The 144,179-nt window shown below is 37.8% G+C and overlaps 5 protein-coding genes across 10 annotated transcripts; all 5 read left to right on the forward strand.

The window, feature by feature from the left end:
• The first annotated feature begins 398 nt into the window (after window positions 1-398).
• Window positions 399-56,291, forward strand: eif4g3a (eukaryotic translation initiation factor 4 gamma, 3a). Of its 3 annotated transcripts, none has more exons than XM_084101821.1 (34): window positions 399-1,488; window positions 11,630-11,699; window positions 12,495-12,662; window positions 14,627-14,719; window positions 15,603-15,635; window positions 24,314-24,490; window positions 24,862-24,973; window positions 25,213-25,319; window positions 27,492-27,683; window positions 30,845-30,944; window positions 31,049-31,762; window positions 31,844-31,929; window positions 32,985-33,219; window positions 33,938-34,062; window positions 38,027-38,152; window positions 38,867-39,016; window positions 39,274-39,471; window positions 39,596-39,742; window positions 40,217-40,453; window positions 42,971-43,075; window positions 45,561-45,699; window positions 46,544-46,647; window positions 46,930-47,020; window positions 47,158-47,278; window positions 47,374-47,591; window positions 47,671-47,789; window positions 48,564-48,736; window positions 49,463-49,588; window positions 50,859-50,940; window positions 51,162-51,260; window positions 53,892-54,038; window positions 54,896-54,977; window positions 55,068-55,214; window positions 55,297-56,291. In XM_084101821.1, the coding sequence occupies exons 1-34, from the start codon at window positions 1,325-1,327 to the stop codon at window positions 55,476-55,478; spliced, it is 5,169 nt and encodes a 1,722-aa protein (XP_083957947.1). In that variant the 5' UTR covers window positions 399-1,324; the 3' UTR covers window positions 55,479-56,291. The 3 variants fall into 3 exon arrangements, with proteins under 3 accessions (XP_083957947.1, XP_083957948.1, XP_083957949.1); XM_084101822.1 differs by having other exon boundaries at window positions 30,848-30,944; XM_084101823.1 differs by having other exon boundaries at window positions 27,501-27,683; window positions 55,297-56,283.
• Window positions 56,292-57,050: 759 nt separating this feature from the next.
• Window positions 57,051-62,412, forward strand: cstf1 (cleavage stimulation factor, 3' pre-RNA, subunit 1). The gene is made up of 6 exons (XM_084101080.1): window positions 57,051-57,127; window positions 57,482-57,659; window positions 58,187-58,464; window positions 58,927-59,124; window positions 60,381-60,771; window positions 61,712-62,412. The coding sequence occupies exons 2-6, from the start codon at window positions 57,491-57,493 to the stop codon at window positions 61,969-61,971; spliced, it is 1,296 nt and encodes a 431-aa protein (XP_083957206.1). The 5' UTR covers window positions 57,051-57,127; window positions 57,482-57,490; the 3' UTR covers window positions 61,972-62,412.
• A 3,477-nt stretch (window positions 62,413-65,889) lies between these two features.
• On the forward strand, window positions 65,890-86,322 carry cass4 (Cas scaffold protein family member 4). Of its 2 annotated transcripts, none has more exons than XM_084100378.1 (7): window positions 65,890-66,155; window positions 79,597-79,998; window positions 81,554-81,631; window positions 82,263-82,385; window positions 82,544-83,806; window positions 84,417-84,497; window positions 84,602-86,322. In XM_084100378.1, exons 1-7 carry the CDS (start codon window positions 66,150-66,152, stop codon window positions 85,016-85,018), a joined length of 2,370 nt encoding a protein of 789 aa, XP_083956504.1. In that variant the 5' UTR covers window positions 65,890-66,149; the 3' UTR covers window positions 85,019-86,322. The 2 variants fall into 2 exon arrangements, with proteins under 2 accessions (XP_083956504.1, XP_083956505.1); XM_084100379.1 differs by having other exon boundaries at window positions 82,263-82,376.
• Window positions 86,323-87,181: 859 nt separating this feature from the next.
• LOC311074041 (constitutive coactivator of PPAR-gamma-like protein 1 homolog) lies at window positions 87,182-105,885 on the forward strand. 2 transcript variants are annotated; one of them, XM_084100285.1, is made up of 17 exons: window positions 87,182-87,979; window positions 89,342-89,588; window positions 91,173-91,255; window positions 92,423-92,551; window positions 92,993-93,083; window positions 94,411-94,475; window positions 94,564-94,808; window positions 95,287-95,371; window positions 95,489-95,710; window positions 95,798-95,969; window positions 97,696-97,945; window positions 98,119-98,233; window positions 99,422-99,631; window positions 100,740-100,932; window positions 102,163-102,301; window positions 103,209-103,305; window positions 103,987-105,885. In XM_084100285.1, exons 1-17 carry the CDS (start codon window positions 87,506-87,508, stop codon window positions 104,290-104,292), a joined length of 3,123 nt encoding a protein of 1,040 aa, XP_083956411.1. In that variant the 5' UTR covers window positions 87,182-87,505; the 3' UTR covers window positions 104,293-105,885. The 2 variants fall into 2 exon arrangements, with proteins under 2 accessions (XP_083956411.1, XP_083956410.1); XM_084100284.1 differs by having other exon boundaries at window positions 87,183-87,979; window positions 102,160-102,301.
• A 1,556-nt stretch (window positions 105,886-107,441) lies between these two features.
• Window positions 107,442-133,006, forward strand: phf2 (PHD finger protein 2). Of its 2 annotated transcripts, none has more exons than XM_084100287.1 (22): window positions 107,442-107,997; window positions 114,124-114,209; window positions 115,392-115,506; window positions 115,762-115,922; window positions 116,065-116,206; window positions 116,477-116,663; window positions 117,092-117,254; window positions 117,334-117,421; window positions 118,077-118,183; window positions 119,438-119,529; window positions 119,628-119,717; window positions 119,883-120,221; window positions 121,108-121,227; window positions 121,972-122,087; window positions 122,234-122,412; window positions 123,182-123,249; window positions 123,835-124,004; window positions 126,762-127,039; window positions 128,894-128,989; window positions 129,073-129,182; window positions 130,156-130,450; window positions 130,659-133,006. In XM_084100287.1, the coding sequence occupies exons 1-22, from the start codon at window positions 107,900-107,902 to the stop codon at window positions 130,745-130,747; spliced, it is 3,189 nt and encodes a 1,062-aa protein (XP_083956413.1). In that variant the 5' UTR covers window positions 107,442-107,899; the 3' UTR covers window positions 130,748-133,006. The 2 variants fall into 2 exon arrangements, with proteins under 2 accessions (XP_083956413.1, XP_083956412.1); XM_084100286.1 differs by having other exon boundaries at window positions 107,471-107,997; window positions 126,741-127,039.
• The last annotated feature ends 11,173 nt before the right edge of the window (window positions 133,007-144,179 follow it).

Here is a 144,179-nt window from a genome sequence, read left to right on the forward strand (position 1 = left end):
TATACTGAAGATTGATGGCTTGGAATGTAACAGAGATGCCATTCATTGTGTGAAACAGTGCAGGCATGTGGCGAGGGGCGGGCGACTGCCTTTATGACGTCACTTTACGGCGTATTGCTATGTCCCATTCGCGAACGAATCGTTCTTTTGTCCGAACGAACGAGTCGTTCACTAATCGAAATGAATCATTCTAAGCGGCTGTCGAATCAACAACTACTGAACCAAGAACATATTTTGAATTTGGCTGATGTGGCAAAAAAGTTAATTTAGTAGCCGAATAGCTGAAAGACTACAAACAAAATGTACCGGAAATATGTTTCTGACTTGATTTGTTTTACAGTTTTATCTCAATGCACACACACAATATAAATTAATTCGTTTTTTTTTTTTTTCAAACAAAAAGTGTTGCAGAAACTTTCAAGATATGCACTGAAATCTAGTCTTCTTTAAAGTAGGCCTAAATGCAAATTACAGTGCTAAATGACTTTATCTTAATTGAACAAAATTTAAAAACAAGAAATGTGCTGTTTTAAAGCATGAACAAACATTAGCATTATACATGCACTTTTGTTCAAATGCAAATAATCAAACAAACAATTAGGAGAAAACACTACAAAAATAAGTACATTAAAATACCCAGGGGGTAATATTATAAAAACCAGAATAAAAAGAATATAATCGGGTAGAAAGATCTAAAATAAATACTTTGAAAGTCTCACAAACGTTGTCAGGGAAAACGTAATTGCGTCACGACGTGAAATAATCACTGAATCATTTAATGAACCGTATCTTTGAAACGAACTATTCAAATGAACCGATTCGTGAAAATGAGTCGTTCTTCCGATCACTACGGAGTGGCGTAAGGTGAACCCGAGCATCTCCGAATTCACCCGACGTTTACCGAACCGTTCTTCCAGCCGGACTGCTGGAAGCAGCAGCAACAACGCCATGTTGAGTGAAATCTCCCATCTTTAAGAGAAATTCCTATAATGCGACTCGTTGATGTGATGTTACTACGCAAAGCGGAGCAAACAAACCCGGAGACGGCCATCTGAGGAGGCGAAGAACAATTCAACCGGGGAGATCCAGGGTGGCTGGTGGGGGATACAACCCCCCTGTCGTCCCCATGCGTAGAGCAGCTACAATCCCCGATTTCAAAGATAAAATGACATTTTTGTTACTAACAGCCAGATTTGAATGAAATCCATGGCATAAGGATATACACACGTCCCGGCCTTCGTAGAGAGAAGAGACGGCCAGATATTGTTGGAACGTGCGACCGTTTTCAGCTGCGTATTTTTTTGTTTTGGTTTACATTTCTGCAATGAGTTTGCCACAGAAAGTGGTTCAGAAACCGACCGCTGTCTCTGTTAGTGGACATGCTACCGGACCGGCACCGCCAACGCAGCTCCGCGCAGCGCTGACCTCCGTGTCGTTACCACCGGGAGTCCAGAGCGCTCCTCCGCCGTCAGCCGTGCCGCCTACCCAGTATCCTTCCCTAATAACAAAGCCCCTTGTGTCCCACGCAGATTAATGGGCAATCGAGTGCGAATTTCGCTTTGTAATCACATAACCTGACTTGTTGTTTGTTTACATTCATGTGTAACTGGTTATGATGACGTTTCATAACCTATTACTAATATAAGATTGCATTAACGTTAGTTCATATTAATATAATACAGCACCCGTTGCCAGGGTGATAGGTTTGTTTATCGATTACATCTTAGGGATGTATCTGCATGGTTAGAATCTGTTGGCACTTGCTTTGTTCGTTGAACTTGACAATTCTAGCTTTGTGTCCAGAACAGTTTCAGATCATTCAGAATCTGTGCATGTTTTTAGTAGTTAATTGCTAAATTTTGTGATCGAATGCTTTTCCTCCTAAAGGCCTCGGTGCACAAGTCAAAATAGACTAGAATGGCATATGTTGCTAGGGTGTTGTTGCTGGTTGCTAGGGCGGGACTAGGAAGTTTCTGTGGTGTTGTGAATGGCTGATCAACTGCAAGATTAGAAAATATTATTATCCATCTGCCAGACAAACAACTTGTGTGATCTTAAAGGGTTAGTTCACACTAAAATGAAAATTCTGTCATCAGTTAGGCCTACTCGCCCTTATGTCGTTCCAAACCAGTAAGACTTTCGTTCATCTTCGGAACACAAATTAAGATATTTTTGATGAAATCTGAGAGCTTTCTGTCCCTCCATTGACAGTTATGCAACTACCACTTTGACGCTTCAAAAAGTCCATAAAGAGATCATAAAACTAATCCATATGAATTGAGCGATTTAGTCAAAATTTTCTAAAGAGACTCAATTGGCTTTATATGACGAACAGATTTAATTTAGGCTTTTATTCGCATTTAAACATTGAACATAAACAGAAGCTCAATGAAAACTGCTTGACGTCTGAGAACAAACCTCATTGGTTCTTGCGGAAGCTCAAACGTGCTGCGTAACACGAGAATGAACCTCATTGGTTCTCGCACGTCAAGCAAGCATGCTTGAGCTTCTGTTTAATATAACTGATGTGTGAGTTGATGAATGTTTATATGTGAATAAAAGCCTAAATTCATATAAGCGATCGAGTCTCTTCGGAAAATTTGGACAAAACCGCTCAATTCATATGGATTAGTTTTACGATCTCTTAATGAACTTTTTGAAGCGTCAAAGTGGTAGTTGTGTAGCTGTCAACGGAGGGACAGAAAGCTCTCAAATTTCATCAAAAAAGATCTTCATTTGTGTTCCGAAGATGAACGAAAGTCTAATGGGTATTTAATGACATGAGGGTGAGTAATTAATGACAGAATTTAAATTTTTTGGGTGAACTATCCCTTTAAGGGGAATTGACTTCATATATGTACTTTGGTATGAGCTAGTTTGTTTGCTCATGCCAATCTTATTATCTAGCCTAATTCTTTGATATTCATACATTAAATATTGCACAATGATTTCTCTGAGCCTATATATTTGTTTAAAAAAACTCACTTTTTAAGCTGATATGCCGTCAATCACTTACCGAGACATTTTTTTTCCCCCACAACTGAATAGAAAACATCAACAGCTTTGAGGCTACGTCATTCTAGTCTGATTTTGAAAGTAAATCACGTCACATGAGAGTCATGTTCGCTAGTGTTGGTCAGGCTAAATATTATAGGAATCTCTGCCTGATTTGATGTAACGCGAAGTAATCGGTCAAGTAAAGGCTGTTTAGACACAGTTGAGTTAAGTAATTGAGCATTGAGCAATAGGCGTACTGCAAATCTGGGTCACCCTCTTGAGCTCTTTGAGAATTTATGTTGTTCTGCAAGTCTGTGCCATGATTTGCTAAGGAAGATTTGAAGGGGAAGTGTTTTTTTTTTTTTTTTTTTGTAACTAGTGTCACCAATGAGAACTGCACATATAATGAAGATTTGAAAACAGGTTTCAAGGGATAGTTCCAAAAACTCACCCTGCTGGCATTCCAAACATGACTTTATTTCCTCGGTGGAACACATTTTGAAGAATTGGTTTTATCCATATAGTGAAAGTCAATGGCACCTACAAGTTTCAAGCTCCAAAAAGTAGATAAAGGTAGCGGTAAATGAATTCATTCCAATTCGACTTTAGCATTTTGAGTACCACTGACTTCAATCAACAAGTCTGAAGCCTTCTTTGAAAAATCTTCCTTTGTGCTTAGCCAAAGAAAGAAAGCTATACAAGTTTGGAGCGACATAAGGGTGAGTAAATATTTTTTTTGGGTGAATTGTTCCTTTAATACTAAAGCAAAATGACTAATTTTAGCTTTATATCTTTATTGAATGCATCTGCCAAATACTTATGTAGTGGAGTGAAACTGAATCCAACTTGATATTCTTCAGACTTCTTCAGATAATCACTTTCCGCAAATTGAAAGTCTCATTCAGAGCATAGATGACATCTTATTTCCATTGCATATCAATCAATAGACAAATAGTGCACACTATACCTCACTCTAGTCTACATACTATGTTTATTGTGTGTATTTTTGTAACCATGGATGTGCATGTGTGATAAATGGTCAGGATGTCATCATTTATTTGCCTTCTGCATGCACTGATTTGGCTTTATTTGGCATAGTGGCTCTTACTTGCAGTAAGGTCCAATCTAATTTAAACCTGGGAAAAAAAGTTTTAGAAATAAACAAATAAATTTGGTAGTAATTGAATGAAGTAGAAGTAGAAATATTAAAAATGTAATGTCACTAATCAAAAAGCAACATTTTTGGCATTGACCATGCAAACGTCTTTGTACAAAAGTCAGATGTTCTTGAACACTGTACTACTACTTAAACACCTCTGATTGGCCATTCCTTTCACATGCTCAACATATGTGTGATTGGCTACAATGCTCAACGCTTAAAAAACCCCCCGCTGTATATATAACTTTGTACAATATCTTTGACTCTCTCTTAAGCCGGGCTTAGACTACAGGAGTTTCAGGCCGATTTAAGCCCAATTTACCCCTCCTGACATTCAGAGAAAGAAATTGTGTCCTGGACATTGACTGGTTGCGATGTTCAGCTCAGATTATCTGGTAATGTGAGGCGTTTACAGATCATATCTTAAACCTCTCAATCTGCTCACGGACATTATCAAACATGTTTGACCTTTAGGATTTTAAATCGGGATGACTACGACTATTATTAAGCAAGTACTTCCTAATAGCCAATGAGAGACAAGTATACAAGGAGATGGAAGTGACGGAACTTTTGAAATGGCGACCGCGAAACAAGAAGCAGCTGTACAGGGCCGCCTTTAAATGTCTCCTCAAAAGACTTTGCAAGTCAAAATACTTTGCAAGAACTAAGCAAGTTGCCATGACACAGTATCCATTTTGTTTACATGTGCTTCCCCGTGAGATCTTGTGAGGTGCTAAATCTGGCATGATAATCTTAAGAATATCGTGTAGTGTGTGATGTGCCATGATTTTCAAATCTTGTAGTCTGTGCAGGTTTGAGATTTAAAAGAAGAAAATCTGTGAAAATTATCCTTAAGCCGGGGACACACTTAATGACTTTAAGGCCGATTATGAACTGAACACTGGTGGTGGTTGAGGAGAGATCCCCTGACATGATTGTAAAGCGCTTTGGGTGTACAGTAGTACATATGAAAGCGCTATATAAATGCCCGATTCTATTCTATTCTATGAATGTAATTTGATACTTACAACTGATCAGAGACAGTTGCGTTCAGTCTGTGTTCACAGTCGGTGTTTAATCGGCTCCAGTCGTTGGAAACAGTCTGTAAGTGTGTTCAGTTCAGTCTTAGAATGTTTCAGCTAGTCGTCAAGTGTGTTTACGGCATTCTAAGACTGAACTGAACACACTTATGGTGGGGACACCGGGGTGAACACCAACGGCGCGGACTCGGCTCGTTTGGGCACGATCAGTCGTATTGTATCAAATTACATTCATAATCGGCCTTGCAGTCGTTAAGTGTGTCCCCGGCTTTAGGCTACGTTCAGACTGTCAGTCCAAATCCGATTTTTGTGCATATCCGATTGAAATCCGATCAGATTTAGCAAGTGTGAACGGCTAATGTTGTAAAATTTAAACATCTCGATTGCAAACCCCTCCATGTTGCGGTTGTTGTTGTTTTTGGCATATTCCTACCAACGCAACGTCATTGCCATAGAAACCAATGCAGATAAAGATAAATTTGAAAACTAAAGAGCTGCATGGACAAACAAATCGTATCTGAACAGTTGCGATACACAATGTGGACAGTCAATAATTTTACACTGACAGTGTGAAGGTAGCCTTACAAACTGTTTCTGACTTGGGGCGTTTGTGCATGATAAGTTGTAAGTATCGAATTACATTCATAATCAGCCTTACCGTCGTTAAGTGTGTCCCCGGGTTTATGTGCGTGATGCAACCAGATTTCACAATCGGTTAAGATTTAAAATCTCCTGTAGTCTGAGCCCGACTTTACTTGAGAGATGAAAAAGGAATGAACTTTTGGTTATTGTCTTTAGAGGACTAAAGGCACACACACACACACTACAAGATAATCCGGACGATTTTGGGCACAATTCTCCCCTTCCGACAATCCTACGTAAAGTCCTGATTATTCTTAAAAATGATGGTTTTGATTGGTTTCATTTGCCTGAAAAAAAAATCCAGATTAAGTAGGGTATTATTTTTCTTTGATGTCATGCCACCTCCATCACCTAGTGATCTCAGCATTGTGGCCTCCCACATTGAGATCTTCCCAATCAGTTTCAGACTTTAGTTCTCTAGGTTTTATAATTCCCAAAATGATTTGTTATTGCTTTGTTATTGGAAATCGTATTCAGCTGTTCAACAGTGATCGACAAACCTCAAACCTCAGCAAAAACATTTGGCTGTAGAAATGAACTATTGTGTGCACACATGGTTGCACTTATGTCAGATAGCGATGATTACATCACTTGATGCATATCAGCGTCTTCCACTTGTGGAGTGTTTATGATTGCATAAATCGCAATTACGATCCCCTCCTGTGCTCAGAAGTCACTGTATTGCTTCATCTTACAGAGAAAATCGTCACAGTTGACGGGATTCCTGTTCGCGGGACGCCTGCCTTTGGTGATGATGCTGCGTTGTGAGCTTGTGTGTAAGACAGAGGGGGGGTTGGGGTGTTGGAGGGAGTGGTTGCCAGAGCGACGGGTAACATATGCGACTGGCGCTGCACCCCTCAGACAATGGCAGCGCTGCTTAGCATTCAGAGTGTGAGGCTTCCCACCGCTTGCCAACAATCGCCTAGGTCAAAAAGAGTCTCACACACACCGCCTGCCGCAACCCCTTTCTTAGTTCCAACACATCTTGTCACCTGCTTTTCCACTTTTTCATCTCCTTCGTAGACTACAATCAGCCCTAAATGCTTATCAGGAAATTGCTAAACCAGTAGGGATAAGGAACTCTCATTCTTGAAGGTGAAGTGGGTATTTTTCTTTTATCCAATCTCAGTTAAATGCATTAGAGATAACTACAAGTAAGCTATTTGTAGGAAGCTATGTGATGCAGGGAAAACATTGCTCCGTTTGAGTAATTTAACAAAGTTATGGCTTCAAGGCTCAGCCAATTTTGTGAGATTTGGGGGGGACTACTGGGAAACCTGTTTGGAAACATTTTTGCGTTTCAACTGCATAAATTATATACATAACCGGCCATTTTCCTGCAGTAAGCGATTTCTGAGAATCATTGTTGAGCACTGTTGATATTTGAAATCCACCCAAACAAACACACCCCTCCCTTCATTTCTCCACCCCCAAAATGCAAAAACATGCAATACAAGAGTCTCTTTATCATAGCAGAAGCGAAGCAAAATAAAGTTTCGCACAAAATAAAGTTTCGCAAAAAATAAAGCGAAAATGATGAACGAATGACAAGGAAGAAAAAAAATTAACATATGCGTGTATATACAAGCAAGAGTTCGTTGTTAGTCGCCAGCAGCACACAAGACTCAAAACCAATGTTACTCACATATGGAGCAGAAACAACGCAACCTCAGCATCCGTTTTCAGGGCTTCCTGCTTAGGTCTCTCCAGCGCAAGTTTTTCTAATATTAACGCAGGTCCTAAAGCTCTTGCCCAGTCATAACCATGATATTCCTCTGACTTTATTCTCTTTTGCAATGTCTCTCAGCCATCTCTCTTTCAACAGTTTTTCTTCAAATCTCCCTCTTGCTCTCTCCTCCCCCATCATGAGTGGTAACGCCCCCTACTGCTAGTTTTTCAGAAATCGCTTACTGCAACGTTAGGGGCCGTTCACACAGAACGCGTTTTTCCATTCCAACGTGCTACTTTTCCATTGTTTTTTTAATGTAAATACACACTAGATGAACGTGTATGCCCGTTGCGCTCATGCCTCGTGTCTTTTGCATGACATTTTTTCATTCCACTGACCTGCGTCTTGAGTTTTTAACAGAAAAATACGCGATCTGTGTGAAGCGGCCTTAAGGTGTAGTGTTGTTTCCGTACAACCATTGGTTGAGCCATTGTTTCAGGATAATCAAACAAGCAGCAATGTTTTGATAGCACCACAAAAACACAGTGTTTAGACTGTTAGGGAGGATCAAACTACTCGTATTCACACCTATAGACCATTTGTTCCGAAACAGGTACTTCATTTGTTACAATGTTTTCCTCTTGGTATGGTTCGCTTTCACAAGGCAACCTTTCAAAGCGTACCAAAATGTGTTCATGCAAGTCACATGCGAGTACAACTTTACTCTTATTGGTCAGCGTTTCCTCTGGGTCATCCATCAAGATGATTGACAAATTTTCTCCATGAGGTTATTGTGGCTTTATTTGTGGATTTATTTTTAACTGTCGAGACACACACAAACACTATACTAATGTAGCCGTCATTGCCGCTGTTAAATTGTTTACTACATTCGTATTAATACAGCAGCAAATTCAAACGTGCTCTCTCTGGATCTCCCAGCGCTGTCTAGAGGTTTACTGTGTCAAGATAAACGCAAAACTAGAGCTAGAGCAGGAATCAAGGCTTCTTCGGGATGGCATTCTCGCACAGAGAAGCGCAATTACACAACATTTTAAGATGAACGTGCTCTTTTGGTTTTCAACTGTGGTATAACTAATGTGCTCACTCACAGAATCAGACACTACTGCTATTTATATAGCACATTTCCTGTTATCAATTATAATACCATTTGGTTCGTTCTGTCTGATAGCTTTTTACACCTTAAGCGAACCGCCCCAGAGTTCATTTGCAATCGGCCCGAGACCACCTCGTTCAGACGGTCTCGGAGCGATTGTTTTGGTGCGGAACCGAGCGCGATTGCCGTGTTCACATACGCCTAAACGAACCGAACCAAGGGAGAAAACGCACCAGGTTCCGAAACAAACACTCAGGTGTGAAAGCAACTATATTTGACTTTCTATATTATGCACTGAACAATGACACTTTACCTGTGAGTCACTTTCTGTGATCTCTCAAGTCAAAGTTGTGGTGTTGGCTGCAGTCTTGCTGCAGTACAGTGTACATGGACTACATTTCATTTAATTCATTTTATATACGGTTAGTGAATATATTCCTCAAAGAGTAATATGTCTGTTCTATGTATAACTGAGTATAATATACTGTATATCTCCAGATGAGGGTCGTAGGGTTCAGATCCTCATTTTTAGAAAAGTCAGCTATGCATCTTGGCCATAATATGAGATGTAGATGTCATAGAAAAAGTCCTGAAAATCATACTGCGCCTTTATAGCACACTCTGACCTGATGATCACGTAGCAAGGAATAAATCTCTCTCTCTCTCTCTCTCTCTCTCTCTCTCTCTCTCTCTCTCTCTCTCTCTCTCTCTCTCTCTCTCTCTCTCTCTCTCTCTCTCTCTCACACACACACACTCAGCTGTAGACCCTCTGTCTGCCACGTAGACAATCTACTTCTGGTTTATCTAACTTCTCTTCCTTCCTTCCTTCCTTCCCTTTTTTCCTTCCTTCCCTTCTTTATTTCCTTCCTTTTTTATTTCCTTTTTATACTTTAGTCATTCCTTCCTTCCTTCCATCTTTCTGATCTTTTTACTTCTTTGCTTCTTTAAATTTTTTTCTTTCCATCCTTCTTTCCAAACTTTATTTCCTTCCTTTATTTTCTTCAGTTCTTTCTACTTTCAATTTATCCTCACCTCCTTCCCTCCTTCTTTTGCTTCATTTCTTTCTTGTTCCTTCCTCTACTTCATTTTCTTCCTTTATTCCTTTCCTTCAGTTCTTTTTCTTTCTTTCTTTCTTTCTTTCTTTCTTTCTTTCTTTCTTTCTTTCTTTCTTTCTTTCTTTCTTTCTTTCTTTCTTTCTTTCTTTCTTTCTTTCCACAGTCCCCTTCTCTCTATCACTCCATATGGTGCCTAATTGGATTTACACAGTAAGCTTCTATGAAAGTTTAAGGCTACACAGTTTTCCATCTCATCCTTTGCCATTCTCTGTAGTACTTGTTCTATTGGCAGTAATTAAAGAGACAATATGTAGAGACTAAAGGACCATCACTTTCCAGAGACCATGGCACTAATAGGATATCTTCAAAAGAGATCCTTATTAACAACTGTCTCAGTGTCTCAAGAACTCAGATGACTTTTTTAAAATGTGTAAATTCTTCTCAGATTCCCCACACCTGTGGGCACACACCTGCGTGTCGTGCCGTCAAAACACTGGCATGGCCATGCAAATGGATTTGGTTATGCAATGCAGTGCCAAACCGTGAACACAGGAATCAGATCAGCCTGTAATTCCAGTAAGTCGTGGCTTGTGTCCTGCCAGAGTCTCGCGAGTGTCAGCTGTCAGTTTTAACCTGATCAAATAGCCTCATGGGCCGTCCCCCAAGCTGCATTCCTCAGGTGCAACCCTTTGATCTCTGATTGGGTACCGTGGATGTGTCCCTGATGACCTGGAATATAGGTTTCCAAAGTCAAATTCACTACACGGGTGCATGTGAGAATTTGGGTCTTTAGGAGTGAAGGAAAAACTCTCCACTCACATTATTATACCTCTCTTCCCGGCCTTTTTTTCCCTGCTTTTACTTCCCCCCCCATCCCCCTTTTTTCTCAGAGTTTAGGTTGGCAGAAGGCCAGAGAGGTGGGGGGTGGGGGGGAGAATGGGAAAGAGAGTGCAAATCGGAAGGCAGGATTTCACTGTAAGACTAAAAAGTGTTCATGAGTGCATGAAGCGCATTAAGGAGGAAAGCCAGACCTCCTCCATTTTCCCCGAAACCATGTGATCTGCTCATCTCTCACTTACGGACACAGATATCGTAACTGCCAGAACAGGTTCCTGCCCTTTTGTTTCTCTTTTTCTGTCACATCCATCCATCTTTTTCGCTATACGTGTCTGTGACTGTATGTCTGTTCTGAACGGCTCAGTCTTTTGTGTCATAATACCTCAGGCAGGTATGACAGTGCAGCATTTATTATAAACTCTCTTTCCCTGTGGGAGAACTTCCTTTAAAGAAGACCGGCTGAGTGATGTGTGAATGTAATTGTCGGTAAAATGATGATATCACATTTTTCAGGTCCCATGACTCCCATGTCTTTTAATAACTTGCCACCTGTGACCTGAACATGTTCAGGTTATCATTATAAATTTCTTGGAGAGCAACAGCCGTAAAGAGGTACATGAATTTTAGATCATGGGACGTTTTTGGTGGTCAAGTAACACTGTTCTGATTTTCAGCGAGGAATTTTGCAGCTTACTTTTAATATTTTCTATTTGGTTAACGTGTTAGAACACACATTGTATCCAAAAGTGCACTGATCCATTTCTCACATATTTGGAATTCCATGTCAGGATTTCTGTCCGTCTGACATCTTTCTTGCTGGTTGAGGTACAGGGTGTACTGAAAGGGGAATTGGAATTTTTAGAGATGGTTGGGAGAAAATGTGTTTGTGTTAACTTTCTCAAACCTTTGCCCTAAATTCAAGTCATTGGAGGAAGTGGACAGTAATATTAATTGGTGTGAAAAAGTCTGCAACATTATAGCTGAATGAACTGAATGTTTGCTATTATGAAACACAATGCTTTTTTATCTAATATTTCATGTTTCATGAACTTTTTGGTTTAAAGGGTTGACATTTTCAAACCTATTAGAGATTTTCTCTAACATTACCCTTTCCAGGATCCCTCGAGGACTTTCACTGGAGGAACGCATGTTTTCCGCCCACTCTGGGGTGACGGCCGTCTACAGCGTGAGTGATCACACACACATGTACACTTACAGTCATTACATATCACTATAATTCATTTACATAGACAATCCCTAAGGCCAGAAACATACTCTAAGTATGCAAAAGTGTGTGGTCTCATTGTACATACTGTGCGTTTAATCATTATTATTAAATGCAGACGATGCCTTTATTTGTCTGATCTAGCTATATACATGTTGACAGTTTAACTAACTTTAACTAATCTGCTCAGCAAGATTTTCCCAGACTGTTGCCGCGCCATAACAGTAGTTGACCTAAAAAAAATTATTCTAAAAAACATTTATTCCAGTGTGACAGAGATTGTCAAAACTTTATATTTTGTACGCAAAATATAAAAATGCTAAATTATCATATATAGCTACACTATAAGGGATGCGCCGATATGAAAATTTTGGCCGATACCTATAGTTCTTTATATATTTGAAAGCCAAAAACCGATATATATTGGCCGATAAATCGAAATAACAATTTTTATATCATTTTTGAAATCCTGATTACAAAAACAAAAGTCTCACCACTAAAAGCCATGTTCCAAGCACACAATTATAATGATTTTCTCATTATGATTTCATGTAGCTTCTATGACAGACTGCACATGTTGCACTTTACTGTATTTTCCTTTTTGATTACTATCATATTTCAAGCAATTCAAAACCATCATGGCGAACAGTATCTGTAGTATATGAACTTGACTTGTCTAAAATGTAAACAAGCTCTTTGCTGAAAGGGGCTTTGGTGTGACGCTGTGTGTAAATGTTGTTTGTGGTCATTCCACAGGTATCCAGACACCCTGGTTCTCCGTACCCAGGTCATGACCTCAGCAAAACCCACCCAAACCTGGCAGGCACCCCTCCCGGCCACGCCACGTCCCAAGCCCTCTCTCAGGTATCAGGCCCTGCTGGCCCCTCATACCGCTTCCTCAAGGGCTGGGAGACAAGTGGAGCGGTAAGTACCAACTGCAGCATTTCCACATCCTCATCTGTCTGTCTACACAATTGTTTGCTTAATGACCTGCTATTTTATCTGTTAAAGGGGTCATGAACTGCATTTTTATAAAGTTCTCTGAGGTCCACTTAATGTTATTAAGATTTTCAAATCAAAAAACATCCTAATTTAGAGATAAAATCCTGTATTTGACCCTCTCTTTCAAAAACTCTGTTATGATAGGCATGCCACATTCAATACTTGGAAGTAAACGTCCACTGCTATGATTGGGTAACAGTTTTCCATATTTAAATCATTTCCATGTCCACGACATTACTCATGTGGAATTGTTTTGAAAACTTCCGATGTTGAAAAATATCCTGTTACATAGTTGGAACATTTTCCAACAATGTGAAACATGTATGCGTATTATGCTTTATAAGTCTTTGTTGTGGCAAATGAAATTTAAGTACTAAGTTTCCACACTTAGTTAACTCGATAACTTGCAGTGTTTTGTGTAAACGCAGTTATGAATAAATATGTACCATCATTATTCACACTGTCGTTCTTATAGGCTATTCATCGTTTATCCTTTTCGATAAAGTGAAAAACTAATATATTTTCATTCGCAGTGTCATGTTTTAAATAAAAGGAGAACGTGTTGTAATGTCTTTCTGATGATAAAACAGAAGATCTCTCTCACTGAAGCTTTTATTCAGGATTACAGCGAATGGCTTAGATCAAAACAATAAGAAAAGCAACATTCTCTATGTGCTTTCTTCTTAACCCATTAAATGCCGAAGCAAAGGAAAGAACAGTATCAGAACTATTCAGAGATTGACTATGGCGCTACAGTATAAATACCCAGTACATATCAAACGATCTGTAAATGACAAAGCAATAGTGATGCATGGTAAAAACATTGTTACTCACACTTGTGTGTTGCGACATTACTGTTGGATCCAATATAGCCGTCACTTTATCATCCATTATCATCAGTCTCTCTGAAAAGCCTGTGCCGAACGGGCTCTTTAAAAATGAATCCACAGTAAAATGAAGTGAACAAATGAACAGTGTCTTACTGACGCGATCTGAAACTTCGTTAAAAATAAAGTTCATCCACGCTTTCGGAATGTTATGATCACAAGTCGGCACTGCAAAACGTCTTGTGATCCTCAGAGGGATCTCTAAAGAGGCAATGATGTAGAAGTAGGCATTGATTTTCTACTGCAGAGATTGTCATTCGTCGCACTATTACGTCATAATGTGAAAAAATCCAAAACGAGTCATTTGGGCAGCTTGGTTTCAGTAAAAACTGTTTTTGGACTAACAAGAAAGTTTTGAGTTCTGAAACTTACAGGATATCTTAGGACAGTGACCTCTTGTATGTCAAAAGGAAAATCACGGAAAATTAGATTTCTCAATTCATGACCCCTTTAAGACAGAGGAGAACTTTGGTGTTGCTTTATTCTAGGTCACCTTCTTTTGTACCAAAACAATATGTTTGTTCTTTGCGTGTGTTGGGTCTGAATTAACTGTGACATTTAGAATTGTGTATTACATTTAGATGTCTGATGTTTTGGCACACATACACACTAGACAGAGTGTCGAGGTTTTGTGTTATGAGTGATTTTTGCACCGCTCTTCCTCACCATGGTTACCACCAGCCTGAAGGAACACTGTCGCTATTTTATAAATAGTGTTTCCAGCTGACACAGGTGCTGTAATGATCCCACGACTTTCTCACATACACACACTGGACAGATATATACACACTCTACAGACACTATTATATACACTGCTGCTGTGGATTGATTAGAGGGTAATGTATTCATCTGGGTTTTGTCTGACAAAGAAATTAAGTCAATATGCACACACTCACACAGTTAATGATGATCTTTTATTTTGTATCCTGTGCTCTGAATGAAAACCGAGCTTCAAAAGGGAAGTTGCCTAACCTTCGCTGTCTATGATTCACTCCTTAGCCTTCATATAACCCAGCTCAGAATGCAGGCTCCACCCCCCTGGTGTATTCGCCACAGACCCAGCCAATGAACGTACAGCCACAGACTCGGCCGGTAAGCACGGCACTCCGCTTACGTAAATGAACATTGAACATCGAGACAATTTTTGTGGCCCTGAGGTTGTTAGACAACTTGAGTTAATAGGTTTTACACCAACTTCAAGCATTTATTTAAAGAAATAGTTCACCCAAAAATGAAACTTATCCCAGAATTTACTCACCCTTAAGCCATCCTAGGTGTTTATGACTTTCTTTTTTCAGCCGAACACAATCGGAGTTATATTAAATTGTATCCTTGCTCTTCCCAGCTTTGTAATGGCAATGAATAGTGTCTTGAGTTTTTGAAGCTCCAAAAAGCGCATCCATATTTTAAACTTTATAAACTATAATCACTGGCTTCCAGGAACAGCCGTATGTGCGTTCACGAGTGAGTCATGTTCCAATGTGAACGTGCGTACGGCCGTTGCTGGAAGCTAGTGATTATAGTTTAAGTTTTAAATATGTATATACAAAAACACATCACTTCGCTTCAGAAAGCATTTATAGGCTATTAGGTATTATATTTATATGGATGGATGTTCTTTTTGGAGCTTCAAAAACGGACACTATTCAATACCATTACAAAGCTGGAAAGTGCTGAAAGAAGAAAGTCATATACACCTAGGATGCCTTGAGGTTGAGTAAATTATGGGATAATTTTCATTTTTGGGTGAACTATTCCTTTAAGACCAAAAAAATAATTAAGATTAAAGACCAGCCAATAGGACCACCAGCTCTGTTGACATGTTACACAACCCTGCTACACTACTCTTGTTTCATTTGTAATGGAAATGCAAAGGCATCCAAGGTGGATCATCTGTTATCCTCACTGTCTCTCTATTCTTTCTCTGCTTTTGTCGCTCCTGATGACCTCAAAACCATGCTGTTATCTCCATCAGTTTATGACGGGACCTCGGCAGACCCACCATCAGGTAAATTCCACAGACCCAATGTCTCTCTTTCCTATTAGACACTTATAAAGATGCTTATGGATTTTGCTTGTGTGTATATAGATCTGGACTGAGACCCGTAAAGTTGTTGGGTTCGAGGAAAAACAGCATCAGCTAAATAATTAATTATTTTAAATTTCAAAAGAGAATCATACCTGTAATTTGCAAGGTGTTGCGATGTTGTGTTCTGTGCCGCCATTGTCTTAAGTCATTACTGAACTGTCACACTGACCACCGTTTTTGAAATTACTATTTGAAATACATGTATCCCCATCAGTGCAAATACAGTTTTGAGCACATTGGTTCACAATTTTATTGTAATCTGAAAAACCAAACCTGATATTTCTGTTGTGGAAACGGTTTCATAAACAGTTGAGTCCGCCCTAGAAACCCAAAGCAATTCCACTGGCTGAAAGAATCTTCAGTGGTTTATACTTGTGGTGCAGAAATTACACTCTTCAGCTTTAAAGAGGCCATATTATGCTCTTTTACAAAGTCTTTGATTTGGTTTTTGGGGTCTAGATAGAGCAGGTTTTCATGCTTGAACATTATTCTTCACGTTACATTATTGCAGCACCTTTCTTCCCAGTCTGTCAGTAACCTTCTGTTTAGTTTCTGTTTCTGTGAAGCCCTTCCTTCTGAAAAGTACTATGTGCTGTGCTCTGATTGGTCAGCTGGACCAGTGTGTTGTGATTGGCTTCTAGCACGTTTCGGAAATGTCACGCCCCTTGCCATAACCACGAGTTTAAACACACTACTAACGCAACTCAACCAGACATTGCCACCTTTTGTTTGCACATGCCTTGGGTGGGAATTATTTAAGGGAGGAATATTGTGATGTGTTCGTTCCCGGAAGAAAACTCTAGACTACTATTGAGGCATTTCAGGGAGTTCAGAAACAGTGCTGATATAAAGAATCTCCATTTAAAATGACTATGTGCTTTGCACATTTGCAGACCCTTTTCATGCTCAAACAGCAACATTACACACTAAAGAAAGTTGAAAATGTAAAAACCATTATGACTGGAGACGTATTCATATTCGCATATTCATGTATTAGCTCGACTGTGTAACAAGCTTCTCGTCCTTGAGAACCAGACATTAGAAGTGTCTCCTCTGACTCATCCATTTCTTGTCTTTTCTAAAAGATTGTCTAAATAATGATTTGCATTCATGTTATCTGATGAGCAGATGTGCGATGATGAAGACTGACATTCATTGCCAAATCTTGTCAAGGCTGTTAGTGCACCTTTTATTAGATGAAATACTTCAATCAATGTGTCACGTTCCTGAGCAGAATCGTTGTTGTAAGTGTCTAGACGACTTGGGCTTTTGTCAGTCCTAACCAAATGCATTCAGAGGTCATAATGATCATTAGAATGTAAGTTGCATTGCTGAATTCATGAGCAGCGTTACACGTGTCTGTACTTGATAGTCTATCCACTGTGCTTTGGTGTTTCATTACACGGAAAAACTTGTTTGTCATTTGTTGCTAATGATTTGTTTATGCACTTTGCGTGTAGCCACAAGTCCATCCATGCAAGTGTGTCCATATATGCATCTGACCTTAAAGGAAAGTTGAGTGTCTTTCTGCCCTGACCTGCCACACATCTCTCCTCTTCAAATGGCTGTGCTCTTCACAGGACTTAACCCTATAAAGTCTAATGTATCTGGATTTGATATGCAATTTTCTAAGGCCTCTAAATGACCAACATGATCAAAACTTTGCTGAAAAACATGTTGTACACAGTCTTCTACATTCCTTCTCTAGTATAGCAAGTAAAAGGCCTTTTAGTAAAATTCTAAAAACATCAATCTTAAGGTTGTTGTTCAGTAAACATAAGAATACATTTTATATTGTTAGTGATATTTCAAGATGAATGCTTACTGGACTAAAGAAACTGTTTTAACTTGACTTAAACCTTTTTTTTTTTAAATTGAAGAAACATGTTAAAATGTGATGGATCAAATATAGATTAATCAGGCTTTTGAGGAATGTTTATTGTACATCTCTCAATCATCATTGTATTGAATTACATTATATGTTTTTTGCCTCTCCTATATCATACTAAATGAGTAATAAAAGCCTGATGTATTAAATATGATACTCAACAAAAAACATGTATGCAAACTTTATTATAGATTAAAAAAATAAATAATTCTGACTGATTTCATATGTCAGGCATAATTTATTTGCACCAGAATTATAATAACAAGAAACAATGCATTACGCTTAAACATTTATTATTGATTTGTGTGCACAGCAGATAGAAAATAAGACTGATTGACATGAGGGAGCGGCAGCTTAAAGATTTGCAGTACAGTACTGGGTAATAGTATTTAGAAAAGATGCTTTTCCTGCTGTCTCTAAATGACTTTTCCCCCTTGAATTTTAAGTGTGTAGCAGATGTGCTAACCCATGTGGAACTGGCTTAGCTTGAAATGTAGTGTTATAAATGTAAATGTTATGTTATATTGTCTTTGGTACAGCAAAAGAAACTGTTTTTTGATGGTTGAGATTATAATTGGGCACCATTACGTTAAAATGCAGTAAGGTAACTTTTTAATAATGGAAAGAGCATCCATAATAGGCTTTATATCGAACGTCACATGAACAAACAGGAAAACCGGTCTCATCACATCCGCTTGTTGGAGAAAATGTTAACAGCAGTGAACTGACGGCGATATCTTTGGACTTTTAAGTCATCCAAGCTAGTTATTTTTTTTATTGTTGGGGTGAAATAGTCTAGTCTAAAAGTAAAAAAAACCTGTTAGACATCAATCTGCATATGCGATGGACATCAGTTATGCTCATGTTTGGTAGCTCCTTTGAAGGCATCTTGAGTAAAACAGCTCTATATTTAATGAAACACATACAAAAGACCTGAACCGAAAGCTATGCAGCCTGTTTTACAGAGTACAGAAGTTTGTTGCACATAACCCCAATACTTCTGTATTATAGTGTAACGCAGAAAAAATAAAATGAAAGAAATGGAAAGATGACTGGGCCAAATGCTTCATTTTAATGTGTAATTACTTCCACCAACTAATCAAGTATTCTCGTAAGCGTAGAATCTGCCATTTAGAATACATACGAGCGAGTCGCTCGAATGGCGGCAGCCATGTTGCGCCTCCATCTTGAAAATACATTAGCCAAAGAGGGACATAGCTGGAAATTCGCCTTTTGCGGTTTGACACTCAGCGGCACCGTGACGAATGCGAGGGGGAGATTACTCGCGACTGCCGGCAGATTTGAAATAATATGGCCAAAAAAGCCCTCGGAATGGGAGGGGCTAGAAAGTAATATTCAGTTGGTAGTCATAAACAATTTCACCGCTAGATGGGAGAAAATCCTACGCAGTGTAGCTTTAAACTGAGGTGTATTTACATTCACTGTTGTTTAGCGAATTTTTGTGGGCGAAATCCAATAGTAATCCACACTTTCGGGAATTTTGCGCGAGGAAGAATGATTTCCGCATGCAGATTTCGCAACGGGTTCAAATGTTTGACAGATTTGACATATTAACCAATGGAAAGCTGCTTGGTTTTGAAAGTGACTTCATGTGCTTCATGCTTCGCTATGTTATTGATGATATACCTTTTTTTGCCCATGAAATTTCACTAATATGACCACACCTCTATGCTTTTCTTTTTTTTTTGGAGGGAAAAAAGAGCAAAAAGCTTAACAATGTACACAGGTCTGTTCGCCCTATAGAACAGCACTTGACTGTGTAATGTGCGACAGTGAAAGAAGCTTTGACATCTGTGCTGATGTTAAAAGAGCTGAGTTAAGGTTTCATTTCTCCCCTGTGGCTGCGGCAAGTCCCAGCTCGCTTCCACTGCAGACTGGCTAAAACTGATGCCTACAGGCCATTAGAAAACAAACAGAAATAGGAGAGAGTGGAGAGGGAGTGACACACACACACACACACACAGAGAGGGTGGAATAGTTGGCTGGTTTTGAATATTGGTCAGAGGAATAGAGGGCACTTGTGATTTAAGAAAAACATTTGAATGAAAATTAATTTTTAAATATTTCGTTTCAATTTTCAAGTTTCAAGTTTCAATTCCATTCCATATAGGTTTATTTTTGTATAGCACTTTTCGCACTCGCAGTACATATTGTTTCAAAGCAGCTTTACAGAAAATGCTTTAGGTTTATCATTACCATGGCACATTGATTTTGACACTTATTACTTTTTCGAAAACCACTAGTCACAGCTGTCCTATAATACCTTAGCCTACCTTAATATATAAAATTCACAATACATGGATTTGAAATAGTTGTGTTTCAATAAGGGCAAAGATTAAGAATATATATTATTCCTTCAATAGTAGAGAGCTTTTAAATCTTGTTTTTTAAGTTTTAAATAAAAATGTATCTGTATGTTCTTCATGTGCTTAGTATGAATTATTGTTGAGAATCAGTTTATTATTCCATGCTGACCTGATATTCAGCTTTGCAATCAGATAATTACATTTTCAATTATTTTAAAATAGAAAATAGTTATTTTAAATTGTAATAATATTTTACAATATTACTGTTTATTTTTGTTCAAATAAATGCGGCCTTGGTGAGCATGTTTAATATTATATGAATACATAAGAAACTAATTTCAAAAAGACATTTGTTAATTTAAAGTGGATGTATGTTTTTTTTTTAGATTAGATTAGATTAGATTAGATTAGCTTCATCTTAATTGTTATTGTACAAGTACAGAGACAATTAAATGCAATTAGCATCTAATCAGAAGTGCAAATAACAATGTTTGAGAATAACAACTATTTATTCCATTCATGTTCCATCTTCCATTTATCCCCCTCTCTCTCTTAGTCTCTCATGTTCTCTCGCACTCATTTCTGTCCTTTTCGTAGATCCACAATCTCTCATGCCCTTTTTCTTTCAGTCATTCATGCCCTTTTTCTCTCTGTTTCTGCCATTCAGATACATGCACTCATTCTTATCTCTGTCCCTCACAAACACACAGACACCAAGTCTCCGCTTCCATCCCTCCATGGCATTTCCACACACGCACACACACACTCTCTCTCACACACACTTGTACAGCATTGTGACAGTAGTTTAGCACAGTGGTCTTCCCCTCAGGCTCCCCAGGCTGCGCTTGGTCCCCTGTTGGCCTGTATGAGTCACAGTGAGAGGAAATCACCCATTACACACACTAGCAAAGTTTGTTCTCCAGTGGTGGTCTTCATGTTTCTTTTCTTTCTTGTTTCCTTTGTCAGATCTCTGTTTACACTTTTGACCCCAAAGTGGATGAAATTCTATAAACCGATATTTATGTTAATTTTAATATTTAAAGTGATTCCAACACAATATAGTTTCTTATATAGTGCCATTATCGTTATAGTTGTGATGTGTTATTCTTTATAGATTTTTAGAACTATAAGATCAGTAGTGGTGATGTTTAAGATTTGTAAAGTTCTGTCCCTCTCATTAACTTTTTGGATGATTGTGAGATAGCTATCTCACATTCTTTTCTGAGCATTTGTTCAGCCATCATCAGTGTCTTTACTTGGGTTACTTGTTGTGAGTTGCCCCAACATGCTACCCCATTACATGATCTCACACGTAGTCTATCCATTTACATCAAAGCATGCCAGTCAAGACCTTTTACCACATTATTTTATAGGTTACATAGTGAAACAAGTGTATTTTATTCTGTGTGTATTTAACTTAACTTGTCCGGTTCTTCCTGAGCTTGTTGATAGCCACATAAATTATGTCCTCTCTCAAAGAGCACAACGAAACTCAACAGCAGGTTTATTGCAGGACCACTATGGTGAGCACAGACAGTTACACATAATCTCCACTCAGCTTACAGTCACTAGCGGATCAGTTCAGTGGTGTTAAATCACTTTTCAGCCAACCGTCATGGGGCGTCCGCTGGTTTTATTGTTCTTGTTTCTACACATACTTCTGGCTTTGGGAAATCTCCCCAAGGCTTGTTTAATGATAGGCCTGGATTATTCTGAGCCATGTTGTTAGATGTTTTTGGCTGTACCTGAGCCGTACAGTTAGGATAGATGATGTCTAACACCGTGTCTACACCGGACACGACAGCTGCAAAGTTACAAATAACTTGAAATATGTCAGAAATAGTGGGTTATAATGGGTTCTATTTTCTTTTGGTGCGTTGTGTGACACAGTGTAACATTATGACACCTGCCTAATATGCAGTTGGTCCTTTTCATGCTGCCAAAACAGCGCCGACCCGCCGAGGACTGAACTCTAGAAGACCTCTGAAGGTGTCCTGTGGTATCTGGCATCAAGACGTTAGCAGCAGATCCTTCAAGTCCTGTAGATTGCGAGGTGGAGCCACAGTGGATCGAACTCGTTGGTCCAGCACATCCCACAGATGCTCGATTGGATTGAGATCTTGGGTATTTGGAGGCCAGGGCAACACCTTGAACTCTTCATCATGTTCCTCAAACCATTCTTGAACAGTGTGTGCAGTGCGGCAGGGTGCATTATCCTCCTGAAAGATGCCACTTCCATCAGGGAACACCATTGACATGGTTCTACGCAGCGGAGTGTGATGCACTGTGTTGTGACACATTCCTCTCATAACCATCATTTACATTTTGTGTGACTTGTTACATTTTGCAACAGTAGACTTTCTGTTGGCTCAGACCAGATGGGATGGCCTTCGCTGGTAGGCTTGCTATGGTAGTCGGTGTTACACAGTGTTCGGCCGTACACCGCTTACATTACTTGCTTACCATTTTGCTTTTTTATAGTAATAAAAACCATTTATTTCAGTTGGACAATGGATGCTACAATTATAAACTGAAAGCATCTGCTCTGCTCCATACAGCACAGTGCAGCAGGAGTCAGATTTCACTTATCACATGAGTAAGGAGAGATGACTGACAGGGCGATGGCGGAGGATTTCGTCCCCAACAGATCCTGATGCCAATGCCAAATATCTTGTAATATATGCAGTCAGTACCGCCGAAAGTGAAAAGTGAGCACGCCTCCCCCGGTGTTATCAGTAATACTGGTGTCGCAAGTTTATTTACCAGTGTGAAAATTTCCACACTGTGACATCCCTAGTCGCCGGTTTGTGGTTTGTCCCTCCTTGGACCACTGTTGGTAAATTCTCACCACTGCTGACCGGGAGCAACACACAAGCCTTTCCGTTTCAGATACTCTGACCCAGTCGCCTTGTCATAACAATTTGGCTTTTGTAAAAGTTGCTCAGATCTTTATTCCTGCCCATTTCTCCTTCATCCAACACATTGATTACGAGAACTGATTGTTTGCTTACAGTACCATCTAATTTACCCACACCTTGTGGTTTCGTTAGGAGATGATCAACGGCCATAATGTTTTGGATCAGCGCATGAGTGATATTTGAATTAAGAGCACTTTTTTGGACTACTTAAAATTTTGAAAAATGAGGCTAAATCAAACGGTTTATCACATATCACATCCTGGAATAAACATCTGATCATGGCCTTAATCGACCTTCTAGTATATTGTCTTTAATGTGTGATGGATTTTTGATATTGTGTGTGACGAATCGATAAGAAAGAAATATTGTGACAACAATCTGAAGTTGTGGTTGCCTCTGTTTATTGTTGAAGGTGGTGAATTTGTACATAAGCGCGGCATTGATGGCTTTGGCTTTAAATAAGAGTGATTACATTTTGCTGTTGTGCTGACTATTAGGATGCTAAAGCAAAACATGCTCTCAGCATGCCAAAATGCTCTCTGAGAATTTGTCTCTAATAATATTAATATTAATAATAATTAAAATATTTAATAATTATATCAATATAGTATTTATTTGTTTATATTTATTAATTTAGAATTAATATAATATATTTATTTATTATTAATATTGTAAAATATTTAATTAATATAGACAACAAATATAAAATGTATTATTATTAATAAATTCTTGGTAAGCCCAAAATAGAGACATGTTTGCAAATGTATCTATTCATTATAATTCTATAATCTTCCCTTTTTTCTTTAAAATAATTTTAAGGACCAAAAATGTCCCCTTTTTCGAAAAATCAACCACACATATAGACAGAGACATTTAGACTATCAATCCCATGAGGGAAATTGCATATGGTGTGTGCATAAATAGTGTGTGTAGAATCAGGGAGAGAGAGAGAGGGGTGACCTCTCGCTCCAGTGCTGCCTGGTTGCTGGCGCCCACTGACTGGGTTTGCTGAGGTAATATTTGCAGTGTGGAGTGAGTGAGCGAGAGAGAGAGAAATCCAGGGAAAGCGGGGGAGGAAGTGATGGGGGAGGGGACGACTCCTCCAGCAGGCATGCAGTATTCTCCTGATGAATAAACCGTTGTGCCAGAGTTGTGCCATCACCCCACTACAGCAGAGAATGAGAATACTGCTCATATCTCCAGGCTGCTGTGTGTGTATGTGTGTATTTATGTTTCTTTGGGTCTGTTCGAGGAGCAGAATTGATATAATTCATCAAGTATTTGTGATTGCAGCTGTTCCAGTGTCTGAATGTCAGATTGTCAATTAGATGCCTCATGATTTGAATAAATTGCCTGACAGGCACAGCAGGATGTCCTGAGGTGAACTGTCTTATGTCAACACTGACTTGTATCTCTTCTTTTTATGTTTCTGCTAAACTCTTATTTCTTTGACTTCCTCCACAGTTCCTCCACAGGGCTCAGATGCAGACAGCAAGGCCCACCCTCCCTACCAACAGCCCCTCCCTTCGGCCGGGCTCACAGACCCCCACGGCTACGGTTTATTCCCCCAACCAGCCCTTCATGATGACCATGACGCCCATGCCCTTTCCTACCCAGACACACCAATACTACATTCCCCAGGTAAAGAGTCAGTGGACATGTTACTGAGATATTGCCAAATATGGATTGCATACACACAAAAAGATATTTTCAGGGTTCCCACTGTGACAAAAAGACATTGTGAGTTTTTTTAATGCATGAAATGTTTTTAATCCAATTTTACCCAATGTGACATTATAGCCATTTCATCCTTTATTTTATAAAATGGGATGTTTAACAAAACGAATAATTTTCTGTCTCTGTATGGCAAAAATATATATAAAATAAAGCTCAAGTGTGTGTGTGTGTGTGTGTGTGTGTGTGTGTGTGTATATATATATATATATATATATATATATATATATATATATATATATATATATATAATGAAAATTCTCCACCTTTTCTCTCAGTATCGTCATAGTGCACCTTACATGGGACACCCACAGCAAATTACCATCCAGCAACCAGGGTCTGGAACCTTCTACCCAGGACCCAGCCCTGGGGAATACCCCACTCCTTATGGCAAGTACAGACCTCTCTGTAGAGCACACTGCAGTGTGAGTGTGCTTGCGTCACACCCAGCTGGTTCATATTAGCTCCAGGTAGTTTCAGTGTGTGTCTGATTAGCAATGATTAGAAATGACCCCGTTTCCAGAAAGCGATTGACTCCGAGGCTGTTTAGATCTCATGTGAAAGCAGCACACACACAGTGACATGACTCACTTTTTTTTTCCTTCCTTCTTTCTCTTTTCCAACAACAGCTGCCGGGCCGCCATATTACACCGGCCAGCCAGTGTATCCTCCCTCTCCACCCATCATAGTGCCTGCACAACTACCACCTCCACCAGTCAAGCGTGAAAAGAAACCAGTGAGTACCTGAAACATTCCACCTCGTTTTAGAAATGCCGAGTGATCCACTTAGTTTTCAATTCATTTTAGACTGATAAGGCTTGAATTTAATCCCAATGGCCCTAGCTGGCAGACCCAGATTAAATGCGAAAATGCTGTTAAAAGGGATATTCGTCAAGTCTTAGTTTTACCCCGATATTGGCTTTTTGTGTAATTATGTCATGCAAGTCTATTAAATTTCCAGAATTCAAGATGAATAATAAGTATTGAATTGGTCCGGAAAAGAAGTCGATTTGTGTGCCATGAAACTACTGACATATGGTTTTGTTGCATGCTGGGAGGTTGGCATAGCCAAGGTGTTTTATCCCAAGCCAATGTGAGAATTAAGCCAGTTAGAAATTTCACCCATCCTCCTGCAAACATTAGTGTTGGGATTTTAATGATGGGATCTGGAAAATCCTACCACATCCGTGAGTTTGATGCCTTTTTGAAAGATTAGATCAGTAAGCCCCTCCCCTCGAACGCAGATGAGCCAATGGCAGTTGAGTATCAGTTGCACGGGGATCGGAACTCGGACATCTTTAGGTTTCAGCGCCATAGAGAAACTTGGAAGATCTGAAGCTTTCATCGGTTTTATGGTGTTTATGCTACAAAAATGGAAAAACGATGTGCCTGGGCTACTTGTAACATTGATTCCATGTATCCTGAGAGGATGGGCATGTGTATTCATGTATTGAATCACCGTACTATGCGCGCGTTCACCAGTGCGTTTCAAATGTGTGATTTTTGATAAAATTTGAGCGAACAGACCAATTATCTGTGCAATACAACTGAAGCATTCTAAGAATTCCCTAAGAATTCATCCCCAATCCCAATGAAGACGAAAATGTTAATTTTCTGGTTGTCATACTCTCATGAAGTTACAATTAAAGTTAGTGAGTCCATGCTAACGTTCAAACCTAAATAGCTAACTGTTCTCACGTCATGTACAGTTGGTCAAAAACACCCGATGGCTCAAAAACAGCCATCTGCGATCGTGGCGAACATAACATGAGGCTTAAATCCCGCTTACATTGTGATCTGTTAACCCTTGCTTCCAAATTAATCTTGTTACCTGCCATATTTATTTTAAAATCTTTTATATATCCCTCCATGGCATATTTAAGTCCCACTTGAATGCTCCTCGACGAGAGGTGGTCATTCTGTGTCCCAAATTTATTTAAAAAAAAACATCTTGGGACAAGGTTTTTTACACTGACAGCCGTCATTGTAAGACAGTCAGTAACTCTGTTTGTTTGTCCGAAAGAACAACAGTAACTAAGGGGGGCGGGGCTTACCAATTGGCCAATTGGACTTGCTCCTCAGTATATTTGTGTTCTTCTCACCCCATACACTGCTTCAAGATCCCTTCAATCATCCAGTCGATTACTACTCTGAGTTCCTCGTTCACGTTTTAAGGCTAAAAGTGGCCGGGCTTTCTCTGTGGCTGCTCCTACGCGTTGGAATAGTCTTCCTCTCCACATTAGATCTTCCCCTTGCATTTTTATGTTTAAATCCTCTTTGAAGACCTATTTGTATTCTTTGGTTTAATTGAGGGTGGACATTTTTCATTTGTCTTTTTTTGTTTTTTGTCTAGTCTTTTTAATTGGTTTTAATTCTGTTTTATAGTTCTTGTACAGCACTTTGGTTTCAACATCGGATGTTTTTAAATGTGCTTTATAAATCAATAACTAAACTAATTAAATATGTCAGGTCATATCTAAGCATTTTTCGAAGATTGATTTTGAATTCACAAATTTATAAAACATAAATTGAACTCTCAGGATAAAGATGGCAGTGATATATTTCAGTTCTAAAGACCAAACCACAAAGAAACGAAAGTGCTATTAAACATACTAATGTACTTTAAGTGATATATTATATTGTATTATATTATATTTACACAACCTTTTAAAAGTTTGGAGTTGGTGAAACTTTTTAATATTTTTGTTATTCTAAGTTTCTAAATGTAGTAATAAATAAATAAATAATATTGTGACATTTTACTATTTAAAATATGTTTTCTATTTTAATATTCTTTAAAAAGTAATTTATTCCTGTGATGGCAAAGCTGATTTTCTAGCAGTTATTACTCCAGTCTTCAGTGTCACATGATCCTTTATTATTTATTATCTGTTGTTTTGCACCATTGTCCTCCCAGATCCGGATTCGAGACCCCAATCAGGGTGGAAAGGACATCACGGAGGAAATCATGTTTGGAAGCCGGAATCCTACTCCTCCTGCTGGGCACCCAGTCTCCACCTTAACCCCACCTGCAGGACGGCCCTCTTCGACACCAACCCCTCCCACGGGACACCTGTCCTTCACGCCCACCGCTCCACAGGCAAGAAATACAAATTGTTCGTTGCCTCCAGAAACAGGCATCACTTCAAACAGGGCAGGTGTAGTCTAGGCTAAAATTAAATGTAATTTCATAGGAAAGGGAGTTATCAGGTGCCGGAATTTGTTCTTTCTCATTTATTTACACTTGAAGTAATTATCAGTGGAGTGCGGTTCTTGATGCATTTTAACACAAGTTCCTGTGTCATGTGAGTTTTTAACATGTCTTTAATAATTAGCACCACTTTAAGCTCTCACTACTCCTGTCTATTGGGTCCTTGGCTCAGCTGTTTTAAGCTCACCTGTCTAATGCTATTTTCCAGACATGTACAACCACCCACACCCATGGATCAGTTCCAGCTCACACAGTCTGCCCCCAATCTAATCCCTATGAAACACACTGAGAGCGTTAGGCTGTTGGCTGCACCATTATGTTTATGTAAAAAAAAAAAAAAAAAAAAAAACATTAATCAATAAAGCATGTAAATTAAAGGGTAACTAAACCCCTGGTCAGAGCCTGACTCCACCCACTGGCAATATTTGAAAAATGCTAGAAAAGTGGGCAGACCCCAGCAGAGATAGAGGGGACGAACCGTGAGCGGAAGGGCGTGCACCTAAGAGTCCTGCTGTCAGACTGTCTAAAATGGAGAGTTAGCTCACAGGGTCGCAAGACGACGTAAATATGCATCTGATGAGTTTTATCGAGTTGATTTCAATAGCGCGCGCGCTCTGTAGGCATATTCATATTTTGCCGCTATGTGAAAAAATCCAGCAAAATGCGCCGACGCGTTTGTCGACCCCCGATTAACTTTAGCCTAACCATAAATTGTAATTAAAATATATCACTCACATCAAGACGCCGCTGCGGTGGTGGAGTCCATGCAGGAGGAGCAGCGTTTGGCACAGCGTCGCTTTTCAGCGCGAGCTGTGTGGAGAAGCCAATTTTCACCTCTATTGCGTTGGAAAAGCAATTCCGCGTAAAATGCAGGTTTCACACTCACGGTCTTCCAGGCCAAGTGCATGCAAACACTGACGCCTAATTTCCAAGTCTGCAGGAAAGCTATGCAGTCCAGCAGTGCTGTTGCCACTAGCAACACTACACCTACCACTGTACTAAATACAGATAAATCTACGCTAGCTCATCCAAGGGCGTGGTGAGCTCGTACCAAGGGAGGGCGTGGTGAGCTGGAACCTGCTTACGTCACGCAGTACCGCTTACGTCACGCAGTACCGCAACATCCAATAGGAAAATTCAACTGCAGTAGCCACCGTTCAACCTGAAGAGGGCAACACTCAGACGTTTTTACACGATATATTGTAGAATTAAAACACTTTATACCCAAATGTCAAAAAAGTTACTCGAATCAATGAACAGCACTAATAAATTCCCCCATTCTTACAGATCATTAACTAAAAAAAGTTGGTTTAGGGTTTAGTTACCCTTTAATAATAAAAAAAATTAATCGACAAGCAGCTAAATGTTTTGGTAGTGTGAATATCAATGGCTGCAACATTCCACTTCCTCTCGATCATAAAGGGTAACTAAACCCCTGGTCAGAGCCTGACTCCACCCACTGGCAATATTTGAAAAATGCTAGAAAAGTGGGCAGACCCCAGCGGAGACAGAGGGGACGAACCGTGAGCGGGGGGGGGCGTGCACCTGAGAGAGCAGCTGTCAGACTCTCTAAAATGGAGTGACTCACAGGGTCGCAAGACGACGTAAAGTACATGCATCTGATGAGTTTTATCGAGTTGATGTCAATAGTGCGCACTCTCTATAGGCATTTTCATGTTTTGCCGCTATTTGAAAAAATCCAGTAAAATGCGCTGACGCGTTTGTCGACCCCAGAGGATTAACTTTAGCCTAACCATAAATTGTGATTATATATATGATCACTCACATCAAGATGCCGCTGCAGTGGTGGAGTCCTCGCAGGAGGAGCAGCGTTTGGCACTGCGTTGCTTTTCAGCGCGAGCTGTGTGGAGAAGCCCATTTCCACCTCTATTGCGTTGGAAAAGCAATTCCGCGTAAAATGCAGGTTTCACACTCACGGTCTTCCAGGCCAAGTGCATGCAACCACTGGCGCCTAAGCTATGCAGTCCAGCAGTGCTGTTGCCACTAGCAACACTACACCTACTACCACTGTACTAAATACAGATAAATCTACGCTAGCTCATCCAAGGGCGTGGTGGTGAACTCATACCAAGGGAGGGCGTGGTGAGCTGGAACCTGCCTACGTCACGCAGTACCGCTTACGTCACGCAGTACTGCAACATCCAATAGGAAAATTCAACTGCAGTAGCCACCGTTCAACCTTAAGAGGGCAGCACTCAGACGTTTTTACACCATATATTGTAGAATTAAAACACTTTATACCCAAATGTTAAAGTTACTCGAATCAATGAACAGCACTAATAAAGCCCCTTTCTTACAGATCATTAACTAAAAAAAGTTGGTTTAGGGTTTAGTTACCCTTTAACCAGCAGCACTATGAACCTCACAAAAAAAGTACTGTGGCGGTTCACATCAGATGCTAATAGATTTGACATATACCATGGCAATGGTACTACAATGGTTTACACCTAAAAAAACATGGTAACCTCTCTAAAAAGACATGTGATTGCCATTTTCAAAAACATGGTATTTCCATGGTACCTGTACAAACCCCCGCCAAAAACATTAGATTACCTTACAAAAAACCCCCATGGTATTACTATGGTACCTGTCCAGAAAAAAACAAGAGACTATTATGTCTAAAAAACATGGTATTGCCATGGTACCTGTCTACATAAACATGAGATTGCCATGCCCAAAAATATGGTATTACCATACTACCATATGTCCAAAACACCATGGTACCATGATATCTAAAGATCATGGCTTTACCATGGTACATGCCCAAGAAAACCTGATATTACTAAGATGCTATCAAAAAAACATGGTATTGTCATGGTTATACTATGCAAATAAATTATCACTATTTAATCTACTCAGCCCTTACATGTAAATAAAGTGCTTTTGGGCACTTTATGTGTCTTAAGCGTGTGATTCTGGGCCAGAATAAGTTAGACGTTGGACTAGAAGTTATGCCGAAAGTACAAGGTCTAGCTCTGCGGGTTGACTGATGTGTCTGTTTTGTTCTTTCTCTCTTTTTCACCCCAAAGCAGCCAAGCAACTGTCAGACCCCAGAACAAGCGACATATGTAAACCCGCCTCAGAGACTCTCAGAGAGTCCTGCATACATGGATGGCAAACCCAGCTTAGGTATAACTCTACATACAACCTTCCTTTGTGATATGATTTGTCCCTTAAAGGAGTTTTGTTATTTTATTCATGTTTTGACCCTGTTTTTGCTTTTGACCTTATAGATGACAGGCCAAAAATGGAGTCTGGTCCCATAAAGTCTGTATCTCCTGGGCCTAAGCCTTCAGAGTCCTCTTTAGAGAAAAGAGAAGCCCCAAGTCTTCCATTATTAGCCTCTTCTTCTCCAGAGGTGGCTTCCGATGTTTCCTCCCATCCTTCAAGTGGCTGCATTAAACCCACTGCTGCAGGCGAACCAGAATTTATTTCTACTACAACCACTAAGGCTCAGACGCTTCAGGTCATTTGCTGCGAGGAATCTCTTCCTGTAACTTCTCCCAGATTGTCTGCTTCGCCTTCACCGTCCCTCAAAGTGGTAAATGGCCTTGCAGAGTCTCAAACTCCCTTATCAAGCTATGAAGAGCCTGAGGTCCAGGAAGGCCTAAAGATATCATTGTCCGGTGAGGTTCAGTTGCCTACCCAGGGTACGTCATCCACGGAGAAGTCTGGTCAGGAAGTTCCAGTGGCCTTGGAGGAGCTCCAGGCAAAGCACCTCCCTTCTCTAGCTGCACATGTGCCCTTGACCCCAACCGTACAGGCCTCTTCAAGCACCTCTAGCACAACTTCTGTCCTTGCACCACCACCTGGTTTGGCACCACTAGTGCAGTCAGTTGTCCTTGAGGCACCAGAGCAAAACAAGACCTCTGACGATGTCCAACCGAAGGCTCAGGACGCTTCAGAATCACAAACTCAGAATAATTCTAAAAAGTTCACACCATCAGGTATGTGTGCTGACTTGGCTCAGGCAAAATAAAAAGTTCAATGATAAATTGCCAATTTTGTGTCTTTTTTTTTTGTGATAGCCCAAGCTGTTTCTGCTCTACCAAAGTCTTGGAAGAAACCAAATGAAGAAATTCTGATGGTGGAAACACTGCCGAAGGAGAATGAGGTGAGAGAGAGTGTGCATGGAGGTTTGACATCAGTTTTAAGGCCTGTTTACACCAAGGACGATAACTATAGCAATAAAGATACAATTCTAAAAATCGTTCTAAGTATAAAAAAAAATAGCAGTGTCCACACCACAACGATAACTGCACTGAGAAACTGTATCGTTGGATACAGTATTTAACGATACAGTATTTACTGTATCGTTGGTTCTCTATTTAAGAACGATTTTTTTGACCAACATTGACAGCTAATCAGAATCCATCTTGCTTTAAGAGCTTGATTATGCAGCGCACTCTTGCTAGTATAGTTACATTTATAGTTATCATTCTTGGCCTTTATTGTCCTAACAAAAACAAAATGAAATTTCATTACTGAAATAAAAATAATATACAGTATCAGGGGAAACCTAAACTAAAATTAATTTGTGGATTGTATTGTTTTGTTTTGTTTTGTTTTGGAATTTCATGACTCCAAAAATGTTACTTTTTAAATTAGTTTCGGATTTCATTTTATTTTAATTAGTAATGAAAAGAACCCAAAAATCCTAAACTAATTAAACCTCTAATTAACCTCGTATTAAACGTGAAAATGCCACCATGAGTAAACGATACCAGTAAGTGCTTTAACTTTGGCAGCCCTAAAATACTAAAACTAAATCTGAAATAAAAACAAAATAAACAGAAACTAGAAAACTCTGAAAAACATTCTTTAGAAAAAAAAAACTAAAATAAAACTAACAACGATAGAGTGAAAACCACCGAAAACAATTGAATTACTTTAGTTTTTAGTGGTTTTTCATCATTGCTAGTATTGTTTTTAGAATTCTTTCAAGGTTTTCTATTTGTTTATTTAGTTTTTATTTCAGTATACGTTTTGTTGTTAGTTGTAATAACCTGTCCTTAGAAAAGGGATTTTGGAAAATTGACAAAACCCCAGCACACAGCGTAAGACAGACTAATAACATTATTATCATAACCCAAACCGTTATGCAGTCATTCATCTCACATAACACCTCCAGGCCCTTGTGTAATGCTGCTTTTCTTCGCTCCACATCAGGAGGAGACCTCAAAGGAGAGCTCTGCTGAAGATGAGATGGTCTCACCGCTGACCTTAGGGACCTACAGCAGCCCCTTTACAGTGCCTGAGCACCAGGAGAAGCTCTCAGAAGAGAACGGTGAGACTGAAACAGAGCCTTTCAGGAACGGGGTGGAGACAGAGAGCACCGACAGTGGCGTTACGCTCGGGGACAGCAGGGGGTCCATGTGTTCCCCCACTCCACTCATGCAGGAAGGTAAGACTTTGCACAGGACCTGTCTTATTATTTGGTCTTATTTTTAGAGTAAATACCTAAAGTCCCCCTGTGGTGTAAATCAAGCTTTTAATGTTGTTTATGTGTCTATGTGGTGTTTTTAATATTCTTTAAGACAAACTATGTACAAATGCATTAGTCAACAACATTGCTGAGTATTTTCTCCTTAAAACTGTAGTGAACCAACCAAAGACAGTCTCAAAAATGCGGTTTGAAATCGCTGGGGTTTCTGACGTCACAAACTACCTTGTAACCAATCACGTCAACGTGTGATCGTCAACGAGTGGATCTCTGAGCTGGTGCGAGTGAGTGGAGGCGGGGCTAATTTGCATATTCATAGAACCGCGTATACTAAATGAGGCAAGGGTGTAGAGTTACAATCAATCAATTTTAAGGCATGAAGACATTTTTTCAAGGAAAAATTTGGGTGAGCAAAGATAAGTTTTAAGGGATAAAATTATTGACTACAGGGGGACTTTAACAGTTATCTACCTTTCAGTCATTGGAGGTCACATGATTGACATATCGAAGGACTGTTTTAAATAGCCAGTAGTCTTTGGTTTATAGCATAGCCTTGCTATTGCTAGTCAAGTTTTGATTTCAGAGAGTCCTCCAATTTACTATTCTGTATAAATTCTGCAATAAATTAGTCTTGTTAACATAGTTGACCTATATTTTTGCTGTGCTTTTTCCTCACCAGGTCTTGCGCAATCTAATGGAAAGAGACAGTATGACCGGGACTTCCTGTTGGGCTTTCAGTTCATGCTGGCCTGCGTGCAGAAGCCAGAGGGACTGCCTCAAATCAGTGATGTGGTGCTAGACAAGGTGTGTTTTTGGTTATTGTTGTCTTATGTACAATGTAAAAAGTGTTGGAGGCCATGTTGTTTAATTCTAATGTCTTACTTCTTCTTTGATTTGTTTGTAGACAAAACAAATTGCATAATATGCACTTGATAAATAAAACAAAAAAAATATTATATAACGTTGGGAGCTGATCAGCACATTCAAGGCTTTGAACACATCTTTAACCTTTGGTTAAGACTACTTTTAAACATTGGTTGAGCAACTTGTTATTTTGATAGCAGTTTTTAACCCAGCATTCAAATAAATGCATGAATTTGTTTGAACTTTCTATTTATCAAAGAATCCTGAAAAAAGGTATCAGTTTCCACAAAAATATCAAATAGCACAACTGTTTTCAACACTGAACACTGAAAATTCTACTTTACCGTCATAGGAATAAATTACATTTTAAAATATATTAACCCTCTGAGGTCGACAAACGCGCGGGCGCGTTTTGCCGGATTTTCTCCACATTGTAGCACTATAAACTTAAATTACTCCATCATTTATGGTCATACAGAAAAAAGAAATATAAAAAAAGAATCTGTGATATTTCTCCTTTTGTATGTGTCCACTTACAATCAAATCAAAACATTGTGCTTTTGTAAAATAAAGAAAATAAACAGGGTGTGCGTTCTGCCTCTCTGTCGCGGTGAACTTTTTTTTCTTGAGCACGTCTATAAACTGAAACAAAACTCAGCGAATACTTGTCACACATTTATGAGCCATATACCTTTATAAACATTTAAGTGTGTACTTTTAAATAATCGGATTCAAAACGAAAACAAATATTCTCTGTTTACGTAATTTGTATAAAACCAACAAGATGTCCAGCTTCTCAAACGCTTGCTCATTACAGTTAATTTGGCCACGCCTACTCGCGCAAAAGATATTCACATGCAAATCTCCACATGGAACGCGAACGCGCTCGTTACCTCAACAACAAAACACTTCACTTCACTTTTCGTCGAGTTTGAAAGACGTGCCTGAGCTTACATTGGATTTAGGCTACCTCAGAAGAAGAAGAACGCGATCTGAAGACAAGAAAGATAAGGTAAGAAATTCTTACATAGCCTAGTTTGTTATTGTTGCATACATGTCACGTTGCAGTTGAACTGTTGCTAGATATATGGGGAATATTATAATATTTAGACCCGTGTTTACTGTGTTTGTGGATATCTGCTCAAACATAGATATGTTTATGGTAACCATAATGTTTTATATTTGAGCGTGATCGCGTTTGAATGTATCATATTTTGCAAGCGATCGCGTTTGAATGTATCATATTTTGGATGAAAGCAAAACGCACCAAACGGCTTCATGTTTTTATTATTATCTCATTTCATATCATCATAACGGATGGAAACATTTGAAGTAACATGATAATCAATATATTTTTGTCTAGCTTAGTTGTTACTGAAATCTTTTGGAAGATTTATAGGCTGCTATAGGTTATTTATTGTTATTATTATTTTATCCGCACTGCGCATATACCTTATGCCTACAAGGCACAACAAACCTGGTGTTCATTATATTATATATCGTTGGAAACGTGTGTGTGTGTGTGTGTGTGTGTGTATTCTGTGAATTTTAAAAAGGAATTTTAAAAAGCAATTTTAACCAGAAAAATCTAATATTTATTTCCAAAATCGTGCAGGCCTTTCTCTTGATATCAGTATGTTCACTTTTTTTTTTTCAGGTCCCAGATGCCACTGAGGACTTCAACATTCACATGAGTCTCAGTACGTGAACATGGTAAAGTGAAAATATTGGAAATGAAAGGTATGTACAGTGTTTTTAGGAATGGCACAAAGGTCTCTGTCTTTGAAGTGCTTTTTTGGCATTTGTTGTGTATCTTTGGATTATGTTGTGTTGTAAATAAATCCAAACAATTTAAAAGCCATTCTTTTTTAAATCTCCTCATTTACAGTATTGTGCAAGGTTGCTCAGAATGATAGGGGCCTGATAGCTCCTAATAGGGCCGTTAGGGGAGGTTCTTTGTCTTTCTCAGGTGAGAAAAGCTTACATATTAATGAGCTCTCGCATAAGGCTTTTTCACACAAAACACGTTGTAAAATTTTTAAATCAATATATTGTCTTATCTGAATGAGCAGTCAGGGTGATTTTCACATAGTTTTGCAGCAAATATTCTAGGCTACGTCATACAATTTTCAAAAGTCTTGTGAAGAAATAATCAGTATGGGTTTCATGGCCTTATTTCAGTGAGAATTTTTTTTTGTATTTTCAAAAACCACGCATAAATGTCATTATCTCAAAACTACAAACTTTTACATACATGCTGTTGATATATTATTGTAGCAGAGTTTGTGCTGAATACAGTGTAATTAGACTTTAGCCATGAAAATGTCACAAGTAACAGATATAACCAGAAATGTCAGAGCATGTCAGAACACCTCCAGGGCCCAGAAAACAGCTCAGACCTCAGAGGGTTAAAACTAGAAAACAGTTATTACTAAATCGTAATTATTTTATTTAACAATATTACTGTTTTTACCTTATTTCTGATCACATTAATGTAGCATTGGTGAGCATAAGAGACCACTTTCAAAAATGTATGTGTATGTGAAGCAATGTAATGCTTGAATGTTATAGCAAGTTGTTCAGCTAAAGAAAACTAATCATATACTATGCAATTCTTGCTTCATTAAATATACATAACCATACATGCTTTGTTGACATTTTTAATTTGAACACTTTCCACAAATGAACAAGCAGTTAAAAAACGGGTCCCTTGTCCAATGTCTGATCAGTATTATTAAAGCTGCAGTCCATAACCCTCTAGCGGTTAATAAACAGAACTGCATGTGTCTTGCGGAAGAACATTGTAGGCGGAGCTACTTCTCTCAGTTTATGTCTATGACGAGTCACGCAGTTACTGGGCTACTCCGCAGTGGTACTAGTCTAAAATAGTCAGAATATAAACACTTATAGATGCACTGTAGTGATTCAGGATAAGACAAAAACACGGTTTGGAAAACGGATTCATGATGTACTCGCTGCTTTTATCAATTTTGTAAATTTTGAACAAAAAAAAGTTACAGACTGCAGCTTTAACCTCAAAATTATGCAGATAAGAATCCTAACCCAGGTTTTACAACAATGAACCTGACTACTCAGTTTAATGGGGTGATCCTAATAATTTTATGTGTCAAAAGCACATTCTTTGTCTACTTCCTAAAAAAACCTGCAAATACGGACATAACATTTTCCTCTTTTGGTGCTTAAAACGTGAAAAGCACAGTAATGTACAAGTATGTTCCCCTGACTTCTAAACTTAAGCTGAGCTGCACTCTTCAGCCATGAAACTCCCAAGACGTCCTGTTTCCATTAAAATTGCATTATGGTTATGTCATACTTGGCAGTAGGCATCATTTAGCCTAAAGACTATAGAAAATAAATGCCCTGCCCCTGCATAGTCTTAAACTTTAGTCTAATCTGTTGATATGAGAAAGTTAATAGCGAGCTTGTCATTGTCATTTGTTTATACTTTCTCAGTTACTGTTTCCGACAACACTTGTTTCTGTTGTCCTAAACATATGCTCGGTACTTTCAGTTTCCCATTTCAGTTCCTAGATTTTACTCTGCATGCGTACTCGCTCACATCTGTTTCTGGCCGTTCCTGTTCCCTCCATCACAAGATGACTGGAGCATAAATCGTTGAACATGTTGTTGATATATAAATAACAAATGGAGCTAGTCTCCATGGCAAATATTGTTTGCCCATCAGTGCTGTAGGACAAGGAAAGGCTGATCTCAAACCAGTTTCTCACATACTGATCGTGATAAAGATACAGATAGATACAGCTAGTCCAAGATCAGCATAAGCAGGAGGGGAGGGACATCTGGGGTTTCATTCATGTCACAGCTCTGTTTCTCACTGCGCTCCCTGCTGGATAAGTCATGGAAATCATCTCTTCTGTTTCAGATTAACCAAAACAAGCTGCCGCTGAGGTCTGTGGACCCCAGGTTGATTTCCAGAAGCGCTCCCCAGGATTTTACTCCTGCTTTTGCTGACTTCAGCAGGCAGATGCCAGGAGGACGTGGAGCCCCAGTGAGTTATAATAACTCGTATGCTTTATTGCAGACCGAAATACCAAAAATTGTTCTATATAAATATAAGGTTTTCTCACACAAAATATCCTAATCTTTTAACCCCTTCAGGCATGATTGAGTAATTTGGGAGAACAAGTAGCAATTTTGTTGATGAATCTATCCATATCAAGAAACCTCTGATGGATAATATCTGGGTCATGTGTCACCCCAAAATCAAAAGAAAGAATTCATGAATTGCATTTTCCATAAAGTAAATGAAACCTATTTTTAGGGCCATTATGACGTTATTTTCATAACAATTAACCACATCCCAAATTCTAATTACTGCATTAGTGCAAAAAAAAAAAAAAATCCTGTTACTACAATGTGAAATAAAATAATGATATATTATTTAAATGATAAATAATATATCAAATATTATCAAAAATAATATATATATGAATGCCTTTGTTGATTTAATTTTTTTAATTTACTGTAAAAAAATCAACAAAGTATTACAATAAAGAAATAAAATCTAATGAAAATCACTATTTGAGAGTGAGATACAAATACAAACTCAAAAAATTACTTGCACTTAAATTATGTTATACATTAAAATGTGCTTAATTTATGCTAAATATTATATATATTTTTTCTTTTGATTTATAAATAAGATTCACCCGGCTATTTTCTACATTTTAAACTGACACTCTGTACAACACTTTATCCGAAGCTTATGCATGTGCGACGACCCCCTCCACGCAAGATCATTGTAAACGTTTCCGTGATCGATGACGTTCAGCTCAAGAAATCAGAGAACGCCTGGAAACCTGGAATGAAGAGAGAGAGTGTCCCCGAAGACCCAGATGCCCTGAAAACCCAGGTGTGAATTCATGTTCTTTTATTACAATTATCCATGGGTGTAAAACATTCACAGTAAAAGAAGCACTCTGGAGTTTGAACTAGATGATGAGGTTGTCACGTGGATGCTTTTGTTCTTGTCAGGCAGTGGGATTTGTTTGACGCTCTCACGTCCTTTGAGTCCTGTTTTGTCTCTTTAGAAAGCGTGTTTATTTTGTTCTAAGGTTGTTTTGAACGCTGTTAACCGCTGTGTCGGCAATCTGTTTTCTGGCACTTCAGGAGTTGTTCCGGAAAGTTCGTAGCATTCTGAATAAGCTCACACCCCAGATGTTCAATCAGCTGATGAAGCAGGTAACAGATCTCACAATCAACACAGAAGAAAGGCTCAAAGGAGTCATTGACCTTGTGTTTGAGAAGGCCATCGATGAGCCTAGCTTCTCTGTGGCCTACGCCAACATGTGTCGCTGCCTGGCCACGGTATGTTCTATGCACTTTGGTGTTAATTGTGCACATTGCAAAATTTTTCTTCTGACTGTCCATTATTTTACCTCACATTATTCTTTTATTCAATATGTCATGGACATATCCGATCCAACTGTAGCTAAAAGTGCCCACTGCAGACAAACCTAATACAACAGTAAACTTCCGGAAGCTGCTATTGAACCGCTGTCAGAAGGAATTTGAGAGGGACAAAGTTGACGACGTCGTACTTGAGAGAAAACAAAAGGAGCTGGACTCTGCCACATCAGTAAATATTCAATAATTATTATCAAGACTTAATTTAGACTTGCTTGTTTTTTGTCTGTAATGCTTATTGATGTACTATATTCACCAGGCCAAATGTATTTAATAGGAATAATTTAATAGGAAGTTCAGCCAAAAATGTAATATCTGTCAAGAGGAAAAGAGTACATATTTTATTGGTTTATATTTATTTTATTCTTTATTATAATTCTATACTATTATAGTAGCCTATTTATTAAGATTTTTAGCTACAGAAAACAATATACTTTTTGTTTTAGTTTTAATTTTAGTTTAAGTTAATAATAACAATGCTGCTAGTACATTCTTCAACATTTTTTCGAAGAAAGGAAGTCATACATGTTTGGAACAATATGAGGGGGAGTAAATAATGGCATCATTCTTTTTTGGGTGCACTATTCTTTTAAAGACATCATTAAAAGCATGATGCGATTTAAATGAAACTCTCTTTCTCTCATAGCCCTCAGAAAGGGAAAGAATGCAAGAGGAGCTCGAGGAGGCGAAGGACAAGGCCCGGCGTCGCTCCACAGGAAATATCAAATTCATCGGTGAGCTGTTCAAGCTCAAGATGCTGACAGAGCCCATCATGCATGACTGTGTGGTAAAACTACTAAAAAACCATGACGACGAGAGCTTGGAGTGCCTCTGCAGACTCCTCACCACCATCGGCAAAGACCTTGACTTCGAGAAAGCCAAGGTAACTCGCCAACAGTTTGTTATTATTCATTCTGGAGCCGTATTGATTCGAATTTCGCTAGATCATTGGTGAAAATCCAAGGCTCATGGTGCATCCAAGGTCAGATATTTTGCTTTTTATATAAGTAATCTAATATGACCTTGATGGAGACTAGAACCACTGTAAAGCATCTCGCTAAAAGCAAAAGCATGCTCCACTTTGCAAAACCGGTCAAGAACTGCCGTCTTACACAAAACGGTACCTAATTAACAAGTAGGGTGCAAAATTAACATTCGTCAAGCACCAAATATGAGTAAAAATTGTTTTTTTGGTTGATTTAATATGTTGATTTATATGATGCATAGTTAAAGTTGGATTGTAAGAGTGACAGTCTGACTCTCGCTGATAAACTGTAAGTTACTCAAGCAATTCAAATTAAAGACATGCAAACCCTCTATTAAAGAAAACATCTGTCACAACTTGCACACCTTAGTGGAAAATTTTGCAGTTTATCTAGCATTCTAAAGATTGTCCAGACCTCCATGTGGCAAACACGCTATTGTTTTGGGGTTGCTTAGATATTTTAATGTTTATGAAAGAAGAGTCTTGTGCCTAAAAAATACATAAGAGGTATTTTATATATACAAAAGCATCAGCAGTTGTTTTTCATGATAGTGTGTGTGTGTGTGTGTGTGTGTGTGTGTGTGTGTGTGTGTGTGTGTGTGTGTGTGTGTGTGTGTGTGTGTGTGTGTGTGTGTGTGTGTGTGAAATACTGCTCATATCACTACCACTAACAAATTCAATATGTATCTTCCAATTTTTTTACTGGTGCAGTTTTTACTGCAAGCTGGAGATTGACTCATATGATTCCACAAGAACCATCTACATAACGTCAAGAACAAAATATTCACAGTATGGCTTGTAGATATTTGCGAAAGGGTCATTTCAAACCTTATAGGCAAGTAAAGGGTCCAAAATTACAGGATGTTTAGGGGCAGCTAAATCTGAAATCATGTTCAGATGTTCTTCTAAGTTCCTCAAAGAAAATTCTTGAATTTCCAAAGATTCAATGCCAGAACCTTGAAAATATTGGCAAATCCTGTAATTGGTTTCACCTTCAAAGCCCAGAGTGTGGGAACAACATGTAAACAGTTTTGTTTCCCAAATGACTTTTTTTCCATCGGACATTGCATGAATCCAGCTAATCATACTGGGGTTTGCCATTTTCAGAAAGCTTTTGACATTTTTGTGTGCAATATGCATCAGACGCTTCGTGAGCTGCCTGTGGGCGTCCTGTCTGAGGCTACAGTGTACAATGATTGGAGCTTTATTTAGAACGAGAGGACACTCAAAAGCAGAATTTTTCTATGAATTCTTAACCAACCACATAATTGCTGTTGTTCACTTGCCATTTCTTCAGCATGCCTCTGCTGTTTGTTTGTTTGTTAAAGTAGGCTACTAATAAATCAGTCCAATACCCTTGAAAGGCAGCACTCAGCAGGCCACTCGAGCTCAAGCTGTAAGGTGTTAACTGTAAGGTGCTGCATTGCGTGAAATTTAATTCTTTACAGTGTGCTCTGTTGTATACTGTACATTTCGGCAAATTTTGTCTCATCTTGGTATTTTATGCATAGAAAAAATGTGCATAGCATGTACAATATACATAGTACATACTGCAGTAGTACAAGTACATGTAGGATAGTAGGATAGTATTCCGAACATAGCCTAAGATGACCAGATCTGTGTCTGTGTCCAGCTTTTTTACAGTGGTGTTCAGAGTATGGCCCAAAGGTTTGCCTGGAAAAAAAAGATTCACCAAGTTCCCCAGCACAGCTTCTTACCATTATGGCACGATTGTGTAATTTTGAGATTTTTATCTTTAATCTGATTGTGAAGATGTTGAAAAACTTTTGTCTTTTGAAATACTTAATTAAAATGCCATTAGCTCTACAAGAGGACTAAGCTGGAAAAAAAAAGTCATTTAAATATGCTGCAGTGCAAAGCAAAAGAATGACGAATAATCAGGCATGGGAGTGAATGTGTTCTGAGTGTTGTACACACATGCAGTCTAAATGTGTTCCAGCTGGGCCCAACAGACGGCCATAAACCCTAGAGCTAAGTGTTAGGCAAGAGGGTAAATTAAAATATTTTCTGTATCCATCCTTCCTTTCTCGCTGACCTTGCGGCAGGAACTTCAGGCGTTTTTCAGCTAGCAGGGAATCAGGCTGAGAAATAGGTTCAGCATTTATAGACCTTGTTGATTTAGGTGCTAAGTGCAGTTTCCTTGTCTCAAAACATTATTTTTAGATTGAAGATGACTCCCTATATGTCCTAAATAATGGATGGGTACAGACAAGAACATCTGTGCTGTATGATCAAACATCATTGCCACAGTAAAAAAGATCTGTCTTATTTTATAATCAATATTTTTTCAGAGAAGCAAGTTGTGATTGACAAGGGCCCATGGACACATGAACTCAGTTTTTGATATTGAACTGATGTATTCTTCATCACCCTCTTCTCTGTGTCCTTGAATAGCCCCGTATGGACCAATACTTCAACCAGATGGAGAAAATTGTCAAAGAGCGCAAGACCTCGTCACGGATACGGTTCATGGTACAGGATGTGATAGATCTGAGACTGGTGAGTGCCGGGGGGGATTGTGATTTGTGTTTGTTTGTGTGTACTGATAGCCATTGCCAGACGTTTATAAAAGCCTGGTTTTTATACAAGTAACAGAAAGAAGCAAGAACATTTGTGTAGTATCTTTTCTCTCGTTATTTTTATTTTTTTATTTTTAAGCTATTATGAGGCCCTTTCATAAGCGTTTTGAATTTATGGCTTTCTTTGGGTTTCCTTTTTTGTAATCATAATAAGTGTATACTTTCCATCTATTATTGCAAATTGTCCATTCAAAGAATACATAACATTTGATTAAAAAAATATATATATATACAGTGAGGAAAATAAGCATTTGAACACCCTGCTATTTTGCAAGTTCTCCCACTTGGAAATCATCGAGGGGTCTGAAATTGTCATCGTAGGTGCATGTCCACTGTGAGAGACATAATCTAAAAAAAAAATCCAGAAATCACAATATATGATTTTTTAACTATTTATTTGTATCATACAGCTGCAAATAAGTATTTGAACACCTGTATATCAGCTAGAATTCTGACCCTCAAAGACCTGTTAGTCTGCCTTTAAAATGTCCACCTCGACTCCATTTATTATCCTAAATTAGATGCACCTGTTTGAGGTCGTTAGCTGCATAAAGACACCTGTCCACCCCATACAATCAGTAAGAATCCAACTACTAACATGGCCAAGACCAAAGAGCTGTCCAAAGACACTAGAGACAAAATTGTACACCTCCACAAGGCTGGAAAGGGCTACGGGGAAATTGCCAAGCAGCTTGGTGAAAAAAGGTCCACTGTTGGAGCAATCATTAGAAAATGGAAGAAGCTAAACATGACTGTCAATCTCCCTCGGACTGGGGCTCCATGCAAGATCTCACCTCGTGGGGTCTCAATGATCCTAAGAAAGGTGAGAAATCAGCCCAGAACTACACGGGAGGAGCTGGTCAATGACCTGAAAAGAGCTGGGACCACCATTACACTAATACACTAAGACGTCATGGTTTGAAATCATGCACGGAAGGTTCCCCTGCTTAAACCAGCACATGTCAAGGCCCGTCTTAAGTTTGCCAATGACCATTTGGATGATCCAGAGGAGTCATGGGAGAAAGTCATGTGGTCAGATGAGACCAAAATATAACTTTTTGGTCATAATTCCACTAAACGTTTATGGAGGAAGAAGAATGATGAGTACCATCCCAAGAACACCATCCCTACTGTGAAGCATGGGGGTGGTAGCATCATGCTTTGGGGGTGTTTTTCTGCACATGGGACAGGGCGACTGCACTGTATTAAGGAGAGGATGACCGGGGCCATGTATTGCGAGATTTTGGGGAACAACCTCCTTCCCTCAGTTAGAGCATTGAAGATGGGTCGAGGCTGGGTCTTCCAACATGACAATGACCCGAAGCACACAGCCAGGATAACCAAGGAGTGGCTCTGTAAGAAGCATATCAAGGTTCTGGTGTGGCCTAACCAGTCTCCAGACCTAAACCCAATAGAGAATCTTTGGAGGGAGCTCAAACTCCGTGTTTCTCAGCGACAGCCCAGAAACCTGACTGATCTAGAGAAGATCTGTGTGGAGGAGTGGGCCAAAATCCCTCCTGCAGTGTGTGCAAACCTGGTGAAAAACTACAGGAAACGTTTGACCTCTGTAATTGCAAACAAAGGCTACTGTACCAAATATTAACATTGATTTTCTCAGGTGTTCAAATACTTATTTGCAACTGTATCATACAAATAAATAGTTAAAAAAACAAAAATAGTTTTTTTTTTTTTTTTTAGATTATGTCTCTCACAGTGGACATGCACCTACGATGACAATTTCAGACCCCTCCATGATTTCTAAGTGGGAGAACTTGCAAAATAGCAGGGTGTTCAAATATAAAACAATTATTTTACATTGCAATAATAATTCTCAATATTAATGTTTCTACTGTATTTTTGATCAAATAAATGCAGCCTTGGTGAACATAAAATACTTTATTTTAAAACATTAAAATATCTTACCAACCCAAACTTATGAACGTTGGTGTATGTGTGATAAAAATAATAATTTTAATATTTTAGGTCATTATTAAAATATTTCCCAAAATTAAAAAAAATTAAAAATGGACAATTATACTTTATTTGAGAATTATAAATGTTTATAAATGCCCAGAAACAGCCAAAGGTTAAATACAGTATCAGAATCAGCAAGGTCATACATTTTGGCAATGAGAATGTTCACATCTGTTTGCCCGTAACATTGTTGAGCTTGCTGTCTCTCCCCTGCATTCCTCAGATTTAATTTTCACTTTGAAGTGATAAAAATGTGTGAAAGAGAAGAGTCAAAAAGAGGAGGGAACATTGTCTTTATTGTACCCAACTTTTAAAAAATCTGAATGGTTTGTAGTGTTATATAGTTTGGAGTTGAATGTAACCATTTTCCAAAGTTACACTGATCAATTAATCATAGACATCTCATCTCCCTGCTTATTTATATTGTTTAGCATAACTGGGTTTCTCGGAGAGCAGACCAGGGCCCTAAAACCATAGAGCAGATCCATAAAGAGGCCAAGCTGGAGGAACAGGAAGAACAGAGGAAGGTTCATCAGCAGCTTCTGTCTAAGGACATCAAGAGGAGGCCAGGTAAGATCCACAGCACACACTTACAGCTTTATAGTGTATCTCCAGTTAAAACCAGGCCAACTACAGCGCCACCCAGAGGACAAAACCTCATTTAAATTTCCAGGTTTACTCTGAGATAAAGTAAGAAGATCAAAACATTAATGGGAACATGTTGTTTGAACAGCAGGCTGTCCAGACAGCAAATGGCTTGTTTGTAGAGGAGAACACATTAATGGTTAACCAGGATTGATTGTGCTTTTGAATTTGTTCATGCAACAGCAACTTGACTGATTATTTTAAAGTGCCCATATTATGCTAATTTAAAGGTTCCTGATTTTGCTTCGAATGTCTCCTACAATAGGTTTACATGCATCCAATTTTCTCGTAATATACATTGCAGCATCACCTCTTTTCTCACAGTGTCTGAAACGGTTAGATTAAGGATTCAGTCTCTCTAAACCCCTCCTCTCCGAGAGCTTACTCTGCTCTGATTGGTCAGACGGCCCAGTCTGTTGTGATTGGTCTACCGCTTACAGCGCACGTCAGAAACGAAATGCCCATTGCCATATCTGAATTCAATCCAATATCCTCAGCACTTGTTTACACAGTGATATGAACAGTAACGATGGCGTAGGTTTTACCGTACCAATTCAAGTCCTCATCCTTTGGAAGTGGATTTGTTTTCAAAATGCAGAAAAGAGCATCCTCTCAACATGAGAAAAAAACCCAAACACTTCCAGGCCTCAGCTGCAACTACAGTGTTTAAGGGTGTCACTGTGTAAACAGTGTTCAATGGCTAATATTGGCCAGTAGTGATGTGTCGTGACGTAACTTGTGTAACGCTGCTCTGTGGCTGTGGTTACAGATCAGAGAGAACAGCGGTCGCAGAGGGAGGAGACGTGGAACACCGTGCCCACTACTAAAAACAGCAGGACCATTGACCCCACTAAGATCCCCAAGATCTCGAAGGTGAAGAGATGGGTCTCTGCACACACATTTCATATTTCACACATTTTTTGATGTGAATCAGAGCATACGATCTGAAATGTCAGCACAAAATTGATTGGAGTAACACTGCCACCTGCTGATTATAATCCCAGTTGTTAAGTGCAGCACAGAATAGGTTGACATTGACACCACATGCGCCAATGTCAACAATCAATAATAAGGCATTTTAACATTTGTGAGTTAGTAAATGCTCTCTCTTGTACCCTCTATGATCCCTGAACCTCAACCAATCCCTCATCACAGCCTCAAATCGATGAAAAAATTCAGCTGGGTCCGCGGGCTCAGATCAACTGGATAAAGGGCAGCAGTGGCGGAGCCAAAGCCAGTGACTCTGGTGAGGAAACATCCACACATGACACACCGTTCAAGACTTTGTTAAGCCTACCATCATGTATCTTGAATTGACCGCCCATTCAGTAAAGTTTAGATTACTGATTTATATATTACATGTATGTACGCCCATATTTCCAGAGTTGACACGCTCTGCCAGTAGCACCCTGAACCGTTATTCAGCGCTGCAGTCGTCCACGGCTCAGTCCAGCTCACCTCCAGCCCAAATCTCCGAATCCGATTCCAGACGCTCGCTGGGAAGGTAAACAACATCTGAAAACGGATGGGCTCGGATACAAATTTACAATTGAATTTTCTAAAAGTTTGACATCTATTCATTCTGCATGTCTCTGTCAGTCGAGGCAGCACCGGTCGTGAGCGCGGTGACAAGCCGGTCAGTTTGGGGCCGTCGCGACCAGGGCCCTTCAGCAGAGGTAGCAGCGCTAAGGAACTAATGGACAACGTGGCCCCTGAGGAGACACGGAGAGAGGGGCCCGACTCACACCACACCCCTCGCAAAGCCAGCATCTCTGAGGAGAAATGTGAGATAGAGAACAACAGAGCCACAGAGACGGGTGAGGAAGGACATTCTTACACTAGCGAATGAAATTATGCAGTTTATATTTGAAATACTGAGCTTCTGCTTCATTGCAGTGAAATCAGAGACGCTGCAGGTCACTGGTGTTTCAGAGAAGCCTGTCCTGTCCGAAGAGGAGGTTGAGCGGAAGTCCAAGTCCATCATCGATGAGTTTCTGCATATTAATGACTACAAGGTACAGCGTCACAGTGCCCTCATACTAAACCACTTATAATCAGTACCAAACACCCTTTCTACATTTACGATGAAACACAAATGGTTAAATATACACTATTGTTCAAAAGTTTGGGCTCAGTAAGATCATGCGACAGTGAAGACTGGAGTAATGGCTGCTGACATCACAGGAATAAATTACATTTAAAAATATATTCAATTACAAAATGTTTCTTTTAAATTGTAATAATATTTCACAATATTACAGTTTTTACTGAATTTGCTAATAAAAAAATGCAGCCTTGGTGAGCTTAAGACATTTCAATATATATATATATATATATTTTTTACAATTTAACTTTTTTGAATGGTACTGTATTACTAACTATTAATATTTGGTATAAACAGCATTCATAGGATTAACATAGTTTAAATGTATAAGTTAAAATTCATGTAACCTCAAGGTAGTGTTACTGTTTAGCTAAAAAGAAAAATCCCAAATTAAAAGGCTGTCACAAGTACTTTGGCATAATCTTTTCATATTGTTAATATTATGTTGCCCAGTCCATTATTGGGCAAATCTGAATTCTGATATGTAGTGGTTGGAATTCTTCAGTATGTGCCAGTTTTTCTACAATGATGCATTTGGAAAGTCTATTGTAATAGTGTCTGTCTATGTTTGTACCAGCTTTTCTTTGTGTTTGATTCAGTGTGTGTAAAGTAACTTGAATATCTGCTATATGACTGAGTGTTACTCAGTACTGTGAAGTGTTAATGTTTTCGTGTTTGTATGCAGGAGGCAGTGCAGTGTGTAGTGGAGATGGAGCAGCCCTCTCTGTTATATGTGTTTGTACGCATGGGTCTGGAGTGCACACTGGAGCGCAGTCAGAAAGCCAGAGAGCACATGGGACTGCTCTACTATCAGCTTATTCAGAAGGGCATTTTACCCCATTCTCAACTCTACAAAGGGTGAGCACATACTTTTCATTTAAAATGTGTTCACACTTGGCAGGTTTGGTTCAATTAAAACAAACTCTGGTAAGATCGCTCTGTTAGTGCGGTTGAAGTGTGAACGCTGGCATCTGAAACCTGGTGCGCACCAAACAAGCAGACTGAGACTCACATTTTCAGTCCTATTCCAAGGCATCAACTAAAATATGAATGCAACACAGACCAAAGACATCTAAACAAATTAAAAACAAGATGTGACCCTAAAAAGGACAGAATGCTCAAGCATACCTGTTTTTTTTCCGTCATAAGACCTACGTTGCCCATTATAGTTTGTTACAGCCGTCTGAACCGCCGTCTCCTTGCAGCAGATCTTCGTTTGTGGGCAATGGAGGAATTTCTGGCACTGTTTCGACTCCTTTACACATTTTATAAGCTGTTTGTGAGTTCTAAGCTGGTATAAATACCACCATATGTACACTCATACAATAAGCGCATTTAGCCCAGCACACAGCATTGTTTTGGATTTTCGGTAAGTTCTGTTGCAAAATATACATCATAAAAGCGTTGTTTTGGATTTTTAGATTTGGTCTCAAAAATGACAGTGTGAACGCTAAGCAAACCAGGACTAAATGCATCTTCTTTGAACTACAAGTGTGAACACACTCTGAAATCAAATGTACTGTAGTTTGCATGTATGTACTTTCATACTATGGTATTAAAGCGCTATGGATTTTCTCTCTACAGGTTTTCAGAGATGTTGGAGCAGGCTGATGATATGGCCATAGATATTCCCTTTATTTGGCTTTACCTGGCTGAGATGCTCAGTCCTCTGTTGAGAGAGGGAGGAATGAGCATGAGAGAGCTGTTCAGGTCAGGACCCCACTGGTCACATCAAACACTGAATGAGAAGGGTCTTATGAGTTCTGTTTGGTTCCTTTTGTGTAATTTGTGATAAAAGGACATTCCACCCCTAAAACCCATTTACATGTTGTCCTTAATTAACAGATTTTTTGTTCTTTTGAGGTGGAATCTTCTTTCAAAGAACGATTTAACAAATGCATGTACTGTTAAAGCTCCAGTACAAGGTCAAGATATTATGTTAGGTAACACGTAAAAACTTTAGTTTAGGGTCCAATTCTCACTATTAACTAGATGATTATTAGCATGCATATTACTAGGATATTAGCTGTTTATTAGTACGTATTAAGCACATATCAATGCTTTATTCTGTATGACCATATTCTGCATCCCTTAACCTAAACTCAACTATCATACTAACTATAAATAAGCAGTAATTATGTGTTTATTGAGCCAAAAGTCATAGTTAATAGTAGAATTGGACCCTAAACTAAAGTGTGACCTTTTATATATATTAGACAAGATTAGATTAGATTAGATTAGATTAGGACTACATCTAAAACAAGAAATTATATTATATGCTTTATATACAGTATATCTGTAGGTTTGTGGGGGAATGTTGGAGCCTATCCCAGCATGTCTTCTGGCATTATATTATATTATATTACATTTATATTATATTATACATCTAAAACTTGAAATTGAGCTTCAGAATTGTGGTCAAACGCTTTTAAGAGTCAACTAAATAGACCGAAGAGAGAATTGGAATATTTATTACAATCAATAATAAATGAGTTAACAATAAGTGAGAATAGGATAATTTACCTGGGGGTAAATGCAGATGATTACGTGCGTTTCATTAAAATAATATTTATTTAACCATTTCACCATATTTTTGAATAATTTATGTAAAAGTTTGGTTTAAAACAATCCACACACACACACAACTTTTGTAGACAAGAATATATTAGTGAAGAGTGAACTGTATCCAAAGAATTTTGCGCAGTCAGAAATGTTTGCATTCTTGCAGTCAGCATGGCCATTTTTATTATTTGGATTGTGATTTGAGACTGGTATTCCCAATAAGTTGAAACAGAATTATAAATATAAATAATATAAATAAATAAAAACATCCTAAATGCCTCATTGTATTGGGTTTTCTGACTTCTGGGGCTTTAACAGTTTGGCAGTGCACAGTAGTTGCAGTCATTCCAGCTCCACACAGGCTACAGCTGTCAGGATTCAGTTTAGCGTCTAATGGAGATTTGTTTTGTTTCTACAGTGAGTTAAGTAAACCGCTACTCCCTGTGGGAAGAGCTGCCATCTTATTTTCTGAAATACTGCACCTACTATGCAAACAAATGGTAAGCTCAACTTTTGTTGACATGGTGTTTTAGAGCATTGAGTTCATCTTTATCTAGTTGATCCATCTGTGGTTTAGAGGCTCCTGCATGATGCTGCCAAAAATGATCATCTTTCATACACAAACACCTCTGCGACAGTAACGATTTGCAGTAAAGTAGCTTTGTGTATTGTTTTGGCTCCTGTGAGTTTGTGTATTTACATGCGTCTACTTGTGCTAAAGAGCCATAGGAAAGTTGGAGACTTGTGGAGAGAGTCTGGGCTGAACTGGGCCGACTTCCTGCCAGAGGGAGAACTTCTTCCTGCCTTCATCTCACAACAGGTGCGAATACAGCCTGAACACCTTCACAAATTCAAATACTCATAAATAAATGAACAAACTTGTTCGTGAAAGTAGTTCTGTTGTTTTCTAAATAGTGTAGCTTGTCCAGTAACAAACTTTTTTTTCTTTTTTTTAACGGGTAGTGGTGTTGCTTAATTGTTACCAAAAACTGAGGTAATAATCAAGAACGCTCGCTTCAAAAATGTTAGCTCTTTTTCTTTATTAGGATGTCTGATTCATTCATTCAATTTACCAATTCATTTGAGCCCTGTGCTGCATTTTAGATTGTTTTTGTTGCAATATACAACATAATATGTGACCCTGGACCACAAAACCAGTCACATGGGTCAATTTTTTGAAATTGAGATGTATGCATCATCTGAAAGTTGAATAAATAAGATGATGATGATGATGATGATGATGATGATGATGATGATGAATTTTATTTATAGTGCACTATACATTTGACATCAAATCTCAAAGTGCTACAAGGATCAAACAGATAAAAATTAAATAAAAAACAAATAAAAAACTAAAACAAATACACAGACACTTAAAAATACGCTTTTCTGAAAAGAAAGGTTTTCAGTTCTTTTTTTAAAACATCCGTAGTCTTGAGAGCTCTGAGTTGTTCTGGAAGGGCATTCCACAGACGAGGAGCGGATGCTTTAAAAGCCCTGTCGCCCATAGTCTTGAGCCGTGTCCTAGGTGTAACCAGGAGGTGCCGTTTGCCTGCTCTGGTCCGGGTGGAGGTGTGTAGGGAAAGGAGATCAGTGAGGTATGTGGGGGCCGCACCGTGCAGACAGTAGTGGGTGTGCAAAAGGATCTTATATTCTATGCGGAAGTGAACAGGGAGCCAGTGAAGGGATTTTAGGATAGGGGTAATGTGCTCATGTTTCCGCACCCTCATTAGGACCCTGGCAGCACTATTCTGCACAAACTGGAGCTTTTGGAGGCTCCTGCCAGGGATTCCCCACAAGAGTGCGTTACAGTAATCCAGCCTGGAGGAGACAAAGGCATGGACGAGCTTCTCTGCAGCTGAAAAGGAAAGAGAGGAACGCAGTTTGGAAATGTTACAGAGGTGAAAAAACGAGGTTTTACAAATTGAGGTGACATGATTGTCAAAAGAAAGGTAGGGGTCAAACTTGACCCCAAGGTTAGTAACGGAGGGAGAGAGGGAAATAGTATTGCCAAAAAATGAAACAAGTGTGATAGGAGACGAACGTAGTTGGTGAGGCGTTCCGATTTGGATGGCTTCTGTTTTAGAGCCATTCAGCTGCAGAAAATTTTGATTCATCCACGCCCCAATCTCCTACAGGCAGGAGGTGAGGCGGGAAATGATGGCAGAGGGGGAGCCGGAGGGAGTGATATGAAGATAAAGTTGTGTGTCATCAGCATAGCAATGGTAGTGAATTCCATGCCTGCTGACGACACGACCAAGGGGAAGCATGTAGATTGTAAAAAGGGTTGGACCGTGTACGGAGCCCTGGGGGACCCCACAGGTAACAATGTGAGGTGAGGATTTTGCCTCCCCCAAGGCTACACACTCGGTCCTATCTGTAAGGGAGGAGCGAAACCATTTTAGGGAAGTGTCGGAGAGACCAATATAGTGCTGAAGTCTGTGAAGGAGGATACGATGATCAACAGTATCAAACGCAGCAGAGAGGTCGAGGAGGATAATTGATGTATGGTTTGTTACGATAGGGCAATATTTGGCCGAGATACAACTATTTGAAAATCTGGAATCTGGTGTATAAAAAAATCGAAACATTGAGAAAATCGCCTTTAAAGTTATCCATTTATGTTCACGATTGTGCTGCATTCACTCACAAAAATAAATGTTTTATATATTTACGGTAGGAAATTTACAAAATATCTTCATGGAACATGATGTTTACTTAATATCCTAATGATTTTTGGCATAAAAGAAAAATCGATCATTTTTGACCCATACAATGTATTGTTGGCTATTGCCACAAAGTACCCGTGCGACTTGTGACTGGTTTTGTGATCCAGGGTCACATATTATAATTACAATGATTAAACAAAATAATAAGTCATCAATTAGTTTCCAACTGAGTTATATAAATTGTGGCGATATCCTCATTGTTTTGTGCTAGACAAATACTGTTCTGATTCAGAATATAAACATTTCATATACACTAATATTCAAAAAGAGAGAAATTAATACTTTTATACAGCAGGGGCACATTAAATTGATCAAGTGACTATTTATAATGCTGAAAAAGATTTATATTTTAAATAAATGCTGTTCTTTTGAACTTTTTATTCATCAAAGAATCCTGAAAAAATGAATACTGAAAATTCAGCTTTTCCATCACAAGAATAAATTACATTTTAAAATATGTTAACTTAGAAAACAGAGTTGGAGACTTCTTCAAAAACATTTTAAATTAGTATTACCGACCCCAAACTTTTGAATGGTAGTGTATGTATTGCAATTAAATATATATTTATAAATACAAATATTTATAAAAAGCTAAATAGCTTTAATGTAGTTCACTACCTTTTATTAGCAGCTGGTATTGTAACCATTGCAAATTATGAGTAGCTTGATGCTAGAAGACGCAAAATCAACCAGTCGTGTCCTCCTTTTTCCTCTTTTTCCAGAAGTTAGAGTTCACCGTGTCAGACGTCTCCCCTGTCTCTCCGGACACGGTTAAACCCAGCCTCAGTCCTGAGGAGCTCTTTAAACAACTGGAGCAGCTACTGCTAGAAGACATGGCCAGTGACGAACAGATCTTCGACTGGATCGAGGTGAGACTCACACTCACAGACCTCTCATATGCAAAAAACATTTCAAGTATATGTAGGGCTTGACATTAACTTTTTTGCTCACTAGCCACTATTTTGACATCGATACCATGACAAAAACTGCCATTTAGATATTTTTTATATTATCTTATAATTTTGCAGCAGGTATATTTAGGCTGCTGTCACTTTAAGACCTGACGCACAGACCCATTGTACTGTTACACATGCATTTTCTTTCCCAAATGTTTGTTCACTTAAAACATAACTGACTGTGTTTAGGTGAATACTCGCCAAGGCAGGCATTTTGACATTATTTTATGTGTATTTGACTGGTTAAGCGCAATTAGCAGTGAAAAAGTTCTTAGTACTGAGAGTCGGCTTTATGTGCGCGCACTTTGGCTGTTTGTGAGCACAAAATCTGCGGGAATGAGTACAATTATACGCAATATCTGCAATCCCATGCCGAAATTCAAGCCCTGTAACACCAACAATATTCATCCGGAGCAAATGCAATGAGTGAGTGAGTGGAGGCGGGTGTCAACAGATGAGAGAGCGAGAAAGCGCAGCTGGAATTGTGTATCTATTCTGCGGAAAATTAGTATTGGAAACATTTCAGATATTTCAGTATCGAAAAATCAATATTTTTGACAACACTACATTGCACTTGGTTTATTATTTCAAATGCCTTTTTAAAAAAATACAATTGAAAAATGTATATATCATATATAAATTACAACCCACCAAAGTGGCTATTAGGAGTGACTGGGCTACACGCCACTGCTGAAATCCACCAGCCTTTGGTGGGTGTTAATGTCAGAGTATATGACACATTTTCAAGAAATTGTGACTTCTCTTTTCAGGCTAATTTGGACGAATCTCAGATGAGTTCCTCTCCGTTTTTGAGAGCTTTAATGACAGCTGTATGTAAAGCAGCAGTTAAAGGTGAGCAAGCTACTTATTCGTGTGCCTTCTATTAAACAGCTTCATCTCTATCATCCTTTTTCCAATTGCTTTTATCTCTTTCTTCTCCAGATGAAAGCACGTCCTGCAGAGTGGACACTGCCATCATCCAGAGACGCCTGCCTATATTACACAAGTACCTTAACTCAGACACAGAGCGGCAGCTGCAAGCACTTTATGCTCTCCAGTCTTTGATTGTCACCCTGGATCAACCACCCAGTATGTAGCAGATGAAAGTAAAGTTGCCAAAGCTGAACGAAAGATTTCTAGGATCGTAATTTTGATCTATTTCTATCCACAGATCTACTCCGAATGTTTTTCGATTGTCTTTACGATGAGGACGTCATTTCGGAGGACGCTTTTTATCAATGGGAAACGAGTAAAGACCCAGCGGAGCAGCAGGGAAAAGGCGTAGCGTTGAAGTCGGTCACTGCTTTCTTCACCTGGTTACGCGAGGCGGAGGAGGAGTCTGAGGATAATTGACATAAGCGTGTGGCCGACGCCCAGAGGCCCCCTACTGACGCAAACTATGAAATGCATACAGACTATACAAGTCTAGCCATAGACACACCTACTCCTGCCAACACAGGAACTTTGACTTTGAAACGCTGGCCAACTTGAGCTGGAACTCTCTACGACACGGAGGGAACACTAAATACTTGTATCATATATATAGAAAATATTTTTGTTTTAAAGTTTGACTTTTTTTTTTTTTTTTGTTACTTTTAAAAGAAGAGACTTAAAATAGGTTCTGAACTCTTTAATTTATTATTTTTTTAAGAGACTGCAAATATGAAGTTTTATTTAACATTTGCAGGCAAAAAGAACATTGATAGAAATAACAGAATAAACATGTATCATAACAATAATATTAATTTTGTTTAAATGTTTCAGCAGCCTCCCTGGATTCATGTGATTCACCTTAAAACAGGGTAAATATTTCCAGCGAAAGAATTAAACGCATAGGTTTTTTTGGCCCGAGGTCTGGGATCAGCTGATGGTGCTGATGTTTCAGGCTGTTTGGAGAAACTCCCACCACTGGTTCTTCTGCGTCGGCTTTTGCGAACTTTGCAAATCACATGACAAACACAATAAAAAGAAATATGCATCCTGAACAGAATGAAAAGAATTTAGACATCGACATCAAAAACCTGTATGCATTGAAGGTGAAGAACACTACACTACACAAACACTAATGCAAGCCAGGATTGCTCAGTGTTCTTGTAATGAAGAACTACAGAGGAAATGTAAAGCTTGTAAATACATTAAAGAGACAAAAATGAGATTTAAAAATTACCATGATGGTGTGCTGTTTATTTTTGGAGGCATATTTACTTATTTACTAATGCACTAGTTAATCTCTGCATTCTGACATGTGGATGTCCATCTTGAACAGATGATTTGCTGTTTTTACCTCATTTGTGTTTAAGGACACACCAAATTGTGTAAAATAATTGAGGAAAGACCAGATTAATATAGCCCCTTTTGCATATTTTTTATTTAATTATTAATAACAAATATTTCCAAATAATATTTGGGCAAACAATTAATAAATGTCTATAATATATGTGTAATTAATTCATATGAAATGTACTTATTACAGTAAGTTGATTTTCACAAGAGTTCCTTCATTTTTCTTAGTGCTTGGACTGTTTAAGGCTACAGAACAGCATGCAAATTGCATGTATTTATTGTATGTGTATTTATTTACCCCCTCCCCCATCTCTCTCTCTCTCTCTCTCTCTGCCATTATATGATCAGCTGTTCCGGGACATTTAAAAATTATATATATTAACCAAAGTTTTTGGATATTTTATTTGCACTATATTTTATTTTAATTTCCTAATTGACTTTAAAGCATTACATATAAGGATGTTTATATATATTAAAAAAAAGTTTTAATTTGATTAGTTATATAGTGTGACCAATATTTGTTAGTGCTTTTTTTCTAATTTCATAAAAAATAATCTATGAATTGAAATTTCAACGAAAACAATAACTCGGGGACTTTTACTTTAAATTACACAGAGACTTTTAATTTATTGGGTTTATTCCCACAATTCCACCGTATATGCGTACGTCGTGACGTCAGACGTACAGAGCGTGTTCGCACCTCCTGAAGTCGTAAATTGGTAAGTCGTATTTTGTGCAACTTCAATTGAATGAAACTCCGCTTATATTGAAACATTTGCTTACTTCAAGCCTTATTTCAGAAACAGACTCAACACACCTTTAAAATAATACGCTGCTGCCTAAGTTATATCACGTAAAGATTTGCGACAACAATGCACAATAATAAACAACAATGAATCATTGAATGATTGTGTTTTAAATCCAAGCGAGTTGCCTACCTAGACGTAGACAACATTTCGAGTATAATAGAACGCGCCTAAGCATGTTGTTTAAGTAGTGTGTAACTCATTAGGTTTAGAAACACAAAACGACGTGCATTCTGAGCGTTTCTATCTTATTTAATTCACTTGCAGGCAGCAAAGATGTTCCGACCGAAGCCCACATTGAAGGACAGACATCACCTGTACAGGCTGATCATCAGCCAGCTGCTGTATGACGGCTACACCAGCATCGCTAACAGCCTGATCAGTGAGGTGAAGCCCCAGAATGTGGTGTCTCCATCAGAGCAGCTCATGCAGCTGGCCAAGACAGGTAAGACTAAACTGAACCTGTACTGAATAAGTACTTTCATCAATTTTTTTTGCATCAAAGAATAAACAAAATATTCTAAGAGGGTTGCAATACATGAAATTCTGAAATGAACTCAAGTGTATTCCATTATCTATTCTATATTATATTACACCCATAGAAGCGTTTAACAAGCAATAGAATTAGAGTTCTTTAAATTTTTCTTTAAAATTCCTTTTATGAATGTAAAATGTTGCAAGTAAAGTGCTCAAATAATAAGGCTAATATGAAAAGGTTAAAAACACAAATTTCTGCCTCGTACAGAAGTTTAGGGATATATTCCTTTTAAGAAAATTAGAAACGGCAATCCAACACAGTAGGCTTTAAGCATAATTCCAAAATGAGTAACTGTTAACTCAAAGTGATGACACAAGTAGCAGTCGGGTGAAATACTGTTATTAAACTTTATATAAAAATATAGTTTATTGGGTAATGATGATAAATCATATTAAAAGTAATTCTTGTTAAAGTACTTTTATCTGATTTTCTAGGAATGGAGAACGATGACAGTGCGGTGCAGTATGCCATTGGCCGCTCAGACAACGTGGCGCCCGGTGTGGGCATTGACCTGGAGTTTGATGCAGACGTGCAGACCATGTCCCCGGAAGCATCGGAGTACGAGACCTGCTATGTGACGTCCCATAAGGGTCCGTGCCGTGTGGCCACCTACAGCCGTGATGGCCAGCTCATTGCAACGGGCTCCGCCGACGCTTCCATTAAGATCCTGGATACTGAGCGCATGCTGGCCAAAAGTGCCATGCCTCTAGAGGTGAGTGCCACCTTTGCCTAAAGTCAGTGGTTTACGGTTGTTTTTAAAGTCAGCATGAATGAAAATTCATCATTCATTCAAAATTCATAAATCTATTTTCTAAATGCATGTTATAGATCTTATTGTGAACAATTCATCTGTGCATGTTTCATTTTTTATAATTATTGTGTAATGTTTTGCTTCCAATGAAAGCAGACTTCTGCCTGGTGACGATTTCTTCAATCATTTAGTCCGCTTAAACTCACCCCTGCAAGCCCATGTTTATCTGCCTCCAATTTTTAATTCAATGCCCACATTTCAAAATCCAATCAACAGCCTTATTTTTCAGTAATCCATTATGCTCGGATGTACGTCACAATTCAGAAGTATAGATCTGCCTCTACTTTCATTTCATCGTGACTAACAACATGTCGTTTATTTCCGTTGGTGGACAATCTGAACGTGTGATTCTGTATGTTACAGGTGATGATGAACGAAACGGCTCAGCAGAACATGGAGAACCACCCTGTGATCAGAACACTGTACGATCATGTGGATGAGGTCACATGCCTGGCTTTTCACCCGACCGAACAGATCCTGGCCTCCGGCTCTCGGGATTACACCCTCAAACTCTTCGATTATTCAAAGCCATCTGCAAAAAGAGCCTTCAAGCACGTACAGGTACACAGACAAACTAAATCAAGCCACTAAATCAGCTCCTGCTCCTGAAGACTCACTGGCTGCGTTCCAGTCCACTTTTAGACACGCACTTGCGAACTTCCCCTTGGGGGAATCCCTGCCGCCATTTTGAAGTGTGTTCCACTTTGTAAAGTGGACGAGGGAAGTTTATATGGACAGACGAGTCTACTTCATATGTACACTTCAGGCACCTATATGTCCCACAATGCAGTATGACTGTGACGTCACCACATACCTCGTCTAATCACCACCACAACAAACAACTCTATGATATATTAATTATATATTTTTAAATTTAAAACAACCCAAACACACCTATATACATTTGGATGCTGCATTAAACAAATTCTTAAAGGGAAAAAAAATGTAAATATTAAATAAACACAGCTGATTCCAAGTGATCAAGGGCTTAGGACGTTCCAATTCAGCCCACCGCAGTTTCCGCCAGTAGTGAGCACTCGTGCAACGTAAGCAATGACGTACATCCGAGTGAACGAGACGGAGGGAAGTTAGCGAGTGAAGGGCATGACAATTTTGGACTGGAACGCAGCCACTGTCCTGCAGAGTTTAGCTCCATCCCTAATCAAACACACCTGAAGCAGCTAATCAAGCTCTTCAGGACTGCTGGAAAATCAAAAGCTGAAGCAGGTTGGATATAAACTCCTTTGCAGGGCAGTGGGCCTCCAGGAGCAGGGTTGAAGGTTAAACTCTAAGCCTAAGGGTACGTTTAAACAACAACAATGTACTTGAACCGAAACTTTTTTTCAGAAAACGTTGTCAAAATGATCCCGTTCACACGGACGTTGAACATATAATGTTATGAGATCTTTTGTAAAGTATATACAGCTCTAGGGGGCAGAAAATATTCTAAGAATATAGTACTATTCTGAGTGTGTTTTTAAAAGAAAATGAAGGTGTATGTTATATAAGCTGTTCATTGGTTGAATGCATTATTGCGTTAAACACTTGCACAAAAAAAAATCTGCAAGGCCTGGAAGAGAGCAAGCCTCAGCCAAGTGAGAAAAAGTAATGCAAAAGTAACACAATTTACTTTCCATAAAAATGTATGTAATTAGTTACTTCTTTAGGGAGTAATGCAATATTGTAGTGTTTTCCTTTTCATAGTAACCCCAACACTGGTAATATGACTTTAAAAAAGGGTTTTCTTCTGGCCCTTCATTTATTTAAGCTTTTGGCATGGATTTCTTTGGAATGCTTCTTCTTTTCATTTTCTACAGGAAGCTGAAATGTTGCGCTCCATCTCTTTCCACCCATCTGGGGATTTCTTGCTGGTGGGCACGCAGCACCCAACTCTGCGCCTTTATGACGTCAACACTTTCCAGTGTTTCGTGTCCTGCAACCCTCTAGATCAGCACACAGACACCATCAGCGGAGTCTGTTACAATCCCAGTGCCAACAGCTACGTCACCTGTAGCAAAGATGGCAGCATCAAACTGTGGGATGGAGTGTCTAACCGGTGTGTGACTACCTTTGAGAAAGCCCACGACGGGGCTGAGGTCTGCTCGGCCGTCTTCTCCAAAAACTCCAAGTATGTTCTGTCCACTGGAAAGGATTCTGTTGCCAAGCTCTGGGAAATTTCCACAGGCCGGACTTTGGTCAAGTACACAGGTGAGATGGCGAATTATGCGCTGTGTTAGATTATGGATAAGGTAAGGGCTTGATGGAGAAGTTTTCCATTTTGAGCAATCCCGATCTCAAATTAAGCAACAATGGATCCAAAACAATTTTTAGTGTGATGGTGAAATAAATCCTATTTTACCTCAGATCAGATGTGAATTTGAATGTGATTCAATGAAAGACAGTACTGCTGCAACATAATAGCAAAAAACATTGTTCTATTGAGTTAGAGATGGTGTTGCGCACAAAAACAAAGATACAATACAACTAGTGTAGCTTGATTTACAAGAAGAGTCGGTTCTTTATATTGAATCAAAAAACATAAAGCAGGACCAGCGTAGTCTGATTCCCAGACAAACGTCTCTCATTTTTTCTTCTTTTTTTCTTTTTTGTGTGAATCAAAAACGTATAGCACAAACAGTGTAGCCAGATTCCATAAAACGCATTACTCTGAGTCTTTCTTTTAATAACTGGTTTGTAAAGACCGTTTACTGGTTTGAATCATTATAAACATTACTCTGTATAATTTACAGCATTAACTGAGAGAGAATTTAATTTGTTTGTAAGCAGAATAGATTTTATTACTGAAATATATTAATATGAATCAGAATTGAACCAAATCTTGAGCTTGAGAATCTGAATCAAATTGAATCAGGAAATCTGTGTATTTTAGCAAGGCTAGAACACTGTATTGACCACTGAGCATCCAGGAATGAAACTGTTTTTGCATCAGTAAAAAGAGCTATTTAATATTTCTCTTCATGTAGTTTTCTTGGAACTTCCATTGGCCAATTTGGGGCGAATAAACCAAAACCTTGACATTTGTTGAAAATACGGTTTCTGTCATCACGCCACCTGTCCAGTGTTTTTCGTCATTGTGACTCACACACTCTTTTGCCATCTCACCCTCGTTGTGTTTCCTGTCATGCAGGTGCGGGTCTCAGTGGGCGACAAACGCACCGCACTCAAGGTGTTTTCAACCACACAGAGGACTATGTGCTGCTGCCGGACGAGAGAACCATCAGCTTGTGCTGCTGGGACTCACGCACAGCCGAGAGAAAGAACCTGCTCTCCTTGGGCCACAATAACATCGTGCGCTGTATCGTCCACTCACCCACCAACCCCGGCTTCATGACCTGCAGCGACGACTTCAGAGCCCGATTCTGGTATCGCCGCACCACCACTGACTAAGAGACCAAAACGGTCTGAGTGTCTTTTATCAGCAGGTCCCAAACACAGAAATGTCCACACTGTGTATGACTTCAGAGGCTCCTTTGCCAAGGCTGAATATCATTTAACACACAAAAATGTTTTTTTTTAAAGCATCAGAGACCTTGTTGCCTCTTATGACTGCGGTACCTTTGTATTACTGTCGGGTGGTGCTGTTTTACAAATCATCATCTGAGATACATTGTTTTTAGAACTTTACTTTTTGGATTCAAGGCCATTTAGTAATGTCAGAACATTCAGCTGTAAACTGAACTGTTAAAAAAAACTTTTTTGTGTTGTTTGTGTATCTGACAACAAGTAGATGAGTATTAGTCTAATGGAAAGTGCCTAGGATGACGTCTTTTCAGTTTTGATTTGTGTACTGTTCTCTTTGTTTTATATTAAAAGTCTCTGAGAGAAGTGTTTCTTGTACCGATTTTTAATAGAGACACGTCTGAAGCGTTTGTGAATGGCATTGAATCATTAAATCATAGTTGTTAGCGGAGTTGGCTATTGCTCAAACTTTGGGTTTAGGATTTGAACAAACTCCTAACCGTTATCATTTGACTTTGTTCAACTCATTTCTAAACCATCTCAACTATGAAAAATTTCAGAGTGTAAAAATCCTGTAGACTCAACACTACCATTCAAAAGTTGAAAATACAGTAAAACACTAATATGGTGAAATATTATTACAATCAATTGTATTCTATTTTAATATACACTGATGAGCCAAAACATTATGACCAGTCACAGGTGAAGCGACTCGTTGATCATCTTCCAACAAGGGCACGTATTAAGGTCTGGGTAGATTAGATGGTAAGCAAACAATCAGTTCTCGTAATCAATGTGTTGGATGAATAAGAAATGAGCAGGAATAAAGAAATCTTTGACATCACATGGACGACTGTGTACAACTGCGCCATTTACTTGGAAGTGATGTCACCAGGATTCACCATTGGACGACGACAAGCTGGTGGAGGGAATTTGATGCTCTGGGCAATGCTCTGCTGGGTCCAGCATTTCATGTGGATGGAAACATGCCACCTACCTAAACATTGTTGCAGACCAGGTACATCCCTTCATGACAATGGTGTTCCCTGGTGGAAGTGTCCTCTTTCAGCAGGATAATGCACCCTGCTGCACTGCACACATAGTGGTGTTGCCCTGGCCTCCAAATACCCAAGATCTCAATCCAATCGAGCATCTGTGGGATGTGCTGGACCAACGAGTTCGATCCACTGTGGCTCCACCTTGAAATCTACAGGACTTGAAGGATCTGCTGCTAACGTCTTGATGCCAGATACCACAGGACACCTTCAGAGGTCTTCTAGAGTTCATTCCTCGGTGGGTCGGCGCTGTTTTGGTAGCATGTGATTGTGAAGGACCAACAGCATATTAGGCAGGTGTCATAATGTTTTGGCTCATCTGCGTATTTTAAAATGTAATTTATCCTTGTAATGGCAAAGCTGAATTTTCAGCATCATTACTCTAGTATTCAGTGTCACATGATCCTTCAATCATTCTAATGTTCTGATAAAACATTTATCACAGTTGAAAGCATTTTTGCTGCTTAATATTTTGTGGAAGCTAGGCTAATTTTTTTTCCCAGGACATTATAAATAAATATCTTCACTGTCACTTACCCCAAACATTTGCGATCCAAACCATATTTAGGGCCTAGAAAAACAATAGAGACTTGAGAAAGAGCATCATGGTGGCACGACAAGGATCAAAATAACCTGCATATTACTTCCTCAAATCTTTGTCATGCATTTATTTGCAGTCCTTCTTTTGACTTGATCAGTTCAGCTTGCAGCTTGGATGGGTTTTCTGCAACTGTTTCTTTGGTTTTGTGTCTTCTATGTTTATCTTATTTGTGGTTAGCGCTTTGTGGCAGTGCACTCACAGAAAGAAATGGAAATATTGACCACCACCACATAGAGACGAAATGACACAGTCATTTGCAGAAGCTACAACCACTGTTTGCAGAGTCATTCTCTAGAAAACCCTGGTTGTTTAAAAGCCGGTCTGCAATTGCTAAAACTAACTAACAAAATCAGATGAATCATGTACGACATAAGCGTCATAGACTCGCGGTTCTGTGGAACTTGTCTTCAAGACATTTAAAAATGCTGATATTTTTGGAAATTTTTCAGTAATGTCAAAAGTTAAGGCAATACTTTGTAACATCTAAAAATAGGTTTTTCGCTCTGAGGCAAGAATTGCTTTTTTGAAGCAATCTTTTTCAAGGCTTAATTATAAAAGTATGTCTACATATTTGACACGGAAGGGTAATTCCTTGTACAGTTTCAAGATCCTCCTTGTCTTGCCCTGGCCAGGCTCTTAAGTACAAAGCCACATTTACAGTGAGTGTTACTCAGCCGGTTTACTGTGTGACAGATCCGTGTTTATTCGTTTGGTTTTAGGGATTGTCAAATGAGCTCAATGGCTTCGCAGAAGAAATGTTTACACACATAATAGGTGTAACAAGTAAACTACAGAGTTGTGTACAGATATAGAGTATCTGTTCACTGCTTCTATCAGACCACTACTGCAAATTATGTGTAGCGTAATGATGCAAAGGAAATAATAACTTCCTTATTCTTTGGAAGCCAGTTTTATCAGTGGGCTGTTGTCTTCTGTCATTGATAAATCTGGTGTGATGGACTTTTTTGTAGCACATTTAAGATAGTATAAATATTTTTGTGCATATAGAATCTAAAGGTTTTTGCTTGTATAGCATTAGTAAAATTGTCAGTCTTTTAGAGAAATTTAGTCATGAAGCAGGTCTTTCTTTACTAGAGGATACATGTAAATATACAAATGTTTTTATTTTATAGAATCATATACACTATATTACATTAAATTTGTATACCAATTTTTTTTTATGTTTTTATATATATATATATATATTACTGCTATCAAATCGATTAATCATGATATCATCATATTAATAATCATATATATGTATATATATATTACTTAGGACTCCAAATGGCAACTGATATTGATTTTCATACCAATTTTCCTTAAACATGGAAATTTACCAATATTACAATAAACTGCATAGGCCCAACAATATGCATATGTACATGACATAGGCTCAAAAGTGAAATATTTTGTCCTCTAGGTGTCTCAGTATTATATTCTCAATGATTCAGTTAATAATTTTGCTGCCAATAATTAACTGCAAGTAAGTCAATCCATATTTAATATTGTGTGGGGTGTATTTTCTTTTACTTTGTGTTGTTTTGATCATGTTTTTTGAATATCAGGTGAATTGATTGTATGTAGTGAATCATAATGATGTAGAGTGTGACTGAATTCTTGCCAGTGCTTTGATGTCAACAACAAAAGAAGGAAGTTTAACTTTACACAATTAGAATATTAGTTGTATTTTATTATTCGCATCTAAAATTGTTTGTTTGCTTTTTAAGTTGCCCACAACCCCATTAGAACAGACCTGTCACCCATTTCTGGGTTACGACCCACCAGTTGAGAACCGTTGCTGTATATCATTGGTGTCCCACCCCCACCCAGCCGATACAGGGGGTCTATCGGTTGTCTTGACAACAAAGTCTGTCCACTGGAGAATCCGTCCCATAAATCAGCTCATGTGTGCGCAGACGAAAGTGAAAATTGATTTGTGGAACAAATAGTGGAAGTAGAGTACTAGTAGTACTGATAGCCTTTGTCTTTCTTTTGGAAAAGAACCTACATTTTGTCTGACCAACTTCTGCTTTGCACCTTTCCTAAAACAGGCATATAAATATTCTCACAATTTCATAGAAGTTGGAGGAGGTGCGGTAGCAGTTGTTAAGGGGCATTCGGATTGGCTGACGTGCATGAGAGCAAGACACATGTCATGAGTGAATGCTTCACTCCCCGCCCCTTATTGTGAAGTGTCTGGACTCCGGGGTTTATTTGGGCAATGTGCATGTGTGTGAGAGCAACAAGAAGAAGACCATAGTACATAGAAATAGAGCAAACAGACATAAACAACAACAAAAAAACCCCCCAGAAATACAGACTGATTAAGACTCCATTTACAGATTCACAGATGCTGTTGGAGAAGCTTTGCTGTGTCTGTCAATTCTACATGGACTTTTGAATGGGATTAATTTACTGCTTGATCACAGGACTCGTATCTCAGAAAGATGGAGGTCAGTACAGTTTACTTCTAAATCATCTTAACTTCTTCAGGTACATCTTTAGATCATTTCAACCCTCAGTGAGGTTTCAGAACTAGTAATATGAAAGCCATTGCAACCTACCAGCATGCTGTCAGTGTTTCAAAGAGGAACTGGGTTTCTCTACAATACTTTTTTTTCTTCTGGCCGATGACCAACTGCTGGGATTTCACTGTTCAGATGTGGTGTCAGCCCGTAACCCTTGCCCTCACCGCTCTGAGCCTCATATATAGACCCCCAAATGTGCAGAGGGTGCCGTGTAACGTGATGCCGCTAACCCTGAGAGTGAAAGGAAGAGAATGGCAATTTATGCCTGTCGTTAACATGCTCTCTTCTTTTGAGAATAGGGTCGAGTTAAGTTGGAGAGGTTACAGGTTTGATGGGGGATGAAACTTCAGTTGTAGGTGGAAATTAGCAATTTTACTATTCTTAGTGAAGAAAGTCCCTGCTCAATATGAGCATATTTTTCTGTGGTTATCTGATGCTGTTTTTGTATGGTGAAGAGCTTTGCGTTGGACTGCTGGTCTTTATTTGTCACTTCCAACCCCAGCTGCGGTTCACTCTTTCATACGCGTAATATTTTTTACAGTTTAAAAATAACTTTTTTTCAATTTTAATATATTTTTAAATGTAATTTATTCCTGAATTTTCAGCATCATTACTCCAGTCTTCAGTGTCACATGATCCTTCAGAAATCACTCTAATATGCTTATTTGCTGCTTTTAAGAAACATTTCTTATTATTATAAGTCGAAAACAGTTGTGCTGCTTCACATTTTTGTGGAAACTGTGATTTATTTATTTTTTTTAGAATGATTTGATGAATAGAATGCTGAAAAAAATATTATAAATGTCTTCTCTGTCACTTTTGAGCAATGTAATGCATCTTTGCTGTATAAAAGTAAAACAAAAAAATCTGATAACACTTTTTTTTTTACAGTGTCCTTGTTGCATATGTAACATGTACTTACCATAGTAATAACAGTAAGTTATCCATAATTATATGCAACTAACCCTCAACCAAATCCTAATCCTACCCTAACCCTATAGTAAGTACATGTTGTTAATTAATATTACACAGTACTTAAATATATAATTACACTGTAACAATGACACCTTAAAATAAAGTGTAACACAAAATTCTTACCAAGACTACTTTAATGGTTGTTAAAGTTAAAGTTTCTCCCTTATTTGACCTTTTGGCCAATTTTGCGCTCTTCCTTATTTAGTGTATTTTACTCATCTGCGATGTGGTGTGACGACAATGTGTTTCAAAATCACACCCACAGAGTCTGATTCTATGACCCACACTACCAACAAGAGATTAAAATATTAAAATGTTGTATTCTTTACGCAATCTAGGCTATATCTTATGGATAGGTCCTTAGTCAAATGGTTATGACCCTAAATTATTTGTGGAAACTTGATTTCCTTCAACCAAAACTAGTACCAAAGTAATTGAAAATGAGCATTTAATCAAACTCCCCCCTGTGGTGAAAATCAAGTTTTTAATGTTGTTTATGTGTCTATGTGGTGTTTTTAATATGCTTTAAGACAAACCATGTGCAAATTCATGTCTAAAGACTAAAGTCTTCTAAAGTCTAAAGACTGTTTTAAAAACGCGGTTTGAAATCGCTGGTGTTTCTTACGTCACAAACTACCTTGAAAACCAATCATGTACGTGCCAGAAGGCTTTTAGCAAAAATCGGGTGGATTTAGGCTAGCAATATAGCGGGTGTATGATGTATATTACAATCAGAGGTGGACGAAGTACACAACTTCCTTACTTGAGTGAAAGTATAGATACTACTGGTCAAATATTACTCCGTTACAAGTAAAAGTTGTAAAGACTGATTCTTACTTAAGTAAAAGTACAGAAGTACTCGTTTTTAAAAATACTTAAGTATCAAAAGTAAAAAGTAAATGTCAGTGCATTGTTTTATTATTGTTGTATGTAATACTTAAAGTACCGTATGCCTCTGAATCTACGCCTGCCTACCCTCATATCAATATCACATTTATTTCTAGAGCACAGTTCCAGTAGTGGGATTGAATGTGAGATTGAATAAGTGCACTCAATAACGTCCACAATGGTTTCGGACACCCAAATGGCTGTTCCCTCAAATATTGCCCTATTTAAAGTTTTTTGGCTTTTAGTATGAATATGTCAGCCTTACTGTTATCTATAAGCTAGTGTGCTCCAAAAAAGTGACAAAAGTCGCATTTAGAAGACCAAACCCAACGTTGAAAATGAAAATCAGGTTTATGTCAGGATCCAATGTCAGATTGACGTTGATCTCCAACGTTGGACAGACGTTGTATTGTGGTTGAAAATGAAAATCGGGTTGACGTCAGAAACCAACATCAGTCGGGTTCTGACGTCAACCCGACTTTTATTTTCAATCAACATCCAACGTCTATCTGACGTCGGGTTCTGATGTCAATCAGATGCAGGGTTCTGACGTCAACCCAACTTTCATTTCCAACCAAAATGCAACCCCTGCAACCAAAATCATCCACTGACTGATGTTACTTTCTACTCAAGGACCTTGACAGAATTGTAGTGGAGTAAAAAGTATGATATTTGTCTTTCAAATGTAGTGAAGTTAAAGTAAAAAAGTTTCCGGAAAAAATAATACTCAAGTAAAGTACAGATACTCAAAAAGTGTACTTAAGTACAGTACTCAAGTAAATGTACTTTGTTACTGTCCACCTCTGATTACAATGAACTATATGCCTGGAATATGCCAATGAACCATGTTTCCGTTCGCCATCTCAGAGTCAGACCTGCCAGAACGTCAGTGGGGAACACTGACGTTCTGGCAGGTCTGACTCTGAGATGGCGAACGGAAACATGGTTCATGTAACATTAGCAACTCACTATTAGCTGTTTGATAACATAGTCAAGCAAAAGGCTAATCATTTTAATTACCATTGTGTGTCCGACGTTGTAAAGAGCGATACCATTGTGCAGCATTTACCTCAGTAAGTTAACCGAGTGAATCTCTGAGCTGACGTGAGTGGAGGCTGGGCTAATTTGCATATACATTGTTCCAGGTATGCTAAATGAAGCAAGGGTGTAGTTACATTCAAGCTATTTTAAGGCATTTTTTCACAGAAAAAAAAAACATTTAAATATGTAATTTTGGTGATCAAGGATGAGTTTTAAGATTATTGACTTCAGAGGGACTTTAAACGAAGACTTCCTTTTCAATAAAAATAGTTTAATCAGCATATTACTTTTTGCAAGTTGTACTTACACTATTTAAAATAAAATACCATAAGATAGAACTTATAATTCTATAAGTTCTATAATTCTTCATTTGTCATGCATGTTCACATTTATGTCTAAATTTAACACAAGAACAGAAATAGCGCTGGCTAAACAACTGAAACACACTCTGAATTTGGGGAAATGGATCTGCAAACACTTGGTGACTTGGGCTTGATGTTGCCTCAGCTATAGAAAGACGCCAAAATGTGGTGACAACATGTATGCATAAAAAAGCAGAAGACATGAAGGGTCAGGAAATTGGCTTCTAAGAAAGAAAAAAGAAAAAAACTGCAAAATTGTCCACTCATCAGTCCTCATCGACCCTGACCCTTTATTTACAATATATCATAATCACGACTGGGGTAATCTGCTGTTTATCTTTATGTTGAATCTAATCATTGCATTGTGTAGATGTATGACATTTCCTGTGATGCATCAATTTCAAAACACTCAAATTTACAAAAGGGGAACTTTAAGCTAGTGTAACTGATAGTGATGATTTCACTCACTCATACAGAAACTCATATCTAAACATCAGTCAGTCATTATTAGCTCCTATATCCTCCCTGGAAAAATAAATAAATAAGAGTCATGTGAATCGATGGGTCCCAGGAAGTCGTCTCTGAGAAACAAGAGGTTTGAATATGATATCATCATTGACAGGAAATAGCAAGACAGAAGATTTATAGATACAAAGAGTTGGGGGTTCATGTTCACTGACCTACTTCTTACACTGTAAAAAATTATTTTTTGGTGACGTAAATACTATTGAAAAAAAACAATGTAATTTACATGAAAAAGTTAGTTCAGGCAAGAATTAAAAAAACTAAGTAAATTCCATATCAGTACTTAATTCAAGCGAGTAGAAATGAAAGCGTAAATATCAGCTCAATAAAATTAAGTAAAAATTACTCAACTTTTCTGATACTGGGGTTCCCATCATGCACTGGACCTTGAATAATTAATGAGGTTCATTTTTCACTGGTTTCCAGCTGTATTTACACTGTTTTATCATTGCTTTTGTTGTCAGGATTAGTAACTTGCCATTTTGTGACATTTCGAGTAAATTTTCTGATCCTACTCCAAATTTTTTTCAGTGTATCAATGCCTTACCATGACCTATCCAGATATCACTAACCTAAACTAAGTTTACGGTAGAACTCTCATTTACGGTTAAATGGGGACTTGGTTCAGTCATCTTTTTGATTGGATGGAGGCAGATCTGAACGCAAACTTGCAGTCAACTGTAAGAAAGGGACGGAGTTTAGCGGACTAAATCATCGGAGAAGCCCAGCATCATTAATCCAGTCTTCAGTGTCACATGATCCTTCAGAGATCATTTTAATATGCTGATTTTGTGCTCAAGTAAAATTTCTTATCAATTTTGAAAACGGTTGTTGTGCTTGTATTTTTGTGGAAACCGTTATACATTTTTTTGAACAGTAATTATTTATAATAGATATCTTTTGTAATGTCGTAATTTCTTTTAAAAAACGGTGATTGGAAAGCAAGTGGAATTTTTCTTGAGTGGACAATTTGCATGAAGCACATCTCAGATGCCCTACATTATGTGGGAAAGTCTAATATATCAACTTAAGGCAGCTTCCTGTCCCTATGAAGAGAGACGCTCTCATTGCCTGTGCCAGTGACCCTGTGTGCGCAAATATTTACTGCAAAGCAATCCTGTCAATCCTAGAGAAAATAGTCTTCTGAAATATAGACCACTTTGTCTAATCAACAGCAGTCTCAAATATGTGTGTAATTAAAGACAAAGTTCACTTTTTTCTTCTTTGAAACATGAAAGGTGAAAAATGTTTCTGTGTGGTTTTATCCATGTAATGAAAGTCAATGCGGTCCATTGTTGTTTGGACCCCATTGACTTTCATTGTATGGACACAACAGGTTAAAATTTTCTTTAAAATATAATCTTTTGTTTTTCACAGTTAAAGAGTTAATGGGTATTGCATTAGGAAGTTGTAAAGATGAAAAGATCTGATGTCTGTGGATGTCATTCCACGCACAGCTAGCATTGTTGTCTCGTACCTAATCATCTGCTGTGAAGTGCTGGTTTGACACTGAGGTTTCCACCCTTCACCCCCATGGGTTGAGAGGTTAAAGTGAATGAGAAGCCATTTTCACATAGTACATCACATTTCACAGAATCGCAAACGCTTTCTTTCTGTAGAAGCGTACACTTAAGATTACTTAGAAATTGCAGAAGCATCTTGTTCAAAGGAATGTATGTAGTTCTCTTGAGTAATGAATCTCAATTTCATTCTGAGTTTTGGTCATTGTGGGAGGAGCCTAACGTAATAAGTAAGATATAATGTACAGTCAGCAAGACAATAAACTCAACAGGGTGATCATCATCACATTATTTTAGCTTGCACAGCTAGTTACCAACTAAGTAATTGAATGAATATGACATATTCATTTATACAGAAATAATGAGATATTCCCTAAGTTTGGTAAGAATATTTTTGAAAGAAGTCTCTTACGCCAGGCTGCATTTATTTGATCCGAAATACAGTAAAAACAGTAAAATTGAGAAATATTATTACAATTTAAAAACTGTTTTCTATTTTAATATATTTAAAACATATTTTTTTCAAAATCATTACTCCAGTCTTCAGTGTCACATGATCCTTCAGAAATCATTTTAATATGCTGATTTGGTGCTCTAGTAAAATTTCTTATCATTAATGTTGAAAAAGTTGTGCTGCTCAATGTTTTTGTGGAAACTGTGATACATTTTTTAAGTAATTATTTTAAATAGATATCTTTTACAACAACATTATAAATTTCCTAATTTCTTAAAAGAAAGAAAAGAAAAGAAAAAAAAAAGAAAAGAAATTGATAATATCTATATTTGTAGGTTTTTAACAGTATATATATATATACAGTAGTTTGTCATCAAAAAGGTAAAAAAAAAAAATAGATATATATTTTTAGCTTTATCACCCAGCCCAAGTCATTTTAGTAAAATATAGCTGCGATTAACCAATCAAAATCAAGTTTTCCAGTAAATTGTGCAATAAATACTGTTAAAAACCTACAAATATAGATATTATCAATATGTTACAGCATAGCATGGTATAGCAGTTTTCATCTCACAGGAGAACAAGACATGTCGAGAGAGAGGGTGTGAGACATGAAGGAGAGAGACAGCTGCTTCTTGAGAGCTGAGGCCAGCTGTCCGAGTCTGATCCACACAAGCAGGCGTGTGCAGGAATCCCATCTGAATTTGACCTCCTTTCCCACTGTACACACGCGCATACTCCAAACACAAACTTAGAAATGTACACACTCAGCAATCTTCCCTTTTAAGACGTGTACGGTCATACACACCAGGGGCAAATTTAATAAACAGCCACAAAATTTCAGCACAGTATTTCAGCACAAAAATCTGCTGGTTAGACTACTTTGCTGTATGACACATTGTGAACAATGTTCAAAGCTATCTTTTTTTTTCTTTTTTTTTTGCAGAATTATGTTAAAAAGTATGAATAAATAAATAATTTTCGTGCTATTAGCATCACAAAACATAATGGCAAAAATAATGCTTTTCTTGAACAATCTCCCAGTCATCCATTGGCTGGGCAAATGGATAGCCCCGCCCCACACTCACTCCATTGGTTGAGCCAGTGTTGCTGTGTCAGGCAGGTCAAGATGCACAAACACAAACAGAACAATAATATATATATATATATATATATATATATATATATATACACACACACCTACATAGATGCCTCGTTAGCTGCTGTTTCTATGGGCCGCTATATGTAAGCGCTATACGTCTGCCAGGGTCAAAGCACTGAACACTCGAGAGCAAATTGATTGTGCGTCTGCAACCATATGCTTGTATAAATATCTATATACTAGGCTACAATAGATTTAAGCAGAGGATTTTGCCAAACTGACACAATACAAGACAAAGGCGTTAGCTAACATGACATTAAAAAGTTACCATAGTTTAAAAACCTGTAATATTGAGTTAACATATATAAAAACACAAACCGAAAGGTTATCCTATTTCTTCAGGAATTTAAATCTCAGTGGTTTTAACAACCAGAGGCTGTGTGATATTGTGGCATCTTGGAAATCTCATTGATTTTTACTGTTTGACAAGCATCTGAAATGTTGTCCATTCCAAGATGGCGGACGCATCGACGTGTGGAGCGGTGGCATCTGTGCAATGTGGCATCTACGTATGCATATCTATCCTCCCAAACTACGGATAACTTGCTCCTTTAAAACTGAATTTTCAAAGTTGCAAATAAAACAAAGATTTTTGGATTAAATGTCACGTTTAATAAGTTCTTTGCAATTGTTTGTGACGTTTACAAATGTTTTAAATTAAATCCAACATTATTTTCTTCCAGTGCAGTTTTCTCTGCATATTAAGTAACATCATAGAAACATCACAAAAATTGTCATTTTAAATGCACTGTCATTCCTTTCAGTGCAAACTTGCATCCTTTTTATGCAAACTAGGCATATTAATCATTGCAGATGTTCTGAAACCCCTGCTATTTTTCTGTTGTGCTATTAGCACTAATATAACAACCAACTGTGATCAAAATGAACACATTCTCTGTCAGTTTTATATCAGTATCAATGTGCTCATGAAGATATATAGATGACACACATAACCACAAGAAATACATATATTATTTTGAATGCTGGCAAAACTACATCACGCTATAACTACTTTAAAGTATGTTGAGTGCAACTTTGAGTTTCGTTCTCATTTGCAGCTAAGTTCCCATGCACACACAAAGCATGCTGGCACAAGCCCTGTTGTGCTTTGGTCTGTGTGGCTCAGAGTAGGAGGGCTTGCGGTTTGTTGTGGTCTGCGTGCGTTAACCAGAGTCCATGTTGCAGTCGATGCAGGCCTTGTGAGCGGAACAGGTGCTCGGTTTGTCATCCATGTGGGCTGAATAGAGGCTTTGTCACTGAGGGACCGTCCATGAGCCATTTAAGGCAGTGCTTGTGTCTGCCTCTTATCGGCAGGGAGAGGAGGTTTGAGGAAGGAAGGCTGCCGTGTGCGTGTGTGTGTGTGTGGGGGATGGGGAGCTGAACATCAGCTACACATGCATACATGTACATTGCAATGAAGAGGAGGTGGTCACCTATTTCTGCAGACAGCTATTTATTTTAGCGGTTATATTTAGAAGTGATATTAGGGTGGCGGTTATATTTTGAAGCGTTGTTATAGGGTGGTTCTGAGTCAGTCCAAAAATCTAATATTTTGCTAAATACAAGATGGGTTTACAGCACCTGCAAATGATTTTCACTTGTTTCTTATAAAAAAAGAAAGAAAAGAAAAGTGAATTAAAAGGATTAGATTAAATGTAATAATAAAAATAGAATTAAGGTAATACAAAATAGAATATAATACTTTTTTAATATATATATATATATATTTATAATTAAAAAATATATGATATGATTAGATCATGTGAAAAAGAAAGGACACCCTTTTGAATTCTATGGTTTTGTGTATCAGGACATAATAGAAAATCATCTGGGCGACAGCAGCTCTTAAAATAAGGTAAATACAACCTCAGATGAACAAAAATGAAAATTACCCCTTGATTTACTCACCCTCAAGTCATCCTAGGTGTATATGACATTCTTCTTTCACACAAATTCAATTGGAGCTATATAAAAAAAATGTCTTGGCTCTTCCAAGCTTTATAATGGCAGTGAATGGCCATTTATGTTTTGAAGTCCATCAAAGTGCTTACTGCTTCCATAGGCGCTGCTAATCAAATGTCTTTGATTAATTGATCATCAGCATGTGTGATCACCTCTATAAAAGCAGAGGTTTTGGAAGATTGTTGGTCTGGAGCCAAGGAGGAAAGACATCCGCAATGATCTTAGAGAAGCAATTGTTGCTTCCATCAATCTGAGAAGGGTTATATGACCATTTCCAAACAAGTTGAAGTCCATTATTCTACAGTAAGGAAGGTTATTCACAAGTGGAAAACATTCAAAACAGTTGCCAATCTTCAGGAGTGGACATCCCAGCAAATTCACCCCAGGGTCAAACCGTGCAATGCTCAGAGTAATGGCAGAACACCCAAGAACTACACCTCAGACTACAGTTCACGTTCAAGTTCATGGCAGTACAATTAGAAAAAGATGGGACAAGTATGGCATGTTTGGAAGAGTTGCCAGGAGAAAGCCTCTTCTCTCTAAAAAGAACATGGCAGCACGTCTTAGGTTTGCAAAGTTGCATCTGGACAAACATCAAGACTTCTGGGACAATGTCCTTTGGACAGACGAGACCAAAGTGGAGATGTTTGGCCATAATGCACAACGACAAGTTAGGCGAACCGAAAACTAAACACAGCATATTAGCACAAACACCTCATACCAACTCTGCCGCACTAAGGCAAAAGGCCGTAACTTCAATTTTTGGCGAAAATGAGTTATTGTAATTTTTAGGACAATAAACATAAGTTTTATCATATAGACAAACATCAAGTTTCAATTCGATTGTTTTTTGGGTGGAATAAGATTATGTTTTTGCCGTAACTTCAAAAAGCCAAGGGGAAACTATGGTAGAAGCCCGTAACGTCAGTTACGGCTTTATGCCTTCGTTTCTCGCTGCTCCTGAACACTCGAATGAAGTTACGGGTGCACTGCCGTGAAGTTACGGCACTCTGCCTTGTTCTAACCGACCATCGAAGTATTGCCGCGCTGGAGTTACGGGATGTAGCAATTAAATAACCTCAGACACACACGTACATATTTCACAGTGATTGCTTTTGTTAGGTTTGAAGAATGGCATACTCTCGGGGGAAAATGATGGTGGAGATGGCTTTGAATCTTTAACATCCAATAATAGCTAGCGGTAGCTACTTCACAAACTAGATACAAACACTTTTCGAGCCATAATCAACAATTTATCCAGTAACAAGCACTGAATAGAGCAGGCTTGTATGATATCTTAATTCACAGCCCGTAATACAAAGCTACATGTACAACTGAAATAAAATATGCTTCTCAGTCTAGCTCTCGCCTGCCAATGACAGTCCACTGACTGAAAACTACGCGAGTTGGTTGGTTGGAGCCGCAACGACACACCCATTATACACCAGCAAGAATAATTTAGAGCCTACCTTTTGTTGAACCTTGGTTAAAATCCATGTCAAACAACCGACGAGAAAGCAAATCCATTACATCCACCACGAATTTTTAAAACTTGCTACCGGCTCTAAAACTGAAGTGTGTGTGTGTGTGTGTGTGCGCGTGCGTGCGTGAGTGCGTGAGAGAGAGAGAGAGAGGCGCGGACGCGATCCCACTGTTCGATCGCGCCCGCACCTCTCTCTCTCTCTCTCTCTCTCTCACACACACACACACACACACACTTCAGTTTTAGAGTCAGTTAAAAAAAAAAAAAAACTTTAAATGTTCCACATCTTTTATACTTTAGTGATGTTAATCACCTTTGTTTTATTAAATTCATGTTAATTAAAACCATTCATACTTTTCCAACTATTCTCACTACTTTAACTTCTTGTTGATACATGTAAAGCCATTTTTATCATAGTGAGTCCAATTTTAATATTGCTTACATTTTAAGCATGACATTGGCTATAAAATATAAGTTAAGGTCTTTTGCCTTGGTATGACCAATTGTCATTTTGTGGGCAATGCTAAGGCAGAATACAGTAACTTCCGAAAAAGGGTCAAAGGTCAAATTTGAGTTCAACATTTTTTTGTAGATGGGTTAATAAAGGTATACACTACAACATGTGAAAATTACAATATTATACCTATAACTCAATTGCCAGGACATTAAGATAACTTTAAAGTCATTTTTCTCAGTTTCACACTCTGGTGAGTTAAGGTCTTTTGCCTTAGTAGGGCAGAACTGTCCATCATGCTAATGGAGGGCTTATGATTTTTGGCTTGTTTTGTAGCCACAGGACCTGGGTATGTATACCAAAGTATTCTAATCTAGAGTCAAATGTTTCTAGTGTCCGACAGCTAAAGCTTGGCTGAAATTGTGCCATGCAACAGGACAATGATCACAAGAACACCAGCAAATCTACAACAGAATGGCTGAAAAATAAAAGAATCAAGGTGTTGCACTGGCTCAAACAAAGTCCAGACCTCAACCTGACTGAAATGCGGGACCTTAAGAGAGCTGTGCATAAAAGTGCCCACAAACCTCAATGAACTGAGCCAAAATTCCCCAAGAATGATGTGAGAGACTGATACTGTCATACTGAAAGGAATTACTTCAACGTGTTGCTGCTAAAAGTGGCTCTACAAGCAATTGAATCATAGGGCATACTTAGTTTTCACCCATTGCTTTTCCATTTTGACATTATTTTTGTTAAATAAATAATGACATGGAAATTTTGTCATGTGTTGTTGTTCATCTGAGGTTGTATTTAAGACCTGCAAACAAACAACCAGATGATTTTTATTATGTTCTTTTGATTCGTTAAACCATACAATTCTAAAGGGTGTCCTTTATTTATATATAATATATGTGTGTGTGTCAGACAATACTGCACGCTTTGAATGACCTTACATTTCCCGAATGATGAAAAAGTAATTAAAATCTAACCTGAACATTTAAACTGTTATAATTTAATTGTATTTGATTTGTTGTATGTCACTGATAATAAAGCTGAGTGACTGATAGATAGTTGTGTAACAGCCTGTGCTCATTCAAGGTATTCCTCCATAATGTGCTCCAGTGCTGTGTGGAACGTGATGTTTAATTTCAAGCATGTGCACTGTTGCTGCTGAGGAATTTGTGAGCACATGGGACGGGGTTTAAAGAGACGTGTGCACATACTACAAGCGTGTGTGTGTTGATGTGAGCTGAGCGAGTGGCTCTCCAGATGTCACACACATCAAATATCTTGTTTACTGTATGATTTGCAGGTGCAGGTGTTTGTGTTTGTGTCTGAGGGCCTATTTATACATAACTGTAAAGACATCTAAAGTACTTGAGTATCAAACTCTGGAAACGCTATTGAATTTACAGTCTCGTATTTATGCTAAAAATGATTTGAATGGATTCATTGTCCAACCTGTTTCCCACCGATAAACAGTCTAGACCAGAAACCCAAATTTTCTATTTTGGGGATTTTAAAATGTAGACATATAAGGAAGTATGTGGAAGATGTTTCCTTTTTTTTTTTAAAGACAATTGTTGTAGGAAGTGCAAACCAAGCATGAGAAAGGCTTTTCATCCATACACCTTATGCACATATTCTTTGGATCAGTAAGATATTTTGAAATGTTTTTGAAATAAGTCTCTTATGCTCATCAAGGCTGTATTTATTTGATCAATAATACAGTAAAACAGTGATATTATGCAATATTATTGCACTTTTAACAAAATTTCTATTTGAATATATCTTCAAATGTAATTTATTCCTGTGATGGCCAAGCTAAATATTCTCCATCCTTACTCTACCTGTGTCTCCAGTGTCACATAATCCTTCAGAAATCATTCTAATATGCTGATTTGCTGCTCAAGATACATTTCTTATTATTATCAATGTTGAAAACAGTTGCTTAAAATGTTTATGGAAACATATACCATTTTTTAGAATTCTTTGATGAATTGAAAGGTTTAGCATGTATTTGAAATCGGAATTTTCTATAACATTAAATGTCTTTACTGTCACTTTTGATACATTTGTATGTGTCCTTGCATAATAACAGCATTCATTTCTTATAAAAAAAAACTTACTGACCCCAAAGTTTTGAATTTATAGCTGTAACAAAAGCTTTTATCTTAACTTTTATCAAGATGATATCGATACTGGTAGTATAATATTGCAATAAGGCAAAGAAAAAAGTATTTTGGCAAAGAAAAATATATTTGTGTTGGATTTGTGCTGCCTATCTGAAGAAAGTGTAACTAGGGAACAAGGATCACATGGATTCTTTCAGCAGGGCTACAAAGTCATGCCTAGTTACGCACTGGCCCATTATCTTTGTCACACGAGGCCATTGTTTATTCAAAGCCAATTGCAAGACAGCACTGCCATCCGTGGTGCTTCTTCATTGTGTGTCATTGTCATTACGTGTCTTCGTCTGACCAGAACTTGTCATAAGGGACTAATCTCTCATATCTTCTGTCTTCTGTTTCCTTCAGACCCTGTATGCCAGAGCTCTCTATGACAACACAGCCGAAACTGAAGATGAGCTGGCTTTTCGCAAGGGTGACATCATCATAGTGCTAGGGAGAAATGCGGGGAGCATCGGTTGGTGGAAGTGTTCTCTTCATGGACGTCAGGGCCTGGCACCAGCGAACCGCCTGGCTCCTCTTTCCCCGGCAGAGGCTGAGAAACTTTATACGAAATTAAGTGCACAGAGAGACTTCTTGAGCGACCATAGCCATCAGAACATCTATCAAACTCCAAATGCTACCAAGCCATCGGGGATTCCAATTTATGAAGAAATGAATACAATATATAAAGTGCCCCATCAAGCCAACCCTTCACCAGATAAGCCCACGGCACAAGAGGATCCAGAAGGAACCAGGTCTCCACATAAAGTAAGTCTCTCATTGGATCAACAGCACCTTTTCTATTACTGGGTCATGTTTATGTTTTATGCCATAGTTAGTTCCTGAGTTTGAATTTGATTGGCCCAACAGCACTGGAACTTCTTAAATTCACAGTATTAAGGCCATGGGAGAGGATTTGTGAATGACAGGGATGTAACGCAAATGATGCGGGTAGGTCACATGACAATGATAACATGACGAATGAATAGACCTTATGCACCAGAACAAGCGTGCAGCCATCTTTAGATTTTTGTCTTTGAACTTCCATTTTTGCGGTAGCCCTGTATATTTCTATGGCATCGCTGTCAAAGAGTAGGCTAATTAGCTGGTGAAGTGGATTTACTTATTTTAGAGTTAGGGAAAGATGTTCGGATGAAATCGGATGTCATAACAAATGCCAGTAGACCGGGAAGATTTTAAAACAGCGGTTCATTCATAAATCTGTAAGATCTTACCTTGATTCTGTGGAAATACAAACCGGAAGACAGAACACAACGAGCGCAGCTCTTAAAAGGGGCGGAGCTATATACAGTAAGGTCTATAGGACACCCAGATTACATTTATACTACACATATTCATATTATATAGAACATATTTTTCAACAGTCACAAAGTGTTTACTTGTGTTTACAAAAGAAGTACATACTCATACAGTAGTATGCTATTTCAGATGCAGCCACTATCTTTATGAGTGAGTCATTGATTTATTCTCCCAACCGATTCATTCAAAAACAATGATTCGTCCAAGACCAGAAAAAATTAATAATTCATGCAAAGGATTTCGTTCTAAAACACTGATTAATGTAGTAATGAAACAGTACTGTTGAAGTGTGTCTCAGAGACATGCAATGGTTGCAACTTTGCCTGAAACTATTTTCGTTGGCAGAGCAAAAAAAAAAAAGACACTGAAATTTTTCAAAAATGTAAGTTACTCAATTTTAACTTTGTTTATAGAACTGTTGTATATAAGCAATATCACCTTTGCAATCATAAAAGACAGATGATGTAGATGATGTAGTACAGTATACATTGAACTGAGGCAAACAACAAGCAAGGTCTCGGAAACCCCTGCTGGCAAAGAGTTTACAGATGGGGACCAGGGGCCTCTCTCTGCGGGGACAGGTATGTAGCACAGGGGCTTTATGAGCTCATAAAAGAGCAGATTTCAGACACCACTAACTGCAACCAGAAAATCTAGGGCTGAGGACTAGAGAAAGAATGAGAGAGGGGAAGAGAGAAAGACAGAAAGAAAGAGAGAGAGAAGAGTCTGTGCAAGTTACTGTGTAATAGGTGAGGCAACAGGGTGCACATGTTGCCCACTTCCCCTCCTGCTTCAGGGAGAGAAGTTTACTATTGCAGCTTATAACATGGCTTTAATTAGAAAACTGGGTTAACAGGGCACAAATACAGTAAAGTGCACAGTACTTTCAAGGATCCTGTCTTGCAGTAAGAAGCGGGCCACGTGTTGCCACCTCCACAGAGTATTGAAGTGTTTGTTTGTTGAGTTAGTTTTGTGACTAGACATACATTTTTGCTCTTTTCAGGCTCTAACTGCTCATCCCAGAACTGGTATAGAAATATATGATGTCCCAAGCTCGGTGAGAAAACCCTCCTTGTTCACAGTAAGTCCTCTTGAGGTTTTCTTTTTAAATCTGTTCACTAGTCCAGGGTTTTCCAACTGAGGTCAAGGGACCCCCAGAGGGCTGAAAGGGGGTCTGCAGATTTTTTTTTTTTAGAGAAAACATGGTGAAATGCAGAAAATAAATAAAAATGTAGAAATTATATAGTTAGAAATCTGATTTAAAATTACAGAAAACATTTTAATGTTTAATTCTGATTTTTGCACAATTGATTGTTTTATCAGTATGAACATATTTACAGTATAAATCATAGTTTTAATTTAAAAAATACAATTTCCTCAGGTTCATACATCTAATATTGATAGCAGGTTAAAAAAAAAGAGATGCATTGTATTTTTTAAAATTAATTATTTGTTTTGTTTTCACATTAGTATAGTGACAATATCAAACCACTTATCTGATTTTGGAAACAATGGTGTTTTTGTGTGTGTTTTTTAACAAAGATTTTTTTATTTGGGGGTCCCAATTGAAAAGTTTGAAAACCTTCACACTAGCAATTTTTGGTTATACAATCAAAAGTTCATAGAGACAGTGATGGTCAGCTTTAGAAATACTCTGCAAAATAATATTGATAAAATTGAACTTCATAAACTGTGTAACTTGTCTTTTGAAGCCATCTACACGGCAGCCTTTGGAAAGGGAAACATTACTGACGTCAAGCACAGAGTTGCCTAAAAGATATGAAATGCTACAAAATGCAAGATGCCCAATTGCAGCCAAGAAACAAGTAGGAATGGTAATGCCTGTACAGTAACACATAAAAACATATTAAAAACATTCAAGAAGTCTTCACTGATGTAACCCTGATTCAATACAAATGCTGAAACAAATCAATTTGTGAGATTTCAGAACCATTTCTAACTGAAAACTTCAATACTTTTGCTTCTATTTTAGGTCGCCACTATACACCCATTAGTGTCCCAAGACCCCAATTATGACATCCCAGTACCCTCCATCAGTAAAGATATTCAAAAGCCTCCATGTGCTTTTATTACCATGCCGAAACCCTCTGAATGGATTTATGATGTGCCTCTCTTCCCACAAAAACCTGGTTATTTCGGAACCATGCCAGCCAAAACTATTAATTCAAACAAGCCTCTTTATGACACTTTGCCAACACACAATTGGTCTGAAAGGAAGCACGTTGTCGTCCAGTCCCTCTATGACATCCCCAAACCGAGTAATCCCGTGGTGCAATCTTGTACAGACACTGGGAAATCAACAAATGCATGCATCTATGATGTCCCACCTTGCCTTATACAAAAAGAGACCCCTGTAGTGTTACCCAAACAGCAAAGCCTTCCTGAAGTGGACTCTTTTAAGAGCCACGAACCCCTTGACTACAGGGGTAAACCTGGACTCATGTATGACCAACTTCCACATTGGCCCTCAAGAGACAGGACAATGTCCAGGCAGGCTGTGGAAGGGATGATTAGAATGGACAATGAAAATAACAAAGACCATCAGAGGAGCTCAACGGTGTCCACTTCCTCCACGGCTTCCAGTTCTTCCAGGAGCTCTTGCGACTCCTTCATGCTGAGTTCTCCGGAACCCGAGCCCTTGCGTGAGGTCACGCTTTCACAGGAGGAAGCTGGCAACAGGTTGCTTGAGCTGCAGGAAGTGGTGTGCCAATCCGTGCCCAAGCTTATGCTGTTCGTCAGCAGCCAATGGAGGAGCAGAGGGCACCTGGAACAGCACCTCCATAAGATCCGCACGGCTGCCGAAGACGTGACTGACTCCGTCAATTGCTTCTTGAACTTTGCCTTGGATGTCAGAGGGAATGCGCAGCGGCTGACAGACTCTAACCTCCAGACCAGGCTCCTGAAGCAGCTCTCCATCGTCGAAGACTCAGGCTTGATCCTTCAGCAGGCTGCAAGCGCTCTACGAGATCTGGGCTGGCTGCTTGACAAGCTAGTTCAGGATGCCGGTCAGTCCCAGACGCCTGACCACCTGGAGCGGTTTGTTATGGTGGCTCGGACCGTACCAGAGGATGTGAAGAGACTGGTGTCCATCCTGATCGCAAATGGAAAGCTTCTTTTCAGAGTGCCGACTAAGGAACCAGACATGGTGGAGGACGTAGGCTCATCTAAATGGAGAAGTAAACGTGAACCAATGGTAGACTCAGGAATAGATGAGAGTGACTATGTGCAACTTCAGGTAAGCAAATCACACTACAGGCTACTCTTATTAACATTAATAGAGTTAATGAGTTATATTAATAATAAAAATGCTGTTACTCTAAATTTTGGATCCATACCGATAAGCCCATAATTATTTGCATGTTATGGCCTATAACCAATAAATGGACGATTTTAAAAAGTTTTTTGTTAGAAATTTATACTGTAAAATAAATAAAATATTAAATATAAATAAATGAAATAAATCAGAAATAAAACGCTAAAAACTAAGAAATCAATCATTGTAAATGCTACAAGTGAATTTAAACATCACAGCATTGCAATGTACAGTATGAAAAATGGATATTCATTTTGAGATTTGTTGAAGATAGCATTTAATAGTGCTATTAAATTATTGATTTGACTTGCATTAATGACAGCAAGGGTCATCTAACATGCATGATAAATGATTATTATTTTAAATCTGTAATATCTGCTGATATGGTGCTGATATATCTTGCATCCCTGCTACAACAACTAATGATTAAATTTTTGTATGTAATGTATATACTAACTTTCAAAAGTTTGTCTAAATATTGTTAATATTGTTTGCCTAAATATTTTTAACCAATGTTATTGCTTTTCAACAGACAAAGATAGAGTTTGACCAACAACCAAAACCAGCAAAGAGCAGCTTTAAAAAGAAAAATGGTGATAACTTGAAAAAACAGGTAAAAACGTGTGACGCTCCCAGTACAGCTCACAGTATTGTGTTCAAAACTTCTATTGATTTGGACTTTCTAAACAATTTCATTATTTATTGTGTCTTCGACAGGTTTCCAAATCACAACCCGTTAGCACAACCTCCAGTCCACTCCAAACCTCCAGGAAGCCTTGCATCTCTGACCACTGCCGGCTATATTTTGGAGCCATTCAGAAGGCCATCAGCGTGTTTTTAAGTAGTCTGAATGATGGCCAGCCTCCTGAAAAATTCATCTCCCACAGCAAGCTGATTATTATGGTAGGCCAAAGACTTGTGAACACTCTGTGTAGTGAAGCGAAAAGTCGAGAAGCCAACCGGGAAATGTTGTCTATGAGCACTCAGCTGTGTGCCTATCTCAAGCAACTGGCTATAGTGACCAAGAAGGCAGCTGTGAACTTCCCTGACAAATTGGCTGTCCAGGAGGCACAGGACATTGCCAAAGAGTTGGCTCAAAGGGTACAACACTTCAGAATGTCGCTGGACGTCTGAGCAGCAGTTTTGCCATCTGGTAGCCCAGTTTATCGTGAGAGATGGGCTGGTGAAGACAACATGCCCCAGACAGCAAAATAGTGTCGGCCCAGATCCGGCACAGTTCTGGACCGTGTGGAATCCAAGTGTACCAGATGTGGGCCGGATCTGGGCCGACACTATGTTGCTGTCTGGGATGGTATTTATGGAATATCTCAATTTCTGTGATTTTTATGCGAGTCTAAAGCAGCCACCCTTAAACCGAACCCCACAATTTTTTGTTTTGTTTAACATGTTAGTCTGGATGAGGAGGCAGTGTTAAAGGTAACAAAGGGACCACTTATAATTATAACCTCAATTAATGATATTGAGAGTATGTTTGCATGCACAACATATGCTAATGCAAGAATAAAAGCATTACTAAATATCAGTAATGTATAGACATTTAAAATGTAAGTGTTGCAATCAGGTTTTGCTTTCACCTTTTATTATCTGATATGGGTTATTAAGAAATATCATTGTATGATTGTGCATGTAAACATACTAGATAAAGACAAAGCAGAAAGCATGATAGTTGCTGTGTAGATGTTAAAGTAATAGTTCACCCAAAAATGAAACTTCTTTCATTATTTAGTCCATCCTCATTTTGTTTAAACCTGTCTTTCTGTGAAACACAGGAGAAATTCAAAACAATGACACACTTTTTTTTAGTACAACAGTTTATAACAATCATGTCAAGCTCCAAAAAGGATAAAACAACAAATCTAATGAATGAATACATGAATGAATGAATCTTATGACTTATGAATGAATGATGGCTTTTAGTCTATTACTTACTCATAGCTAGAGTAATGTAGACTAATTTTATGGTGCCTTGGTCCATTTTGGAGCTTGAGACACATTAAGTTTCTTCATTTTTCGGGCGAACTATTCTTTTTAAAGACAGTGATACAGTAACAGTCTTAAACATGACCTGTGCATTTATCTGTTGCATTCTTTCTGATGTACTCACTCAGCCAAACCTCAGACTTTAAATTGCACTTTTATAAAGCCATACTGTATACAGATTTTTGGTCATAAGTAGACAAAAATGTATGTAGATGTTGTATGTGGCACTTTTTCGTATAATAATTGAAAATGCAGTGTTTCAGCAAAATGTAAATATTTCTTCAGTACAATTGATGTTACAGTTTTTGTATACTTTGTCAATTTTTCTAGTTTTCAATATTCAGTTTTCACACAGTAGGAATGTAGAATCCTCTGTTTCTTCAGTTGTCTGTGAAACGATTTCTTTTCGACACAAATAAAATGATACCAACATTTTCTGTCTGTATGTACTGAGACATTTCTCAAAATATATGCTTTCACAGAAGAAAGTCATACAGATTTAAAATGACAGAAGGGAGAGTAAGTTGACTTAATTTTTTTAGCACAACGTTAAGGGACATTTAAAGTTATGAAAAGAATGAAAAGAAATCAAATGACAGATTACCAGTGTGGTAGATAGAATTAGATCATATCTTATCACCAATGTGTGCCAAATGATCTGCTTCTAATGAGAAACATGTTGCTTCTCATGTACAAAAATAAATAACGCATTGGCGCCCTCTATCGATTAAACCTTGAAAAACGTTGAATTTTTCTGTAACCAGGGTCCCAAACCAGACCCTCAGCCAACAGATGGACCCCTAGTATTAAAAAATCTATTCATTAACTTTAAGAACATTAACAGTTATTAATGTATTATATAATTCACTTTCGATTCTAGATCTAACGAATAGTAAAACAACTATAGTTGTCACACTCACAACTGAAATTATGTCCGTTACCGTAGCGTAGCAAATACAGCTGATTTAGGAACCATAGAGCCCTATAGAAGTCAATAGCAAATAACATTAGTGTTATTTGTGTATAGTATTATAGTATATAGCATATTAATAGAGTTCGTAGCCTATATAGTATTCATATACTATTCCACGTTATTTGTTCCTACTATTTACATAGTAGAAATAGTTATTGCTAACATGTTGAACTTTAAAAAAGAATATATTTGTAATCGGCTACGGCTAGCCATTATGAGACGTTTTATATTAGCAAGAGTATCATAACATGCAACAGTTCTCCTCCACGAGAACCGCGCCCACTGAACTCCAGACTCCTCCTCCGGTGTGACTGACTGTACGTGCCCTGCGTCGCTCCTCTCCTGTCTTTCCTACTCACCAGATACATCCAGACCGCAGACATGGCTCCATAAGGGTGCACATGGCGGCAAGCAGCCATGAACCAAAAAACAACTCACCAAAAACTACAGATGCATCTCCGATTTGATTGATTTTCGATTGATCAACTATCACAATCCGCCGCAATATTCTTCAATCCGGTTTTCAGCATTCGGGAGAGGCTGCTTGCTTGCAACTCTCTCTCGCTCTGTCTCCATTTCCTCCAGATAATTTTACGTTCTTACTTAACCCGAAATAACAGTAGATATCATATTATAAAACTACAGTCATGGGTGTGCAGGGTTTCCAGGAATACATTGAGAAGCATTGCCCCAATGCCGTGGTGCCAGTGGAGCTCCAGAAGCTCGCCCGGGGTAGTCTGGTCGGCGGCGGCCGGCAGAGACCCCCTCAAACTCCGCTCCGGCTGCTGGTTGACGCCGAGAACTGCCTGCACCGGCTCTACGGCGGCTTCTACACCGACTGGGTGAGCGGAGGCCAGTGGAACCACATGCTTGGGTACCTCGCAGCCCTCGCCAAAGCCTGTTTCAACGGCAACATCGAGCTGCTAGTGTGCTTCAATGGCGCCCTGGAGAAAGGCCGTCTCCACGAGTGGGTCAAGCGACAGGTGAACGAGAGGCAGACCGCCCAGCAGATCGTCAGTCATATCCAGAACAAGGGAACCCCACCGCCCAAGGTCTGGTTCCTGCCCCCGGTGTGCATGGCCCACTGCATCCGCCTGGCGCTCCTCAGGTTCCACATCGGGGTGAGTAGCGGCAGATGCTCGGGGTGTTTTTGACATTATGCTGCCATTAGCTTAGCAGAACCAGACCCAGATCAAGTGATCAAGCAAGTGCTCGTCTTACATGACAGTGGGTCTGCAGCTAGCAGGTGGCCTTGACTTATATCGTGTTGTCGTGTATCCAGTTTAACAAAAACAGTAAAATATTGTTTGCTTGTCTTAGCTGATTTAAGCTGGTCTCAGAGTTAGGTTAAGCTGAAAAGTTTCCAAAACCAGTCAGTAGACCAAGGGGAGGTAATCAAACTAGACTGACAGTGAAACAGTGTTCTTCAAATATGAATAAAGCCCTACCTTGGTTTACATGTTGCATTAATTCATATGCACAAACATATTAGAACCAAGATTTTCTGCTGGTTTAATTTTTCATCCTGCTTGAAGAGCTGAAAACTGCCCAAAACTTATTTAAAACCAACCTACAAGCCAGCTAATCAGTTAAGGCTGGGTTTCAGCAAGCATCCAACTTGTTGGAACATAAATATGGGTTTGGTGTGCAGGGTCTTGGACACAAATCTGCAGGACTGGTGGTATCTGATCAGATCTCATTTCCACAGGCATTGAGTGAAACCTCAGAATAGAAGAAAAACATGCATTTATGTATGAATGCAGAAATGAAGCGATGTTAGTAGTAGGTCGTGCTGGCAAAAGGAAGCGCCACCTCTTCTTTTCTGTGATTGGTTGTTGCGTCACACTTTCGTGACACAGAAATAGTAAGCACTGCTCTGTGATTGGCTGCACGCTCTCTTGCGTCACTTCTGCTGAGATTTAGCAGCAGTACAGGCTGTGACTAAGTTTATGGGCCCTGTTCTGAGAAGAGAGACATGACTTACTAGATTCTTGCCCATAAACACTTTTGTTTGCATTTAGTTATTTTTAGGGTACTAAGTTTTTAAATGTATGTAATATGGATTGTTAGCATGGATAATTATACTACTGGGATTTTTACTGGGATCCTGTACTCATAAACATTAGATCAGTTCTGAAACGGAAATGTGGGCCAGGATGTGTGCAATATGATGGATTTAAAAATGTATTTGTTCACGAGTCATGCCTTGTTTTCCTGTCAAGGCCACAGAACATCCTGTTGCTCAATGTATAGTTTTAAAATTCACATCACAGCCCAGAATCATCTCATCATTGATTCTTTCAAATAGTGCTAATCGATTAAAGCATTTGACAGAGAAGCCATTATGTGATGCAATTAGAAGTAACATTTCCTAGACTAAACATGCCACACATCCTTTCATGGAAATCTGTGAAACCCTGCAGTATAGTCAATTTGTTTTCCTTCTTCTAATGAGCCTTTCTGTAATTTGCTTCTTCACTCAGGTTGTCCAGACCATCGAGGATCATCACCAGGAAGTGATTGCCTTATTTAGAGAAAATGGGTTCCATGGCCTGGTTGCCTATGATTCTGATTACGCCCTGTGCAACATCCCGTACTATTTCAGTGCCCATGCTCTCAAACTCAGCCGCAACGGCAAAAGCCTCACCACCAGCCAATACCTGATGCACGAAGTTGCCAAGCAACTTAATCTCAATCCAAATCGTTTTGTCATTTTCGCTTCACTTTTAGGTAGGTTTGTAGGATTGCCAAGCAAGTTTCACTACAACATGACGCCTACATTAACCCTAATGCATGTTCTTAGTCTTATTGTGAATGTTTTTCCAAAGACAAAATGGTTTGTCTTTATAATATTTATTCCATCTAATCTAATCATCAAGTCCTGCATTACCTTTGTACAAAGTTTGGGGTCTGTAGTTTCTTTTTTTAAGTACCCCATTATGCTTTTTTTGAGTATAACCTTTCATGCATTGTGTAAAGTAGCTGTTTGCTGGATGTAAAAGGTCTGCAAAGTCTTAAAGATCAAATTGCACAAATAAAGTTATTGCTTCCTAAAAGAAAGAATCGATTCTGAACTGCCGACATGAACCGTCAGCAATTCCGGCCTCACTTCCTGTTACATACATACTTATGTAACAATATAACAAATATGCACAATGCCAGTTTATGGCTAATGATAGTCTTCATTGGCTGGCCTCGAACAAACTCTACTTTGACCCGACTTCAAACACTGTAGTTGTAGCCGAGGCCTGGAAGAGTTTGGTTCTTGTTGTCGAGAAGAGGCTGTTTTCAGCTATACAAATCCACTTTGCATGCGATTAAAAAGGATGAGGACTCTCACTCGAATTGATATGAAAAAAAAGGCCATAGTTACAGACCGTGTCACTGTGCAAACAGGGAAGATCCAGAGCTGAAATTAAGATATGGTAAGAGACCTTATTCACAGCAGCGCCATCTTTGATTTGAAACTGGAATAATAGCGAGGCTGAGAGGAATAGACATGCATTTCTTCAGTGGGTTGTACTACTCTTTAATGAGTCACTGGTTTGTTCTACTGATGAAACACTGCAAAAATATGTTTCAGTTGACAAAAAAACTCCCGACAATACGAGGTGTGGAAAATTATAAGTGATCTGGGAGCTTTATACACCTTTTTTTTTTTTTTTTTACAGTGGATACCATTGAAAACACGGTAAGTCTATCCCTCACTTTCAAACCTGCCATGGCGCTGCTCTGAATAAGTTCTATAGGCGTTTTGTTTCCCATACACATGCTGTAAGTGGTAGACCAACAACAATAGACCAATCAGAGAAGAGTAAGCTCTTGGAGAGGAGGGGTTTAAAGAGACCGAATCTTCAAATGAACTGTTTTCAGACTCTGAGAAATTAGGTAATGTATATAATGAGAAGATTAAAGTGTTTTTTTTTTTATTTTTTTTTTTTACCTTGAATGCATGTAAACCTATTGTAGGAGAGCTCCAAAAGAAAATTAGGGATCTTTAAAATGGCATAATAGGGGCACTTAAAAAAAAAAAAAAAGTTTTATTCAGCAACGGTGCATTAAATTGATCAAAAGTGACAGTAAATACATAATTGCAAAAGATTACCATTTCAAATAAATGCTGTTTTTTTGAGATTTCCATTTTCCAAAGAAAAAAAACATGTAGAAATAATTGCTCAAATGTTATCAATATTGTCACAAATCATTCAATTTCATGGCTGAAAAATGTTTTACAGCTGCAATAAAAAAAAAAAGTGTAAAAAGTTAGTACTTCTGCGATACATGATCATATAAAACTTGATGCTGTTTTTGAAGGTAATCACATACTGCCTGATGAAGACTTGGCTGCCTTTCACTGGAGTTTACTTGGTCCTGAGCACCCTTTAGCATCCTTAAAGGTAAAGCCACTTTTTTATTTTATTGATTTTATTGATTTTGTCTTGGTCTGCATATATTCACTTATCATTTAGCTGTGTTCATAAATACTTAGCACTTAAGGGCCAAATAGCTAACATTTTTAGCAAACATGCATTCAGTCTGGCTCCATTCTGGTATGCTCGTTGAATATCCTGTTTTACTCACAAATACGTTATGTAATAGAAGTAAATGTGTTGTGTATAACAATTTAAATACTTCAGGTTTTTCTATATTGACCCTGGTTTCACAGACAAGGCTCAAGCCTAGTCCCAGACTAAAATGCATGTTTTAGCTGTTTTAACTGAAAGTAACTTGCACTGACATATCTTAAAATATATCTGTGCCATTGTTTTGTCTCTAGATGCACACCAGTAATGTTTTTTTCCCAATGCACATTTATAAAAGCTACTTAAATGTCCTAATTGAACTATACCTAATCCTGGCTTAATCTAAGCCCTGCCTGTGAAACCAGGCCTAAATGTTGCAAAAAATAAGACTTCAGTTCTCATTAGATTTCCTCAGTTACAAGCCACTGTGATCAGTTTCCTTGACAACGAGATTGATATGAAGTCTGGAAAATAACTTATCAGGACCATGCAAAATCACTTCAGCATTGTCCTCAACGTGTACTCTTTTGGTTTAAATACTCAGTCTTTGAATCTCGCCCAAGCAAATCAACTACACGACTATAAAGGAAAGAGTTAAGCGGAGGAATGGCTCCATGCGTAACCTTCTGTTATCTTCTCTTTTCAACTTGGTACTGTTGCTTGACAGATGGCTTTATTGATTCGCTGTGAGCTAGAATAGAGTGGGCTTTACTCGATTTTAACACCTGACTTGGAGATCCACGCGTGCTTAGTCACTTTTTGTCGCTATCATTCTTGACTTATGTTTGTGTATGTCTGTGTTTGGGTCTATCTATATTTAGTAATTACTTGGTGGTTATTGTAAAAAAATAGCCATTTCTTTTATTTATTTTTAGCAGTTTATGATTTCCATTGTCAATTAAGCTTGATTAACCTAATATCTGTGTGTTTGTACACGTATCGGATTGTACCCAGTCAGATATGTACTCCTATGATGCCCATCACATTTTAAGCAGAAGGAGCTTTTGCTGGGGGTGTGATGGGTTGTTTTCTCTGACCCAGGTCCGCGCGCACCAACTCGTTCTTCCTCCATGTGATGTCGTCATAAGAGCCGTGGCAGACTATGTCCGCAACCTACAGGATGTCCATGATCTGGACACAATCACTAAAGACATATTCAAGCACTCTCAGGTAAGCTAAGGCATCATTGTAGCACTTTTAAAAGGATTGTTCACTCAAAAATGAAAATGATGTAGGGCTGCACAATTGTTTAGAATAAAGGCAACTATACAATCAAGCTTTAAAAACACATTTGAAATCACAAATAAAAATTTTATCAGAAAATTCAGTTATATTTTCCCCCAAATCACGCAGCCCTACCTTCATGTTGTTGTCATGACAGAACACAAAAGAAGATATTTGAAGAATGTTTGGCTATTTTTGTCCATGCAATGAAAGTCAATGGGGTCCAAAACAACAAATTATTTATTTTTTCAAAATATCGTTTGTGTGCCTCAGAATAAAGTTAACCAGGATGAGAACAACATGGGGGAAAGTAAACGATTAAATGTTATGCCTTTAATGCAAATAATTATGGACCATATGTGTTAATTCTGTGGTTTTGCATTCTAGTCCAGAACCGATGACAAAGTTGTCCGTTTCAAAAAAGCAGTGGAGTATTACGCCAACGCCAGCAAGCCCCCTTACTTCCCCCCCTATTTAGGTAAGATTATCTATATTTTTGATTTTCCATCTTCCACTGAACGTCATTTGTTCCTGTTGGTTCGTGCTTGTTAAATTCTTGGAGCAGGACATGTCTACTAATGCTTGCTTGGTGTTATGTTTTCCTGTCTGTGTTTGAGGCCAGGTTTTAGAGGCACGCTCTGTCTCTTTCTTAACCACCTCTCTCGGTCTCAGCCCTCACAGTAATGTGAGAAATTTTCCCACTTGCCTCGGACCTTGTGTGCACTTGGAATGGCTGCTGTGCCCTGTGCATACAAATAGGCTTCCTTAGAAAGGACTCTTGCACAGAGAGCTGCTAGTCTGGAGAAACTCTCCTCTGCTTGCCTGAAAACTTTCAACAGCTCCATTGAAACGGTGTCAATTGAATAGTTATGAGACGAGAGGAGAATTCGATTCGACATCTTCCAATTAGTTAGAGCATGTTTGACAAATTAGAGGGATTGTCTTGTAGAATTATAATACAGTCTTTTCCGATTTCAGACAGGTCAACTTTTTGCATGATTTTTAATGTTCTGATGCTGTCAGAATGTTATGGAAGCTTCTTTCTGCCATGGAATAAAAAAAAAAGGTAATTGTGGCTTTTACCTCACATTTCTGACCCCCCCCCCCCCCATCAATAGAGATTATAGAGTTTAATCTCACTATTCAGACTTGTTTCTCGCAATGCTCAGAATTAAGAAATAGTTTAGAACTGAGAGATATAAACGTGAAATTCCAAGGGAAAAAAGTTTGCGAGATGTTAACTCGCAATTATATGTTTATAACTTTCAATTGCAAGATGTTAATTAGGAATTCAAGTCATAATTGTATGATAAAAAGTCGCAGTTACCCTTTTATATCTTACAGATTATATCTTACAATTTGGATTCTGAATTTTAAGATATAAACTCAGAATTCTGAGGGAAATAAGTCTGAATTGCAAGTTTTAAACTCTACAATTCTAAGGTAAAATATCGATTTGCGAGATGTAAACTTGCAATTATGAGTTTATAACTTGACTAAAAATGTCAAAAAAAAGTTGCAATTACCTTTTTTTTCCCTGGTGGAAACTAGCTTGCATAGAATGGTATGGGCAGGACTGCAAGAGCTGTATTTCATAAACCTCAATACATCTCTGTGCCTACACACATTTTGAATGCATCAAGGTCAGTTTCTAGGGTGGGTGGATGTGCGGTATAACAAGAATCTCAGTAAGGGATTTTTAGTCTTTTCTCAGTATGGCTGTTTTTCTTTCCAAGTTCCTCTACTCCCCCCCCCCTCTACTCCCCTAAAGATTTTTTTTTTTTAATACACTTGTATGCCTGCAGTCAGACCAAATCAGATGGGAGTGCCAGCAGCACCGCAGATGCTTAACATTCCAGGCAAACCTGGGGTGAGTACCATTTCACCATTATGGCCCATCCTGAATGACTCGCGCTCACTCATCACACTGACAAATACGTTTTCGTTCATTCCCCTAGGTCCAGCATGGCTATTCCGGCCCTCCGTTGGCCGAGCCTGTCCATGAGGCGGACCTGTCGGGTAAAGGGCTCATAGAACAGAACAGCTACAGCAACATTCCTAGTGACGGGAAGGAGCACACGCCGCTCTACGAGAGGTTGTCCCCCATTAACCCTGCTCACAACCACACAGACCCGGCCTTCTTCACCATGTCGTCCACATCCTCGTCTTCAGAAAACGAGGAAAACACAGGCTCCACTGCCAAGTGAGTTACTGAGAACAAGGGAATGTATGTGGGAAATGTGTCTTTTCAAAAGACAGTTTTGTGGGAGTTACTGTTTTGATGCTTACTACTATTATTTCTGCTACGGAAACTGTATCAGCTGATATAATTTTATTTATTTATATACACTGTTGATATTGGATATTTTACCAGTAAAAGGACAAAAGTATGTTAATTTCCCCCCATTTTTAAAAAAAGATAAATGTTATCTTTAGTAAATTACAAAATTAATGTCAAATTTTTGTACCATACATTATAATGTTGTGATGCCTAAATTCACTTGTAGTATTTAAACTATTGATTGAAATGTTTAGTGAGATTTTTTTTTTTTTTACAAATTTGTTTGGACAAATAGTGTCGAATTTTAATATTGGCCATTAATTTGTTAGCAGGCATATATATCAGCTTATTGGTACCCGATGAAATTAATATCATTGCATCCTTTCCTTCTCAAATGTAGCCATGTAAGTGACCATAAGGGATGGGACAAACAGAGAAACCAAATGGACAATATCCCAGAAGGAGACCATGGGGACCAAAATAAAGTAGGTCTACTTTTTAGCTTTATATGTCAAAATATGATATCCTTGTTTAAAAATAATAGATAATCTTGATGCAATAATTTTATATCCATTTAGTGAATTCTTTGATTTCTCTTTCAGTCTGATCCATCTGTGACCTCCCCTGTAAACCAAGGCCTGGTGGTCAGAGGTCACGTAGGGGTCAATGCCCAGATTCCATCCCTCCTCTCGATGCCAACAAGAAATCACATGGATATTACTACTCCCCCTTTACCAATGGTGGCACCAGAGGTGCTACGAGTCGCCGAGCACAGACACAAAAAGGGCCTCATGTACCCGTACATCTACCATGTTCTTACCAAGGTCAACCTTTAGTTACTAGCATCTCAGCTGTAACTATTCCTTATTAAACTGTTATGATTGACGGTGTTTGATGGTTGTTTTTTGCAGGGTGAGCTAAAGTTATCTGTCACCATTGAGGATGAAGCTAACAAAGACCTGCCCTCTGCGGTGCAGCTGTACCGGCCAATCCGTCAATATGTTTACGGGGTGCTCTTCAGCCTGGCCGAGGCCAAAAAGAAGGCAGAGAGACTCGCCATGAGGAGAAATCGCCTCCCGGATTGTGAGTAACAGAACTAAACATCTCATGTGCAACAGTCAGGATATAAGGAAAAAATTGTCTGTGGTTCCAGAGTATATATATATATATAAAAAAAAAAAATAATCTAAATCTATGTAACAACCCCAGTTTTATAAGTTTTTGAAGTACCATCAAAATTTTATAAGCTATTGGCAATTTGGCAAATACAAATGACAGGTTACGGAGAAAACTTTGTTCATGAATATTAATATTGTATTGCTAACATTATTACCCAACCTTTTTGGAACAAACAGTAATTAATGTAATTAATATTCATAAGCTAGACCTTTACCAATTTTTCCAAAAAAGCCAACATTTTGGAAATAATTCAAAATAAATCTATCATAACTTTTGTCATCTTCCCTAACGGTATTATTCAGAAGTTCCATTAATAGATGTTTATAAAAAGGCAAACATTTAGAATTCCAAACTAAAAGATTTTATATAGTTATTGGGATGTTGAAGTTAAAAATAAATAAATTGACTTTTCAGCTAAAATAAATACTCAAACTTGGGATGAATTTGCATTAATTTATAAAGTCATAATGTAGAAATTTCTAAATTTCACAAATTTTTATCTAAATCAGTTTATAGTTCTGCTGATGTTGTTCAATACTGATACATGTTCCTGAATTGTTAATTGAATATTGAAAAATTGTGTATTTGATCAGATCGGTTGGTCCAACGTTCCAGTATTCAGGCGTACTTGAAATTGTTAGTTCCCAACCCTACTGTTATTGCCTGAACTCTCTCCAGAGGCCTGTAACAGCTGATCTAATTACTCACAGAGTAGTGCACTTGAGTGTTGACATTAGCTTGTTATTCTTGGTCGTATTTCTTTCAATAATTAGCATCATTCAAGAACCAACATTAGCTCTTTTAATGCTGACGTCTTTTTTCCCCTCAGTGGAAAATAGAATACAAGATGTGAAAATAGAACAGTAACACTCAATTATTCAAAAGTAAACATTCCATTCATTTATTCAATTAGAGAAAATCCTGTCAAGGCAGACCTACTAAGAGCTCTGGGATTAACAATGTATGCCTCCATAGAACTAGGGGAAAATAAATGGCTAAATTCGTAGTGAAAAACACTGCATTACCCATGATCCCACAATAAGAGAATATTTGGCTATTTTCACATATATATATATATATATATATATATATATATATATATATATATATATAATATATGTTACAGGTCCCTGGCAGTCGGGAGGACTGTAAGCAGTTTAAAAACTTAACAATAAATGAGAGAGAGACAATAGTTAGTGGTTGCTTAAAGGTCCTCTTTGTTGTCTGAGGATGCACCACAATCGTCACGGCAACTCCACTCTCTCAACTGTCAACCAGAATTCGGAAGATGCAGCTGAGCTGCCCAATGTAAACTCACTACAGTAATAAAACTTATATATATACAAGTAAACTGAAATAGACATAGGTAATGAAAGAAAGAAAGAAATATATACAAACAATCCAATATCCCTGTGACCCAACTAAATTCAGGGTGGTCACATATATATATATATATATATATATATATATATATATATATTAAATTTGTCTGTATTTTTAAATGTCTTTGCCAAGTTAAATGTTCGATTTCATGCTATATATGTTGTCAAACATCATGTTAAGCTAATTAGTTCTTGATGTTTAGTCACATCTGCAGACTAAACAGTGTTTTTGTTTTGTGACATTGTAGATCCAACAGTGATAATAAAAGAATGGGCTGCTTACAAAGGCAAATCTCCACACACCCCTGAACTAGTGGAAGCACTTCCCTTTCGGGAGTGGACCTGTCCAAACCTGAAGAAACTCTGGCTGGGCAAGGCAGTGGAGGACAAGAACCGGAGGATGAGGGCTTTTTTGGCCTGCATGAGGTCGGACACTCCAGCTATGCTGAACCCTGCCAATGTCCCCACACCACTCATGGTGCTCTGTTGCGTACTACGGTAAGCATCTAAACACAGTTTCTATTTCTAAAGTCTTGGAAAGACATAAAAAAAAAACATGGTAGTTAAATGCTTTCCCACAGATTACAAATGGCTTAAACCATTGCAGTAAGGGCCTTCAGTATCAGCTCTTGTTTATTTGTAATATTTCACTCCTTTGTGTTTTAATTCAGGTTTATGTTACAATGGCCAGGAGTAAGAATTTTGCGTCGTAACGAACTTGACGCTTTCCTAGCTCAAGCACTTTCTCCTAAACTTTATGAGCCTGACCAGCTGCAGGACCTGAAGGTGATTTATGTGGAGAATGTTGCACGAGGAGCGTCCAGAGAATACCCATAAACCCACATTAAAGGCCTGTTCACATCAAGGCATATGCAACAGAACGACATGAAAGAAAAATATTGCGCGCAAATTATTCGCACAGAGCCTAATGACAAATATGTTATCTCTAAAAGAAAAGTTTGGATTACTTTTGTCATACAAACGTGAGAAGCAAAAGTTAAAATATCCGCAGATAATTGTTTGTATGCAAAGCTATTTGTGCTGAGTATGAGAACACATTTGAATTTCTTAAAAAAAAAAAAAACAAGTGTACTTGAATGAATTGTTTGGCATCCAAAAAAGAAAGGACAAAATATTCAAAAATATTTTTTTGCCCACAAAACTTTATCATTATGACGATGACTTTTTAGGATTTGTTTTTTTAAGTATGGATACCTGAACACATTTTTATTGTTTTATTGTTTTTATTAAAGTGTTAAAATAAGTAAATACTCTGTGAAGGAGTTCATGGATAAATTAATACATTTGTTTTAAAGCTTGTGTACGTGTTTCACATTTAGATTTGGTTTGAACCGGCTCTGGTTTATCCAGTTTAATTAATAATCTGATATGTTTACATGTTGATGTATTTCAAGCAAATAGCCAGTTGCGTTTCAAAAAGTGAGGTTTTAAGTATTTTTCTGGACACTTCTTATTTTGTAAGAACGCTTGCCAGGCTGATTGGCCTTGATGCTTTTGTGAAAGCATGTTTTCATCTGATAGTCGGTTTTGTGGGAAAAGACATGGCATTTGAGCAACTTGAGTGCTAGGAATGTGGTCTTTTTGTGTAGATGGTTTACTTGCCTGGCTGAACTGCTTTTTTCCCCTGCTCTGTTGCTGTGAGCTCATAAAAACACGTGAACCATCCACACCTGCTGTGCTGTGTTGTGTTTGTCCATGTCTGTCAGCTCTGTCGATCTATACGCGCTTTTTGCTTCGCTGCTGCCTTTCCTGGTTGCTCTCGCTGGCTGTTCATGGATTGGCTGGTGTGGTTTGTGCATTAGTCTACATGTATGGATAGACTATGATTTGTTCATGCTTGCTTTGTGCTTTTGGCTGAGGGAGGAGGGGGTTGTAATCTGCTGGGTGGTTTAGCATGTTGCTTATTTAACCTTAAGAGCTTTGTTTAACTGTCACTGCATCTGTCGCCTCCAGATTGATAACCTGGATCCACGCGGCGTTCAGGTGGCTGCTCTTTTTATGAGTGGAGTAGATATGGCGCTGTTTGCCAATGACGTGTGCGGGCAGCCCATTCCCTGGGAACACTGCTGTCCATGGATGTACTTTGACGGCAAGCTGCTACAGAGTAAACTCATCCGGGCCAACAGAGACAAGGCCCCTCTCATTGACCTCTGCGACGGTCAGGTATAATTGCCATGGCAACACTGTTTTTTTTTTTTACATGCATAAAAGTTTCAAAGTCACATGATTTACAGACAGAACGACTTAACTGACCTCAAACTGACACGCTAGATTGAAGTATTACAGCAGAAAAGATTGATGATAGAACTGTGTGCTATGGAACTAATTTTTCTTGAAACTAATTTTTCAATACAAAACCAGAACCAACAAAACTTTTTGATACTAAATTGACACCTGAGGCTGCAAATAAACAATCTTGGGTGACTGAAGAAATTAAACTAGCATTTTGTAATTCCATGTCAATAATTTGGGGTGTGTTTGTAGTTTAGTTTAGGGGGGAAAAAAGCCAAAGTGTTTTTTTTATTTTATTATTATTATTATTGTTCAAACATTTGAGGTCAGTAAGATTTTACTTTTATTCAGCAAGGGCACATTAAATTGATCTATTTCAAATGAACTTTCTATTCATAAAATAATCCTGAATCACACTTTAAAGTATATTGAAATGATCAATTATTTAAAATTTTCACAATAGATCACAATATTCACAGATTTCACAATATTACAGTTAACTGTATTTATATTAAATAAATGCAGCCGTCCTGAGCATAAGAGATTTCTTACAAAATCGTTTTAAAAATCTTACTGACCCCAAACTTTTGAATGATAGTGTATATATAAAATGCATTAAAATATTAAGTCATCAACCAGAGGTGCTCACATATTCTATATTTGCAAACACTGAACCCAAACAAAAACCTATAATAATATATAAATTATATTACAAATATACCTTTCTCTACTTTTAAATGTTTAACAAAGATGTTTTTGAGCTTGCAGTCAAGTAGTAGTGCACTTGAATTTATTGTTCTGTAGCTCACTGTAATTCATTGTTTGCACAAAATATACTGTAATATTGACTTAATTGTTCATCTTTAATCCACAGAATTGAAGGTGTAAACTGATGTAAGGTTTAAGTAATCTTTTAAAAAAAAGATAAAAGCTAAAAAAAAGTTTTTTCTATAATGTAAGGACGAAATTGTAAGTCTGCGATTGCAATCCAGAGTTATAGCCGATCTAAAATGTACATGTGTCCTCTTGTTGTCTCCAGACAGAGCTAGTTGCCAAGGTAGAGAAAATGCGTCAGAGTATCCTGGAGGGTCTGAACTTCTCTCGGCCACACCAGCCCATCGCATTCCCCCCTCCACCTCCACACGCAATGCCTTTCTACCACCACAACAACAGCTTCTACCCTCCACCACCTCCTCTGCCCCCACTGCAGGCTCGAGGCAGGGGCATGCCTGGTAAGAATGATTGCTAGACTGGTTGGTAGTACACATTCACAAACACCTTTTCATTAGTAATTGTTTTAGTAGCTTAGATGTGAAATGTTTGAACACAATAATGTTCTTTTAAAAGTAGCATGCTAATACCATGCAAGTCATGTTCATTACTAGGTAGTAAAAGTGAGGAATGAATCAATGAAGGGCTTTTCACACTGCGCTTAACTCTGGTTTATCATCGTTTTAACCCTTGTTCTTTAGAGAGCAGGAATTTTTTTTCTATTTTGACCAAAAATAGGACGATATGAGCATTATGGAGCGCTAAAATCTGATATGTAATTTGTTTTCATACTCGCCCTCGGAAAGAAAGCCCACAAGTGAGACTCATGAGTAATGAGTTTCAGGAAATCCCTAATATGGACAAAGACATCCAGCAATAGCTGTAGCTGAATAAAACGCAGATAGAGACATTTTGCCTGATTAAACGATGAGAATTTACGTATGATGGTTTATCTGTGTACTTCAAGCCATCTCTGATATTTTCAAAAGGATAAGGTATATTTATAATGCAATGCCAATTGACATAGCCTTTCTCACTGCATATAATACTATAAAATAATGATTTTTTTCAATGATCACATGCTTTGGACAGTTACAGAAACGCATCGCATTGTATAAAAAGTAGTTTCAGTGTTTAATGGGAAAAATGTCAAATGCAGATGAAAAACGTGTCAATTGGAGTGAAGAAGAGACCATTTCACTCTTACCATTAATAGTCTGAAAAGAGTGGTTTTGTGAACTTGGTCAAGTACTGTGCATCGCTGTCATAAACACAATTAGCTGAAAAAGCTAAACCAGTTTGATTTAATCATTTAAAGCTGTAGTCTGTAACATTTTGCGCTCTAGCGGTTAATAAACAGAACTGCATGCGTCTTGCGGAAGAACATTGTAGCCGGAGCTACTTCTCTGTGTTTACATCTATGACGAGTCACGCAGTTACTGGGCCACTCCGCAGTGGTACAACCCGAACCAGTCTAAAATAGTCCGAACATAAAAACTTATTATAGGTGTACCGTAGTTATTCAGGATAAGATAAAAACGCGGTTTGGAAAATGAATTCATGATGTACTTGCTCATTATATAATTTTTTTTACATTTTGAACACAAAAAAAGTTACAAACTGCAGCTTTAAAGATGCAGCTTCTTCAGAGTTATTAAAGTTACGTTGTTCATTTCATTCCTCTCAAGTAGGCCTTCAAGCTATCCCTTCACAGGGTGGTAAGCTTGAGATTGCTGGCACAGTGGTGGGTCAGTGGGCCGGTAGTCGTCGTGGAAGAGGAAGAGCCGCGTTTCCCATACAGGTAGTGTCAGTTGGTGGACCAACCAGAGGGTAAGCATGAAATATCCATTCATTTTTCTTTAATAATGCTAGTTTATAAATAAATTTAATGTTTTATTAATGTCTTATTCCAAAAATACATTTATATTTACTTTTCTGGGCAGTACAGTTTATTTTTAATTGACTTGCTTACTCGCTGTTTGTATTTGTCTCTGTTGCAGAAATATCTGCGTTTAAATATTGTATACAGGGCCTGACATTAACACCCGCCAAATGCTGATGGATTTCAGGAGTGGCGTGTAACAGTCACTCCTACTTGCCACTTTGGCGGGTTGAATTTGATATATAATATTTATTTTTCAATTGAAGTCTTTTTAAAAAGACATCTGAAATAATAAACCAAGTTCAATGTAGTGTTGTCAAATATATATTTTTCTATATATATTGATACCGAAATATCCCATACTCATTTTCCACAGAATACATGATACCAGCCGCGCTTTCTCACTCTCTCATCTCTTCGACAGCGAGTTTACACACAAGTTACTCCCCTCGTGCATAATTTTACTGATTCCCACAGATTTTGTGCTCACAACAAAAGTGCACGCACATTAAGCCGCTTTCAGCACTTAAACAGTCAAATACACACAAGTATTCATGTAAACATGGTCAGTTATGTTGAGGAAGAAAACGCATGTGTATCAGTATAATGGGTCCGTGCGTCAGGTCTTAAAGTGACAGCAGCCTAATATACATGCTGCCAAATTATGAGATAATATTAAAACTATCTATATGGGAGTTTCTCCCCATGGTATTGATGTCAAAATTGTGGTCAGTGAAAATTCTGAGTGACTAGTAACTTTGGAAAACCACTAGCCACAGTGGCCAGTGGGCAAAAAAAGTTAATGTCAAGCCCTGTATAATTTTTCTTTAAATGTTATTGCCTTTCTTTGAACAGTCATCCAAGAGGTGTGATTTCTACTCCTGTAATAAGGACCTTTGGTCGAGGAACCAAATACTACAGTAGAGGGTTCAAGAGTCAGGGATCATACCAGGTGAATGTTATATTCTTATTGTTTGAGTATATACACTGCCGTTCAAAAGTGTAGGATCAGTAAAAAATGTTTTTAAAGAAATTATTTTATTCAGCAAGGATGCATTAAATTGATAGTGACAAAGACATTTTTAATGTTGCAAAAGTTTTCTATTTCAAATAAATACTGTTCTTTTGAACTTTCTACTCATCAAATAATGCTGAGGAAAAAATGCATCACGAATAATTATAATTCATAAGAATAATAAAATGTTTCTTGAGAACCAAATCTGCATATTAGAATGATTTCTCATCATTCATGTGACACTGAAGACTGGAGTAATGATGCTGAAAATTCAGCTTTGACATCACAGGAATTATATTCTAAAATGTATTAAAGTAGAAAAAAGATATTTTAAATTGTAATATTTCACAATATTACTTTATTTTTGATCAAATTAATTCAGCCTCGGTGAACATAAGATGATTCTTTCAAAAACATAAAAGAAAAACCTTCCAATCAACCTCAAAATTCTAAATGGTAGTGTATCAATTCCAGGGGTCACATGTCCTGGGACATATCATTCAATCATTTAAATGTAGTGTGTGGTTATTCTTCAGAAATCAGTGATGGCGTCATTTTTATTCTTAATTTTTACGCTGATTGGATTAATGGACATGGTGCAAAATTAATTTTTAACAGAGCAAGCCTGCATATGCTGCCTCAAACAATGAAGAGATAAAAGACAGAAAGAAGCCCAAGTTGGCGACCAAAACGCCACATCTGTCCTCAGAAGATGCAGCGGAGAACGGCTTGGTGGAGGGTGAAGAGGCAGACCAGCTCAGTAGGAATGAAGGGGAAAGCAGGGCTCCAAACCAACCTGAAAGTGCCTTTAGCAATGAATCTAAAATGTGCAATACTAATCCTCATTTAAATGCACTAAATGAAGACGGCGAGGGCTGCAGAGATGAAGTCCTGGGCGCCGCTGTCTTACAAGCAGAAGAGTAAACCTATTTTTATAGAGAGGGTGAAGGTTGATGGAAGGTTAAGTGTTAAGGAATATCTGGAAGGATGGAAGACCTACAGTCGGTGTACATTTTTTCCTCTCCGAAAGCGATAAATGAGGACTTTTTGAAATTTTTGAAATCCCTCTTCATGTCAGCGAGTTAAAGCCACAAGTAATAATGAGGATACCTCTCGGGAAAGCATAGATATACAAGTCAATAAATAGAGAATCTTACCAGTTTAACGATGAAAGACGGCGTTCTCCCTCGTCAATGATATAACACGTTCTAAAACTGGTTACATGAAATTATTTTACTTTCTCGATGAAATGCAGATACCGAAATACTGATTTTCATTTGCCAGTCTTTTAGTTTTTAGTAAGTTGAGATTCAAGTACCATATATATATATATATATATATATATATATATATTTGCCATTGTAATTGAGTTCGTATTGTCACAGTAAATGCTTTTTTTATTGTTTGAGAACCTAAAACTCACGATTTGAAAGAGAAAACCAAGAACGCGTTTCTCCCGTGTCATCACTGAGAGTTAACTCCTGTTTCAAATGTGCGGTTGTTTTGGCATTGAGTAACTAGTATTACTACTGCATCTTAAGTTCTGATGATTTCAATATGTCATACATTAGCGGTTATAGGTAATATGTCAAGAAATGGTTAGAAAAATCTCACGAGTTGCAAATGAGCTCTTGGAAAAAACACCAATGTCTCTTTCCGTGTCAGAAAATGCCATGCATCAGCGATCAACGATCAACGTGGTTTCTTGAATCAAACGTAGCACATTAGTACAACTCAGTCTCAGCTAAACTTTCTGCATGGCTCACGATAAAAAAGAAAAAGAAAAAAAGGTGTGTAGTTCTAATGCATGTTGTCCTATTTCTTCCTTCATTACAAATACCGTGCCCATCTGCAAAATTTTAAAAGGCTGATAATCAGTAATAGTCCTATAAAAGGTGTTAACTGTTAGTCAGTAACTGATTTGCGCTAACATTAAGTTTATTATTTTTGTGATTTATTGACCTCTGTTGTATTTACTCCAACATTATCTAGCCACTTTAAATATTGTTAATCCTGGTGTACTCATCACTGTATACATTATTGTTCTCTGTTGCTGTTTTCCGCATTCATACTAGCATACCAATCTTTGGGAAAAAAAATGGCTTTGATCTAAAATTCTTCCCCCTTTTCTTAGCTCAGAACAAGTTATGCGAAACATTCGACCCTCCCATTTGAGAGTTTAGCCTAAGCAAGTACACTTGTAATCATTTTGATGTTTACTTTAGTGTTTTCAGAACTTCTAAACGAGAATCATTACTTCTCCATCTAATCCTCCTGATGCTTTTCATTGCGCATTAGTGATCAGAAATATGGTGTATTCCCCTCAGTCCCCTGTCGCAAGTCTAAGTAGGTTATCTTGATGTAAGTTGATCGGAGTTTCTCCCTAACTCATGGGTTGTAAAAGAATGAACTACTGTTGGGTTTGAGTGATTGTTGATGGATTGTGGTGTGATGTATTTGAAGGAAATTGAATGCAACTTACAATGCTTAATAAAAGTCTTTATTCTTTTAGAATAATTCTCTTTGTGTGTGCGCGTGTGTTTTTAAGAGTTGACGGCTCGTGATCTCAAACCTTTTTTCATGATTTTACAGTGTTCTAGTCAAGCTTTGCAACAGCATGTGGATGTTTCCAGCCCCCTGCTGGAGAATAAACTGTCAAGTCATGTTCTTTGGTAATAGACTTTAGTTTTTGCTGCATGAAAACAGCAATGTTTTAAAAATTGAGAACGTTTTGTAGAACATGTAAATATTTTTCTAATATTGGTTTATAAATGACTGGCCTATTTTTTGCATTCTAGGAGCCAAACACTTATTTTAACTGTTAGTTTCATCTTCCTTTTTTTGTGGCTTTTATGGCACACCCCACAACCATAAAAAGATGTGACATTTAGAGCACTGATTGGCGGAAGTCTGAACACTACTGGTGGCTAATCTTTATGTCAGACCACCCTAGCGCCACCAAGAGGTCAAATGTGCACTTACATTTCAGGTTGCAACTGAACTGTGTGAACACAGCTGACTCAATTTGGCTATACTTTTAGCCAACTAAATGTATTTATAGGTTTTAAAATTTATCCTAGAGCCATTCATCAGATCTTCCCTGAATTTCCCCCCAAGCAGTTTGGGACAGCACTTATTGGTCAGAAAAAAAAAAAAAGTTTTGCAATTATAGTCACTGGTCTGTTTTGTTTTAGATTTATTGGGTAATGCAAAGTAGAATGACACCAATTTTGGTGGTCAGTCATATTGCCAGTCTGCCAAATATAATTTTTTTTTTTTTAATTATGTATTTTACAAACACTTTGGTGTATTTAGATGAAATGTGCATCATTGTGACCATGCTCTGAGTGTACCTGAGCAAAATGTTTAAATATTCTTATGACATTTGATTAATTTGAGTCTCTTTGGATCCCTTTGTTGGCCATATTGCCTGGTGGACATTTTTATGTTCTTTAATTCTTAATTCTTTTTTAAACATCACCAGTAAAAAGCAGAAATTTAAAATATTACAAATTATTTGCTTGTAGCACACTGATAATTACATAGAGTGAACAGGATATATCTCAGCTATATATTTGTAATGTTTGGCTATATTTATAAAAATAAAAAAACTTACCTTGTATATGTAATTGGCACAATTCCTCAATGTGTGTGCGTATATACATGTATGTAAAACGTGTGTATGTGTATATATTTATATATGAGAAAATAGGCCTATATACATACTGTTTATATATTATGTGTATGTAAATATAAAATGTGTGTGTATATATATATATACACACACACTTTATATTTACATAAAAGTAAATTATTTTAAATTATGATCATATATATATTATACATATGATCATAATTTACTTTAATTTACTTCTCACTTTAGCTTAAATAAAAAAACGAATAAAATAAAAATAAAAATAAAAAAACGAATTAATGCATTACGTTTCACAACTTAACTAGTCATTTACTCAATTGTTTTAGTTTGCACTATGCCGTTTATCTATCTATAGCTCAAAATATGAACTTTGTCAAAATTTGAACTAACTCTGTTCTTTTAATCCTCTCTCGTCTGTGCCATTACTGCATGAGACCTTATTAACGTGTCACAGACTCTGCTGCAGCTGGTTCGACGGTTGGCTGGAGATCCCTGAAGGTGGATTTTCGTCTTTCTATCGTCCCGGGAAACCCGGAGAAGCAGCCGCAGCGTTTAATGAGCTCCATTCATCTGGACCAGCATGACCGAGGCGATTTTTCCCGTCTTGCAGACTGACGTAACAATATTACAATGAAAGGATGCATTTTCTTGGGCTTTATGAAAGTCTCCGCGCTCGTATAGTCACCAGGGGGCATGCACACGTCAATGCAGCGCGGGAAACATTTTAACATCGTAACATTGTAACGTCGGATCGGGGGAACGTTCGAATGGACGTAGGAGCAGCTCCGCGGATCTTCATATCGCTGTAGTTTGTGTTACGGGAGGTTCCTGCTGCCCCCATCCATCTCTCCGGCTGTTGTTGTGAATTGATCTAACATGGCGACTGTACCCGTGTATTGCATCTGCAGATTACCTTACGACGTAACCCAGTTTATGATCGAATGCGACGCCTGCAAAGACTGGTTTCATGGCAGGTAACCGCAATATTTCGTTCAACTATTTAAGTGTGGATTTGGATGGAAGCGTTTTGCTCCCGTGCGCACATTTTGTATTGCTCTGAAGAGCGAGGGCCGCTTGAAGAAGAAGGCGGAGTTATATTTAGCTGGCTCGGTTGACACATTTTTGTGAACTGTACAAAAAGATTTGCTTAATCGTAAAGCCATTTCGATGTATTTTCTACGATGTGAGCTCGATCTGCGTGCATCGCACGCTTTGGTTGCGTCTCAGACTGGACGTTGTCGTAGTAGTGAGCCGTGGGTGTCTGCGAACACGAATGGCTTTTCTTTTACACATTTTTTACGGTCCTTTATGCGCCGTATTCGTCCAGATCTGCTCCTATATCAGTGCTTTAACTGGCTTTGAATTGTGTGAAAACTGTCCCTGTCCTTTCTGGTGTCTGCTGGAAGAATAATAGGCTGCATATGAGCCAGACATTGCAGATTTAGAGCTGCTCTGCACATTTTAACATGTATGACATCTAGCCATTATCATAGACTGTATTCATCATGATCAAAACCAGTAAGTTCAGATTTATTCGCCGTATAGGTTCCGTGAAGCATCACTGACAGCGGCATGTAGTCGTAGCAAATGAGTTCAACTCGATCCAATAATGGGAGTCTATCTGTAGTCTGTTATTATTCGATTTCATCTTAAATTTCCCCCGCTAATCATTTTGTATTGTTAGCGTGAGTGAAACTTGCGTGAACAAAGGTTTAAAATTCTATTTTGTAAATGTAAACAAAGAACAAGCGTTCCAGTTCACTGACTGATACATTTACGCGCGTTTAATTTTAACCCTTTAATGAGCCCAGTGATCGTTTCAGTTCCAACGTTCAATTCATGCAGTCAAGAATATGATAATTAGCTACATGATGACTGTTATCGTTTAACGATCTAAACAGAGTGGCCGTTTAACACACAACGCGTTGTAATCGTGTCTCGTTGTCAGGCTGAATATGTGGTTAACTGCATATTCAAATGTATAAGGAATTGTTTGAATTGACACTAATGTGTTTGTTTCTGTTGGAGTGAATGAGATTTTACCGCCCTCAGTGATTTTAAACGTCGGTGTGACCTCTATATCGAGAGGGTAGGGCGACTGATTCTGTGACATCAGATGAAGGGAGAAACCAGTTATGGCTTTAAAGTGTGCACACTGATGTTAACACTGATAGTTCTGTATTACGCTATTTATGGCAGTGTTAACTTGCCATAGTCGCTGAGTGACATTACAATATTGTAGCAGTTGCTAACTGATAGTTGATTTTGTTTAAGCATTTACCAATACAAAATGTGTGTGCAGAATCTGATTATTCTGATTTTATAATATCAGTAGTTAGTTCTGCTTTTTTATGCTTGCTAGTTCTAAAAAACTGATCATCACACAACTAGAATAAAAAAATGTTATCTATTGCAGTTATTTAGCTTACTTAAGGTGGTTTACAATAGTTTATCTGTAACACTATACAATAAGGTTGCTTTAGTTAATGTAATAACTAATGAACAAAACATTTGTTACAGTATTTATTCATATTTGTTAATGCTAGTTAAAAATAGTCGTTCATTGTTCATGTTAGTTCACAGTGCATTAACTAATGTTACCTGACACAACTTTTGATTTTAATAATGTATTAGTAAATGTTGACATTAACATTAATTTAGATTAATAAATGCTGTACAAGTTTTGTTCATTCTTAAAGGGATAGTTCACACAAAAATAAAAGTTCTGTCATCATTTACTCACCCTCAAGTTGTTCCAAACCTGAATGAATTCACTTAATCTGCTGAACACAAAAGAAGAAATTTTGTGAAACAAACAGTTTCTGGTCTCCCATTGACTTCCATAGTATTTGTTTTTTCATACAAATTCATTTTTGGGTGAACTATCCCTTTAATTCATGTTAACTAAAGTAGTTAACTAATGTTAACTGTAGACCAGCAATGGAATAATGATTTTTATAAAAATGAACCTTAAGTTCCATGCATCTTACATTTAAACTGGTCACTCACGCTTATAAATAGAGCTCAGAAACAAAAAGATAAAAATATATGAATATATAAAATCAATATTACAACTTTGCTGCAATTAACCATGACAAGTTTAAATTGCAGCACTCCTAGAATTATCATTGATATATTTTGTCTTACAAAATGCATTCTGATGTTTATCAGTACGGGATAGTATGCAGAATCTGAGCCCACTCCACAGAAAGCTCAGCAGATTTTCTAGAACTGGAACGCCTGTCATTTGGTTACACACATCCCCCGCCCTCTGCATTTTTGTTTATTAAATATTTTGGTTAATTTGATGATGCTTTCAGCTACTGATAAGAGTGCAGCTCCATTTGACATGTTTGACTGCATTTAAATCCGTTCAATGGAATTCTGCTGACAAGCAGAATTTTTTTTAACAGGTTTTTATAAAAAAAACCCTGACGATTAAAAAATATTAGCCAAAGTGACTTCCAGCTAGCCGTTTGTAGGAATAACTCTTTGTAAGTAACAAGTATCAAGGTTTCCAAGATCAAAACCTGGAACTTGTGTTTTCCAGGCCTGTAAAAGTCATGAGAATTAATATATGAATGTTTCTAGTTTTCTATGCACTATATTTCATTGGCTAAATACTGCTTGTTGTGTGTAGAAGCGTATGTAGAGTAAACTTGCTCACAAGTCATAATGAAAATTTATTAGAAAATGAAACATTCTTTATAGTCCGTTTTATTTTATTCCAAATTATTTTTTAAAGGACTGGAAACTAATAGAAAATTGAATTCACAGAAAATTGTAGGTCAAAAAGTTTAGGAACACTGTAAGGTTACACTGTCTGTTAAAGTGCATGTGAACTCTGTAACCTCGCTTTTTACCTCACTTTCCCCCCGTAGCAGCCATGGGATCTAAACCAAAATCCCGCTGTTGGAATTTTTAACCGCAAGGCTATTTTTAAGTCATTCTTTTGATTTTAGAAACAGCTTTTGTAATCCGATCACGAGCATCACCACCAAAGATTTTAATAAGTTCCACTTCCACACTATTATTATAACTTCCTTTTGTTTCCTGAATTAATCATTCTACATTTATATGTGTTTTATAAATGTTTAATCCGTTCCAAAAAGTGCCTCTATGATCAGCATGCATTTCCATCAAGGGTAAACATGTTGATATAGTGATTTCTGCAAGCACACTGGCCTGCGAACAGAAATGAAGACATTTTTTAACACTGCTGTGTGCAACGCACCTCCTGACCACATGCCGCTCTTTGTGGTGTGGGCGTGTGCTCTCCACTCTTCAGGTGGTAATGAATGACATCATTCCCTTCTTTCGCAGGGCAGGATGCCAGCTACAAGTGGCGCATCAGATCCTGATAGAGATTTGTCCCATTAATGATAATATCTAGTCTGTGACAGAGCAGCTTTGGCATATTGCACAAGTTTATTAAATATGTTATAATAATACTCTCTTATTGCACCTTTACAGGTTAATTCTTTCTTTACAGAACGAATCATTCAGAGCTGCCATAATGTTGTATATTCCTTCATGCTTTTGTTGTTGTTGTATTTATTGATTTAATCTGTCATGACAGTGTGTAATTACATTGTCTCAGAGTGAAAATCCAGTTAATTTTCCCCACCTCAAGGACATTTTCTTGACTTTGAGCGGTGTGACTCGAAAGACTAGTTATCGTTACGCTGTTGATCATGTTACTTTCTTGTTATTCAGACACTAAATAGAATATGACTGCATTAAGGTACTTAAGGTGTTGTTGTTGCTTTTAAGAAGAGGCTTTCCTAGACGTGACAATTTCCGGAAAGTGGTTTTGAGACTTTCTTTTCAGGACGGTCAACACTTAACATACAAAATGGCCCCGTAAATAAACATTATCATCATGCGCGCTGCGGCGGATCTGTTGCAGGCGGTTGTTTAACGATTTAGGGTCTATTGTGCCAGCACAAGACATGTTATATTGAATGTAATTTCACAGAGAGACAAGCTGTGTGTATTCTGTCTTAAAGGAACAGTTCACACAAAAAGTGTTTACTCACCGCCATGCGGTTCAAACCGAAATGCTTTTTTTCATTTCTGTGGAACACACAAAGGCATTTCACACTCTTTTCCAAGTAATATAGGACATATGTTTTATTTTATAGTTTTTTTGTTTGTTGTTGTTTTTGTTTTTTGGATGTTGACCACTGTTGTCTCTATAAATTATTGTTGCATGAACATTCTTCAAATGCTATCTTTTTTTGTTGTTTTTTTTAAAGGAAAAATTGCTAATTCATTTTTGCATCACAGGAATAAATCATATTTTAAAATATATTAAAATTGAAAACTGTTATTTTTCAAAATATAACTGTTTTAACTGTATTTAACTCTCTTTGTCTGGCACAATTAATTTATTTTCGTATCAACATTGAGTTCCATCAAAAACATGTTGTGTATGCACATTAAATTATTGTTTTTTTCTATGGAACACAAAAAGATTTAAAAAAAAAAATTATCACACTTCACCTTCTTTTCCAAGTAATATAGCGCATGCTGTAGGCTACGAACTATTTAGGCTACAGTGTTCTTTTTGTATCGTGACCACTGTGGTCAAAATTCGTCAAATATTCTCCTTTTGTGTTCTTTGATAGTAAAAATGGCAGATGGGTTTTGGAATGACATGACAGTGAATTAATAACTACAAATTAATTTTGTTGTGTAAACTGCTCCTTTAAATCAACAAGGGATTGGCCCCTTTTTGGCAGTGTGCAGATACTCATGATAAGGATTAGCCGAGGAGAGATGAAGAACATGGAAGGGTGTATTTCACTGCTAATCCTGATGCACGAGTGGGCGGTTTGACCCTTCACACCCACATGCTCTCTTTGTTGTCCTGAGGCTCAGTGAGACTTGGCTCCTTTCACTTTTGCGTTGATTCAAGGGTGCTGACACCACCCACCATCTGAGTGGACAGCATGTGTGATATTCATAAGGCCGCACGTAGTAGTTATACCACGCTGGAGGAGAGCCCATAATGGACACTCCCAATTCAATATTTCTTCATGACCTGTGAGCAGCTCCTCCTAATGGCTGGAATGTGTTCTAGATGCATCGGGTTTATATTATTATAGGAAGAACATTTGCACTGCAGATGGGGTGACAAAAATGCACACTGGTTTTTCATTTATGGTTCATTTACAGCACTGAATTAAGTTTGATGTTGTATTTTTGCCACTGATCAGACTCATTGTCAATGTAAAAACGGATATGAGACATTTCTAAAAAAGATTTTGGATTTTATATTCATCCTCTTTAATATGGCACGCTAGTGCACTCAATTGGGTTTATAAGACATATACATAGTTAAATGGCTGGAGATCACTTGTGTGCCAAAAGGTGACCACTGACAACTCTAAAGGAGTTACAAATTGAAGAGACTGTGATATAGCAGTGCTTCAACAGCTTTATGGGACTGTGGTAAAGAGAAAGCACTATTAAAAATGTCACATGACATCTTGGCTGTAGTTTTGCCAGAAGGCATGTGGTCGACTCTGAAGCCAGCTGGACGAAGGTTGAGCTTGTTGGCCATCAGAGTACACGCCATATTTGGCTTACGCTGAACATTGTGCATCATCAAAAATGCACCATTTCCACCATGCAGGACTGGATTATGGACCGGGCCGGTTCCCTGAGGCATTGGACTGCCAGGGGCCACCAAAACCTCAGGACATGTGGCCCGAGACTGCGAAACAAAGCTGTCTAATCACTAGGGCTTCAATAAGGGGCAGCCATGGGCAGGAAAGTTGCCAGATGTGCAAAGCTGACAGAGACTTGTCCACACCAAGTCTATAATATTTGGAAAAATGTCATCTGTTACCATTCCAATTCCGAATATTTCATCAGAAATCACGTCTTGTTTTGAATGGTCGTCAGTGGAGAGTAATTCTATTAGAATTTGAATACGTATATAGGCACAGTGTATTGCAAATTAGTTTTACAGAACCGTGATTAACCAGGATTAATTTGCTGTAACTCAATTCTGATTGCAGCTGTGCTATTTTAATAATATTGCAATGGATCTATAGAAACAAATAGATGCACATTATTTGTTTATGTTACAGCTGCGTGGGAGTGGATGAAGATGAAGCACCTGATATTGACATCTATCACTGTCCTAACTGTGAAAAAACCCACGGCAAATCCACCTGTGAGTATCTTTCCTTCATACTGTGAATGAATTAAGTGTCGAATTAGGGTTGTACTAAATTGTCTTGTTATATATTATGTCATAAGTAGTATTTAAATTTGATATCATATTTGACATATACAGTAATGCATTGTACAGGGTGGGCCATTTATATGGATACACCGTAATAACATGGGAATGGTTGGTGATATTAAAGTCCTGTTTGTGGCACATTAGTATATGTGAGGGGGCAAACTCCTCAAGATGGGTGGTGTGTACTAATATATACTAATGTGCCACAAACAGGACTTTAATATCACCAACCATTCCCATGTTATTACGGTGTATCCATATAAATGGCCCACCCTGTATATTAACTATCCTTTAAAAGTTGGGGTCAGTAAGATAAAAAAAAATATATACTTTAATTAGGAAGGATGTAATAAATTGATCAAAAGTGACAGTAAAGACATTTATAATGTTACAAAAGATTATTTTTTCAAATAAATGCTATTCTTTAGAACTTTCTATTCATCAAAGAATCCTGGGAAATAATTAAAAAAGTTTCCACTGAATTTCATTACTTTATTTTGTGTTTAAATAATTAAATATGAAAATTAAATACATTTAAATTTTCATATTTAATTATTCGATTTCATAATTTTCAGTATAATTTTTGTACAGACTTTGAGATTACTATCAAAAACATGGTACATAATATGCATATAAGTTGTAAATAAAACAAAGATTAGTAGCGAATGTTTTACAAGAAAATATACTATTTTAGTCTTTCTACTTCAAAATTCCATGTTTCATTCAATGTGTTACTTGCCATTTCTTAATTATTAATTGTGAAGTTTACTAACATTTTCTGAGTTAAAATCGTTTCTACGTCAATTTTGTATCAGTCCAACCCTATAATGAATGAAAACAAGTTTTAGATACGTGATCATTTCTTTACAACCAAAGTAGTCTGGTCCCATTACCAAGGTTACCAACTAAATACCATATAATATTCATGAAAATAATGTAATTTCAAATGACAGAGAACTACATAGTTTTGGTTCCAAACCAAACCATCATGTTGATGTTAAAGTATTCTTATGCATTTATGCTTTTGCTTCTGCAGAAAGAGTAAAGTGATTTATGCTCACTATGTGTGAATTTGATTTGGTTGGTTTCATCTGTTTATAATTTTAACAGTGAAAAAGAAAAAGAGCTGGAATAAGCACGACACGGGGCAAAGCGGAGACGTCAGACCAGTTCAAAACGGCAGTCAGGTGTTCATAAAAGAGCTGCGCAGCAGGACATTCCCCAGGTATAGTACACATGTATTTATGCACCTTTGTGAAGATCATCCCAGTCCAGTGTGAAGAATTTAAAGGGCCAGTGCTCCTGACAATGCCCAAGTCTTTCAGTTTATCCAGTGTCCAGAAGATGGCGCTCCATGATCAGCTTTTCTCATGCTCTGAACTTTTCCACCAGACATGTGAAAAAGATTCCAGTATGATGTCTTGGAGAGATTGTGTTGGTGACTGTAGGTAACATGCTTACTGTGTATTTTCCACCGCAGTTCAGAAGATGTAGTGGTCAAGCTGTCTGGAAGTCAGTTGACATTGGACTACCTTGAGGAGAATGGTTTCAATGAGCCAATTCTCATCCAGAAGAAAGATGGGCTGGGGATGGCCATGCCTGCACCCACATTCTACGTCAGTGACGTGGAAAACTATGTTGGTAAGTGAATTTAGGTAATATATGTTGTTGATTAGAATCTATTAATATTAATGCAATTGGCTGATAGTGAAAGTATAATAAAACCAAGTGTTCCTCCATTTTCCCTCTCAGGAATGTAACTGTCTGCTTTTTTCATTCAAAGGGCCTGATGTTCTTGTGGATGTTGTTGATGTAACCAAACAAACAAACAGCAAGATGAAGTTAAAAGAGTTTGTTGATTTTTACTACAGCACAAACAGAAAGAAAGTATTAAATGTGATCAACTTGGAGTTTTCAGACACAAGGTAAGCAGTCCTATAAAAAGTTGCATAGGGATATAGCAAAACTTCTATACAAAAACCAGTGTAATTTCAGTTTTACTAAATAATTTGATACGGCAAAACCTAATACACTAAAGCACACTCCTTTTTATTTATTGACATAAATATTAGCAAATTAAATGTAAACATGGCATATAGACTTCAAGTTTTTCTCAATTAAATAAAAATGTCAGTATAATAATAATAAGCGTGTCATTTGGAGAATATTTACTATTGTTCCCTTTATTTCTGTAGAATGGCCACTATTGTTGAGAGTCCGCAGATAGTTCGGAAGTTGTCCTGGGTTGACAACTACTGGCCCGATGATGCATTGTTGGGGAAGCCCCAAGTGTCCAAATATTGTCTCATCTGTGTGAAAGACAGCTACACAGACTTCCACATTGAGTGTGGAGGTGCCTCTGTGTGGTATCATGTACTTAAGGTGACTCCTTCATATCTATTTATATCTCAATGCTACTTATTTCTATGACAATAAAACATTTTATTCTTAAAGCTTACCATATTTTTTGTACAGAAAAAGTGTTGTATTTTAAAATAATTGTAATATATGTATATATGTAATATATGTATATATATATATATATATATATATATATATATATATATTATTTATTTTTTTTTATTATTTTTTTTTGGATTTGTTATGGTGTGAAGTAAAACAAACTTAGTAATTTTTTGAGTAACAAATGTATATAGCAATCAACAAAGAACTGGTCAATTTAATACATAAGTACATAATATTCATTTTTGTTACATGATTCTCTAGAATACTCCAGTCACCGCATTCTGTGGTCATATATTGTTGTATAGTGGATGTTGAACTGTATATTTGACCTGTGTATTGTATAGGGAGAGAAAATCTTCTTTCTGATCAAGCCCACCTCTGCCAACCTTTCTCTGTATGAGCGCTGGAGTTCCTCATCCAACCACAGCGAGATGTTTTTTGCTGACCAAGTGGACAAGTGTTACAAGTGCACACTTAAACAAGGGCAAACTCTTTTCATTCCATCAGGTGAGACATTAGGGTGCTGGAATGAAATAAAAAATGAAGCTCTAAGCTCTAACATTTCTTTGTTTTTATTTAACGGCAGGATGGATTAATGCAATACTGACTCCTGTGGACTGCTTAGCCTTCTCCGGGCATTTTGTCCACAGTCTGAGCGTAGAGATGCAAATGAGGTCAGTGATCTGCTTCTTTTTCCTTTAAGACAAGCTTTGTATGTGCATTTTTATAGGTTCCCATAATGCAGTGTGATGATCTCAGTGATAAAAAATCCATCCAAGATGGTGCACAAAGTTAGAAATCTTTTCAAAAAATGCAGTCAGTGCTCAAATGTATCCATAAAATATAGTTACATATAATTAAAAATGTTTATATATTCCCTGTATTCTGATGCATTGTTCGATTAGCAACATCTCATTAGGTTTTGGAACAGAACTGTAGTGTACTGAAGCATGCTATTTAAAAAAAGTAAATGATATATATGTATATATAATACAATACAATTGGTACAGAGGGTTTGGTGCATACTGTAGGGCTATTATGTGGGATTATAAAGGCCTAATGTCTTTGGCTGTTGCCATTTTAAATGTTATTACATGCTGTTTGCCAAGCAGTGACAACTGGAGGATGGTGATGCAATTGAAGCATTCAAGCGTTAAACCTTCGCTGTTCTATTCTTGGCACTTACAAGCCTCTGTAGCAATGAAAAGAAAGAAGGGAAGTCAAGAGCATATGCTTTTGCCTTCTGAAGTGCATTTCTCACATCTGTGAGACCACGATTTCCTCTCAAGGCACACTTTTCAGTAATCCTCCCTTTGCTTCTCCACTCAGAGCATATGAGGTGGAAAAAAGACTCAAAGTTGCCAGCCTCACTCCTTTTCCAAACTTCGAAACAGCATGTTGGTATGTGGGGAAGTACTACCTGGAGCGGTTTAAAGGTGAGCGAATAATATAAATAAATATAATCTGCTAAAAAAAATGTGTTTTTACGTGGCTTGTTTGTAGGTATTGTAGTTTCACAAAACTGGCAAGTGAAAAAGAGCAAAGTGTCAGTTTCACTGCAACCATTTACGTTTGCAAACGTAAATCATTCGCAGCAAAATTCCCCTGTGTGACTCCCCTGAAATGGCTTCAAAGGTTTTGCTCTCGAAAATTGCCTCTCCATCCTGCTAGATGGAGATTTATCCGTAATAGTGAACTTTGGGACTGGAAATAAAAAGATCTAATGTCGTAAGGTAGACTCAAATGACTTCCTTCTCGCTCGCTTCGTGCGTGATCCTGGAAGGGGCCTGCTGAGCAGATGAGGAGGGTCTGGATGCCCGGCGTATTATTGCAGTCATTACATCGGTGCATCGCGGAGTTCACAGATGATTAGCTTCAAAAGGCAGAATCACTTGCTCCATTACAACCTGGTGTTTAAACTCCCCTCATCTGGCCTTGGACTGTGTGTTTATATTTCCACCATTTTCCCCCCGTCACGTTACTTAATTTTGCCAGATTGCTGTAGCGCGCACATTGCAAAAAGGACCGCTGCTGGTCTCCAAGCTATCTGATGTTCAGATGGGGGAATCAGCTTTCAAGGTCATCTTTTCAAGGGTTCAACTCTCGTGTGTGACTTCAGGTAGAGGAAAAAAAGACCTTGGCTCCAGGCCCAGCAGGCCGACTGGGCCACCGCCAGCTCTATTGCTTCCCTTCTCGTTTCACTGTTTCAGCTTTCACTTTATGTTCATGTTATTCATTTAAATGCAGTGTGGAATATATTTCCTGTAGTGGCTGTGTATCCAGTCCAATGTAATCAATGTTGAAAACGGCGCTCCAAAAAACCGCCCATGACTGCACATGACTGTTTTTAGGCCCCTCTGGATTGAAGTAATCAGTTTGATATATGAATGGCCTTTGTTATTGAACAGTAATGGGTCAGATTGAAAACGTAGTCCATTTTTATTTGCCAATGCCCCCACCCCCCAGTTCTTTCGGTGAGTTTCATGCTCTGAGCATTTCTGACAGGCCGACCACGGTCTTAGGCATTGCTGTTAATGATTTAAGAAAAGTTAGGCCTTTCATCAATTTGCCTATTTAGAAAACAGCCCTTTCTAGAGAGGATCTTATGTTACTAATAGGGCACTAGTTGAGTGTTTGGATCCAGATGGGAATAATGGACTCTGATGCAAAATTTCCTAAACATTTTGCAGGTTTACATAAGGCGAACAAGCAGCCACCTCCTTACTTGGTACATGGTGCCAAAATTGTCAATGGAGCATTCAGATCGTGGACTAAGAAACAGGTAAATATTGGATTTGACATTTTCGATATTCTGTAGTTTCACTGATTTAAATTATAGGCAAGTTGACCGTGACTCTTGTCTTTTGTCTTTTTCCAAAGGCTCTTTTAGAGCATGAGGACGAGCTTCCAGAAAACATGAAGCCAGCACAGCTCATTAAAGACCTTGCCAAAGAGATTCGGATTTCTGAGGTGACACACTGCAAAGTTGTTGGAGACTTTTGTTGGATGTCTTTACTCTCATCTATTCAGATATGATCTTGATTTTTATTATGTAGAATGTTTTTGTACATGTTCAGTCAGCTATTGCCAGAATCAGTAATGGTTGACAACTTATCCACTTTGTCTTTAACTCAGAATGCAACAAAAGCCATAAAGAGCGAACCCAGCAACTCAAAGCCCCCAGCCGAGGAACCCCCGTCTGCTCCATCAGAACCAGAAGAGCCCACGTCCCCCGCACACATCTCCTCTCCGCCACGAGATAAGCCAGCTAGGAAGAAAGCCACAAAGCCACCCAAACCACCCAAAATGCCCAAGGCACCCAAACCACCGAAAGAACCCAAAATAAAAGAAGGTGGCAAAAAAAAAGGGAAGAAAGCAAAAGAAGGTATTTTACCTGAGAAAAAGCCCTCGAGTCTGGCAGCTCTTGAATCCCATGCAAAGGACATCCTGAACAAGATGGACCAGCCCAAAAAAGTAACGTTTTTTTCATCCGTATAATATTCAATATATATTATGTTTATGTGTATGAAATTACTTAAAGGGTGGATTATAATTTCCACCGAACATCCATCAAAATGTTTAATACAGGAAGTAAAATTCAACAATAAATCTTGATAAAAAAAAAAATTCAAGGCAAAAAAATTGTTGCAAAAATGATCATTTCCATTTATATGCACATAAACAGCCTTATTTTCCTACATGCACTACCATTTAAAAGTTTGGGATCGGAACATTTTTTAAAGATTTTGAAAGGCTGCATTTATTTGTTCAAAATACTTTATTTTTTATTTAATACATTTAATACTTTTTATAATAATTTATATCTTTAAAAAAAAAATGCATATATATATTTTAAAATAATATGGCAAAGCTGAATTTTCAGCATCTGTCTTCAGTGTCATATGATCCTTCAGAAATCATTGTAATATGCTGATTGGGTGCTCTGTAAACATTTCTTATTATTATCAATGTTGAAAACAGTTTCATATTTTAATGGAAACAGTGATCTTTTTTTCATTTGATGAATAGAAAGTTTAAAAGAGCAGCATTTAATGCATCCTTGCTTCTTTAAAAAATTCAATCTTACTTACCTCAAACATTTGAACGTTAGTGTATATTTTTTACTAAAGCTTTTTTAATAAATGGAAAAAAATATAAAAATTTTAATAAAAATGGAACATTTCTGAATGAATTTTGAATCCGTTAATTAAAATGAACTGAACATAAACGAAATATGATACTGCATGTGCAAAATCATTGTGAATAAAATCACTGTAAATATATCACCCTGCTCTAGAACTGTCAGTAACACTTTTATCCATTTAAAAAAACAAACATTTTATTGTCTCACATTACACAGCTGTTAAAGACTGGGATGAGTATTATGGAGAAAGAGACGAGTAAACCGAATGACGTTGCAAAGTTTGAGATGATTCGAGAGCATAATAAGAACAAGACGGAGGCCAAATGGAAATATAAGGTACGTTTGTTACGTTTACAATGTAAGGACACAATTGTAATGAATAACATTGTGTAATGCAAACGTAATGATTACCTCCATAGCAGCATAGATCAGTGCTAGAGAGAGGCTTTGAAAATCCACGCAAATAATATCAAACCCCGACAAGTTGAAAAGTAGCAAGCAGGGCTTTGGGATCATCCAGAAAGTGATTTACACGTTTTAGATCAAAGCAATCAGCAGAAATAACTCTGCGGCTCAGTCACTCTCTCTGTTCTGGGATCATCAAAGCAGCAGAACCCTTTACCCAGCCTCAGAGTTTACCGAATGCTATAATGCTATGTCATATCCCAGACATGCCAGCTAAGTATTTACATATGCCTTCATTTCTACTATCAAAATGAGCGTGTTGTGGCGTTATTGTTGGATAACATGGGGTGGCTTTTGTAGGAAAAGCTTAATTCTGGTGAACGGAAGGCATTACAGGGCTTTCGTTCAAGGGGGAAAATTCAATGCCAAACAGCCCAGGAATGTTTGTAGTTGCTCCAAGTCTCCTGATCCGAGTGCTCCTTTGCCGCTCGGCAAACATTTGCAGATGGAGAGAAGTCTCTTCTAGATAGTCTTCAAGGTCATCAGCCGCAATGGCTTCAGTCTTTGACGTCTGATCACAGTGGACGCGGCTGACAGCGAAGACCCGAGAAGTGAATGAGATGGGAAGAGTTTCAAAGTACTGACGATTGTTTGGTGTTTCTTTTCATCTTGCAGAACAGCAAACCTGATTCGTTATTGAAAATGGAAGAAGAGCACAAATTTGACAAAAGTCTACTCAGCCATAAAGACAATAAATTTGCATTTTCATTGTCGAATAAGAAGTTGCTGGGGTAAGTACAGTATTAAAGTTAAAATTTCAGGCATGCATTATTAAATAGGCCTATGTTAATACATATTTTGATATGACTGGCAATTTTATGTCTGTGTTGTCTCTTCTGTCAATCCAACTAATGTTCTTTTCATCTGGTTTCCTCAGATCAAAGATGCTCAAGACCCAGACCAATTCAAGTGTTTTTGGCTCAATACAGAATATCAAGGAAGAAAAGCCCAAGCCTGTGAGAGACGAGTATGAGTACGTCTCTGATGAGGGGGAGCTTAAGATCGACGAATTCCCAATCAGGAGGAAAAAGAACGCAGTCAAGAGAGACTTTTCCTGTAAGGCTTCATGATATGCGATCTGGGCCAGGGTGATTTTCTGATTAAATAAAACATAAATTTGAAAGCAAAAATTATTATATACTTTATAATCAGACCCAGATGGAATCAGTAGACTTCTGTTAAATTTATTACACTGATTTTGGGCGACAAAATGATTTAAACTACAGTCTTATTAGTATTTGAAAGTATAATAAAATTAGTCAAACTCTATAATAAACAAACACACAGGAGGTGGGGTCCAAAATTAAGATTTTGCAATATCTGCCAATGATGAGTGAATTAAGTAAAATTTTACCTAAGATATTTACTTTAGATATTCCTTATTGGCCATGAAACTGTTTTTCATTATTATTTTAATAATTGGAATAGTTTTAATAATTTTTGTCCAAATAACAGTGGAATTGTTTAGCTTTTTTATGAATGAATATTGAATTAGTAGCAAACAGCTCAGGTCAAATATTTCACATGTGTCAACACATCAAATCCTAGATAAATCTCTGCAGTTGCATTTCCTAATAAAGTTACTGGCCACCATACATTTAATTTAATGAGTTTTGCTTGTATTTGCCAGTGTTTGTTTGGTCCCTGGGTGGTGCGTATGTAGAAATGTGTGAGTGACAGGCATTCAGATTATGTTGAAATCCGTGGCCACTGATTCCATGTGAGCCTGCCTATATTAGACACGCTGGTCTTTTAACTGATTAACAATAAATCTTTAATTTCATGCTATGTGAGAATAATCTTGAACATCTGATGTTATTTACAGTTTTATCAAACATCAAAGAGCCCATTCTGCCATCGAAAAAGCCAAAGCTACAACTGTCGGACACGAAGGTAAGCGTCAACTCCAATTTATAGTGCTGGTCCAGTGTTATTTAACAGAACATCCATAGAATTTCTCTTTAATCAGACAGCGGTAAAAACATAATCAGACAGTGGTAAAAAACATTAAAAGACTGATTTTGACAGTAAACAGGAAGAAATTAGGACAAAATTCAAATTTTTTCATGAAGTAGCTGATTAATTCCTTCTGGATGCATTTAAAACATAGCAGCGCTGATGTTCTCGGCTTGCGATAATTCACCCATAATGTTCCGACTTAAACCAACATACGGCACAAATCAAAGAGAGCGAGCTGCAAGACGGAGCCAAATATCACCTCAAAACTGATGAAGGAAATAGCTGTGGACTGAATCAAATGAGAGCAAGAAAGTTAATCATGACAGAGGCCCGCAGGCGAACTATGTGAGGGGTTACAAAAGGCTACAGGATATACCAATAAAAAACTCACAAACCTAAGAAAAATCCTGTATGTAGAATGAATATTGCTCATGCAAATCGTTCAGCTTCTTGTGTGTATTTTGATACATTTACATTATGTACTTCATGTCAGTTTTTTTCCCCCCATTGTTATTTCAGAATCCAGATTCATCAGATGAAGAATCGCTCCACATAGACACGGAGGCCAAGACAGAGGTCAAAGGTCGTAACTCCAAGGTCTCTAAGAAGAAAGGGGGCAGTTCAGCTGGGATTCTGGATCTCCTACAGGCCAGCAAACAAGTGGGCGGCATTGACTACAGTAACAACAGGTATGCACATTGTTATCCATATCCTGGTGTCTGAAAGGCATGAGTTAACCAAGTCAATTAAGAAGGCTGAATAGGTTGTTTACTTTTATTTTAGTTTTCGCTTTAATATTTAAAAAATAATCATTTTGAGATGCAACTTCTCCTAAAGAATTTTAACATGGTATACTTTGGAATGCTGAGACTATCAGGATGGTAAACGGTTTCCGAGAAACATCCTCTCTAGTCTAGGGCAGCATCGCCTTTAATATTAAATTTCATAATATAGTCCATAGCCTTTTGTTTTTGAGTAGACTTTGATAGTTTTGTGAAATAAAAGTCCTAGATATTTATTCTATATTTTTGTTGATTTGAATATCTTCAATCTGTTATATGTTTTCGATGTTTTAAATGCGTATATAAATGTAGATGAGCATCTTTGGTTAAAACAGTTTTAAAATACATGGCTTGAGACCTACCTCACATTCTGTTCAATACAGTTTTGCTCCGTCCATCTGTTTTTGAACGCAAGAATGTGTCTTGTGGGAAAAATCGTGACTAGTATCTGGTGTACATGACCCTAAACTAGTGTAATTATACAAGGCTTCCTTAAGCAACTAGTTGTTTAGACAATCCATCGACTGGTCATTTGTGCACATCCCTAGTTCATACATTTTCATGATTCATGTGGTATGTTTTGTACATTACACACGCTAATGTGGCAGAGTATGTATTATGGATATGTTTTGTGTCTGGCTGAGGGCCATAGGGAACATACAATTTATATGATGAAGCATGTTCCTGACCCTTAAAGAATTAAAACACATCATATTTCCAGCTTAACTGTTAGTTCTTAAACTTCACACTGTAAACACATCGAGCGCAGGTTTCTTCATCTGTTGAACAATGGCTAAAGTAATAGTTTGCACGGTTCTTTATAAGCAGTTTACATGTGCTGCCATTATTTGTTTAATCCCTCTACACTATTAATTTGTCAAATACAGCAAAAGCTTTAGGCCATTCCTCTTCATTTTACTGTTTGCTGTTTTGGGCACATTTTTGATGGTCTATTTCCACTGCGCTGAAAGCTGCAAATCAGCTCAAACACAAAATGAGAAGGAAAACATGGTTAAAATATGTTAATTTCTCAAATTATTTTTTTGTGCTTTTAAACCTGACATATGACTGCAGGATTGTGGGGAGGAAATGCCTCCAGTCAGTTGCGACCACATTAAACAAGCTCTTGACTCATTGTTCCACCTCACTGGTTAATCACTTAATAGGTGGTAATCTGCATGGGCTAAATCTGTATTTTTCTGCTAGTTACCTCAAGCTTGGAAGCAGATGTGGACACAATAGTCTTAGTTTACACGGTAGAATCTTCTTGTGACATGAAAGAGATTTATATGATGAGGAAATTACCTTTTTATGGGGAATGAATGTTTAGTGACAGGTAAGTTAGAAAGGCAAGAGGGAGATGTGCAGATTGGTGGTTTATTGAATGAGCAGATGTGATTATAAGACAGAACAGGTTCAGTTTTGGTTGAATGAAGGTTCAGTGTGAATGAAAGCAGAGATGTTAATGCAGGTAATTTGGTTTGCCTTTTGATTACACACCTTGGATTGAATCTTAACTAGGATTTTCAAGTTAGTTTTCCAGGCACACCCATTAGCTTTACATGTTCAGTTGATTAAATGTGCCAGAGATTTAAGTCCTCATGACATTGCCATACATCAGCTGCAGTGGAAAAGCTCTTTGGCCATGATTGACATCAACCATTTCTATGGTGGGTTAAAGGTGATGTGTAATGTTTTGAATATTAAAATGTTATACTGTAATAAGTAAAATATTTCAATATTGTATAAAACTTTTTTTTAATTTACTATTTTTAATATGCACAGTCGACTATAAGTAAACTATTAGTATTTCCTTGAAAACTGTTTCCATCCTATTTTTATGCAGATTTTAGAATTAATTTATACTGTTATAGTATTTATCAACATTTTAAATTACATTTTATTTTTATATTTTCAGTTTTTATATGAAATTTTAGTTTAGTTTCCAGTAATTTTTTATGTGCTTTTGTCATTTTTTACATTTCTATTTAGTTCAGTTTTAGTTATTTTACTACTTTAACTTAAACTTATTTTATTTCAGTTACTTGCCAAGAAAACAATTCTAATTTCATAATATTTTTTTAATATTTATATTTGATTTTTTTAGTTAATAACAACCCAACATTTTTGAGTGGATATTGCAAAAAATGTTGGATTGAAACACTAAGATGCAAATAAAAATTTAATCATGCAACTAAAATGTACATATTTGCATGCATTTTTTAAATTCAGCAAGCAAACATGAGAATTAGTTGCAATGGAAAGACATTTACTTAATATTAATTTGATAAATGTGCTTCAAGTCATGTGACTGAATAATTTGGCCTGGAAATACTGCTTTATTTGCTAATAGCTTTTCATGATATTCAGAGTTTTAGTATAAATTAAATTTGCAGCTTGGAAACGTACATCTATCATCATTAACATGACCAGTGGCGTCTGCTTGGGACTGTTCATCTGGGAAATCTTTCTGCTACACTAGTGGTGCAAAAATTACACACTTCACCTTTAAGTGTCCATCTCCATTCTCATTGCTCCCCATCACCCGACTCACTTCCTAAAATTTCGAATCGCTTCTCATTCCCACTGACACTTGGAGTAATGTGCGTGTGTGTTGTGTATTTCTCATTGATGGACTTACAGTCAGCCACCTGCATCCCCCAGCACACAGGAGGCCATCCAGGGCATGTTGTCCATGGCTAACCTGCAGTCATCAGACTCTTGTCTGCAACCATCCTGGAGCAATAGCCAAGCTAAGAACAACTCTCACAGCAGCTCAGCCAGCAAGAAGCCGAGCGGCGCAGCCGGAGCAGGAGGAAACAGCAAGCGACCAGCCAAACGCTTGCCCAAAAAGACGCAAAAGAGCAGCAGCGTGGACAGTTCGGACATGTTCGATGATGACCAGGACCACATGGACGCATGCTTTAAGGATTCCGATTATGGTAAGTTCTTCAAACGGATTATTTTACTGTGCTTAAAGCGACCGTTCACCCCAAAAAATAAGTAATATCATCTGGGGAACACAAAAGATATTTTGAAAAATGTCATTTGTCAAAAAAAAATTCATACTATGAAGGGGTTTAATGTTGTTTGAACCCCAAAATGCAGAAGTAGTCATACAGGTTTGAATCAGGGCTGCATGATGTTGAAAAAGATTTTGATATGCGATAACCCGTAAAATAATGTGATATGCGATACGACAATGCTTTAAGTATAAAACAGAAATTGAATAATCAAATGTAAAACTAAAACTGCTTAGTCTTCAGTGTACGAATTAAAGATACACTGATTCTGATTTTCGCCTCCTCTTCAGTGTTTAAAATTGTTTGAATGTGTAAATTGGCAAGACAAAACACATCCAAATTATAAACTTTCACTCTATGATGGTTAAATTTAGCAGTTAATCCGTGAATCACATGCGTGCCGAACCGTGGGGCCTGATCCGTGCGGATCACGGATCAACTGCAATCCGTTCCACCCCTAATTAACATTAATGGCACAGACAGCAGCATTTATATTAGTCGCACGGATCCAGTTTACTGTTACAAATGTGTTTTCTATCTCAACTGCTTACGTTCACTTAAGACACAACTGATAGTGTGTTTACATGAATACTCACCAAAACAGGCATTATGTTCTTTTCCGTGGCTTATTGTGCTTAATGACTCTTTTTGACATTAAGCATGTCACAGTCATGTGTCCAGTCTATTTTCTGCTATCTGCGTCGACCTATCTGGGCTTTTCGTAACTTTTTGAAGTATTAAAGTCATTCAGTTATCGCATGCCATTGCGATATGCATATAGCGATTTGTACATCCCCGATATTTCGATAATTTAGATATATCGTGCAGCCCTAGTTTGAATGACATGAGGGTGAGGAAATGATGACAGAGTTTTCATTTTTGGGTGAGCTATCCCTTTAAGAACCCATTTGGAGAACAGATTGTAGTCCTCTCGTACCTTCATCTTGGATAGCTTGTTTGCACTATTATCTAGACCAATTAGTTCCTCTGAGACGATTTGTCAAGGATGTTTCGTGATGACTTGGAATTGCCCAGGTGTCCTTAGAGCAAAGCAAAACAGTGTAAATCTGCTCTATCAACGTTCTGATTAGAGTTTGATTTTGACTTAAGGGTTCTCATTCACGGCACAGTGACAGGCGTGTTTACTCTCAGCTAGAACTTTTCAATCCCCCTTTTTGAATGGTCTCTTTTATAGCTTTTGTGAACCCCTTCCAAGAACAGCAAGACCATTAGAAGCCTGTTAATAATCCATTAGCATGAGTTTTAAACTGTTGTTTTAAATGCTTTTTGATCTGATACCCTAATTAGTCATTACTAGCACGCACATTCCCGTTTGGACTCACACTAAGAGAGCGTTTTATCAGGCACACAAGCATTCCTCCTTTCTGTAAACATTTTTTTTCTTTTTCTTGATAATTTAATTGTTGGAAATTGCGTGTTCCTGAGTGGTTGAGTTCAAAGAAGCTAGGTGCATGCAGGACGAGGCAGGGCAAGGAACAGCTGCCATGCATCTGTGTCACGCTAACATCCTGTCCAATGAGAAAATACTTAGCACTGTAGTTTATGGAGTGCAAAAATAGGGTGGTTTCTCATGTATAAGCTGTTTAAAAGTAATGTGCTTCGACATATTTACATTGCTTTCTTTAATGACTTTAGACCATACATGTAGCACTCCAAGACAAAGGGAAGTTCCAGTGGAAACTAAAATGGTGGAATCTGTAGAAGTAGCTAACTTTTGCCTTCTTTAATCTTCTTTCTTTTTTTTTTTTTCAGTTTATCCATCTCTGGAATCTGAAGAGGACAACCCAATTTTCAAATCGAGATCGAAAAAAAGGAAAAATACAGATGACACTCCGTATAGTCCAACAGGTAGTGCGAAGTCTACAATTTCAGGTGGGAGTCTGACTATAATGTTAATGTAATCACATGGGATTATATTCATACTGTTGCAGCACGAGTTGGGCCCACTGTACCACGACAGGAGAGACCAGCTCGGGAGGGGGCACGTGTGGCGTCCATAGAGACAGGACTGGCAGCTGCGGCAGCTAAATTGTCTCATCAGGTTAACGCTTTAAGCTCATAATGAAGCGGTTCATTCAATGCAATGCCCAAATGTTTACATATCAATTTAAAAACGTTACAATAATATTAAAATACTTCTAAATGAAGTATATTCTAGGGATGCACAATTCATTTAAATAAAGCTGAAATCAGCTTAGTGTGATTATCAAGTCGCAGAGGCTTGAAATGAATTAAATAAATATATGCAGACTGAAACGCATCTCTGCATCTGCTCTGAGTTTGGGTCACTTATAATGTGCATTAGGGAACATAACATGCACAAACCATCTTCCCAAACTTGTAATGAGAAGTGCTTATAAACCAGCCATTGTCAACAAAAGAGAAGCTGTGGTTTTCTGCAAAATAAAACCTAAACTGGTTTAACATTTGAAAATAAAGAAATTAAGACACCCAGTTCAGTTCAGTTCAGTATATATATATGTTACAATAGTATCGTTTTGAATTTTGTTTAATATTTTTAATTAGTTATAAAAGTAGTAATTAAAAATAATAATATATTTTATAATTTTATACTCAAATAAAATACAATTTGTCAAATTGTGTAGCCCTACAAACTAGCGCAAATAAAATTTTCGCAATTAGATGTCTTTTCCCAAAAAGTGTAGCCCCAGTAAATGCTGAGGAAAACTATTTAATAAAAATGTTGTGGATGTCTCATTTGCATTTGCAAGGATTTTTATGTAAAATGAATAAATATTTAGGTCCTGCACTATTTAAGGTCGCACATTGATGGCGTTGTCCATGTGAACTCCTTTGTGTTTTTAAGCACAATATGCTCTTTGAATCATTTTCAAATCATGCTGGAGAACATGATCATCAGGTTTTTCCCAAACTTGTGGGAGTTCATGCAGTTCGAGTGTCATTACAGTTCCTCTCTAATAGCGTCCATTTTCATAGAAACATCTGTAAGACTGATTTAGCTAAATGATCCTACTAACTAGTTCTTGCTACAGGAGGAGCAGAAGATTAAAAAGAAGAAAAAGAGTACCAAAAAGAAGCCCGTGGCTGTAGAGGAGCCTCACAAACTCTCTCAGGACAGCAGCTCTCCAGAACCCACCCCAGACTCTGAGACCAACCTGGCCGACCACGAGTACAGCACTGGAACGGGCAAAACCCCCGGCGGCTCGCAACCCATGGCCCCCGGAGTCTTCCTCAGTCAGAGGCGGCCTTCATCATCGTCATCATCTCAGAACACCTCATCTGTCCCGCCAGCAAAAGTCGAACGTGGGAACTCGACGGACGCCAAAGGTGATTTTGGCCAAAACATAAATAGGATCTTCTTGTGATGAGTATTAATTCATGTTTAAAGGTTTGTTTATGTTGCACTGGCCAATCTGAGAGTCGCAATTTCAGCACCATTAATAATTTATTGACACAGCTGTGGCTTGATAATGTATTGATGCGAAAGGATGTTGTTGTCGCATATGCTAACCATTTCGCTTCGTCTCGCCCACAGCCAAGCGGCTAAAGAAAGGAATGGCAACGGCCAAACAGAGACTCGGAAAAATCTTAAAGATTCATCGTAACGGCAAGCTCCTGCTGTAACATGGACAATGGGTGACTCAGACTTTCTCCTGATGTTTATGGACCCGTGGACTGATCCCTCCCTCCCCCCCTCGATGAGCCGGGATGAGAGCAGCAAGGACTGAAATGGACGGGAAAGCGAACAGGATCCCACAAGTTTTCAATTTCTAAGAAGAACATAGCTCAGATAGGTTTTTGCCTCTTCTTTTACTTTATAACTTTCAGATACTAAAAATGTACAGAATACCTGCTATTAATATTTTGTAAGAAGAATTTGTCTTGTTTTACTATGGCTATCAGTTTATCAGGGGTTGCTAATATATTATAAGATACAGTACAATAGCAGTCATTCCAAGACAAAGAAAGTATCCCTTGCATGTATTCCAGTTGCATGCATTGTTTTTGGGAGGGAAAGGGTTAGTGGAAGGTTGCAAACAAGAAGGTCATTACTGCTTTTTGGATGTGGCTTATCATTATAATTAATTTTTTTTTTTTTTTTACAAGTATTACTAAAGAGATGATTTTTACTAACTGCCTGGGTGATTTTAAAATCCCCCATTTGGAATTTACTTTCTTTAAGCAAAAAACATTTTTTATATGCATTACCTACACGGGACAGCTGAAAAAGTACTTTTCTGTTTGCTAAGCACTATCACAGATAATATTTATTGATCTAATATAATTGTACATGTCATAGGTAGCTTGAGAAAAGCCAGAAGGCACTTACAAAACATCAGTGAAGCACAAATATGAACTCATATTGTTAGTAATGTTGTCTCCACAGCTACTATAAAATGACAACTGTAGTTTTTATTTTATTTTATTACAAATATAGGAAATTTTTGTTTTTGTGGGGAAAAACATTAAACATGCATATCGATAACAAACCATATTTCCACTTAATGACATGGTTAAAATATCTTATTTCCCCTTGTTCTAGCAATTCAGTGTATCACATGAAATACAATATCACAACTAAACTTTTACTGAATTGGTACCACATTTTGACATTTTTATTTATATGTTGTTTTGTCATTTTTAGACATTGATACTACAATCAGATTTACATCATCCTGTTTTTCGCATTATTTTATTGTTTGACAATGTAGCTCTTATTACGGTTCCATTATACGTTACAAAACACTTGCCAAAAGCAACGAAACACTACATAAATGGGATCTCTAGCACTGATGATAAGCCTCATCCATGACATTTCACTACATGGGGATACTTTCTCTCTTCTTTTTGTTTCACAGGCAGCACCAATTACCCTAGAATGAAATATGCATTTATATTGCTTCACATTACAGTATGTAGAATGTAGCCTGTATATAGCTTTTTAAATTACTACTTTTTGTATCCTTTTTTCCTTAATACTTCATTATACATTTTTACTAGTTTTTGCTAATTACAAACAAAAATATATATAAAGATATAGAAATAGTCATTACCTTTTTCATTTTTTTTGTTAGATACACAATAGCTGTACTTTTTTAACCATTGTTTTGTTTTCATTTCATTTTGTTACATTAGACAAAAGGTGTTGCCTGGAGAACAAAATACACAGTGTAACATTTATTCTCATATGGCCTTACATGCAGAAAACCATGTGTATTATGATTCATTTATGATGGGGGATAAGAAAAAGAAAAAAAATCAACGTTTCTACGACCAGCCTGACATTTGAGCTAAAATACCCCTGATGGATTTTAAAAGTTATTTTACTAGCACCTTGTGAAGTGTTTTCTGTGTCAGTGATGTAATTTATTAATGTTTGTAGCCTTTTATACTTGTATAATTCTTAAGAGGTTTTGTTTTAAATCGTTTATCAGTCTGTGAGCCCCTTAGGACACTTCTATCATTAACATTGGGCAATAGTTCCTTTTTTTTTTTTTTTTTTTTTTTTTGTCTTAGCAAAATTTGTCTTCATTGTTTTCATCAAATCAAGTGCAACTGCTTTCATCAATACGAAATGTTACGTTATTACTGTTATTATTATTATTATTAAGCAGCTATTTTAAAAAAAATCCATACCATCATGCCATGAGTTTTATTTTGGTAATAGAGTATGTACATTCTTAACCAGGTTTACTGTGCTCATAAATTGCAGTGTTTTAGTTACCAATGTAAATCTTGTATCCACCTTTCCGAATCGAAACAATGGAACTATTTCAGGTTTTTATTTGTACAAAATGTGTGTTGCTTTGTTGTGGTTTATTTTTATATGTTCAAACAATTAAATGCATCCACTGTTTCATGGCAGTGAATGATACTTTTGTAGTAGTGCACTCTGTTTTCTGACTCACAAAAGATGTTTTGAATTAACATCCATGTCATGTGTTTGCAGAAATGCCTTATTTTCTTGCCGTTTATATTTAACCTTTTGTATTAGGATTTATTGCCCCATGCATACTCTGTTTTTCTAAATGCAATGAGTTGCTCATTATGTATATGAAGTCTGTTCCCATGCCATAACGGCACACAGAAGTCAGTTTTGGTAACATGTTCTTCCACCATTCATATGGAATGGCAGGGCTACACACGTTCCCTGGAACATGCTGTGGTAATTACTTTTAAATGGGCTCATGCTACTGTACCATTCAGGTCTGATGCCCTGGAGAAACTCTCGACTCGCACACAATCCCCCCATTTAGAACCACATTGTCCACTGGGAGCCGAGCTGCACTTTTAGCTTTTGTTCTTTAATACACAGCTAAAGCCAAAACACCAGCGAGTCCAGCCGGCGGCTCCGACCAAATCATTTTCATGAACCAAGCCAAGGTCAACACTATTAATATCTATTCATGTTGCCGGACTCTGACGTATAGTTCAAATATAGTCTGAGCGTTATTTGAAACAGTGTGTATGTGTAAGGGGACGTGTGTAGTATACTACTACTGACCTTATGATATCTTTGCTCTGTGTAAATTATCTTTGTGTTTTTTCTTTACTTCCTAGTGGCTTCCAATAGATTTTAAGAGCAAGGACTCGTTTTCAACGTCTCTTGTCTTGACCTGATTTACGAGGATTGGAGGTGAACATGCAGAGAGCCACCAGGTGGAGATAGAAATCCCAGAAAATGCATCTGTTGCTTGCTTCTCAGTGGAAAGGGCTGGCAGGTACATCTGCTCCACTTATGACATCAGTTTTTTTTACCATCAAAATAAATGTTATCCTCTAGAATGTACATCACAATAGCTGCTACTAACAAAATGCAGGGTCTTTTTTTTTTTTTTTTTTTAGCTAATTTGGAGAGGAAATATAGACAAATATAGCCTATAGTTCAAAAACAATTGTCCATAAGCAAACAATTACTGTAAAAATGTGGCCTCAACCAATTTCACATTTTTTATGTTTACTTTCTTCCCTTTGGTCTTTAACGTTACGCACGATACCACATAAATCTTAACGGCATGACAAACATTTCAAATAATTTAGGGTAAAACCATATTTGAGTAGGTATTTGTTATTGTTGGAGTATGTGGAAGGGTTCCACTCGCAACATGAAAATGCAGATTTTGTCATCAACATCTGCCATGTATCCCACACGGCGCAGAGAACGCCACAGCTCATTGCCTCCCGGTAAACCAACCCCCCCCCCCCACCCCCCCCAGCAAAGTAGCACCCAATGTCCCCCCTAAGTACTTTGTAGCGTATTAATGATGTTTATCTCTGAGAGGAATTGCAGAAGAGGCTCGTATATCAGGCCTAACTTGTTCCTGCCACCAGTTTGTTTGTCTGTGCACAGCAGTGTTTAGCAAACATTGTTTTAGCAGTTAGTTAACATCAGAAAAAGCAGTGCCATTTCAGAAAGATGGAGTATGACTGATTTGGAAGTAATCGGGTGGTTAAACCCTTTTTAAAAAATGGTTTCACTTTATTTTACAGTAAGTGCACTTATGCGTACTTACAGTGTACTTACCTAAGAAAGTACTGGGTAATATAAGGTAACTACATGGGTTAAGGTTAGGTTTAGGGGTATGTTTAAGGGTTATTACCCGGCTATTGCAATTACTATAAGTACATAGTATGTACATGGGGACTGTAAAATAAAATGCTACCCAAAAATACAATAAAATGTATGTAAAATAGGACATTAACAACATCTCTATTCATGGGTTATGAGGCCAAATATCTTGTAATGCTATGCTTAAACCAATCTATTAATACAATGGACTATTTCACAAAAGTTGGATGATTTATTTATCATGTATTTTAATTATTTAGTTGTAAAACTTACATTTACAGTCAAAAGTTTGGACACATCTTCTTTTTTATTATGAGTAAATTCTTGTAAAATATGAAACTTTGCATAATTACAGCATTTTCCAACTTAAAAAACAATTAAATAAATAATTTTTTACTAAAAAATAAATACATTTTTGGGTATACTTTGTATTTTATTTCTACAAAATGAAATTTTTGGGTATGCTTTGTATTTTATTTCTACAAAATGAATTAATTTTGTAGAAATAAAATACAAAGTATACCCAAAAAATGTTTGTATTTTAGTAAAAATGTATTTAATTGTTTTTTATTGTTTTTAGTAAATATATATATTTTTTTATTCAAAATAATTTCAATTATTTTGGGGAAAAGGAGTTTTTAAGAGCATAAGAAACATTCATTAATCGTGTCCAAACTTTTGACTGGTAGTATTTCCAAATGCACAGTTAAATAGATTTGCAGATATGAATAAGACAATACTTACATTTAAAATGTACTCTTCATCCACAGGGACATCTGTCCGATGTCCTTAGTGCGTGTTATTGTTCAGCTTGTGGACGGCAGATGGCTAAAGCGATGCTGGTCATTCTCCTCGCCAAAAAATCCTAGAGCAAAAAAACAGGCACGTCGGCTACATTGAAAAAAACAAATCATTTAAAGTAGATCAGTTTTGCAGTGGATACGGATTGTGACTTTTAAATTCGTGTTTAATATTTTAAAAGTGCTCTGTTCAATGTTGGGGAAAGTTACTTTTAAAGTAATGTGTTACAATATCGCATTATTTCTTTAAAAATGTAACTAATTGTGTTAGTTGCTTTTTATGGAAAGTAATGTGTTGCGTTACTTTTTGCATTACCTTTTCTCACCTGGGCTGGACTTGGTTGTTTGTTTTTTAATAAAAAAGTTTTTTTTGCCAAGTGTCAAGGCCCTTTCACACCAAAAGTGAAATGACGCAGGAGAAGAAAAAGTAACTCAGATTTTAATTCAGAAATTTAATTTAAAAAAGAATACTTGTAATGTGTTACTTCCAACACTGGTTGTGATGAAACAGTACAGGTGATGTAATCAAATACTTTTTTTTACACTATTTTATTTATGTTTTTATGTTGTTGTTTTTTTTTTTAAGGACAATGTCTACATAATTTCTGATGTTTAGAAGAGATTCTTTTTGCCAATTTTTATTTAGCCTTTTCCCTTCGGCTCTATACATGTTTACAGCACTGTCACTGGGTTTTAGTCCAATAGGAATTAATTCTAGGAGTCTTTAGGAGGGCAAGTGATTTTATAATTGCGGTGTCAGGGGAGTCCAGGTGGATCTGCTGAGTGTCATATTTGAGCTTATCTCATGGTGATCATATGCAGTGTAGCGGTCACAGATGTGAACGGACCGCCCGCCTTTCACTGTGATTTTAGTAAAAGCCCTGCGGTCTTATTAACAAGCCCCCAGTGGTTCAGTGAAACGTGCCATGCAGAAGATGCTTTAATTGCATTGGAATGTTTGAGTAAGTCATGTCTTTGTGTGGCCTAGCAGTGATGCAGGGATCGCTGTGTGTTATTGGTGGTCTTCAGTCTCGCAGTATAGGGTCTTACAAGTTACATTCCTCATGGTTCAAGAAGATTTTTGCAGAGGGGAGCAAGGTCCCAGTGATGCCCCTGAAGTAATCCTTTAGGGACTTTCTGTTTTATGTGCATGTGTCTATATTCAGTTCAAAGGTTTGCGTTCAGTAAGAATTTGTTCTTCTTTCTTTTCTGTTTTTGACGTTTAAAATGTTACAATAACACAATAATTAAAGCAGCATAACTGTTCTGGTAACGCTTTACAATGATGTCCCATTAGTTAACGTTTGTTAATGCATAAACTAAAATGAACTATCAATGAGTAATACATTTGTTACAGTGTTTATTTAGCTTTGTTAGTGTTGGTCCATAAAAATACATCTATTCATTGTTAGTTCATCTAAGCTCAGATCTGTTAAATAATATTTGTTAAATAAAACGTATACAACTTTTGATGTAGTGCATTAGTAAATGTTTAAATGAAAAATCACTGAGATTAATAAATACTTTAGAAGTATTTTTTTTAATGTTCGTTCATGTTAACTAATGTAGTTAATTTTAACAAATGGAACCTTATTGTAAAGCTTTACCACTGTTTTCAGCACTAAATAAAAGGTTTCTTGAGCACCAAATCAGCATATTAGAATGGTTTCTGAAGGATCATGTGACACTGAAGACTGGAGTAAAGATGCTGAAAATGCAGCTTTGCCATTACAGGAATTAAATAAATGTTTTTAATTGTTTATAAACTTATTTAAATTGTAATAATATTTCACTATATTACTGTTTTTGCAGCCTTGGTGAGCTTAAGGTACTTATTGTATTGTAAAAAACATTAAGAAAATCTTTCCAACCCGAGACCTTTGGAGTATATATACCTATATAAGAAGAAAAAAATACATACAATGTAAAAATACAATACATTATACCGTATCTAAATTATTATGGGACTAAATGTCTGTTTTTATAGGTCAGGGTTAAATTGCAATACTCAGTTTTATGCAATATGTTACTCGGCTCCATCTCCGTATTTAAGTGGATAAAAAAGGTTGAAGACCCCTGCTATACAATAACCACTGATGACACAAATAGGTTCAAACTAAATGATCTGACACACTGAGATGTTTTAAAGCTGTTGGACTAGCTATGAGGTCATAAGTGTGGGTACCAGAGCTGATTAAATAAGTGGGTCATGTGAAGTGAATATTCCACCTGCAAAAGATACTTGAAAAAAAGTAACAAATGTTGTAGACTTTTTGCCAGAACTTTATGAATGGGCATATCTATGCCTCCATTAGCCAATAAGCTTTTCCCATCAGGCCTCTAAACTCTCCGTGACCCCCATTCACATGAGCAGTTGTGAAGTGTTTCACACTGTAGTGTGATCAAATCCTTGTGACGTGAATAAACATCTATAATCGCAACCTTTCAGTTCGGCATAAACAGAGAAGCCCAGCGCCAGATGCAACAAATTTAGGGTTGAGGCTTGCAAATGCGAACATCTGGTCTTTTACCATACATATGAAACCAGCCATTTTCTATGTAAGCAACCCCAATGACCATAAGGAAACACTTGGGCTGTAACTTAAGAGTAGAGTCAGTGTCCCCAAATAACAACGGTTTGACCCACAAGTTAATTTAAAAAACTAGTATTTAGTATATTGTACATTTCCCAAAACAGTCCATAGTATCATGTTTCAATTTTCAATGCAATGAGCGATACTCATCTGTATCATCTGTCCCCCAGATCTAACAATACACATATTCTGCTTATCATTTTCGATATCATAATCATACATGAAATTAAAACTGTAATCCCATTCTGCCCCAGCAAAAAAAGAAGAAAGAAAAAACGGTTGTGCAAGGATTGTGTTCAGCTGGCACAGGGAGTTTCCCAAATACAATTACTCTGTTTACATGCAGTAGTACAAGACGGAAATTGCTTTTGAAAGTCTTTTCCAAGGACACGGTTTTGTAAGGCTCATGTGTACAAAATTATTTAGATGAAATTGAGCACCGCTCCATGCATCGGCAAGTAAGATGGGCCGTTTTCAGCCGAACTTTAGCAAATGCTCACTTGATCCCACTTCTGTGACAGCCCTCATTGTCAGAAGCCACAAAGGCTGAGCGCCCTCCTTAACTCTGAAGTGCAAGAGTGCTTTGAGCGCAAGGCAAATAAACAAACGAGTCCAAAAGTCTCTATAATCTTCCATAATATTTGACATTCCCTCCACCACCTACTGTATACCAACTATAGGCCTTTAAAGGGAAAGAATACGAATCGTCATCGTACCACACACCGATGGTGGTCAACTGTCTTTCATTATCTGTCATTCGAGAGGACGTTTTGGTGATGCCGATTCAAATGCACTTTAAAATCGGCCCCCGCTCTCCACAAAGTTTGGTTTATTATTTAGCGGACAGACGCTGGACTCTCTCAGTGCAGACGCTTAATAAGAGGAGATTGGCTTTCTGCTGAGTGTGTAACAGATATCTAAATCATTAGGGCTTTCTTTCTGCCATGTGCCACCCCTCGGTTCTCTGCCCTCTGAACCCTGAAGGTCAAATGGCTGCGAGCTCTGTGACCCCCAGCATTTCCTCCGAATATTAACAGGCTTGTTATGTCGTCAAACGGGCCTGATATAGACCATGGCCTCATTTGGAAAAAGCCCAATCAGTGCGAACAGCTCCAGAGTTCAGCACTTCGGCCTCAGAACGGCAGAGGCTTTCAAGTGTCTCATTGAGAGGCATAATGATAACACAGAGAGGAAGTGTGGGGCATTTTGGGGAGAAATTATGTGGTCACATGCCCGCCGGCTGTAATGCCTCAGTTAAATTCGGCTAAGTTGCACTTTCGGGGCTATGGGAGAATGAATCGAGTTAGTTTATGTTACTGAAACGAATGTGGCACAGTTGTATTAAAGCTTCTCCGGGCTGATGTGAGGCAGACCACTACAACTGACAGGGATTATTCTTCGCTCAATTTTGGTCAGTTTAAAGTGGAGCATTTAAAAGGGAGCATTTCAGCCTGCTTTACCACAAGTATGCGGCAGATCTAAATAATTATCAGAGCTCTGACAGCCGTTCTGTTTCAGATGAGTTTTGAAGTTCTTACAAGAAGACGGGCATCTGTTTTTGGAGGGATCTGATTCTGCCTGAGAGATCTGATTTTTATTTACAATGCTGGATGACAACAATTAAAAACCTTAACATGTATTAATATGAAATTAAAATGTTGCCAATCCAAACAACCAAGCTCTGGAAGAAGTCTGATTTTGCACAATCTGCAGCTATAGTGAAGCCTTGCCCAGGTCAGATCTCATTTAACAGCAAAAGGGTGTATGGCAAAAATCACTCATGTCTCATTCTCCACCTTGGAGCATGCAGCAGATGCAAGGTGCTCATTCTCCAAACCCTGTTGCCTGACCTTTGGCTCTCTGGAGTGTAAATAATTGTTGAGTTTTTTTCTTTAAACAAAATTGGAGAGCTAGCGGAAACAGCAGCTGGTTTAGCCTCTTGTGTCTGGCTCAGGTGCTTTCACATAGTAATACAAAGCCAACACTAGCACACCTCGTTCTTTACTAAAAGATTTGGTTCAGTGTATTTGGTTAAATATTCAATAGAGGTAATATCCTGTTGGACATTTATTTGAACAGCTTGATTTGGAGTGACATGCAGATTTAGGAGAACATTTTTAGTTCTTGTTTAAGAAGTCATCATATTTATATGAATATTAATGTATAAAAATAAATTAGTAAATAAAACTACACAGAAAATGTAGGTGCTTCTCAAAGGGCTGTTCTGTGGTGAGAATTAAATAAAGAGTGTATAACAACATTTATTCAGTCCAGTAGACTATACTTTGATTCATTCAGCCATAATTATAAACAAACACAATTTAAAAAAAAAAAACCCACTTGAGCTGATATTGAGATGTGCAGTAAAATGAATGTGCAGTAAAATGAATGTAAAATTTCACGTATGGATTTGATTTGTGATCATGTTCATGGATGTTAAATAACAACTGGTATCATTTGAATAGGCAGGTTCTCTTGTTTGATTTAATAATACCATTTATAACAACAGCCTTATTCGACTGTTTTATGTATTCTACAATTATTCCAGCTGCATTTGCTGTTTTGAATTCAAATGTGCCCTATATGTACCATGCATTCTGAATTTAAATTGTATGATGGTAGTTGTGGTGATGGGGTGGAATAAAATTTGATTAGACTATTAGCTTTAAAATAATTTCCTTTAGTTTTACAATTCATTCTAGAGGTAGATTGTAACAACGACATTAGGCTACTTTACAATAATTTCCATCGTTTAGGTATTTCAAAACGATTGTAATTTGAGTACGATAAATAAATATGAAAATATCATAGTTTGAGAAACATAGGCTACTAGGCTAACGTAAGAAAGCACTTTAAGTAGCAGAACAGACATTTAAACACGATTTAACCCTCCGTCATCTCTTTTATTTTAATACATAGTCTTGAGGGGAAAACCTTACTTATATATGACATTGTAAGCATTTTTTTAAATAAAGCATTTGGTCCTGGTAAACCAGAACAGCTAATTCCCGCAGTATCTCGTGAATATTCCTAAATCCATTCTGTTTTGCAGGGTAAATATTTCAACACTTACCCCGCATCACCAGTGACAGGCTGCACTTGACTCGCTCATCCCGCCCACACGCGCTCTATCTGCCGCTTTAATCAGGAAAACATCCGCGAGCGTTTGTGCAGCGGAAATGGACCGTGACCGCTGATGGCGGGAAGATGGATAAGGTCTCATCTTCAACCATTGATGTTATCGCTGCCAGCGTGAAGAGGTGAGCCGATAATTACCGTCTGCGGTGGCCAAACACTCGATGACAACAACACCTGTAGATCCGCGGAACATCTGCCCTCTAGTGCCGAGTAAACATGCTGCTGTTACCGCGATGCTGTGGCCATGTTGTCACACGTTTTACTCCAGTAAATATTCACCAAGGTTTATTTTTGAATAGTTTCTGTATAGCCACATTCTTTACGATGTAGCCCACGAAAAAAATATGGATTTCCTCAATAGCTTGACACTAGCTAATTTGCAATTTTAAAGTTTTCAGCAAAACATCGAAACAATGTTATGAGCAGCAACAGCAACGATTTAAAAGGTAAGTAGCCTAAGGATAACACGAAAAAAAAAAAAAAATGTTTTGGTCACCAGTTAATAGATTTGTTTAAAATTAGCTATAACTTTTAAAGACAACTGCTTGGCCAAAAATGGCATAATGAAATCTGAAGTATAATTTAAACCTTTTGTTTAAAATCTAATTTAAAATTTAAATAGGCCTATATAAGCCTAGTTGATATCGTTGATTAAATAGGTATATAACAATATACAATAGTTAATCAACTATAATTCAAACTCAAAAAAAAAAAAAAAAAAAGTTTTTGGGAAAGTGTTGACTTGTGTATCATATTGGGATGTAATAAAACCTAAAGTTCTGAAAGAGAGTCTGGGTTTGCAGTAATTCGCAGTAATTATACTCCACCAATTCATTTGTTAGACCCGTGGAGTCCTTAGGAAATGCCATCTGCTTTGCCAAGCGTGGATGAAGAACAATTTTGGGGTCTATGAATAAATAAACACTTCCACCAGGCAATAATAATTCATGCATTTTTGTCTTTGAGCAGGGCGCAGATGACACAAGGAATTCATATGCAATGCATTCCCCCGAATTAAAACTATAAATAGATGGCAGCAATCACACAAAATAAATGAACTGTCAAAGCAAAACTATTTACAAGCAGAGCAGAATCCCTGCAATTAAAAGCAAATTTGTTGCATGTTTGAGTAAGTGGTAGCAGATAGGACACAGAAGCAGCCGGCCGTGACAGACAGATTTGGAGTGGTCTTTCGGCTCTTTTCGCGTGGTCATGGCTCTTAGGAACATTGGCAGAGAACAAAACAGCCACTCCACTCGAATACCTTACCATTTTACACCAGAGAGTGAGTTGACAGACATCTGCAGAGGCCATTACGCCCCACAATTATGATGTCAAGGACCATTTGCTATGCTGTTGTATAGACGAGTCACTTTCAAAATATACTATTTTGTAGCCCACTGTTATCACTAAATCATTGTGTCTGTAAATACCCACTGTGTTTAACTCTATTGCATTGTTTAGAATTGTTTATGGGAATGCCATGACACTGGAAAAATCAAATGTCTCTAACAAGGGGAAGATAAAAAATATTTAAGGTTATACGCATCAATTCATTTATGGACATTTATCTTATTTTGACCAAGGCTTATTTGAGTTTTCCAATTCCTCAGTTACAACGTCTATAGGAGTATAAATTCAGAAACAAACAAAAAAAGAGAAGTGAACAATGAACAGTGTGAAATGAAGCAACAGGTATCTGCTTATCTCTCCGTCTCTCCCCCCCTCCCCTTTTCCTTCTCTCTTCCTTTGGGTGACCCAGTGGGACAATAAGGCAATGACAGATAAGGAATGATTTGCTAGAAGCAAAACCTTTAAAATAAACAAACCATTAGGCTGTGTTCTGAGAGGAACTAGTGCAAGCCGCCTGAGTGATTCTAATTCAGGTGAATTACAGACAAATTTCCCTGGCAAACTCGCAGCTGTGATAATAGCGCCCAGTCTAGAGCCTGCACAGTGTCCAGACTAGAACCCAGAACCTCGCTACGCTCACACAGCCCAGTGGTCTGGTTCATAACACAACACCTCGCAGAGCACATGACCATTAATGTGCGTGTATACGTGTTTGTGTGTGCGAGTGGGTGGGGGGTGTCAGGAAGACAAAGAGGGAAAAACTCAGTGCCATGTTTTTCTACCTGGGAAGCATGTTTTTGTTCTGTTTCTTTGGTTTCAAAGTGTGTGTTCCAGACTGTAGAGGAAACCAGAATATGCCTAGTGCATTGATTGAAGAGTGTTTTTCATGCATCTGGCACAAAGGATTTAAATTTTAGCTTTTGCCGTGACAATAGGCCTTCTGGTCTCTTTGAATGTCCAATGATGTGTCAGACTATTTCAATTTAAGACATGCTTTTCCAAAAACATACTACAGATATCTCTGATAAAGTGTAGCTTGTTTTCACTCATTCATGTGAAAAATCATCATACTGGCTCAGGGTTCAGCAAAGCTTCCTTTTTTTTGTGGCATTTAGACTGTCTGTTAGCTTTGATGCTATAGTGTATAACGTTGACAAAATTAACTTTTAGCAGATAAAAAAAGATATTGATGACTCGTCTTGCACTCATGGGCTTATACAATGTTTTGTAACAAGTAAATATCTAGAATCTGCTCTCCCTTTTACCACCTGCTATACTGACTAGCATTAGCTAGTAGCAAATCATGAACGTTGTCCGAATGTGAATACTATAATGCTCTTAAAAATAAAGATTTCACAACGATACCATAGAAGAACCATTTTGAAACCGTTCCTAAAAGAACCATTTTTTTCTTAATGTGAAGAACATTGTCATGTGTGATATGTGAAGGCTGACTTCCAATATCTGTGCGCTACGTATTTCTGTAAGTCTGAGTGATGCAGACAAGCATCCGCTCCATTCAGCCATAATGGACCATCTTTTGTCAACTGCGATTAATACAGAATAATGTTGATACATTTATTATTATAATATTGAATATA

The sequence above is a fragment of the Abramis brama genome, assembly GCF_963993115.1.
Source record: "Abramis brama genome assembly, chromosome: 23".
Taxonomy (NCBI): Eukaryota; Metazoa; Chordata; class Actinopteri; order Cypriniformes; family Leuciscidae; genus Abramis; species Abramis brama.

Bases quoted from the DNA above. Each gene is read 5' to 3' on its own strand.
- cstf1 (XM_084101080.1), top strand. From the start codon at position 57,491: ATGTTCCGACCGAAGCCCACATTGAAGGACAGACATCACCTGTACAGG. The intron at 57,660-58,186 runs GTAAGACTAAAC...CTGATTTTCTAG, and splicing joins CATGCAGCTGGCCAAGACAG to GAATGGAGAACGATGACAGT. The intron at 60,772-61,711 runs GTGAGATGGCGA...CCTGTCATGCAG, and splicing joins GACTTTGGTCAAGTACACAG to GTGCGGGTCTCAGTGGGCGA.
- phf2 (XM_084100286.1), top strand. From the start codon at position 107,900: ATGGCGACTGTACCCGTGTATTGCATCTGCAGATTACCTTACGACGTA. The intron at 118,184-119,437 runs GTGAGCGAATAA...AACATTTTGCAG, and splicing joins CTACCTGGAGCGGTTTAAAG to GTTTACATAAGGCGAACAAG. The intron at 119,530-119,627 runs GTAAATATTGGA...CTTTTTCCAAAG, and splicing joins GATCGTGGACTAAGAAACAG to GCTCTTTTAGAGCATGAGGA.
- LOC311074041 (XM_084100284.1), top strand. From the start codon at position 87,506: ATGGGTGTGCAGGGTTTCCAGGAATACATTGAGAAGCATTGCCCCAAT. The intron at 92,552-92,992 runs GTAAGCTAAGGC...TTTGCATTCTAG, and splicing joins ACATATTCAAGCACTCTCAG to TCCAGAACCGATGACAAAGT. The intron at 100,933-102,159 runs GTAAGAATGATT...ATTCCTCTCAAG, and splicing joins TCGAGGCAGGGGCATGCCTG to TAGGCCTTCAAGCTATCCCT.
- cass4 (XM_084100378.1), top strand. The intron at 83,807-84,416 runs GTAAGCAAATCA...GCTTTTCAACAG, and splicing joins GTGACTATGTGCAACTTCAG to ACAAAGATAGAGTTTGACCA. The intron at 84,498-84,601 runs GTAAAAACGTGT...TGTCTTCGACAG, and splicing joins GTGATAACTTGAAAAAACAG to GTTTCCAAATCACAACCCGT.
- eif4g3a (XM_084101821.1), top strand. From the start codon at position 1,325: ATGAGTTTGCCACAGAAAGTGGTTCAGAAACCGACCGCTGTCTCTGTT. The intron at 24,491-24,861 runs GTAAAGAGTCAG...CTTTTCTCTCAG, and splicing joins ACCAATACTACATTCCCCAG to TATCGTCATAGTGCACCTTA. The intron at 38,153-38,866 runs GTGAGTTATAAT...CTTTATCCGAAG, and splicing joins CAGGAGGACGTGGAGCCCCA to CTTATGCATGTGCGACGACC.